Source organism: Macrotis lagotis, chromosome 1 (genome assembly GCF_037893015.1).
Source record: "Macrotis lagotis isolate mMagLag1 chromosome 1, bilby.v1.9.chrom.fasta, whole genome shotgun sequence".
In the NCBI taxonomy this organism is placed as follows: Eukaryota; Metazoa; Chordata; class Mammalia; order Peramelemorphia; family Peramelidae; genus Macrotis; species Macrotis lagotis.
In genome coordinates, this window is record NC_133658.1 from 357,972,627 (window position 1) to 358,116,805 (window position 144,179).

The following is a 144,179-nucleotide window of genomic DNA, read 5'->3' on the forward strand; positions in this document are numbered from 1 at the left end:
AAATGGAAATGAAATCGATTCTGGGGTCAGAAGTCCTTGATTTGAATCTCTGATATTGCTTCCTGTATGATCTTGGACAAGTCATTTAAATTTCCTAAGCCTTAGTTTCCCCATTTGAAAAATAAGGGGTTTTGGCCCCAGAGGATGGCCTCTGAGGTCCCTTTTAGATTTATGAGATCTCCTTTATGTTTTTTTCTCTTGTACAGGTCTTGATTAGTAATGTGCAATGCCCTAATCAAGTCTCTCCACTGCCCTTTTGGTGACACTCAACTAATTCTTGTGAAATTATGCAGCACTGTAAATGACAGATGTCTCCTGGAGATGATAACTGATCTTTTTAACACCAATATTCTTATAGTGAACTGCCAACTTCTTGAAAGAGGGAAACTCCTGGGAGAATATCTGAAACCACAGAGTAATAAATCTTTAGCCTTTTTTTTTTATTTTAGAAATGCTAGAATGCCTGAAAGTAAATTTAGGCAATAACATTTTATTAAGACTACTTAGCAGAGAGTTTGCTGTTAAATGAAATATTGAAATTTCACAAAATATTAACAGCCCAGAAGAAATAGGAAATAAGGTTGGCTAGGTGGTGTAGTGGATAAAGCACCGGTCCTGGAGTCAGGAGTACCTGGGTTCAAATCCGGTCTCAGACACTTAATAATTACCTAGCTGTGTGGCCTTAGGCAAGCCACTTAAACCCCGTTTGCCTTGAAAAAACCTAAAAAAAAAAAGAAAGAAAGAAAAAGGAAATAATCCAGAGTCTAAATTATGGATAAAATCTCAACAACTGAAAATCAAGTACTAGCTGGCATAGGGAGGGTATATTCTTTTAGTATTGAAGATTTTGATCCTATTAGTATTATGGCAGGGTGGCATTCAGCAAACATTGATTGAGCAATTGATTAAGTGCAAAGCATATTGGTGGAGATCACAGACAGAACAGAAACAGTTCCTGCCACAAGAAGTTTATGTTTGCTAAAGAAGATACAATGTATATATAGAATGTTCTAAAAGTCTTAAAACTAAGACAACCTTAAGACAAAAGTATAAGAAAATTTGTCTCAGGACTTTGGGGACACTCTGTGGACAAGTAAGAACAAATTAAATGCAATTTTATACAAGGTAATTTCTTTTTTTTTTCCTTTTTGAAAGGCAATGGTGTTAAGTGACTTGCCCAAGGTCACACAGCTAGTGTGTGTCAAGTGTCTAAGACTAGATTTGAACTCAGGTCCTCCTGACTCCAGGGAAGGTACTCTATCCACTTCACCACCTAGCTACCCCTCTAACTAATCTTTGGGAAACCTAGGAGGATATGAGAGGTGTTATCATGTGCAATTAACTGACGGCCCTTTGTCATAAAACCAGAGTCCACAGATACTCTTTTGCTATGGCTTCATGATTCCTACAATACTGGTTTCATTTCGCATAAGTAAAAACAAGAAGATATATTCAGAATCATAATAAAAGTATTATTATCCCCATTATCAAACGAGAACAGAGAAACTGAAAGTTTTTTGACCTTTGTGACCTGACTAGGATCATACTGATAATAAAAGTCAGAAATGGGAAAAACCAGATCTTCCAACTACAAAATCCCATTTGTTCTCAATGCCCTGAAAGCTATGGGGCCTGTTCTAGCAAGGCAGGAAAGGACTATTTCTTTACAATTTAATTTTTTTTTTAAATTTATTCAAGGCAATGGGGTTAAGTGACTTGCCCAAGATCACACAGCTATAGGCAATTGTGGTGTCTGAGGGCGGATTTGAACTCACGTCCTCCTGACTCCAGGGCCAGTGCTCTATCCACTGAGCCACTTAGCTGCCCCAGGACTATTTCTTAATATAATCTATGCACCTTTCCTCCTCTTGATTGGGGTGAGGTTGGTAGGGCCTATGATCATTTGGGTTTTATTTATTTATTTATTTATTTATTTATTTATTTATTTTTGAGGATTGCTGCAGTAGAGGCTACTTCTCTTCTTCCAAGGATACTCTGGAGAAAGTCTTATTAAATTCTGGTTAGGTGGTGTAGTGGATAAAAGGGCTGAATCTAGAGTCAGAAGATTCATCTTCCTGAGTTCAAATCTGGCCTCAGACGTTTGCTAGCTGTGTGATGCTGGCCAAGTCATTTAAATTGTTTAATTGGTTTAAAACAGTAAACCACTCCAGCATCTTTGCCAAGAAAATCCCATATAGAGTCACAAGAATGAGTGAATAACAAACATTCATGAAGTGGGTACTTCTTGGTCCTCAGAGAATATGACAGCACCAAACAATTCACAGGGATGGAATTCTGCCTCAGTTTGGGACATACTTCCTTCTATTCACCTGGAACTCCTATTGCTTATATTTAGTCAGCTCCAGAGGAAATGCAAATCCCATAATTATTCCCTTGGTTCATTAGCAGCCCTCATAATGGCTTCTATGATAGTTTACTTTTAACAAAACTAAAAGGCTAATTGACACCTCACAGCCCAGTCTGGAAGGGCTGAGTCAGCACACCCAGCCTCGCTGACCTCCTCTCTAAATGGAGCCAGTCATACCTTGATATACCCTTTATGGAGGGTATATCAAGTATAAAGAAGATCCAGGAGACTGGAATCCTAGAAGAGCTATTATCTTCCATAGATAGCCTTAGAAGTGCTATGATTTTGAATTTGCTACAGAAGCACCAGATAGCTTCTAGAGGCTCTAGTCCCTTCCTCATTCCCTCACTTCCAACTCATCCAAGCAGGGGTGCTGAGAACCTGAAGGAAAAGCCAGCCCAGGACAGAAAGTCCTTTAGATACTTGTTTAGGCTTGTTCTGGGTGACCACAGAGGGAGAGCCAGAATCAAAGGAAAGAGAGAATGATAAGAAGCCAGCTTTAAAGTACAATAACATCCCCATCAAATTTCTAACACTTGGGTGAACTATTTTGGGAGTATGGAAGGGCTGGTTTAGCTAAGACTAGTAACTACCTAAGGGCTATGCTGTCTAGAGGATGACCTCTGAGACCTTCTGGCTCTGTGATATCATTATTCACGTTCCATTACTCTCCTAACATACCTTTCTGAGCACATTACTACTCTCAAAAGTCTCAATAGCTTCCCATGACACAAATATTAAAGCCAAACTCCTTGGACCCTTCACCGCATGTCTTCAATCTATTGCCTTTCCAAGCTTTAACTCATGTTATCAGGTTTCAGGAGATCATTTCTGGATTCTCATTATACAGCATGTCTTAAAAGTCTAAATGTAATTTTCAGCTTTAATAACTTTAGAAGCATAAAAGCTACAAATAAACAAAAAAATTTGAAAGGTTGATCATAAAAATTTAACATAACCATTCCCTTGAGCTATTATTCTTTGAACTTTGTAAAAACTTTCAGCAGGCATTATTCAATGACTGAAAGGATTGCATTTGTAATCCTAGCCTTAAGATCATTTTTTAAAAAGGAGACTTTGATGTATACAAGTGAATTTGATGTGAATCCACAAGAAAAAGTTGAATGGCTATAAATCAGGCGACTGAAGTGACCAAACAAGAGGATGCTAATCTCAAAAAGTATCATCTGGCAAGTATCACAAAGGTAATTCATAATGACAAGGTGTCTTAATCATATTAAAATTAAAATTTTAAATTTATCATTCAAAATTTACAAAATTAAATTAAGTGCAAAAGAAATTTAAGTGAATACACTTTCAAATGATGGGTTTTTTTATGTTTGTTCTTAAAGTTGAGAATTGCATTAAGACTTTTGGAACATTGTACTTTGCTGCATCATTGTGATAACTTCTGTGCCCATAAAACAAGAAAATGACAATGACTTCCCCTACCAGTATGAGAAGAACATTAATTAATGTTTATGAGATGTGGAGAGATTCCTAGATGAAAGAGGTTATAAAAATACAGGTGACTATTTAAGTTGATGCTGTTATTAGTTTAGTCTAAATGAGCTTCCATCTCCTGGGATACCTGGGAAAGTTTAGCCTACCTCAGTCCTCCATTTGTGAGTTTTGAAAAAACCTGGGAATCTCCTCTAAAATGAATTACTATGACCAATTATTATGTATAGTCTGGGATTAAGTAATGAGACATTCTTACTGCCATAGCCAAGAGATCCTAGGAAGAAATATCTAGTATCATATCAAAGTATCTAGAGCTGGAAGGGAGTTAAGAGATCTTCTAGTCCCATTTATAGATGAATAAACTGAGGCTCACAGAGGTGAAATATCTTGCTCAAAGATATAATAAATGACAAAGCTGGGATTAGGACTTCACAGGACAGTGGACACAAGAGCTGGGTAATTGACCTTTCTGTCTAAAAGATCCCCTAGATAGAACAGTATTTCCAGAAGATTGAGCAGAAACTCTATCTCAGTAAAGGACTGGTTGGAACAATTTAAGAATAATTTCTTCCTTTCTCCCTTCCTTCCTTGCTTAGGAATTGAATAAATTAATAAGGAATTAATAATTAACAGTGGGAATTAACAAAATGCAAAGAAGAAGGTGAAGTCTGTAAGGGTCCAATTTGATTTAAGTCAAAATACAATCAGTGTGTTGAAGGAGAAATATTAGGGAAATACTTGGTTACCCTTTCTTGCAATATGGCACTATTATCTATGCTTGTCTGGCATTTTCTGTGTACTTCTGACTTTCTCCCTATTGTCCAGTCTAACGCCTCTTCTGAAATGTAAATTCACTAAGAGAAAGCAATCTCAGCCTCTTCCCCCCAAGCTCCTCCACCTGTCTGACATGTAGCCTGCCAAAGTGGACGCCTAACTCCAATCTCTTCCAAATGGGTAACTCCTTGACCTCTTCCCCGGACTCTTCCAAGCACCGGAAGACAAGAATCCCTACAAGAGCACTGACCCTGATGCTAACCTTCTGGTGATGAGTCTTGGTAAAGGTCAAATGATCCCTGGAAGACCCACACCCAAGGTGTACTCAAAGACCTTTCCAGTGGGACCTGACAAAGCTTGCTTTCAAATGTCATTGCCTTCTAGAGACTAGGGTCACATTCAGACCATAGCTGTGTACCAGAGGACGACTTTGGTGGAAAGTTTAGTATCTCATCACCTCCAAGTGAGTAGTTAATCAAGGACCTCGGGTAATGGAGAAATCCCTTTAGGGAATCTTAAGACTGACCTTTGCTGATGAGCTATGCCGGAGCTCATAGGAGCCCCAACCTAGGTCCCATCCATATCACAAACTCCAGTTACCTCAGGACCTCAGCTGGGTCTCCCCCTCCTGAAGCAGGGTCAAAATTATTGCTACTTCAAAGTATTTCCTAGAGCCTGGGAACTTAGGCAGGTTGTCAGGCTATTTCATTTGACTTTCTGTCTAGGCCTTAGTTTTCTGGACTGCAAAATGAGGACAGTAATTATATCAACTCTCTGAGTTGTGAGTTAAGAGCTTTGTCTTTATAAGAGTTCATGTCTTATAGAAATGTGAACCAAGCAATAATATTCCATTATATTCATGTATCACCACTTTTTCTGTCATTCCCAAATTGATGGACATCTCCATTTTCAACTCTTTGCCATCCCAAAAAGAGCTGTCATAAATTAATGGTTACTTAAAGCAATTTTTATATGACTATAGACAGCTTTAACTCCTTTATCTGAAAACTGCCTGTTCACATCCTTTGATTATTTATCAATTAGCAATTGATTTGTATTCTTTTAAATTTGACCCAGTTCTTTCTATATTTTAGAAATGAAGCCTTTATCAGAAACACTGGCTGTAAAAATTATTTTCCTTCTAATATTGGTTGTGGTATATGAATATAATGGAATATTATTGCTCAATAAGAAAAGATGAGCAGGCATACTTCAGGAAAACCTGGAAAGACTTCCATGAACTAATGTTTAATGAAGTGCACAGAACCAGAACATTGTTCACATTGTGGGTTGATCATTTTTGAGAGACTTAGCTCTTCTCAGTAACACAGCGATCAAAGACAATTCTAAAAGACTTGCCATGGAAAATACCATCCACATCCAGAGAAAGAACTGTGGAATCTCAATGCTGATCAACTATTTTCACTTTTTTAAATGTTTTTTTTTTTTGCTTGTGCCTTTTCCCCTTTTCTGATTCTTCTTTCTGTGTGACTAATGTGTAAGTATGTATTAGTACGATTGTACGTGAATAATCTATATCGGATTACTTTGCTATCCTAGGGTGGGAGGGAGAAAACTTTACCAAAAAATGACTGTTGAAAATTATCTTTACACATAATCGGGGGGTAGGGCAGAAAATGTGAACTGAGGATGATGAAACGTGTCCAGGCGCAGCCGTGGCCCTGGAGTCGGGAGGGCGCGAGTTCAAATCCGACTCGGGCACTTGACCCTTTGTAGCTGAGTGACCTTGGGCAGGCCGAGGCCGCACCGAAGATGAACAAAAGAAAAAAAGCCGGAGCAGCTCGGGTTCCCCGCCGTTCCTCGCCACTGGCCAGCGCCTCCCGGAGCCTCCATCTTGTCAGGTCCCGCGCCGAGCCTTCCTTTGTTCCACCCTGCGGGTACGGGGGCAGCCCCGGGGCATCGCCAGGGCCCCGGGCCCACGCTGCAGGAGCCGGGGCGGGGGGCGAGCTGCCCCTGGATTCCTGCCAGCCGCGCCTCGGCCTCGGGCTGGCAGCGCGCCCTTCCGGCGCCGCCCGTCTCCGAGCCGCCACGAGGACGCGGCCCCTACACGACCTCTAAAACTACTCGCAGCTCCCAAACCCCGGGTTCCCGCGTGGCGGCGCCCACGGGCGGCTCCAACTGCCCCACAAACACGTGTCCGCGAACCCCTTCCCACCCTTTCCGTCCCTGCCTCCCTAGGAGTGACACTTGGGAGAACGCATGCCCACGCAGACCGCCCTCCCCGCGCGCAAACTACAACTCCCGGCATGCCCAGCGCGGCCTCGCGCCGGAGGAAGACGGAAGCAGAGCGGCGGTAGAGCCTGGCTTCTCGCGCGCGTGTAGTAGGGGGCGGGCTCGGCGCAGGCGCAACTGGAGCACCGGGAGGTCGAAGGGGAAACTCCCACCCCTTTCGCTGATGCAAGAGGCGAGTGCGGCTCTGGGAGCGGCAGCAACCGTAGCGGCGCTGCCGGACCGGGGCCTGGAGCGGCGACTGGGCCAACCGACTCTCCTTCAGCACCGAATCCTCCCCAGCCGCAGCCATGTCCGGGGACGAGGTGAGGGCCGGACCCCGGCGTCGGAGCCCCGGGGGCGGCCGCCTTGGCTTGAAGGCAGCGGGCGAGGTTGGGCCTGCGGCCTAGCCGCGGCCGCCATGTGAGAGCGAGCGCGGGGCCAGCCGGGTGGCGGCCGGGGCCTAGGCCCGACTTCCCTCCCCCCCGGCCAGAGCCGTAAGTCTCCTCCCGCCCCCCACTCCGGGGAGCCGGGGCCGGGCTCACAGCTTCGGGGACGCCCCGGGGCCGAGGGCCGTGGTGCGAGCGAGGCCTCTGGCGGGAAGGCAGGCCCGGCCTGGCCCGGGGGCAATCGGGAGGCCATTTGGGGGGCCCTGCCTGGCCCCTGCTGCCGCCGGGAGGGGTTTGGGGGGCCGCGGCGGCGGCGCGAGGTGAAGAGTCCGGGATGGGAGGGAAGGCCAGGCGTGAGATGCCAGAGGAAGGCATTCCAGTTTAAGGAGAAGACTTCCAGAAAATTGCCACGAGGAGTCCTCCAAAATTACGTGGGCCCGCAGACCTAAAGATTCCTCTTTCCCTAAGAATGTGGCTTTGTACTCTGACCTCCAGGTGAATTAACCATTGTCCCCAGCCTCATGGCCAAGTATCTGCTGTGAGCTGGAATTACTTTAAAGCTCCTACTAGGTGCTGGGGAAGTACATGAAAAACAAGACAGGCCCAGTCCTCGAAGGAATTTATTACCTGGTAGGATTTAGGAAGAAGTTGGGCAAAAATGAAGAGTTTGGGTTTCCTGGAGTTTTCATAGTTTTAAAAGGTCCCTACCTTAAGTCAAACTGCTGTCAGAGTAAAAATGGTGTTAGGGACACATTCCCAGGTAAAGGAGAATCTCAGTTTGTGAACTAGAAAGATACTAAAAAGTTCTAATTGAAATTTAATTCTGATACGCATTCTGTTCAAATTCTTATGAAATTATTGTTTTCTACCTGAATTTGCAAAAGTTTATTGAATGCTTTTTTTTATGCAAAGCCCAGTGATGTTTGGGATATGTAAGTATTAAGATTAGTTATTACAGGTTACTACTATTGTCATTACTACCATGTTTTCCTGTAAAATGAAGGACAATGTTTTTGAGTGGGTCAGCAAGCTAATTGTGTTACAGTTCCCTAGTGATTAGCTCTGGGTTCTTCTCATCTCTTCTTTTTATTTTATAATGACTAAAGGTAATTGATAATTCAAGAATATTAAAAATGAAAAAAAAGCAGTAATCTAGTAGAAGACATGAGACATGCACATAAGTAATTGCCATAGAAGGGGTAGAGTGACTTTTTTATAAACTGTTGGCAGAATGCTGTGGGACTTATGAGAAGGGAGAATTCACTTGGAGTTGGATGGGGAGAAATCCCAAGGCAGCCTCTTTGGGAAGTTGCTTGTGGTCTGGTTCTTAAAGGGATGGAAAGGACATTTCAGTGGTCAAAAAGAGTTCCCAAAGTGATTGTTTCTCTATATTGATTGAAGCTTGGTTAGAGTCCCTAGAGGCATCTTGAGACACCAGACTAAGGGAAAATCTGGACTTAAGTCTTTTCTCAAAAGTGCTGAGTTTGTGACCCTGGTCGAGTCACTTAATCTCAGTATCTCAGTGTCCCCACGCCCCCCCCCCGTAGATTGGAGAGCAGGTGCTGCTGGCTTGCACTAATAGAGGAAATTTATTCCCCTATACCAAATTGCTAACAGGTTCAGTTCCTTTACCTCCCCCAAATCAAGGAGATCCACAGAGGAAAGAGTAGAGATGAAATTAGATAAGAAGTGTATGGAAGACCTTAGGTTTAGGAGATTGAAATTTGACAAGGATCTTTTTTAGGAAAAGATTCTAACTTTTTCAAATAAAAATTTTTTGACTCAGGTTTAAGTTAGTGAATATAAAATATACCACATATACAGAGCTATTGAGGATCCATTCATTGGAACTTCAGAAGGTCTTTTCTTGCCTTAACTTGAATTTCATATGAGGTCTAAAAGTATCAGAAGAACCAGAGATGTCAAGGATTAGCCATCAGTGTACTTTTATTAGGAAGAACCATTACTTTTTGTAACTGGGCCCCATCAATAATGCTATAGTTTCAGGTCTTCAGTCACAACAAATGTTGTGTGTTGATCTCTGACAGGAGTACTTTGTAAAAGAGACTTTAAATGACTACCATGTGTATTAGTTCTTAAATAACCAAAACATAACTTTACTGCTTATGGTGTTTAACCACAGAGTAGATATTTTTTTTTTTTAGAAGTACATTTTCTTTTGAGGATGGAATGTTGTAGCTTTGAATTTCATTTGTCCTTTGCTTTCTTTCCTAGTAAAGTTCAAATTGTTTTGTTTAGGTTTTTTTTTAAACAAGATGGAAAGTAACATCAATATTCAATAAATGTTAGGTTTTTAAATTCACATTATTTCCAAGAAGACAAAACATAAATGTAATAAAGTGAAACTTAGAGAAGCCTTTTTTTTTTAAAGGTAGACACAGAAATTTGAGTCAGTCTTTTTTTTTAATAGTAACATTAGACTTGAACTATATAGGCAAGTTAAATTTTGAATTGCCTGTTCAGGAAAACTTCAGATAAATGAAAATAAAATTAATAGTCTTAAAAGTAGTGGCCCTCATTTTTTCATTTTTATGCAGTGACTATTCTTAATGCTTAAAACAATAAATTTGAGCTGGAATTTTACAAAAGCAATTAATCATTTTAACTTTATATGAGCTATTTTTACATTCTATTGTTCAGTCAGTATATACTAAATTTACTGATTATTGCTCAAGATTTCTCCCTGAAACTTGCAAGGCAGTGATAAGCAAATGATTAGATTATTTCTTAGTAATTTAGAACTTTTTTGTTAAACACTTCCTGTAAAGCAAACAGTATTTCTTTTCAGTGGAAAATTGGGAATTTGACTAGTTTTGGATTCCTAACATAATTTTTTTCCTTGTCTTGTTTTTAATCTCTCTTGTGCAACAAAGAAAAGGCAATATTCTAGAGGGTTTTATGCTTCATTGATGCAATACTATTTAAGTTAAAATGAATTGATGTATGTGAAAATACTAGTTATCATATTAATGAAGTACATTTCCTAACAGATTTGTATAGCTATGCATTGTGCATCCTTCTCTTACTGTGCTTACAATCCTTTTGGAGTAAGTGATGTATGTTGGATTTGTGGGGTTTTTTTTAAATTAAAGGAAATTAAAGTCAACTTTACTTTGAAAGGGTTTTTTAGAATTTTAGAATACTTCATGGGAGAGTGGAGGCACACTGAATTAATGCAAATCCAGGGCTTTAAAAAAAATTAACAGAAGATGGACTAGGAAGTTGTAACCTTTGAGTTGAAAAAGAAAGATAAAGGGTCTCTTGTGTCCATGAGAGGGAATTATTCTTCTGGTTTGGAAGAATAACCCTCAGAGTTTCTAATATTTAAAGGGAACTCTTAAAAGAAGTGGGCTGTTAAAACATCTCCTTGCCTTCAGCAAATAGTAAATTCATAATATCACTGACATTGTTAAAAAGTAGTTGTAAAACTTAGAAAGTGAAGAAAGAGTAGTCTGACCTTAATTATAAAGATCAAAACATTGTTAACTTATAAAGAATGCAAATGTAGAAGCAGGTTAATTTTTAGAGTTGATTTCATTAAAGGAAATCATTCTATCACTGTTGTTTTAACTAGCTTTTAATATTATTTCAAATGATCCTTGACTCCATAGATATGTATATTTCCTTTATTATTTAAGCCCTTCAAGCACCTTAACTGATTTCTTGAGTTTGAGTTACTTGGCATGCTTCCCCACCCCACCACCAATTGCTGGTCATTGTGGTGATGAAGGTTGCTTTAGATTTATCTATTTGCTAACCATAGCTGGTTGATCTGGAATAGTGAGTTGACACCAGCCTCAAACTCATAAGCAGTTTCAGTTTGGTAGGACCTGTCAAGAGAATAGGTCATTTTCATGCCACAGTAAGGCATCAGAATAGGATTTTTTTGGTACCTGATTTTTTTTTACCCTAATGGACTTTGATTAAATAGCCTTCAAAAAATAAAATACTTACCTCCAGGAAATAGGTAGGGTTAAAAAGGAGGAAATGATAACACAGTGAGGGTGAAGACTAGAACTCAGAACTTTTTTAAAAAATTTAAATTAAAGATTCTTTGACTGACACCATATTGTTTACCATGTGTTTAGTGCCTCTCAATTTCAAATGTATTCTTGCAATTTCTCTTATACTTTTAAGATGTTATAGAACTGTTGATATCACTGAAGCTTGGTTTCTTTTCATTTGAATCATAAAATGAACTCAGTGTTATAATCTTTTTTTTTTCTTTTTGCAAACAGATGATTTTCGATCCAACTATGAGCAAAAAGAAGAAGAAGAAGAAGAAGCCTTTTATGCTGGATGAAGAAGGGGATGCACAAACAGAAGAAACACAACCCTCAGAAACAAAAGAAACTGAACCAGAGCCAACAGAGGACAAAGATGTAGAAGCTGATGAAGAGGATGGTAGAAAGAAAGGTAAAAGAAGGCCATGAAAGAAATCATTGTAAATTTAAAGTTGATACTTTTTTAATTTTTTGGATTTTGTTGATGTCATGTCATATGGCATTTCCCAGCCTGATTGTTCTGTTCCTGCAAAAATAGTCATTAAGAGTCTGGTTTTATTAAGTGTCTGAGACTGGATTTGAACCCAGGTACTCCTGACTCCAAGGCCGGTGCTTTATCCACTACACCACCTAGCTGCCCCAAGAGTCTGTTTTTATTTGCTTTCAACAAATTGTTGCGCCATACAGTTGGTCAAACATCACATATAGTTAACTTCTTGGGTGACTGGTTTTTCAGTTTGTAGATTATCTGGCAACTCTTACCTCTCTTTTTATAGTAGTGGCTATAGAGAGCAGAAAAAATTGGGAAAATTCAATTTACTTCACTGAACATTTATTAAATGTTCAAAACACCAAAAATACAAAGATTTTTCCCAGTTTTTATTGGTGGGAAAAAAACCTATAATCCAGGTACACAGATACATAGATGCAAAATAAAAACTAGATAAATTTGGACAAAGAGGGTACTGGAAGAACTAACAACAGGGGAAATTAGAAAGGTCCCTCCTATAGGAATTCATCCTTGAAGATAGGAAAATCTAGAGGTAGAGAGAATGTGAGGATTAAGTCTAAGAAATAGAAAGATGAACAACAAATAGGCCAATTTGGATGGAAGCTATAATCTGTAAGTGGGAGCAACATTCAATCAACCCTGAAAAAACAGAATGGAAATCATTACTTTTGCTTCTCAACAAATCTGAAAATATTTAGAGAAAGGGCTAATATAAGATTTTATTTCATTGGTTTTGGAAAAGAAAGGGTTCTTTAAATTTCTCTTTCCTAAGGCATTCAGTGAGAAAATTCACTACAGAGCAGAAATATTCTAGTGGTGCTACTTATCCCATCCTTTTTTGGTTGCCTTGATTGAACAAATTATGATACCTTTTGATCGTTACTCTAACTGCAACTTGGCATAACTGTTCCCAGATTTACTAAGGGAATATTTACCTACTCAGTGCTTTGATAAAATAGTAACACTGTTGCCTGTTCACTGATTGGTAATTTCTGGGTTGTCTTTTTCAGATGCTTCTGATGACTTGGATGACTTAAACTTTTTCAATCAAAAGAAAAAGAAGAAAAAAACAAAAAAGATATTTGATATTGATGAAGCTGAAGAAGGTGTAAAGGTTAGTATTCATATATCATCTTATCTCTTGTTGAAGATAAAATTTGGCCTTTGGAGGTCAAGTTGCTGATGTTCCCTGATATAGGTCACATGTCTTCTATTAATAGGTAATAGGTAAATGAAAAAAAGGATAGCTGTATTTCAAATTTCTAACAATAACTATTCTTGGTCAGTTTATTGAGAATGTTTTATATAAAGCATCTTAAAGGTGTTGTGATTTGAGGATGCCCACTTCATTATAACAGATTTGCAGATACTCGTTTAAATTGCTATACTACTATATACTTGAACTTTTACTAAGGTATTTCTGTATAATATCTGTTTCAGGTAAGACATCTATATTTGAATAGCTATGATGATAAATATTCTTAATATAATTTCATGTAATTCTCACATATTGAAGAAATTTTGGGTAATCTTGTCACAGACGGCAGAATTTTGGTGAGGATTGATTTTGGGGTGTTTTGTGTTTGGGTTAACAAACTAAAATGGTCTAGCTCAGGTCCATTCGCCTACTTAAAGATAAATTTAAAAGCCTTTGGTTGATTTGTAAATACCTTAGATTTATCAAGGTTTGTGAACTGTCTGAATTAACTTGTCAGCCACAAAACAACTATAAGTTGATACTTAACTACCATAAACTGTCATTTTATAATTCCTTTCCCCCTTTAGAAAGAGCTCAATTAAAGAACTTAAACAGGCTCATAAAGCCTTGAAATACAATCAGATTTTGGACACCATATACGGTTCATTTTACAATCCCTTCCAGTTTCTTCTTTGTAAATAGTTTTCATCTGATACTTGCTTTGTATCATCACCCCCCCCTCAAAAAAAAAATCTGTTGACTTTTGTATATTCCAAAAGGGGACTTCTCTTACAGAGATTTAGGTATGGCATATCTCTTGCCTGTATTCATGTTATTTATTATTTACTAAATTTAGAAACTGCTGCTTTATCCTTATTTTGGTAATTTAGAGAGAATTTTATTTACAGTAAGAAAGCTATGGCATATCGTGATAATATAAGTATTTGTTGAATAAATGGGTGTGATAATTTAAACTTCCTGCATAACATCTGAAAACAATAATCTTCAAAGGCTTAAGACAATGAGTAAAATTCTAGTTTCCTCTGTATCTGCTGTCATCCACTTTTAAACTAAGCTGTTTCAGTTGAGGGTAAATGTTTGGTAATTTTTTTTACATGGTAGACTAGTATAAGAAGGTGTTACAAGTGTCACAGTGTTGTAGATAGTTATAAGACTGGTTCAAAATGAGACATTTGTAGACTGTTAATAACAAAAATCGGTTATTTAGTTATAGCAGGGAAAGGATACTCATAAAATATTGATTCATTTAGACATATTTTGTATTGGCCATGCTTCTCTGTCAGACTAAGGAGAGCTGCTGCTTAAGCCATCCATATACTAGCTTTTTGTACTTAGGCCACCAGGAAGTTGTATAAATGACCAAATTTAATTCTGCTGAGTCAGCAGTCTTGAGGCTGGTTTCATTATCTCTTAAGTAGAAACTAGTCTAAAGTGTATAGCCTTAGGCTATTTCTTCTACCACACATCACTGACCTAAATATGAATTTGAGTTTCTGAGTTAATTTATATTGAGACTCTAGGTATCTTGGTGTGGCTTTCTTCCCCCCCCCAATAAAGAGTAAGGATTATATTTTCTCTTGAGCTGAATTTTTTAGACAATTGAAGACTTTTTATGGAGACATTTAGACTGATTTGTGGGAAGGTTAATCAGAAGTTCCAAAATCTTGCAAATGATTCTTTTTACTACTACCAACCCTCCTCTATCTTTTCTCCTTTCCTCTGATCTATGCCTTCCCTCCACTTGGGCTATAATTTAGAAGCTAATATCTTCAATAAGTAGGATAAATGAATCAAAGTCTTCTGGTCTTAAAACTAGTATAGGAATAAAAGGTCACACTGCTGTTGTTAAATCTATTATTAATGAGCAGTAACTTCTTTAAAGATCAGGTTCTTATCTCAGAGTGTTTATGGTATTTAGCCAGTGCCATGAACAGATAAATCAGGGATGACCAAACTTGATCCTGAGAGTGGTGTGTAGTTTTAAACAGTTTCTTTTCTTTCTTTTTTTGGGGGGGGGGGATGGGGAATGGGGAAGGCAATTGGGATTAAATGACTTGCCCAGGGTCACACAGCTAGGAGGTATGTGAGGCTGGATCCTTGGAGGTCCTCCTGACCCCCCGAGCTAGTGCTCTGTCCAGCCTGTCACTTAGCTGCTCCATATTAAGTAGTTTCAAGTCATGTTCAATTATTAATATATATTTACTTTTTCACTGACATTTTTATCTTTGCAGATAATACACCTCTGAAATTAAAGTTGCCAAGGCTACTACAAGTGCTTTATTAGTCTTAGGCTTCTGGGATTGGTAGGAACAGGGAGCTAGACTGGAAAGTGATCCAGGAAAACTGGTGAGCAGAAGTTGTGATTAGATCTCTGTGTCCCATCAGTATTTCATGATTTTCAGATCTAGAGTTAGGGTTTCACGACTTTATCAAGTCATGACCTTATAAGGAATGTAAGTAATTACTTTTATAAGTAATATAACTATTTACTCAGTTTCAAACTTTTCTTTTTGTGGGAAGAAAACTTTGAGTTATATTTTCATGTTTCCAAAAGACATTAAAAGAATAAACTACCTCTGATTTTCCTGACTTTAATTTATTTCTCTTTAATTGCCCTGTTTTTCTTTTATCATAACTTTCTACTCAGTTTCCTACCTTTATATCATAGCTTATAAATATAGGTCTTGAACTGATATCAATCAATATCTTGTTTATACATCACCTGCATATTCCCCTTTTATCCTTCCCCTACCTCCTCCCAGAGATGCATCTCTTCTAACAGAATTTTTTTTAAAGGGGATGGGGGGAGGAATAAGAAAAGCTATCCAATATAAAATTATATCTCTCCAGTATAAGATTTAGAAAAACTGAACATGGAAAGAGGAATGAAGCAAAGTGACCCTAAACTGAAAATTTAATTTGTGTTCCAATAGTCATGATTTTGCCACTGGACGTAGGCATTTTAATAAGGGTTTTTTGATTTATAACTATGGTCCACTTTCTAAAATTCATGCCTTCAACAAATATGAGTATGTACTTTATCTCAGTAGGTTCTGTGGAGGATTCCTGAATGAGTCAAGATTGCTAGCTTACCTATCCTTTATAGTAGGAGGATAAGAAATATATAAATATCTAATGCAAAGTAAAATTTTAAAGTACAAACAAATTGCATAGGAATTTTGAGAAGGAAAAAATTACTTCTAGCTGGACAATTTGGGGAGAAGACTTTGTGGAAGGAGGTGATATTTTAACTGGACCAACACTCACTGTTAAACTGGGAAGAGGTAATTAATAATTATCTTTATATTGAAATTTTCTTTTTCCCTCAAATCATGCAAGCCAGATAGACGACGATCTAGTTATATACTCTTTTAGTATAGTCTCACTAAACATTGTAAATGACCTTGATATAGAGATAGATATAGATAGATAGATAGATATTTACAAATTTTATATATATATGTGTATGTGTGTGTATTGGAATTTTTTAGGACCTAAAGATTGAAAGTGATGTACAAGAACCAGCAGAACCAGAAGATGACCTTGATATAATGCTTGGCAATAAAAAGAAGAAAAAGAAAAATGTCAAGTTCCCAGATGAGGATGAAATTCTGGAAAAAGATGAAGGTAGAGTTATTTAGACTATTAACCCCTATCTGTCGATCCCTTTTAAAGCAGTTCTCTGTTCATTAGCCCCTCTATCCCAAGGTGGTTACAGGAAAGCAAAGGAACAGGAAGAAAAGAGCAATTTGAAGTGGTATGGTGGGGGAATAAATTGCTGGTTTTCTCTAAAGTGAGATTTGGGTGTTACTAGTTATGTCTGAATGGTAGGGTCAATTATAATATTACTTCTCAAGCACTCAAACAATTTGAATGCTTTTCTACAAACTTAATACCACTATTACTTTGCATTGTTGATGAAGGCCTTGGCCAAACAATGAAAAAAATCAGTTAAACTTTGTCCTAACGTTTCTATTAGAATTTTCTTTTCATACCACATATCACATTCTATTATAATCTGGTGTATATTTTAAATGCTAGGTTGCTCATTTCTTAAGTGACCAATATTCCATAGGTGAAGTACTTCAGGATTTATTTTTATATTTTTATGTGAAGTTGAATAAGGTATTAACTTCATTTCTTTTTTTTTTTTTTTTTTTTTTTTAGATTGCTTTTTATTGCTTTAAAGTCAATGGTGGTTAGAAAAGCTCCATGTTTTGACTAGACATTATAGTCACAACAATTTTTACCAAATCATTTATCATTACTGTCACTTTGTTTTTTTTTTAGAATGTCTAAATCCCTGAGAATGTTTTTATTTTTTTAATTAAAGATTTTATTTATTTTGAGTTTTACAATTTTTCCCCCACTCTTACTTCCCACCCCCGCCCCCAGAAGGCAATTTAATTTGCCAGTCTTTACATTGTTTCCATGTTGTACATTGATCCAAATTGAATGTGAAGAGAGAGAGATCATATCCTTAAGGAAGAAATAAAAAGTATAAGATAACAAGATCAAACAATAAGATATCAGGGGTTTTTTTCCCCCCTAAATTAAAGGGAATATTCCTTGAACTTTGTTCAAACCTCCACAGTTTTTTATCTGGATACAGATTGCAGACAGCCCAAAATTGTCCCTGATTGTTGCACTTTTGGAATGAGCTAGTCTATCAAGGTTGATCATTGCCCCCATGTTGCTGTTAGGGTGTACAGTGTTTTTCTGGTTCTGTTCATCTTACTCAGCATCAGTTCGTACATATCCCTCCAGGCTTCCCTGAATTCCCATCCCTTCTGGTTTCTAATAGAACAATAGTGTTCCATGATATACATATACCACAGTATGCTAAGCCATTCCCCAATTGATAACTTCATTTTTTTTGTCTTTTTCTGAGAGTTTACGTATATTTTGTGGACGTGTTTACATATGCATTTGATATGATCTGATCCTCTGAAGTATATTTACATATGAGAAAGCATGGAAGTATTTGTTTTACTTTGGCTGTTATAAAGAAGCAGTATAGTATATTTTGATTTCTTGCTTTTTTTTGTTTGTTTTAGGTTTTTGCAAGGCAATGGGGTTAAGTGGCTTACTCAAGGCCACACAGCTAGGTAATTACTAAAAGTGTCTGAGGCTGGATTTGAACTCAGGTACTCCTGACTCCAGGGCCAGTACTCTATCCACTGCACCACCTAGCCACCCTGAAGCAGCATAGTATAATGCAAGGATCCTCAACCTCTTTGAGCCTCCATGCTCCATTTCTTTCAGCCAATTTTACTGTGCCTTAAGAATGAAAGGAAAACATTCTCAAATTTACCATATAGATACATAAGAAATTTAAAAAAGATTAATTTTTCATAAAGAAAACTAATGTGAAGCACTTTTTAGTATAGACAGGTCTCACTTTACATATATTTGTAGTATTCTAATTCCCATGTGGATAGGGTATAGGACCCTGAACTGACTGACCTGAGCCCAGAAGGGAGAGGATAGATAGATCTGCAGAATGGTCCACATAGGGTAAAGTGAGAATTGGCTGTATCACAAAATAGTTGAATGAACAAAGGGCAATAAAATAGAGCCTAGAGACTAATTTCTAGTCAACATCAGGTTTATCTGTTGTATTTGGAAAGGAATATCTCTATGTCATGTTTACCTACACTGTTTCTGATATTTTCAAGTTCTTTGTGAAAACGTTTTATATCCAAAACTTTATGCATTTGATTTTGCTCACAGAAATAATTCTTTATCTGCCTCTTTGCCATTTTTCAGATGTTCTGTGATACTCCTTTCTGACTTTGTCCCCTTCTGACCATTTGCTCCTGGTCTGGGGAATATTTAATAGTATAAAATTGGTATTTCATCTATTGCCCTTACCCTCTTGACAGGTATCTCAATTCCCTCACATCTGGCCTAGCATGAATTTTGTGTCCTCAATCCCCTCAGTCCACAATAACTATGTGTGAACTCAAGTGAGGGACTTGACCTCTTTGAGCCTTAAGTTTCACAGTTATCATCTTGGGACACAGTCATGTAATCTATAACTGCTTTTAGGAAAACTTGGAATTAGTTGGAACAGCATTTCAAAGGCAGGGTACAGTTTGTTAAGGAAGCACTTTGTTGCAAATGGACTAAGTAACATAGAATGGAATTTGATTTTAGTGTATCATGGACATTGATTAATCATTACTATATAAGGTATCTCTGCATTGACATTTACCTTAAGGATTGTTCTGAGGATTGGATATATTGATGTATGTGGAGTGCTCAACCTCAGCACTATGTAAACAGAAGTTATATTTCAGTTTATGTTTTTAAAAAAGGTATGTAGTAGTTATTTTAAGCTGCCTTAATATGTGAATGAAATTACAGTGGGGAAAAAATTAGTATTAAGAGTCTTTAATTTCCTTAGGAATTATTATTTTTTTTTATCTCAAGCTTTAGAAGATGAAGATAGCAAAAAGGATGATGGAATCTCCTTCAGCAATCAGACTGGCCCTGCATGGGCAGGCTCAGAAAGAGATTATACTTACGATGAGGTAAAATATTCCTTTCTGTGAAAAAATGCCTGAAAATCTGTTACTTAGCTATAAAAACAAAATACCCAAATGCTGCTTCATTAGGCAGCCATGTTCAGCCTTTCCATTGCCAATACTTGTACCTCTTTGAGTGCATTATGAACTTCAGAATCCCAACATTTTTTCATTACTAGTGCTTCAGAAAAATGACTATACCACATTAAGTCAGATTCTTATTGGCATGTCTACATTGGGAGTTTGTTAGGAGGACTTGAAGACTAGTTCCCACTGGGATTTATTTTGTCTTCTGAGTTATTCTAATTAGAGAGATGGGGCAGGTGAGTAGTTAGGTGTCTGACAGATAAGAATTTTATTTTCAAGCTCTATCATTCTTAGTCTGTTAGAAATTTCTTGAAATAGCTGAATTAATGGAGAGTTTTCATTCCTTGTTAGCACCTAAGGGCATGTATATATATATATTCACATTTAAAACTGAAAAACTCTTAGTAAAGTTAAATGGAGATTTTGGTGACTTTTATACTCCCAAATGAATCTTGTAGCATTCAGTACTCAATATTCTGTACATGGGAAGCTGTTAAATGTCACCTCTGGTCACTGGGACTAAAGAATATAAATTTAACTTTTATTAAATGTGTACACTAATTGCCTGTTGTCTTTATAGTTGCTGAATCGAGTATTCAACATAATGCGGGAAAAGAATCCAGATATGGTTGCTGGAGAAAAAAGAAAATTTGTCATGAAGCCTCCACAGGTCGTTAGAGTAGGAACCAAGAAAACTTCTTTTGTCAACTTCACAGATATCTGTAAACTGTACGTACAAACAGTCCTTTCACTTATACTCTTGAATTTGTGATAGCTTAAATAGGATTGAAAATGTTTTTTCTGAAGAAATTTCTGATATAAACTATAATGGTAGAGTTGGAAAGGTAGATGTTGTCTTACAGATGGTCTCTTTTCCATAAACCTGGTGCTTTTTCTGTCATGGAAGTTAAAAAAAGATTACTTAAACTTAGAAAGTTAACTTTTGTCAACTAGGCCTAATTACTACTTTATGAATATTGAACTTTTTTTAGACTTTTCTCCATTTTGCTCAGTAGTCAACAAATGTTAGTATTTTTGTTGCTCTGGTTTCTCCCTGGTTCCCCATCCCTAGCTGAGTTCTTATATCTAGATATAGTTTCTCTTGTGACTTTACCTATGATCACCAACTGACTCCATTAATATTTCTAATAAGTTTGACTTTTAAATTAGACTAGTTGCAAATGTTACTTCCTAATAACAATTGGGGTCTAATTAATAAGACCACAGAATATTTAAAAATATATAGTATTTGTATTTTTTATAGACAGAATATTTGGGGTAGATAAGTATGGATAAGTTGTAATTTTTTTCGAATGTAAATGTTGAATAGAGTATTTTCTTTTTTAGATTACATCGTCAACCCAAACATCTCCTGGCATTTTTATTGGCTGAATTGGGTACAAGGTAAATGAACATTTTTGTTTTATTAGTTCATATTTATGGATGATTTAAAAAGTTTATTTAGAACTTCATTTGACTTTAAAAACTTAAAACACTGGTGAATTATCTGAGATTTGTGAAATGTTATGAACAGTATGGCTATTAAATGCAAATCTAACCAATGTGAAAAAAATGCATCATTTGAAGAGAGCCCCTTTTAAAAAAAGTTTTAAATGATCTTGATGTGGAGTCCCAAGTGCATAGCATTAGAAATTAATTACATTTGGGTTGTCCCTTCTGGTCAGATAGTTAGATATAGCTTACTTCTTCCTCTTAAACTCTTCAGCTGCTTTTAAATTTCTACTTGAAAAGTTAGACATGGCTTAATCCATCTGAGAAAAGCAGGGCTAAAATGTTTAGTCATATTGAAGCATCTGCTGACAAAAAAAAATAAGTTTTATTATAAGTACAGATTCAGCTTTGCATCATTTCATCATTTGGTGCTAGCAAGGTTTCTGTTCTCTTTTTTTTGTTTGTTTTTTAGATTTTTCAGGGCAATGGGGTTGTGACTTGCCCAAGGCCACACAGCTAGGTAATTATTAAGTGTCTGAGGCTGGATTTGAACTCAGGTACTCCTGACTCCAAGGCCAGTGCTCTATCCACTGTGCCACCTAGCCACCCCTTGTTTCTGTTCTCTTGAGGATCATTGTAAGCAGGATTTGAACAGGCAAAAACATCCAAGAAAAGCAGTCAGTCTTAGCCTTTGAAGTGGGGGGGGGTAGATAGAATAGCAAACTTACATAGAAGTTATCCTTGAAGGAGCTTCTGTAGAATTTTTAAATATTTTCTATTCTATTTTCTATTTTTAATATCACCCACATTTCCTTTTAACAAAAACATCAAGAAGTGGGAGGGGAATTCATCAAAACTAACCAATACAAAGAAAACTTATTTTTTTTAAAGCTTTTTTAAAAGTTTTATTTTAAGGCAATGAAGTTAAGAATGGCTTGCCCAAGATCACACAGTTAGGCAGTCATTAAGTATTTGAGTCAAATTTGAACTCAGGTTCCCCTGACTCCAGGACCAGTGCTCTATACACTGTGCCATCTAACTGTCAAAGCTTATTCTGTGCAGTCTTCCACACCCATAGTCCCTTACTTCTATAAAGTATGGGGAATGGCCATCAGAATGAGACCACCATTAAACTTTACAAGGAAATGATTCATTGGAAGGATGACAGTGAAAAAGGCTATTTCAGCTGCTGTAGAACCCCTTGTGACTAGTGTTAGGCATCTTTGTGCTTTCTGGAATGCTTAGCATTATCCTTCACAAACATTAAAACCTAATAAATGTTTGTGGATAATGAGGGTATGATAACTTAATGGATAGTTGATGTGACTACTAAGAGTAAATGTAACCTGCAGCTTGTCTACTCTTCCTATGCAGTCTTCTTCATGCCCAGCCAGTGAATCTCCAGGGAGGATCATCTTAATGCAATAGAAGCCCTCCTTTCATTCTCTTAATGAAATGCTGCTATTCCCAAAGGTTGTTTTAAATTTGATACCAGTAAAGTTACCAGTTACCAAAAAATCTTATCTGGTTGAAATGAGATGGACTTACTTTAGAATTTCCAACATTCTCATTTCTTTCCTGCACTTACCTCTGAAGTAGTCAATGCAAGTTTTACCAACTTGATTTTCCTAACGAGGAAATTAGGAGACTAGAACTCAGCATCCCAGGGACACTAGAGCAATGTGAAAGTGATGGTGTGTGAACAGTGTCTGAATGGCAATGTTAAGAAATTGCCTGAGGTCACAGGAAGTGGTAATGCTGGTCCTAAACCTTGGTCTTCTGGTCTAGATGGTCTCTCTTTTCAATCAGAATTGCTTCCCTCCTAGCATGAATGAAACCATATGTTCATTTAACTCTCAGATATACTATGTTAGTGATTCAGTTGTCTCTATCTTGTTTTCCCTAATGAATTTTTTATTTTCCTTAATAGTGGTTCCATAGATGGTAATAACCAACTTGTAATCAAAGGAAGATTCCAACAGAAACAGATAGAAAATGTTTTGAGAAGATATATCAGTAAGTAGAGTTTGATTTTTGTACTTTATCTCATAAGACATAGTGCTAGAATGGAGCTAAGATTTGGGACCATGGGAAACAGGTATTTAATGGATTGTCACTCCTATGGCCTTACAGTAGCATATGTCTATACTGGAAAGAATGCAGACCTGATTATTATTATCTTTAATAATAATCAAAAGCTACTCTTGGTTCCTGGGACCAAAATAAGCTTTCCATTATTGTAATGTGACTTGACTGATTTAACTGTCTTCCTAAAAATCCACTTAAATAATAAAGTATATAGTGACTTCTTCTTTGTCATTTCTACCAGATTAAATAAAGTGTCAAATGATAGTTGCTCCACTTGGCCAGAAACAGTATGAACTCTTTACAGATGGTAATTGGCATCTGGAGAAGTTATCTCTGGGGGTCATGGCCATTAAACCTTTTGGACAGGTCTGACTTGTTTTCAACAACTTTTTTTGATGCCCAAATGATCAGAACTTGAGAAGAGACAGATTTTGTTTTCTGGTGCTTGACCACAGTCTTGGCTGTTTTGTGGCTGTATAGTAGTAGTTTATAAATTACCCGAGTATGCTTGCATACTTGACTTAAAGCACAAGTCATTTTGCTTATGTTTTTATGAGCAGTACTGTATTGACACTGTTGCTTTTCCACAGAGGAGTATGTCACCTGCCATACATGTCGGTCACCAGATACAATCCTGCAGAAGGATACACGACTCTATTTCTTACAGTGTGAGACCTGCCATTCTCGCTGCTCCGTCGCCAGCATCAAAACTGGGTTCCAGGCCGTCACAGGCAAGAGAGCACAGCTCCGTGCCAAAGCTAACTAATTTGCTAATCGAAGCTGGATTTTGCAAAATGTTTGGAGATGTGGCTGAACAGGTTTACAATCAGAGTGGATTTACCATTGTATTAAAAGCAAGATATAAAAACTGCCAAGTTCTCAATTGGCATTGGGTTGGTTGGCCTGTGAAATCCTTGCAAGATACAGATCCTCAAGCTGTTCACATGCTCATTGAATATTTTAACAACTGTCAGAGATACATGATGGGGAAAGGAGGAGGTGCTTTTTAAAAACCGTTCCTAGACTTCTGTAAAATGCAAGATAAATTAAAGTTATTCTAACAGCGACTCTTTCATGCTGGCTTGTCCTTCAGTTTCCTTTTTATAAATATATATATATATGTAAACAAAAAACAACCGTAACTGACAAATGCAATGAAAACAATTTTACTGTGACCATGTGCAGACTCTGACTAAATTTCTGTACATTCCTAGTGTTGAGGACTGGAGCTTTGACATAATATACTTAGACAGATGCAGCTCCTCAGCTCCTCATGAGAAACGTAGTAAGAGAAGCACTGATTCACATGGGCAAAGAAGTACATTAAAGGGATGGGAGTAGTATGAAATCCAGGAGGAGCTATTTACTTAGCAGAACATTCCCCATTTTTGTGGGATAATCATACTGATTTGAACTATCTTTTAAGATGTGAGAATTGTTTACTTTCTACCTCACTTCCACCTCATGCATGTGTCCTCTTAACTGATTATGTGAAAAATGGAAGAATAAGCTGGTTACTACCCTGACTGCTCAAGAGTTCTCTCTTCTGTGCAACTCGGGGATGTCTTCGCAATATTGAACTTTTTTGCTAAACTACTTTAACTCTAAAACTCAATGTGGCATCCCTGGGACACTAGATCAATGTGAAAGTGATGGTATGTGAACAGTGTCTGAATGGCAGTGTTAAGAGAAAGCATTTAAACCCACCCACCCCACCCCCCCAGCTTGTAGTCTGTGTCTCAAACAATTGGTTTTGGATACTTGGAGAGCAGACTGCCCATCAAAGGAGAGAGACCAGCAAGCCAATAACTAGTATTCCAGGTTTCTAGCAGTAGAAAATGAATGTGCCATGACACCTTGAGTGGATTTGATTATAAAGTGATTGTTCTACCTCTAGGAACCAAGAGGAACAGTTGAAATATAGCCTATGTGTATCTGTTCTCACTAGTAACATTAATATCAGTGTGACACAAGCTAATTTAGAAAAAGGGCACACTCCCAACTTTCTCTACTTTGGTAGGACCTGGAGTCTTAGAAACCCACCTAAGAAAGATACTGAGCACATATTCTATATGAGGCTGTGTTGGCATCCAAATGACTTAGCTATGTTAATTTTAAATCACTGTGACCCTTAATTTTAAAGTACAAGTCAAGAGCAAAGCAAACTTGATTAAGAGTTAATGGGTGGATGATTTGTTATTGACATAACCATGGTGTCTAGACCCAAGGTAAGATAACCCAAGGTGACAATTGCTGACTAAAATTATTTTTGAACTCAAATTTCTATTTGGATTTTACTTTTTTTGTACCTGCACTAACAGTTTCCAGTTTTATTGGCAAGTCATTTTTTTATTTGAATTCTTGATTACAATTTGAAAGCAACAATTTGAATCCAGATTTGAGATTCTAAAAAGCATTTTGGAATTTGAAGAAAGAACTGTAACAAATGTTGGATGTAACTTTGAGTGAATAAAGCCAGGATCAGTGCCTCTTGTGTAACACCTAGGACTGTGTTGTTTGAGTTTTGGGGGGAATTTTTGGTCTTGTTTTGTTTAGTATACTTCCCTGTATTTCTAAAAGGGTCAAGAAGTCTGAAAAAGGTCTCTAGCTGCCTTCCCCATTGTCGGGGTAGGTCAGAAGACTGTTTCAGGAGCAGTAGTCTTGACTGAAGTGTGAATCTTGCCTTGGACCACAACTGACTCATTAAGAGTTCAGTTGAGTGCAAATCACCCAAATGTATTGGGTTGTTAAAATAAAAAAAGCAAAATCACTGCTGATTTTCATCTATTCTGAACAATAAAAATGAACTGAAAATTAATGTAATTAAGGCTTACCTATGTTCTATCATATATATTTGGACCCGGAGAGACATTTCTTAAAATAAGGAGATGGGATGGCAGGTGGGATGGGAGTGAGGGGGTTTAGGCCAAGGTCCTTTCCAGATTACGATTTCCATGTTTGACCTTTCAGCTTCATTGATGTCTGTGATGAACATGAATGTTGTTAATCTTGTAGCAACAGGTTCATCCTAGAATTTAAGAGCTGGAGAATGGTCCTTAAAGATAAGAAATCTGAAGCTTAGGGAAAAGGACTAGCCTAAAGTCACATAAAGTTGGTGGCACAGTTGAGACCAGAGTTCAAGTCTACCAGTTCAGAATTTCCATATTTTCACTGTCAAGAGGGCTTGGTTAGTGTCAGATCCAAGTTGGGGGACTAGCAGACTTAAAAATTGTGGTTTTAGAACTAGAAGGAATTGTAAGAATTGACTTTTCACGAATTTGTAGATGAGGAAGTTGAGGATCTGGGAGATAACTTGACTAAGGTCTATACTGTCTGTAAAGCACAGGATCATGCCAATCGACATACTATGGCTACAACACTAAGAAGTATAACATTTATTCTGGAATTATGTAAGAACTTGAGTCTTGACAATACATGTTTGGAAGGATTGAGTGAGATCACACCTATCTCTTGATTAAGGTAGGCATTTATCCCCATTTTATGGTTGAAGAAATAGAGCAGCTTGGTCCTACAGCACTAGTCAGAAGTTCCAATCCCCTCTGAGAGTGCCTATGTGACTTTGGGCAAGTCCCCTACCTCCCTCTGAGGCTTAATTTGCTCATCTGCAAAATGAGCTTGACTAGATCTCTAAGATCCTTTCAACCCTTAATTCTTTTATCCTATGATATACCTAAGGTCAGTCTGTCATCCAGTGATGGGGTAGGATGGGTTTTAGTCAAAGAACACTTGCAGCATTTTCAAAAGGCTAGGGATAATTAGATCTTGAAGAGGATGTTACCCAGGGGCAATAAGCCTCCTAGGAGATGCTGTAATGGCTGCATCATTTATCACAGCAAATGAAGTCCTGATACACAGAGCTAACGTGGGTGTATGGGCAGAGGGAGCCTAGGCGGTTAACTGCAAATGTCTACCCAGAGAGCATGCCAGTCTTTTAGGACTTAATCTTCATTTGGAATGGCAATGGCTGGGTGGAGAAAAGTTTGTGAATGTGCCAAGGTTGGGGGAGATGGAGTAGGTTTCTATCTCCACCTCCCAAGAGGTGTCTCAACAAGTGAATGTCAGCTAGTATCCCAGGCAGGCCTGGAGTTGGAACACATTCTTCTAACAACCAGCCAGTGACTGAAGTACTGCAAGTATTAAACTCCATTTTAGATGAGAGGTGGGCTCGGGGGGCTGCTTGATAACGTCATTTTCTGTGAGTTCACTTAGTTCTATGCAGATATTTTCCAGATCAGTTTTTCCACCCATAGTGTCCTGAAGTCCAACCCTATATCATCATTGATCTCCTAGATATCAAATGATCTGTAGGTATCTGGAACAGAATTCATTACCACTCTCTTGACATCTTTTTCATTTCCCTAGTTCTGCCATCCCTTTTAGGTGTACCCAGGTTCATAACCACAGAATCTTTGATTTGGTTATTGTTCCCCCCCCCAATAGCCAATCCACTGCCCCCACAATATCTCTGAAATCCTTTCTCTGTTCACATCTTCATTGCTCCTGGTAAGATCCCCTCCTTTAGCAGCCGCCTCACTGGCCTCTTCCCCTTCTCCAAGCCATACTCCACAGCTCCCAGTTGATGTGCTACAGTGCAGCTCTATTACCTCAGGAAGGTAGCTTCTGTGACTTCTGTTGGTAGGATAAAAGAACACTATCCAGTTCCAGCCTATCTTTACAGATTTATTGCCTCCTTCCCATAATGTATTCCTGCCAAACGGCTCTCCTCCATCTCAGGGCCTTCTAAGAAGAGTTTCATCTGCAGTGTACCCTCATTTTCACCATACCCCATCGAATCCTTAGACCTTTTTTTTCCAATTAAAGATTTTATTTATTTTGAGTTTTACAATTATCCCCCAATCTTACTTCCCTGTCCCCCCCCCCCCCCACAAATCCCTAGACTCTTTAAAGGCTCAACTCTGATACTGACTGTAGAAAGCTGCCTAATCAAATCCCTACTTGCCCCTTACAGTTTTACACCCTCCTCCACACCAGAAATTTATTTTGTATACATGTTTTCCTACACTGAAGTTGTTTTTCTCCCCACCCCTCACCTAAAATGCAGGCTCCTCGAGGATAGAAACTTCCTTTGTTTTTGTATTCCCAGCACTTGTCACAATAAATGCCTATTAAATTAATGATCCCCTACATGAACCTTAGCTCTCGGATGAGCAGAAAGCAGTCCTAAGGGGTTGGAATGTGGCTCTAGGAAAAGGGTAAGTGGGGAGAGGGTTGACACCAAAGAGATTGCTCAGCCACAATGCAAGTGGTTACTGCTCCCAGCAGGATATTTATACAGCATTAATACAATATACAAAAGATTGTACTGGATGCTGGGAAAGATACACTGACTTGTGATTCCTGCCTTTAGCAGGCTTAATAAGCGGATAGGCTATCTCTGAATAACTGATGAATGATACATAGGTACATGAGATCAGAGAAAGCAATGTAATGCTGTGGAAAGATGGGACATGGATAGAAATCCTGGTCCTCCATACCAGCAGTATGAACTGAACAGTCTTGAGATGTAGGATGGCATAATGAATATGTTAAACTTGGAGTCTGGAAAATCTGGATTTGAATCCTGCTTCTGACACTTGCTAATTATATGAATCCTGGATAAATTGCTTAAAATGGAGGCAATGGTTTCCTCCTCGTAAAATGGGGGCTCATCATTTCACCTCAAAGAATTGTGAGGGGAAAAAATGAAATAAGGCATTCTATAAATGTGAAATATAATTAAATTACTTAAGCTTCCTATGGGCCTGTTTCCCAGCCATATATATATATATATATATATATGAGTATTTAAATTTGGATAGCCAGTGAGGCTTTGTGGAGAAGATGGCATTTTGAATTAGGAGTTGACAGATGAATTCACTTGCAAAATAAGGTAAAAAGACCTTGGGCACAGTTAACAAAGTAGTGGAAACAAGATAGCAATATGGGGTAAGGTGGTGCAAGTTGTGAAAAACCATAAGGGGTGTAGTTTAAACTTTACTCACCAGGCAATCAATAACCACAAAATCTCATTAAAGTGTTGGTGAAAAGAAGTAAGAGACTGAAGGTGTAAGGACACAACTGCAAAAGATGAGGCATGATATAGTAAGAGTTTTTATTACTGGACAGTGGCAAAGGAAGAGGGAATTAAATAGGAAGATGATTAGGAACATGGGAGGGCGGTGGTATAGGGTACTTGTTTTGGGGAGTTAGGGAAGGAGCTGCCAGAGGGAATTATCTTCCCACGGCTGCCAGAATAAGGTGTCTTTTAATAGAAATAGTCACCCCACAATTCCATCCAAATTATGTGGCTGAGAAAGGGTGGGGACTGATGGAGGGAGGGATAAGGAGAACCCTGCCAGACCCTAGGGGCAGCAGAGATGCCACCCTCTGAGCTGGGGAAGGAGGCTTACCTACTCCACAGGAATGAGAAGGGGGTGCAAATGAAATCACCTCCATCAGCTTCCCCTGGTCTCATGTCAAGCAGACCCCTGGTGGCCACCAGAGGGCAGCATGAGCCTGCCGTAAGAGCCTCTTGACCGACCACGCCCCCAGCAGACCATGTTTGCTGTCATGGAAACAGCTGAGCCTTGATACCCAATCTCTAGGTTTGCCCGGACCTGGTGTGGATGACTGTGGGGCAGATTTTAGATATGACTCTCTACGAGCTCCCAGTGCCACTCAGCTTCCACAACCTGCGAATGCTGACCAACATTTATCATTCTACTATGAGGCTCCTTTTCTTTATTTCTTAGGTATGAGCAGATTAAAATTCTTTCTCCCTAAACTAACCTCCTAGTGCCTATTTTACCTGCTTCCCTTCTACTAATGGAGAATCAGCATGGTGTAATAGATAGATAACCATATCTATAAATCATAAAGCACTATCACTTTGCAATCCTTAAAGTGCTCTTTAAATGTTTTTAGTATTATTGTTGTTTTTTAGGTTTTTGCAAGGCAGATAGGATTAAGTGACTTGCCCAAGGTCACACAGCTAGGTAATTATTAAGTGTTTGAGGCCAGATTTGAACTCAGGTACTCCTGACTCCAGGGCCTGTGCTCTATCCACTGCACCACCTAGCCGCCCCTCTTATTTTCTAATATTTGACTACCCATGAAAAGACCTGCTATTTTAATTTATTTTGTATTTTTGCCTATAAAAGATCCTTTTTGGTCTTTCTTTGATTTCTTTGGGATATAAGTGATCTGGATTACAAAGTGTCTTCTTATATTTTCTTGTTATGCTATCTTGCTGATGTCCTAGTGTAGTGGACAATTCAGTCAATTTTAATTATGTACAATTTTTCATGACCCCCCCCCCATTTGGGGTTTTCATAGAAGAAATACTTTAGTGGTTTACCATTTCCTTCTCAACTCATTTTACAGATGAGGAAACTGAGGCAAACAGGATCAAGTGACTTAAGTAACTGAGACTGGATCTGAACTCAGAATAATGTGTTTTTGACTCCTAAACTGACATTGTGCCACCCAGCTGCCCCCAAAGTAGACAGATTATTAACTGCATTTTATAGAAGAGGAGACAGTAGAACCCTGCCTCTTGTTCCACTGCTGTTTCTTACTAGAATATGCTATGTACTCTACCTCCTAGCAGGTTAATCTAGTTTGGGGTTAGCAAAGAGCATTCATTATATGTCAAAATTTCAAGCTTGCTTTGGCTTTTATAATACTGAGACTCACATCTCTACTCATGGTTGTTTTTCTCAACTATTTTACTATAGGAAGGAGAGGGTTTAAAGGATATCCTGTGATTGATGCCTTCTCTATCCAGATCTGAGAGCCCTTCCTCGCTCCCCCAGCCATATTTGTAGGGCCAACAAGATCCCAGCAGAGGATCCCTAAGTATGCCCTAAGGACTATAGAATGAAAGTAAATCATCCAGAGTGGGTTCAACAACACACTGGATAGTTTCCTGGTGGAACTCAGCTAATCGTCTACTGTATCCATTCTTTCCAGGCTACTTTATCTTTTGTCTACTCTGATCAATCAACAAAAAACATTTGTTAACAGAGAAAACTTCATTGTACCCTTTTTCAAATCATGGTAAAAAAATTTTTGTTGCTCTTTTTGGGGGAGCAGAAATTGCAATTCAGCCCAAGTTTATGGAGAACAAAACTAAGGGTTATTTTCAAACCTTCTCCCTTCATCTTCCCCTCCCTCTCCACCATATAGACTCTTTAAACATATATGTTTGTTATATATTTATTGTTTACTAGATTGTTCTGCTTGGCTGCAAGGGTAGAACCAGGAGCAATGGTAAAAATTGCAAAGAAAAATTTAGACCTGATATCAGGAAAAAGCTTCTTCTCAAATAAGAGTTGTCTAAAAGTGGAGTGACTTGTCTTGGGCCCTTGATGGGTCCCCCCCTCTTTGGAGGTCTTTGAGCAGAGGCTGGACAACCACTTATCAGGAATGTGATAGTGGAGAGGCCTCTGGAGATTCAGCTGAATGAGGTGACTCCTGAGGTCCCAACTTTTACCCTGTGAGTGTGTTATAGACCTTTCTATCCCATCTTTGCTCCCACTCTTTCAGCTCTGGAACCACAAATCAATACTGCCAGTGCTTCTGAAAAGGGAATATCATCCAACTCCCAAACCAAAATGCCCATCCCTGGCTACTATTTCTCTTTATATGTTGTCTCCCCCATTAATATAAGCTCCCTGAGGTAGGGACTGTCTTGCTTCTGAATTTGTGTCCTCAGAGCTTCACATAGTGCTTGGCAAATAATAATCACTTAAATGTTTTTTCCCCATTCACTCCTTTCTCTTCATATTATCTTGGGTATATCACCCCACTCTCTGGGTCTCAGTGTCCTTATCTGGACATTGAAGAAGTTGGACTAGATGATCTCCAAAGTGCAGTTCTAAATCCTATAAAATTCTTATCCTAAAAACCACCAAGGCATGTACTAGACCTAGAGGAAGATGCATTTAAGAAATATCCTTGGTATCTTTTATACTTCTTTATAGAGTCAAACTTTCTGAAGTGTGTGTGTGTACAATCTACATATAAAATATGTAGAACAAACATATATATGCTATTGTTTAGTTATTTTAATCCTGTTTAACTCTTTATGACCCCATTTGCAATTTTCTTAGCAAAGATCCTGGAGTGGTTTACCAATTCTTTCTCTAGCTCATTTTACAGATGAGGAAATTGAGGCAAACAGGGTTAAATGACTTGACCAGGGTCACACAGCTATTAAGTGTCAGAGGGTGGATCTGAACTCAAATATGAATCTTCCTGATTTTAAGGCCAGTACTCTATCCACTGCACCATCTAGCTGACCCCATGCATATATTTGGTCCCCAGGATTAAATATATTGACAAAAATGAAATAATTTCAAGTTCATTAACACTATTTTATTGCCTCCTCAGTTCAGCCATCCTTGATACATTACATCACAGAATGCCATCCAGAACTGGAAGGGACCTTGGAGGTCATCCAGTCCAACTATCTTATTTTCAGATGAGTTAACTGAGGCTCAGGAATAAAAGGAACTAATTTGGGTTTTTTTGTGTGTGTGAGGCAATGGGGTTAAATGACTTGCCTAAAGTCATACAGCTAGGTAATTATTAAGTATCTGAGGCTGGTTTTGAACTCAGGTCCTCCTGACTCCAGGGCTATCCACTATTCCATCTAAGTGCCCCCAAAAGAGACTATTTTGAACCCAGGTCATCTTGATTCTGGGCAGCTAGGGTGTGCAGTGGATAGAATGCCAGGCCTGGAATCAGACTCATCTTCCTGAATTCAAATCCAGCCTCAGGCCTTTATGAGTTGTGTGACCCTGGGCAAGTCACTTAACCCTGTTTGCCTCAGTTTCCTCATCTGTAAACTGAACTGGAGAAGTAAACGGCAAACTGTTCCAGTATCTCTGCCAATAAAATCCAAAATGGGATCAAGGAAGAGTCTTAAAGATTGAACACCATCTAGATTCTGGAGTACTGCTCTTTCCAGTGTATCATGTGCCCTCCATCTTAGTTGAGATCTGATGCATTTTAATTGTTTCAATTAGAGGCGCATTTCCACTCCTCAACCCCACCCTGGCTCCAAACAGGTGTAGTTCCCACTAGATCACAGGTTGAGGGGGCAGTTTTCTATTAAGAACCAGGGTAGGACCTCCTTGATTCAAAACTGAAATGTGCAAACCATTCCATGACCATCACAGCTAAAAGAGCTTGGAAAAAAGGCAAATGGTAAGAAGGAACCTAAAAAAAGAACATGTGATTTGGCTTGACCAGTAGTAGTGGTGAGACTTCAAAACAGATCTCTAGAACCTTCGAAGTAGTCACTTCTCTTCTGGGTGCATAGGAGGGAGATTCTTTCTTTGGCAGGATGGCACTGATGTCTTTAATTTCACTATGGGCAGCAGTGGATAGAGAGCTATTTTCCTAGCAGGCAAAGGATTGACCAGTTATCTTCTCTTTTCTTTGTCTATCTTTTCCTCTTTCTCTGTCAGAAATAGGGAAGCCCTTATATATTTATGTAGATATCTTTGTACTTAAAACATCTATCAGTTGTTAATCCATTACCATCTTCTTTTCAATAGTAATTATCTTTTATTTCTAGTATTACTGTTAAGAATTCTATTTTTGGGGCAGCTTGTTGGCATAGCGGATAAAGCACCGACCTTGGAGTCAGGAGTATACCTGGGTTCAAATCTGATCTCAGACACTTAATAATTACCTAGCTGTGTGGCCTTGGGCAAGCCACTCAACCCCATTTGCCTTGTAGAAACCTAAAAAAAAAATTCTATTTTCAACACAAAAAAGTATAAAAATATATATTGGTATATTTGTATGAGCTAGAAATTTCTTCTGGTCTTCCATGTGCTCAATATACATTGAATTAATATGGTTGTTATTGGGTAAAAATTTATGTGCTTTCTCCATCTAGAAAAATTATGTCACTATTTTGCAGGATTCTATTTCCAGATATCTTTATAGCCAGTGCCCAGAAAATTCTATAAGTGATCCAGATTTGAGGTCTAACAGGTTTGATAACTGGTGGAAAGTGGTAGTAATACCTCCCCCCGAAGTTAACCCTCTTCTTGTAGGCTCATTAAAAACATTAAGTGCCTATCACATTCAGAGCCTTATCCTAGATATTATGGGGAAATAAAAGACAGCGTTTTTCTTTTCTTTAATCCTTTGGGAGTTAGATGAAGAGTGTGATCAAGGTGAGGTTATAATTCTGGGTGGATAGAGTAATGAGCCTGGAGCCAAAGAGCCAGCTTCCAATCTAGCTTCAGACACTAGTTGTATACCCCTGGCAAATCACTTGACTTTTTTCTATGTTGCATCAGTTTCCTCAACTGTAAAATTGGGATATTAGCAGTTTACTCCGGAGTTATTGTGAGAACCAAATGAGAAAATATTTGTAAAAGCAATTAATACACTATATAAATGCTTAATTCTCCTCTGCTATTAATAATTTTTTATATCACTTTGAGGTTTGCAAAAGTTTCCTTACCACATCTCCACGAAGTAGATGATTCAGATACCATCTCCATTTTACAGATGAAGAAAGTGAGGTTCAGAGAATTGCTATTTTAATTCAACTAATATCAGAACAAGGATTCCAACCAGGTTTTCCCAACTCCAACTCTAAGATGTTTTTCCCCTTTGAGCGCCAGCCAATCATAGTGGAAAGGGTGCTGGACTTGATAGTCCAGCCAGATCAACCTCCATCTAGCTGCCCAAGTGGTTTTCCTGAAGTGCAGATACCAGTCATGCCACCTTCCTCCTCGGCAAACTTCTATAGGTCTGTATCACCTCCAGGATCAAATAAGAAAACCTTCAGTTAGCCTCACCAAGCCCTTCCTCACCTGCCTCCATCCCCACCCGCTGGAGGGTGTCCTTACCCTTCGCAACATCCTCCTCGGTCCAGGCCCAAGATCCTCCATCTCCTGACTTGGGACAGTTTCAGACAACCTCCCATACCTGCAAGATGCCCCCTCCTCATCTCTGCTTTGGCTTGGTCCCAGCTAAGAGCCCATCTTCAGGGAGCCTGTCCTGCCCGCTCTTCATACTAGGGCTTTCCCTGTTAATTGTCTCCGATTGAGCCTGGTCTGCTCTCTGCCCCCTCCCCTGCTTCCACTTCCATCCTCTTTAGACTGGCAGGTCTCCGTAGACAATAAAAGCTTAGTGACTATTAGCAGCTTTCAGCATTCCATTCTCCTTGGCCTAGAATGTTCTTCCCTCCTTCACGACTCAAGGTTTTTAGAATCCTTTTCTTTCAGGGATCAGATTGGGAAAATCTCTCGGTGAAGTCACCTGACCCTCTCAGTTTCCTTCCTCAAAGCTGGTTTAGTATAGTAGGCATGCATTACAGGTTAGCTGAATTAATGTCGAATAGAATGCATCCTGCCCTGGGAGGGGGAATTTCCACTATTTCCCGATGTTCCATATACAAATGAGAAACAATACAATGAGAAAATATGGAACCAATGAATGACCCTCTTCTAGATCCTCTCCTCAGATACCACCCCATCCTGCCACCGGGGGTCCCTCCCATGAGAGCCTTCAGTGAAATAGCAGCTCTACAGCACAGCCTTGGTGTGAGTGGCTCACAGGTCCCAGGGCCACAGACGGGCAGGGCCAGAATGGACCTCAGAAACAAGTCCAAGCCTGTCATTTTACAGAGGCAGAAAATGAGTTTCAGAGGGGAAGAAAGGACTTGCCCTTGGCTAGTAAAGAATAGAATCCAGGTCTCCAGATCAGTGTTCTTTCTATACATTCACTCCACAACTGAGGCTCAAGGGTGTGGGTTAATGCTTTAATTTACTTGCGGGGTACACAGAATTGAGAAGTGTAGATTTGGAAAGAGCAACAGGACACCTAGTACAATTTCCTTCAAGCCCTTTCCAGTATAGGGCTTCCAATTCCTCTTAAAAGGTAACTTTTCCTTTCTGGGAAACACACAGATAACACATATAGGATAGATTAAAGCTCACTTCCTACTTCTATTCCTTGGCCTGACTGGGGACCCCTCCCCAGTTTCGTGTTTCTTACTAGTTCAAGAGCTTTTGAGACTGACAAACCTTCCCTAACTCTACTCTTCTCCCCTTGAGTACAAGTGAATAGAGATCATAAATTTAGAACTGGAAGGCACTCTGGGTCATCTGGTCCAACCCTTCATGAAAAAAATGGAAACTGAGACCCAGTTATGTGCCCAAGGTTACACAAGGGATGACCAGGATTCAAAACCAGGTTATGTGATGCCAGACTCAGAATTCTTCATTACATCCCAAGGCCAGATTCTGAACTGGAATTGCCTTATCAGTTAATTTACTTTGGGGGGGGGGGAGTTTCTGTGTTTCTCATGCTCACCCAGAGAAGCACTGAGGACCTATCAAGCCAATCAACCAAGCCTGAAAAGCTACCTGAATCACCGGGACACAAGCAGAGGGTGGCTTAGAAGGGCTGCACCTGTGTTCAGGAGCCAAGGAACCTCTCCTATCTCCACTCCTCAATATCAACCCTCCTCCCTAGCACTATGGAATTCACAAGCACGATGCATCCTTCAGTTGCCTGGATAAATTGGTGTAGACACTCTGCTATTCCAGCTCTTCTCAATGGCACAGAATTGCAGAATGCTAAGTTTTGAAAGGAACTTCCAAGTCAATCTAGTCTTCACCACCTTTACTCCCCTTCTCATTTTTTAGATGGGAAAACTGCAGCCCAGAAAAGATTTGGCCAAGGTTGCACTGCTTGCCGGGCAGTCTGCTTCTTTCTGTCTGGGTCTACTTCCTCACTGGTAAAATGAATGGAGTTGGACTGGAAAATGTCTAGGGTCTTTCTAGCATTGATCAACTCCAGGCAGTTATTTCCAAGTCCCAAGCTCTTTCAATTACACCCCACTATTTTCTCTACCCTAAATCCTTTCTGGCTTCTGCAAAGCTGATGACATTCACATGTACAAATGAAAATAAGCATGTTCGTCATGAGAACTGACACTCATACTTAGTAATGCCCTGCTATATCATTCCTAAATATGTTGCTGGCCTATAGTGGAGAGCTGAGCAAAGGCCATAAAAAAAAACTGGCCTTGGCTTCACTAAGAATGTGTGTTAGCTCTCAAAACCTCACTCACTGGAGAACAATAGTAAAATGGCCCAGCAGAAGGAATGTGGAGCCAGCTGTCCAGGGATGGAGGAAAGGAGCCAAGCAGAGGGTTAATAAAAGTGTTTTAATAAAGAGGAATCATAGAATCCCAGAGTTGGAAGAATAAAGTCAAACCCCCTGCCCAATGCATCAATACCCTCGTAGAGCACACATCCCTGGTAAGTCCAACTTTAAGACCTCCGGGGACACTGAACTCCCTATCTACTAGTTGCCCATTTCACTGTTCCACTGCTGTATAGAAAGCTTTTTCATATGGAGCCCCGAATTACTTCCTATTCTGCTGCTGCCTCACCCCCAACAGTGGCCGTTGTCTTGCCCCTTAAGGCCAAGTAAAACAAATCCAATTCCCCTCTTTAAAATGATTGCCTTTCTGAGATTTGAAGACACCCAACATGTCCCTCCCAAGTCTTCAGCCTGAACCTCCCCAGTTCTTTCAATGGATGTTGGTGTGGCAGTTTCCAGGCCTCTCTCCATCTGTCATCATTTGGATATGATTCGATTTGTCAGTGTTCTTTCTAGGATGTCCTGGGCAGACTAACCAGATGTGATCGGACCAGCACAGAGAATAACATGGACAAAACCTCCCTCCCTCTAGATGCTGGCTCTTTATTATACAAGTCACGATAACATTTTGGGCTGCCTTGCCACATTATTAAAGCATATTGGGCTGGCGATCCCCTCCAACACTTAAGTTTTTTAAAATGAATTGTATCTCCCCCAATCCTGTACTCAGGCTTTAAAGCTGGAAAGGGACCTTATAGACTTCATGAAACTGGTTTTTTAACCCAATCTTAGGACATTAAATTTATCCCTATTCAATTCCAATTCTATTCTATTGGTCCACCATTCCAGCCTGCTGCAATCTTTTAGGGAAACAAATTCTGTTATCCAGCATTTAAATAATTCTCTCCTGGTCTTGAATAATTTGATAAGCAATTCTCTGCTTTAATGCCAATGATATGAAAGATGGCTCTGAAGACAAATTCATTGTCCAATTTGCCTGAGCATTCAGGATCCAAACTCTTTATTATCAGGGTCATTCTGAAGTCCCCTCCTTGTAGATTGCCCTCCCCAAACCCCTAGAAAATCTCAAAGCCCTGCAGTGTCCTGGTCCAGGATATAATACAACTTCTGTGCTCTGCCCAGCCAGTCCCAGGCAGTTAGTTGGGGACTAGGGGGTGGGAAGAGAGGGAGAGATTTCCTGCTATCTGCTCCAGCAGGAAGGTGCCCAGGTGAGTTGTTGAGGGTACAGGTCCATCTGGAGAAGGGGCTGTCTGGATTTGGCACTGATGGGTGACAGGTGGGTAGAAGCCGTCGGACCCACAGTTCTCCTCCACTGCCCAGCTGGGGATGATGGCACCTGGGGGGTTAGGGGGTGATGGGTGGTGCCTGGCTCAGGGGGCCAGGGTCAGGGTTTGCCCTCATACCGTCCTCCTCGGGTCAGCCTGCAGTCCCTCCTATCCCGCTGTGAGAATGGAAGATAAGAAACACTGGTTTGAAGCATAACAGAGCAGTGTGTTTGGAGGATATGAATGAGTCAGTTCCTTTCCAGGGTTTGTCATCGATGTGGAGAGGAAAACAATTGAAAACAGGAAGTACCAGGGAGTTGACATCTCAGTGACATCAAAATTGAGAAGCTGGGTGGCAGAGGACAAAAAGCCTTGGACTTGGGAATTATTAGTCTTCTCCTTTGCAAGTAGAGATAAATTGGTAGCTGGTATTTATTTTCTTTTCCTACATAGTTTGCTACAATAAAGGGAAATCAAGATGACAGAGCCAGCTGAAATAGGACATATGATTCCCTCAGGCAGAGCAAGGAAGATCCGAATTCAAATCCAGCCTCAGACACTAACTATATGGACCCCCCAGTAAATCATTTAACTTGGTTGGGTCTGTTTCTTCATCAGAAAAAAAAGGGATAATAGAACCACAAAGGGTTGTTGTCAGGATCAAATGAGAAAATCTATGTCAGGCACTTTTATAAATGATAGCAATTATTTATTAATAATTATGGTGACCTAGTGGCACAGCTGAGCACTGGGAAAGCACAGGGACACACAAAGAGCTGGGGTCAAATCCTGCTTGAGACATTTATTATGTGGGCTTGTTTCCTCATATGTAAAATGCTCTGAATTTAGTATCCCTTCCTGTCTGCTAGGCCAGAGATATAGTGGGAAAAATACTCCCCAACAGCTTTAAGGTAAGACTTATGGACTTCTCCTGGTGCAATTTAATGCTTCTTTAGTTTGATGCAAGATGCTGAGGACATTTGTTCCCTGGGAAAAGAATCCTGGGTTGCCTAGGGAAGGGTAGGGAGAGGTCACTGTCTTGGGGAAGGAAAAGGGGCATTCTTGGTGGCTTAAGAGGTCCTGGACACCATTTCAAGCCTGTGGAACAAGGTCAGGTTATGAAGCACAAGGGGAAGCCAAGCCCCAACCCACTGACAGCCATTCATTTAACCCACCTCAACAGTCACTCTAGGAAACCCATGATTGGGGACAAGATGAATGAATGAAGAGGGAGGAAAACTCATTATCATGCCCTGGTTAGTGCTGGAGAAACTGACCTCAGGCTAGAGGTCCTCTGTTGGGACCTGATAAAATTTCCATGATCCCGAAATTCTGCCCATCCACCCCTCTTCCCGATCATCAGTCCCTCCAAAGCCTCATACCATTTACTGAAGAGTCAATTCATCCAGCTCTGTGTATCGGCTGTTGTCCTGAGGGAGACAGAGAAGGGGGACAATGAAAAGAAGGAGACAACAGGTTAACAGGTATGAAGGGCTCATTACCAGGGTTCATCTTTTTGTGAGGGGCACTGGTAAGATAGAACATCTATAAGGCAGCAAGCAGGATAAAACAGTGGAGACCAGGTCATATGGTTTTTTGAGGACTTTTAGCCTGAAAAGTAGAATTTAGTAGAGATGTGATTCCTGTCCTCATAGATTTGAAGAGCTATCACAAAAAGGGGTTAGTTTGTACTTCAAAAGGCAAAAATAGAACTATAGGGGTAGAGGGAGAGGGGAAAAAGGATGTGGAGTTTTTGGCTCAACGATCAATAAAGGGATGGGCTGCCTTGAAAGATATGAAACTCCTCACTAATCAGAGACACAAAACAATTCTTTAGTTGTTATCCAACTTCATATCCATCAAACTAGAAAAATTAATTAAAAGCAAGGAATGCTAATGATGGGAGGATCATAGTGCAACAAGTATCCTTCCTTCATTTCACTGCTGATAGAAATGCAGAAAAGAAAGAATCTTTTCTGAGTGCTGTCTAGTACTATAAAAGATGTAAAAATAATCCCACTATTGGAAATATATCCTATGAGTGTTATCAAAAATAAAATGGATCTCTGTTCAAAAATTTTCATAGTCATGATATATTACATATAATTGTAAAAAGCTAGAAATGACCTAATTTCCCAGCAATAAGGAAAGAATTAAATAAGAAGTGGTCCATTAATATAATGGAATACCATGGTGCAGTTGAGACAAGTGTGAAGAATCCAGGGAAATCTGGGAAGATCTTTACACAATAATGCAAAGTAAGAAAAACCAGCAGAGCTAAAGAATAGAATGTTACACATAGGAACTTTAGCCATATAAGAGAAAAAGTGAATATGAATAAGTGGACAAAGAATCCTGAGGAGGGAGTGATGGTTACTAAGCCAAGCCTAGTTGTTCTAATTAATTAAGCTTTTCATAGAATAGGGAAAGGAAGTAAAAAAAAAAAAGGAAAATAAAGAAAATGGAAAGGAAAGCTTCCAAGCCTCCTATCCCTGGGAGTAGTCAAGTAGAGGCTTGAGCCCTCTGTGGTCCTTCTAGCTGTGAGAGGTGAGGTTTGGTGTATACCTATGTCCAAGAGCAATGCTCTTCTGCTATTCCCATTGGCAAGAGGAGAGGGGTTTCAATGAAAATAGGAGAAATCACCTGGACATAAGAAAAAAGTCCAAATAAACATTTAATAAGAATCTCAGAGCTGGAAGTGATCTTCAAGATCTTAGCCCACCCCAGGCATCCTCTCCACAATCATGGATGGCCAGGCCTCTGCTGCCCCAGCCTGGGCTACCCAAAGGCAGCTTGGGCCACAGCTGTACATGTCACAGTACAGAGACTCCAACTGAATAGAAACAGGAAAAAATCTTGGGATGGGGGCAGCTAGGTGGCACAGTGGATAGAGCACTGGCCCTGGAGTCAGGAGGACCTGAGTTCAAATCCATCCTCAGACACTTAATAATTACCTAGCTGTGTGGCCTTGGGCAAGTCACTTAAACTCATTACCTTGTTAAAAAAACAAACAAAAAAACCCAACCTTGTAATGTTAGAAAGAGGGTCCTGGAGCTGCCTTGGGTAACCTTGGAAAAGTAAATTTCTTTCCTCTCTGAAACTTAGGTTCTTTCTCTGGAAATAGCTCTGATGTTCTAAATATATGGCCTAAATCACATTCAGATTTAAATGTGAGCTGGGGGAATAGGCATGGGGCTGGGGAAAGATGCCCAAGGTCACATGATATACCACCTTCAAAGTGTTCCTCCTAGCAGGAACTGTTTTTAACTTTCAGCACAGGCCAGAATTTAATATTATTATAGCTACTTGTAAGTTCTTGTGACTCATAGCTTTTTTGAGTGAAGTTGTGTTTCTATCAATGTGCCATTATAATTTCTAAAAGGAAATGATATTGGAGACTAGGCCCTAGAATTCATTTAAATGTAAATCTATACTAAACAAGTTTCAGTAGTTATACTGATGTTCAATGTTAAGCTTTTAATAAAACACAGAAGAGAAGGAAAGGAGATAATAACTTAAGGGCCCCCAAGCTCTCCCAAAGCATCATTCAGTTTACGGTTTCCATGCCCACTTGTGTCTGAGTACATAGTTTCTGGGTTAGACAGTGAGTTTTTCAGATGGTCTATGTCTTTGCCTGACTGGTGGGCAAAATGGCTTTCAAGTCCCATGGTCACTGTCTCCCAAGCTGTCAGTATCCCCTCTACCACCCCTCCCAAGAAAAATTTACTTTGCTTTTTATTTTGTATATAATAATCTACTTACAGAGATATGATAGATAGTACATAGCTATGCAAAAGCTGGGATTGGTTTAGTTTTTTTTCTTGTTGTTTGGACTAGGAAACAGAGGCAGGGACAAAGGCACAGGCTGGGTCAAGGTCAGGAGCTGGAAGCTGTGGGCAAGGGCAGGCAGAGAGAAGCAGGAACCAGTGGAGGAGCTGGGGGAGGCAGGCTCTAAGTGAGCCTCTTTTTTCACATATTGGACCAAATATGAAAGCCCCCTGTGAAGGTGCCTCTTATTAGGGGAACTTGTGCCTTTCAGGAAAACCTTAGGCAGGGGACTAAAGTTTGGACACCCCCCTCAACCCTCACCAAATCCTCAAAGTCATCCTGAGCCAGCGCCTCATCGCCTTCATCCCCAGGCAACAATTCTTCCAAGGGTGTCTCTGCCTCTGAAGCTGTGTCCTCCTGAGGGGCCTCAGTCTTCTTGCCATCATTCTTCTTCTTGCCATCTTGAGGAGTGGAAAGGAGAGGGAAGAAGCAAAGGCTCAGAGCAGGGTGGACACCCCAATAGTGTAGGATCAAGGAGAGCTTGGCGCTAGGCACCTGGTCAAGAAATCCTAATTTGCCAATTAACACTTTTCTCTTGGAAAATTCCCTCCCCACAAAGGCTAAATCCAACACTTTGCACATAGCATGCACTTAAAAGATTGTTAGACTGAACTGAAAGCAGCCTTAGAGCCCTGCAATTTTAGAATTAACAGGGTCTAGAAGTTGCTTTGAGACATGAAGCCCCTCACCTTTCATGACCAGAAACCACAGACTTAAGAATTGAAAGCTACCTCAGTCAACTAAGGAGGGAACTGACTCACCCAAGGCCACAGAGGCAGTAAATGGCAGAGGTGCTCTGACTCCATAGCTAAGTGTTCTTTCTACTGTTCCAGGTTGTCTCTATTATCCTCAAACTCGCAATGTCCCTCCACTTCCCTGGGGCTGAGCTAGGGAACAAGTCCCCCAGAAGGAGGGATCTAACCTGTGCCAGGACTCTGCTCCTCCGAGATCTGGTCCAGCCGCCCCAGCAGGGCCTCAATATTGTACTTGATTTGGGTAAGTTCGGTCTTGATGGTTTGCAGCTCAGTACATTTCACTGGAGATATAAGGGGGATCCATAAGCATAGGGAGGAAGGTATCAGAACTATAATCAGTAATTTTTGCTCTTTGGGTAAGTATGAATAAGGGGCTCATATAAGGCATAACCTACAAGGGGAAGAAATCCAATTCAGGTCATTACAAAGTTTCTAAACTGTACAAGGCGAAGAAACTGAGTTAGAGGATAACACTGATGCCTAGCAGAGGGGAAAACATGCCCCTGGATGATGCTGAGCCCTGATTTCACATCCTAGGACAAAGTCTTAGGTGATCTCACCTGAGTTATAGCTCAGGAGGAGTTGGGGGAGAGAATCTAACAGGGCTGGCTCCTAGAATTAGATCAGCCAAAGGCTAGTCCCTCACTCTATCAATGCCAAGGACTTGCCTTTCCCTTGAACCCCAAGCTAGGCCTCATGCTGTCTTCTAAGTTTGAGATACTTGGGGTGCAGGGAACTGAGATAAGGTTCAAGATTACAATCTGTGACCCTGGGAGCTTTTGGGTAGAAAAGAATGTAAAGTGCTGGCATTAAGAATTCCCGCCTCAGCCTTCCATGGCCTGTCCCACCCTACCTAATCTAATTACATCTTCCTGGCCTCCAGATTTTGGGTAAAGAACTCAAACTACAGCTCTTCCTCAAGCCCTGTTATTATAGCATATAAGTTATTCCTATATTTAACCCAATCTTGGAATCCTATAATCAGTATCATTACCATAAGCTCACATTTCCATAATGCTTTAAGGTTTTATAAACTGCCTTTCTCACAATAACTTTATGAAGCAGGAAATGTAGGGAGTAGTACTCCCATTTTGCAGACAGGGAAATTGAGGCCCAGAGACTTCTCCAGAGTAGAATACCTACCACTGGGTCTCAAATTAAGGCTTCCTTCCTATCTAGGACTTTTTAGACTCCATCGCACTCATGTCAGTCCCTTTTAGATCTTGTCTCCTCTCTGATGGGCTGTTTCAGAACTTGGTGGTAGAGCATTATAGGGGAAAAGCTTGGAGGGAGAGGGGAAAGGATATTGAGAGGGAGTTGCTGAGTGTTGAAAGCTGGAAGTTAGGTTTAGGGATCCCTGGGACTGAAAAGAAGTTTTAGAGGGCTTAAAAGAGAACTTGAAGGGTCAAATAGCTGCTCCCCACACCATCCCAGCCCAAGCCCGGGACACTCACACTTTAACTTAGTTGAGCTATTGGAAGTGGTAGAGCGAGCAAAGAGTCTGACAGGCAGAGTTGCTTTGATGCGACGAACAAGAGGGATGGTGACCCGCGGCCTCTTCACAGGAACTACCCTGGGGACTGGAGAGAGCCGGCCCCGGGGCTCGAAAAGCCTGAATTTCAAAACAGGACAGAGACTTGCAGACTGGGTGTCCCAGGCAGCGTGTCCCCAGGGTCCAATGGCCAAACGAGAGATGGAGGATGTAAGGAATACTGGAGGGATGGGGAATAGAGTATGGATAAGCGAGAGAGGGTGGGTGGAGGAAGGGAGAGGAACTCTCTCTCTATATGTATGTATGTATGTATGTATGTATGTATGTATGTATGTGTGTGTGTGTGTATATATATATATATATATATATATATATATTACAGTGATGGAGGTTGCATGAAGGATGGACAGAGGGACTGGTGAACTGACGAAGAGATGACTGACCACCAAAGGCTTCTGCTACTTCTCAAAGCCCCAGAGGAGGCCCAGTGGCCTAGACTGTGGCTGAAGTCAGCAGTTTGGAACCAAAGCCCTTTCCTGTACTCCTCTCTCTTTCTCTAGTTATTCCCGGACAATGATTTCTTCCACACCTCCCGCCTCTCCCTCCACCAATTCCTCCCAACCTTGAATCAGACCCAAGACCTCCAACCTCTGGATGATTTACAGTCCCTCAAAAAACAGACTGAACAGTGGCCCAAGAAAACGGAAGGCAGATTCTAGAACAGAGCAGGGCTCTCAGGTGAGGATAAAAAAAAGGGGATTTTCAGGACAGGGCAGTGGGGAGTGTTGCTGTTGGACTTGTTATGTGACTTGGGCAGTCAATGAAGCACTTGAAGCTTTGGTTTTCTCATACATCAAATGGGAAGAGTAAGACCTGGCTGATCTACTTCACAGGGGATATGGTAAGGATTCAGCAAGAAATCATTTTTAAGGGTAAAAAGGATCACCTGAGGGCACCCACCTGGAAAAAAGAGGAAGTTATGGGCCTTGCCAACCTGCTCTCTTCACCCACCCTGACCCACCTGCCCACCCTCCATTCCCCCATTCCCTCCAGTCTATAGATAGAGAAACTGAGGCACAGAGAGGGCAAGCAACTTGCCTCAGGCCACACAGTGGCTCCGTGGTGGATCTGGGGACTAAGAACCCAGGGTTCACATGCCTTCCCTCGGACAGTGGTCCTGACTGCACTCCTGAGCTGGGAGCCGGAAACCCCTTCTCCCGGGCAGCCAAGAGTAGGCTGAGGCTGAGGCTGGGACTGGGGCTGGGGCAGGGGGAGGAAGGGGAGGAAAGAGAAACAGGGGAGAGGACAGAACTTCAGGCCAAGCATGAAGATCTCTGGTCAGTAACCCTAGTGTCTGAGGGGCAGCACCTGGTGGGGAATAGGGTTGAGAAAGGTCTTCTGAAGGTGAACCTTCAGGGCCTTCTGATTTCAAAGGATCCCCTGTACTCTCCCAACCCAAGATATAAGTGCCTTTCAGTCAAAGAATCCAACTTTCAATTTAATTCAACAAACATCTATTAAGTGCCTTCTGTGTACAGAGCTCTGTGCTAGGTTGGGGGTGGGGGGAGGAGAGGGCCTGAATTACAGCATGTGGGCTTCCCTTGCCTGGAGTCCCCAGGCCCCGTCCCCCTTCCCTTCCTCATTCCTCATCTCCGCTCACCTGTCATACAGGTCTTCCCTGTAGTAATCATAGTCAAAGTCGTAGCCCCTGGGGAGACAAAGGGGAGACACTCAAGGGTTAGAGTCTCCCTCCTGCCCAACAATAGTGGGTGTGAGCTTATTACCATCACAGCTGTGGCTACTGTCACCTCTCCTTGGATCAAAGTCACTCTGAGATAGGCAGGACAGGGGGTCATCATTCCCAGTCTACAGAGAGGAAAGGCTAAGGAGGGAGGAGGAAGAGATCCTTAGAAAGCTTTTCACTTTCTCAAGTTCATATGGCAAGCAGATGGTAAAGCAGCAGTCCAGGGTGCAATGGAAAGAATGTGGGACCTGAAACTGGACCTGGGTCCAAACCTAGCAGGTGTGAGGTCCTGGGCCTAAATGAGTCTCTCCTCCTCTGTCAAATGGGGACCTTTGTTTTGCTGAGGAATGTGCTTTGTAAGCCTTCCTCTGCTTTCAAAAGAGAAGTTGCTGATAATCACAAGAGTTATCACTTTACACCTTATTTCAGTTGAACCTCACAAAAATCTTGCATCACTTTTATCCCCATTTGACAGCAGGGGAAGCTGAGGCTAAGAGAGGTTACAGGACTTGCCCAATAACAGCTGAGGCAGGACCTGAAGGACTGTGGGTTTCTTGACACCAAGTCCAGTACCCTATTTCTCCACCTCATTGAGTTATTAGTGAAGAGGCCACCCAGCTTGACTGACTCATACGTCTAGGGTCACTGATGGCATATTATCACCTTCTTGAGACCAAATCCAGAAATGCAACTGTTACCCCAAATTCTGTGTTCAGGTTGTTATTACCCATACAGGGTGGTACGGGGTGGGGAGGGAAGTCCTGGGTTTGAAATCAGGAAACTGGTTTCAAATTCTGTCTGTCACACTTCTCATGTGACTCTGGCCAAGATGCTTTACCACTCCAGGACTAGGACAGCTTCTCTATAAAATGGTAGTTTGGATTAAGAGACACCAAGGTTCCTTCTAACTCTAAATCCTAGAAACTCTGTATGTGCTAACTTGATACAGTTATTCCTCGTTCCTGGATGGTCCAGGCTTCTCCTCCCAGCTCCCTTATTATATCCTACTCTTTCAGCTCCAGTTCAGCCCCCACCTCCTCCACTGCAGCCTTCCCCTACTGATCTCCATTGTCCTATTACCCTACTTGGTCCTCTCATTTTGGTGCTAGATTAGTTAGTGCCTTTTCTAATTGTTTACTGGAATGGAAGGCAGGAATAAGGACTCAGTCCTGGTATTTAGCAGGGGTCCAGGAAAAGCTAGTTACATTCAAGTGAAGTGGTGGAGTCAGTCCAATTCCTCTGTCTCCTGAAAAAGAGTGACCCTCCTTAGGATACTAGTAATAGCAGAAAAGGTTTGGAAGGGGGCAGCCTGATTCCTACTTCCTTTTACTGGGTTTTCAAAGTTTATTTGGGGATTTAATTTCTTACTTTCCTTCATCCAGGAAAAGCCATGGAAAACCAAACTGAGGCACTCATGTCTCCCCAGAATGGGGAGACAAATGGCTGGATCCTTCCCCACCTGAAACAGTCACTCTATTACCTCAAGGTATATGACCTTGAAGAGTCACTCATCTGAACCTTAGTTTCCTTTATGAAATGAGGATAATAATAGTGACACTGCCTAGCTATGTAATTTCTGACACATCACTTCATCTGTGAGATTCAGTTTCTTCATCTATAAAATGGGGATGATGATATCTGTTTATCCCTGACTCAAAAGTCTATGGTGAGATCCGCTACCCCATACACTCTGCAAACCTTAAAATTACAATATAAATGAACTAAATCTGGCCTAGATACTTGATACTTACTAGCTGTGTGATCCTGGGCAAGTCACAACCCCACTGCCTCACCAAAAAAACATACAAAAACCCCAATGTAAATGAGCTTCCTGCCTCTGCTCTTGGTTCTGCCAAACAGAATAAGCCTGAGCTTTCCACCACTGGACAGCTCTTAGAAATGAGTGTTCTAGTGGCCCTCCTTGGCTTTGTCTGTGGGCTGAACATCTGCAGGTTTTACAACTGGCGCTGACTGGCACAGGGTCCAGGCTCTTCGCCGTATTGCTGGCCCACTTCTGCTCACACCACAGACTAGCAGAGTCATTTGGCAAATGTGGCCCCCAGTACCAAAAACACTGCTCTCTGAGTCCACAGCACAGAGGACTCAAGGACCCTTTTCTTTCTGGACACTGCATATCTCACTCCAGTGCATGCTAGTTAGTCCCTCTCTTCCTGCAGCACCTCTCTTTCCTCCCTGAGAATCCAGTCTAGATCCTCAGGGAGGGGGAGAGGACCAAGGTCTACACAGGGTCTGGCATACAGGAGGTTCTTACTAAGAGCTATAAGCGGTGGAAAAAGGCCTTCAAGCTGTGATAAATGAAGAAGATTCCATGGAAACAGTCTAGCAACTATTGTGCAACAAAGTTTTAGACAGTTGCCTTGGAACAATGAGAGATGAAGGAATTGCCCAGAATCATTGTAGCTAATCCATGTCAAAGTCAAGACTAGAACCCAGTTCTTCTGGTTCTGAGGTCAACGCTCTATCTCTTGGGCCACACTACCTCTCAATAGATGCTTGTTGAATTGAACTGAAGAAGGCACAGACCCTCGTAGAAGGTCACACAAGATCCAGAGACCCAAGTCCCCCAGGCCACCCCTTCACTCTCAGACCTTTAGTGCCAGCCCCAGATGGATATGGATCCCCCAGCTCCTGATCTGGGACACTGCCCCAGCAGGCGAGGAGTCTGTCTGTCTTTAGGGCATGGCCCCCAGACAGACAGGCAAAAGGGCAAAAACACATACCCATAGGAGGCAGAAGCTGCTCTCTTGAGTCCTTTTGGTCTATTGGGTTTAGGTTCTCCAGCCATGTTGATATCTATACAAAGAAGAAGTCAAGATGGAGTGACAGCACTTGCTAAGACTTGTATTTTTGTTTGTGTGCAGGCCCACACACAGGCACATCACACCAACATATACAGAAAGGATCTTCTAAGACTAGAGATGACTTGACTGAATGAAAGCTTCCCTTGTCCCATACCTATGGTTCCCAGGTCACTCCTTCACACATGGGCATCACAAATACAAACTGTATACACACACACACACACACACACACACTCACTCTCTCTCTCTCTCTCTCTCTCTCTCTCTCTCGCGCGCGCGCTCTCTCTCTCTCCTTCCCTCTCATATATCCCCAAAATTATCCTAAGACATGGCTTTACCCACATGCAAAAACAGTTCATATATAGTCATACAAAAACACACATTCAATACACTTAAGCTCACATACCAGATTCAACTCCAAAGGTAAGGGGCATTCATAAATTGAAATCCAATTGGTAAACAGCACATACTCAGGGTGCCCTTTCTACCACTAGGTGGCACTATAGAGCTTGGCAAGGTGCCTGCTTTCATCTTCACCACTCTAGCAGAAAAGGCTGTCCCTCCCTGCCCCTTCTCCCACTCCCTATTTACCATTCATATCATCAGGTTCCCAGCTTCCCTTGACTGGCACTCTGAATGCCCCTCCTGGTGGGTCAGGCAATTATTTACATACCCATGCCAGAAAGGCAGATCTTGAGTAGGGGCATCTCAAGAGTAGAAAATCAAATGTAAGAGGGTTGTGATCAGGTAGGACCAGGACAGGCGCCAATCAAGGGATCATAGGTGTGACACTGCCAGTTTATTTTCTCTGCTGGCATACTCATCCCCATATTCTTAGGGCTCCCCACCCTCTTCCACTTCCTTAATACCTAAGGGTACATAAGTAATTCCTGGATTAGTTCATTCTAGAGCATTTTAAAATTTAATTCTAAGTGTGTCATTAAAGGCTGAGTCTCTTAAAGAAATTTCAGGCAATGTGAGAACTGGAGGAAGAGGTCTCTCAGAAGTCCTCAAAATTGGAGGTAATTTTTGCCTATTTTACCCATGGATAAAACTCAGCCTTGGATCTGAGTAAGGGTCTGCCAGAATCCAGACACTGATGGGGTGGGGCCTGCTCCTTACCCAGAGTCTGCCCTGCCAGCACCCGCCCATTCTCGCCCAGCACGGCAGCACGTGCGTGGCGTTCGCTGGCATACTGGACAAAGGCGTAGCCCTTGTGCACAGAGCAGCCGGCCACACGGCCATACTTGGAGAAGATGGTCTCTACATCTGCCTTCTTCACCATGGCTGTGTTTAAGTTCCCAATGAAGACCCGTGAATTGAGGGACTTGGGGTCATTCTTGTTAGTGATGTTGCTTGTGTGCACTTTCAGAGACATGGCGCCAACCTAGAAAGACAGAAATGCCGTGAGGTCATGACACTTGCCCACATGCTAGTCTAGTTCCCTGAACTGACAAAAGAGTAATTTTCTCATCACAACTTTCTTTGAAACACCCCGAGAGAGAAGTAGTAAAGATAGGAAACCTTTTCCTCAAACCCCAAGATACTAGACACTTTTCCCAAGTTACCTTGTTACTACCTTCCCCCCAAAAAAAGTTACCTTGTATGTATTTTATATAATATAAATAGTCACATACATGTCTCTCACAGCAGAAAAGAAGCTTCCTGGGGCCTTCATTATCTTTCCCCAGACCCTGATACAGTATCTGGCTTGTTGATGGATCCCCATTTCACAGATGAGGAATCAGGGACCCAGTGAGAAGTGACTTCCTTGAAGTCACATTTTTAGAAACAGAGCTAGGATTTGAACCTGGATCCTATGTCTCCTTCCACTGTACAATGATCCCTTGCACATGGCCATCCTTTGCCCAGAACTGCCACACTACCACATTTGTATCTCTTACTTCTACCACAGGAATGGTTATATGTCAGGGAATACTTTCATGAGCGTGGTCTTCCTAAGGTCATCATCTCCTGGCTCCATTGAATAGAGATTGGAACCACCTGGAGCTCCTAGGGCAAATGTCAGATCTCAGGAAGTTTATTAAGTAACCTTTAACTTCTAACTGGCTCCTGGAAGTCAGTCGCATGGGCCAGAAAAGAAAAAAGTTTTCAGAGAAGCAGTGGAATCTCAAAATGATGGGAGTCTTCAAATTCTTGGACCTTGAGCAGACAAAAGGGAAGCTCAGGGTCAGAGGAAGAATTAGCCTAGGTGGAAGGGGAGGTGTCTAGTAACAATGGAAGAGACATAAAAAATGTCAAAGGCCTTCTGCCTCCAGAAGTTAAAATAATACTAGTCAGGAAAATAAGACTTAAGCACTGGGTTTGACCATGTCATTCTACTGTTCAAAAACTCCAGCAACTCCCGACTGTTCCTTGGAGGTCTCTAACAGTATGGTAGAGGAATATTATCATTATCCCTCAGTGTCAACCTCTCTCTTCAGAACCCCAATCTCTATGGTTACAGTATCCATCCCTGGCAAACATCATCATTTGGTTCCATCAGGGCCTAGGGAGCCTCTTGACCTGCTCCTTTCTCCTGCCTTGTCTCAGCTTGCTTTGTCACCCAGACAGGTTATACAAAAGGTAGGCAGGAGAACCAAGACACAGTTCACTTTGCTCATTGGCTGTTAATGAGGAAGAAGAGGAAGGTGACAAAAAGAGTCAGACTTGCCACCAGAATCAACTAAACAAAGAAGGTCTGGGCTGAAAGAGCCCCAAGAAGAAAGAATCTGAGAATGTTAGTATTAGAAAAGACTTTCCAGGTCAGGCCAACTAGTTAAACCCTTTCATTTTTTAAAAATTTTAATTTTTTTAATTGAATTTTACAATTTTGGGCAGTTAGGTAGTACAGTGGACAGAGCATCAACCTTGGAGTCAGGAGAACCTGACTTCAAATGTGGTCTCAGACACTTAATAATTGCCTAGCTGTGTGACCTTGTCACTTAACCCCATTGCCTCAAATAAAAATTTAAAAAGAATGAATTTTACAATTTTCCTCCTAATTTTGCTTCTCCCCCCCAACAGAAGGCAGTCTGATAGCCTTTACGTTGTTTCCATGCTATACATTGAATTGAATGTGTTGAGAGAAAAACCATATCCTAAAGGAAAAAATAAAATATAAGAGATAGCAAAAGTACATAACAAGATAACTTTTTTTTTTAGGTTTTTGCAAGGCAAATGGGGTTAAGTGGCTTGCCCAAAACCACACAGCTAGGTAATTATTAAGTGTCTGAGACCGGATTTGAACCCAGGTCCTCCTGACTCCAGGGCCGGTGCTTTATCCACTATGCCACCTAGCCGCCCCACAAGATAACTTTTTAAAAAAGAAATTAAAGGTAATAAATGGTCTTCGTTTAAACTCTACAATTCTTTCTTTGGATACAGATGATATTCTCCATCACTGATTCCCTAAAAATTGTCCCTGATTGTTGCACTGATGAAATGACCAAGTCCATTAAGATTGATCATCACTCCCATGTTGCTGTTATAGTATACAATGTTCTTCTTTGAACCTTTTCATTTTACAAATAAGGAAACAGGCCCAGAGAGAGAAGAGCTTAGTTCTATATCAGATAGTGAATAAGTGGCAGAACATGAATTGGAACCCAAATAAAGCTTGAGAAAACACAATCAGAAAAACGGAGATGCAGAAATATAATCAGAGGCATATTAAGAGGGTTAGAGATGAACAGACAACTGTTAAAACGGAAACAGATGGACATTTATTAGATACAAGAAGGCTCAGAGGATTATAGATTGAGAGAGTTGGAAGGGACTTTAGAGAAATCTAGATTCAATCCCCTCCTTTTACGGAAGAGAAAAACAGAGGGGCCAAGATGTCAGGTGAAGTTACCCCAGGCAGCACAAGCTATAGGGGTCAGAGCCAAGATGTGAATGTTAGTCCTCTTGACTCCAAATCCAGGGTTCTTTCCCCTGCACCCCATTTTGAGAATTGCATTAGCTGGATTTATAAGGGATTTCATACATGATCTCATCTGAGCTTCTCAACCTCAGAGTGGGATAAATGCTATTTTGGGGAAGAAGATTTCATCAGTGTTGGGAACTCCCTAGTGTGGAAACTCCAAACTCCAACAACACCTTTGTGCCCTAAGAAGTTTAGAGAGTGGTCTGGGGACACTGAGAGGTGAGGGACCCAAGCTAGTCAGGTGGCAAAGATGGGTCTTTACTCCAAGGCTGGTCCCTCTACCCACAATACCACATTGTTCTCTGCCGCTATTATTCTCTCCACTTTATAAATGAGGAAACTGTAGCCCAGAGAGGTGACTGGTGTGTGATCACAGAGCTAATGTCTGAGGCCAACTGCAAGCCCAGGCTTTTCCTGACTCCCCATCTAGCCCACCTTCTATTACACTTTGCCACTACTTGGTTGAAGAGTCAGCTTCTTTCTAGGGTCTTTCCAGGGCAATGTGAGATCCTTACAGTGCTTTGGAGGAGTTTCCATTATTCAGTAATTGTTCAAGTAATCTGGAAGCAGGATTGGAGTGGGTGGCAGGGTAGGGGCAGGAGAGTCAGAAAGATCTCATGGAGGAGGGAACACTTGAACTGAGCACTGAAAGGAAGCTAGTGAATTGAAAAGTTAAGGTGAGGAGACTCTATTCCAGGCGTGGGAAACAATGTACAAAAGCATAGAGATAGAAGTCAAGAGTGTCCTTTGAGGGTATAACTAGCTTGGCAGAACCAGACCTAAAGTTGATTTACACTCCTATAAGACAAAAGATTTGAAATATGATTTATAGCTCAGAGAACACAGACCATTTCTGCTACAAAAAAACCAAACCCATTTTTCTAAGTTGAAATATTTTAGTCATTTTAATGGCACCAATCATCAGCCTGAGAAAAGTGAATGGGATCTAGTAAGTCAGAGGTAAGGGGCTATCCTTGATACACAGACACAATGATGCCCTTGGGGGTAGAGATGGCTGCACCAGAGGAGTCCTTATAAGAGCCAGCACCACTACAAATCCAATTAAATGTAACTCAGAAATATTCAACAACAAGACAGTACAATATAAATATGTTAATTTGTGGTTTTCTAAATCAATAGAGAGTCCAAAGGGGTCACTTTGTATAGTTTGGTTTACACCACTGATTTACATTACCTCCTTTCTCCCTCCCCCACTCCAATCCTCTATGCTGTACTGCAAAGCTTCTAACATGACCAATCCTTTATGTCAAGGTCAAAATCTGCTCATATCCCTCATCCTTTAATTCCCCTTCTTCTAGGTCCCTACACCTTTTTGGAAAAAAGAATTTCTATTTTCATATTCTTTATTCCTCCTCCCCCACTTTATCACAATAAACAAAAAAAAAAAAAAAGGAAAAGGCTATTCAGCAAAACCAACCACATCTGTCAAGTCTGGTGTTATATGCAGTGTTCTACATCCATAGTTTCCTATCCTATCGCTCCCAACTCTTGGAAAAGGACAGGACAATGCAGTCTCATACCTCTTCTTTGGGTCCAAGTTTGACCCTTACAATCACATAGGATTTAGCTTCAATTTTTCCCCTATTTGTCTTGTTCTTTCCATTTACATTGCTGTGGTCATTGTGTATATTGGGTTTTTTAGTTCTGCTTACTTTACTTTCTATTAGTTTGGTGTATTTCTCCCCATACTTCTCTGTATTCTTCATATTCTTTCTTTTTTACAGTTTAGTACTATTCATACAGCATAGTTTATTTAGCTACTCCTCAATAGGTGGTCACTTATTTTGTCTCCACAAAAAAGTGCTGCTGTAAGCAATCCATTGTATAAGGAAAGAGGTCTTTCTTTTTTAATCTTTCACCACCCTGAGGTATATGCCTTAGCAAGGGGACTAGTAAAAAGGGTAAAAAGGAATGAACCACTTGAGTTACTTTATTTAATTTCAATTGCTTTTCAGAAACACTGAACCAATTCATAGCTTTGACAAACAGTGTAGTATTGTGCCTGCCTTTCTACAATCCCACCAACACTACTCCCATCTTTGTCAATCAGTAGGTTGTCTGCAAAGCGGGAGATTATCATTGTTCTGATTCTTATTTTCCTTACTATTAGCTATCTGGAGCCATCTTTCACATGGTTGTTAATAGCTTCACTAACCAGGCTCCCTTCTACCAAGATGCCCCGAATGACTGTCATCCCTAATTGCTTTTCATCTTATATAAGGACATTAGTCCCTATAGGCATATCTTGGGTATCAGTCTTATCAAACTTTTTCTCAATTATATTCCTTCTAATCGTATTTTACTTTGTGTGAGTTTTCCAATTTCATGTGATCAAAATAATCTATTTTATCTTTTGTGACTAATAACATAAGTTAATAATCTATGATTCTCTGGTGACTGTAGAATCAGTTCTTAAGTCCTCACTCACTATGACCCCAACTTCCCTAAATTCACCTCACAGGATCCTCACAACAAGGTCTGTTGCACAGTGGATAGAGTACCAGCCCTGAAGTTGGAAGGACCCGAGTTCAAATCCAGTCACAGACCCTTAGTAGGTTGTATGACCTTTTGTTTCAGTTTCCTCATCTGTAAAATGAGCTGGATTATCGTTGCCAAGAAAACCTCAAGAGGGATCATGAAGAGCAGGACACTCAACTCAACCTAGCTGAAATCACAATGGAGCAAAGCACTTCAATGCATTAGAACACTTCTAAATCTATAGCTTTTCGCACAACAGCCTTTTCTGGATAACTGGTTACCCCATCTCTGATCCATTTTTCAGTTCTTAAGACACAGGTCTGTTCATGTGACTCTCTTCCTTAAAAGTCTCAAGCAGTTTTCCTATGCTTCCAAATAATATACCAAATATTCAGTCTGCTATTTAAAATCTGCCATAATCTGGCTTCAACTTGCCTTTATGACCTTTTTTCATCTGACTTTCTCCTCATATACTCTAGGGAAAACTGGACTACAAGTTATTCCCTTAACTCAAATCTATCTCATGTCTCCATTTATTTGTACAACCATGGCCCCTGCCTGGAGGGCACTCCTACTCCCTTCCCCTCACTTCCTGGCTTTCAGAATTCTGATCTTCCTTCCAGACTCAGCTCAGGTATCACTTCCTTAAAGCTTTCTCCTTCCTCAAAGGACCTTCAGTTAGTTCCTCTATATATTCTGTATCTGCCCCCCCATCCAAAGTATGGCCTGTTTTATTTAGGTATTTGCATCTCCAGCCCCTTACACAGTACCCTCTTTCTACTAGACCCTTAATGTTTACTGAATCAAGGTATTGCCCCCATTTTACAGATGAAAAAATTGATCAACAGAGGAAAAGTGATTTGACTTGAGTCATATAGATAATAAGCACCAGAATCAAGGCTTAAACTCGGATCTTTAGATGCCAATTTCTTTTCCTTAAAGACAGATTAACCTACTTTAATTCACATCAATACTTTGATCAGAGACCACTGTACCTGATCTCTCTACCCATACAGATCCAGGACACTTTGTCTTATTAGATGTAATTATGAGTTGCCATAATTGAAAAAATTAAAATTCAGCCCCAGTAGACACCTAACTAAGGTGTACCTAACTAAGTTGGTGGTTAGATCCCACTCACACACTCTTCTTTCTTTACCAGACCTATGTCAATTCCCTTCAGTTCAGACTAGGAAGAACTAACGTCTATGGAGGGACCATGACTTGCCTAAAGTTACACACCTTAACACTAGCAGGAGCAGAGCCAGTTTTCACACTCAGGTCTTCTAATTCTCAGTTTGGGGCTCTTTCCACTCTCTCTTTCTAGCCTTGCTGAGAAATCAAAGCCAGAATTTCAAGACCAGCAGTGTCACCAGCCCAGGATCCTCCAGCCTAGCCAGATGATGTCCTTTCTCTGTGACTTAGAAAAGGAACAGCATTCTGTGGTGAGAAATATTTGAGAAGGAAAAGGAAGCAATTAGAGAGGACAGTCATTCAGGGCGTCTTGGTAGAAGGAAGCCTGGTTACTGAAGCTATATGGCTGACAGAGCATCTATTAATCTCATTCAAATCCTCTGGTAGTGCAGGGCTCAGCCATCTCGTTAGTACTGCCCAAATGATCATTACCAGCCAGGCAGGACTAATTTCCCCAAAAGCTTTTTAATTCTCCACCATATTTATCCAGTCAGGTGCTAACCCAGGTTCCACTTCTCAGCTCCCATTTCTCACTGAGAGGCTTTCTCTCTATTCATCACTCTAAATCATCACTCTAAATTCATCACTCTCTAAATCAATCCCATCAGTCAATAATCATTTATTAAGAGCCTACTGCATGCCTGGCACCCTGTTAGATATTGGGAACACAAAGACAAAAATGAAAAATCCCTGACCTCAAAAAGCTTATCTTCAACCAGGAGGGAAAGAACACATAAGCAGGTAAGCATGTATTTGTGTATCTGAGGAGAAAGATTATCTACAACTAAAGGATTGAGGAAAGACTTGCCTTCAGAAGCTACGCATTGAGGGAAGCTAAGAATTCTAAGAGTTTGCATTTCAGGCCTAGGAAGCTCTGCTAAAGCCTGGCCCAGCTCCACTCTCCCTGGAAACACTCTCCTCTGAAACTGAACAGGAAGCCTCTGAAGGCCCCCACTCGAGGTTGCTGCTCCCCAGGAGCTGATACCAGGGATCCCAGGCATGATTAGTCACAAAGCTCCCCTTCTTGATCACAGCCATTCTTCCCTGCAAATGATGTTTAAAAGTCATTAAAAGATTTGTCAGCTGTGACTTATGAGCCTCGTTCCCACCAGGAGGCTGGGCATTGACAAATACCCCACTAGGCCACTCATCTGTCATGTGGCCGAGAGATGCCCAGTTCCAATTATGGGGGTGAAAATGACAAAAAAAAACCCCTGCTTTATCATTACTCATTTACCAAGACTCAGGTGTCTACTCCCAGCTATCTCCAGCCTAGGAGTTTGACTATGCAGTAACCAGATGGGGTCCTTGCTGCATTTCTTCCTTAGTCACTCCAGATCCCAGGATCAGGAACTTTGAGAACTTCCTCCTGCCAGATTCTTGAATGTCTGATTTTTGAGTTGACATTGGGGATAGGAGGAATATGGTTAATTTCTCTCATTTCCCCTTCTGTGGCTGAATCCCATTCTTTGGAGTCCTACCTGAAGAATTTCTTCCGGGAAGCCTTTGCTGATCCATCAGTAAATAATGACCTCCCTCTTGAGATCCTCAAAGTTATTTCTTCTACTTTTACAATGCAAGTTAGAGGTACCATAATTAGTTTTGGAACAAGGAAGATCCAGTTCAAGGTCTGTCTCCAACAAATACTGGCTCTGGGACCCTAGGCACTCAGGCAACACTAAGATCCCAATTTGGAAAAATGTTGCCACTCCACACTGGTGGAAGAATTTTTCTATCTCTGTGATAGTGAAATCACAGAATAATTCAAAATAAGAATGCATTTATTAGATAACATTGTAAATAATGATGCTGGTGTTTTATCCTCCTTCTTGACTTTTAGAGTCATGAGGGTAGGGACCTTGACTTCCTTAAATTTTATATTTCTCCCTATATAGGCCTCTCTACACAAAACAGAAATAAGGGACTAAAACCTGTGATTTTATTACTATTAATTAAAACATGAGGAAATTCCTCCTACTAATGCAGCTAAGGAAAAAGTATATGTATCAAACATATTTCATGGTCATAATATTTATTTCAAAACAGCAATTTATACTTCTGGAACCACAGATGGTCAGAGTTGAAAAGACTATTAAGTCTATCTGTACTCCACCTCCCAACCCCCATTTAGATGAACAAACTCAGGTCCAGTGAAGGAGGACTTAATGCCACAAAGCCAGGACCAGTAGTACTTTAGGGTCAAGTTTCCTGACACCTGGAAACTTTCTGGGGCTTTTAGTGCCTTTAGTGTCCCATGTCCCTTTACTTTTTCTTCCACTGACTGATTTCTTTTAGCTTTTGGAGGTACCCTGACTCTCCTAGTATGTTTCTTCCTGGAATTTAGGATTCCAGAAGACGCCAGAAAAATCCTTAGGAATCCCTAAACCTATTTGTTGGACATGGTTTACTAGAAGTGACAACCACCCCAGGGAAGAAAAGTAGTTTTATGCGTGTGGACTGAAGCAAAGGGGAAAGTTTTTTGGCTTTGAACAAGACATGGTTCTAAACTGCAGTAAGTTCTTTCCTCATTTTATATTCTATATACCTTTTTTGTTTCCCCAAAGTATTTTTCCTTTTTTTCTAATCACATGTAAATATAATTTTTTAACATTCATTTTTGGCAAGATTTTGAGTTCACATTTTTTCCCTCCTTCTCTTCCCTTCCAAGACAGCAAGTGATCAAATAATAGTTTATACATGTACAATTATTAGATACCATTTTCTTTTCTTCTTTCTTCCCTTTCCTTTTCTAATATTCCCCTTTCTTTGATTCCTCTCTTCAACTCCACCTCTCTTCCATTTTCTCTCTGTTCCCTGTCTCCATCTCCTTTTACAATATTATTACCTTTTCCCTTCTCTTTCACACATTCTTTCTCCTCCTTTCTCTTTAAGTTTTCTCTCTCCCTCCTAAGCTCATTAATATTCTGGAAATTAGTCATGCTGTGGAGCAAGGCTACAACATGGAAGGTAGTAACTGGGTCATGGGTTCCTTCCTCCAGCCAAATCCCACCACAAGTGCCCTCCACTAAATGTGGAGCTAAGAGCCCATTTAGTAGATGAGGAAACTGAGGTCTTTTTCACCAGGTAGTAACATGGTCAGAAGCTTGAGGCTAGGGGAGCCACAAAGGCTAAATTTGAACTGAGGGCTCTGAGATCCGGTAAGGACCAAACATAAAATATCCTCAACATGAAGAGTTCTGGGTCCTGGAGCTTTGGGGTCCTGACTGAGCAGGTGGTACCCTTGGGACTTCACTTAGCTCACTCTGATTGATGGATGAGGGTTGGAAGCTTCCAGTAGGGTTCTAGTCAGTGAGATCTTGGGAAGATGGAAGTTTAATCTGGTGCTGAGGCTGAGCTGTTCCTCCCTGGGGTGTTGGAGCATTTGATTAAAATCTTTTTATGGGGAATCAATATTTTCCTCATTACAAAATTCCTTCTCCTCCCTAAAACCAGAAGGATCTGAAGGGGCTGCCCCTCTCACCAGGGCATCATTCATCAGGGTCTAGCCCTCCTGCCATATTTGATCTTATTTCATAAATACAGCTAGGAAAAAACTCACCCCAGGGGCCAATTCAGATGGCCTTGTCACATCCTGTCTCATGGCTGCCACACAGGAAAGACCACCAGGGCCTTGACCACATGCTATGGTCACAGCCTTAAAACATCTGAGGACATGACAAAACCATCCTCTTATTCTGAGTCCTTCCCTATCCTAGCTTTCATCAATATTCAAAACCCTGAGAGAACTGGAACAACCTTAAAGACCACCCAGTTTGACCTTTTCATTTTTCAATTAAGAAGGCCAAGGTTAAAGTGACCTGCTCAAGTGCACAGAGGCAGAAAGCAGCATGGAACAGCAAAGGAAACACTGGCTCTGGAATCAAAAGGACCTGGGTTAAAATTCTACCTATGTGGTCTTTGGCAAGTCACTTAATTTAACTAAGCCTCAGTTTCCTCATCTGTAAAATGAGGAGGTTGACAGATGAGTTGCGCTCCTTTCCAGTTTTAAATCTATGATTCTCTGCACAGTGTACTTTAGTTGTGCTCAACAACTGGTGCAGAGTTCATATATACTATCTCTCGGATCCATCTCCTCTGCAATCCTCCAATTGATTCCCATCCAGAATTCTCAAAGTGGCCCTAATGCTATTGCTTCCTGTGATCTCAAAGCCATAAATTCAGAAATCCAGTGTCAGAGCTAGAAGGGCCCTTAGAGACCATTGGGTTCAGCCCCAATCACTGTGCAGACAAGGAAACAGATTCAGATAGGGTAAAGTACTTGCAGGTCACAGAGTTAATGGCAGATGGATATCAGGAAAAAGTGCTACAGGGACCCCTATCTTAAAAAAAAAAAGAATCCTGTTTAGGTTTTTTTTTTCTTTTTTGAGGAAGATTTGATTTGATTATGAATGCTAAATTAGGGTGAGTTAGATAGAAGACAGCAAGTCAGAAGGTCTGGGTTCATGGCCCAACTTAGTAACTTCTAATTGACCATGGAATCCACACATTTCTTCATTTTTCAGGATGGGGAAACTGAAATCTAGAGAAAGAAGATGACTTGTCCAAGAATACACAGAAGTTAACAGCTTCTACAGAATACATAGAATTCTAAGTCAAGACTTTTTTTTTTTAGTTTTTTGGGGTTTTTTTTTGCAAGGCAATGGGGTTAAGCAGTTTGCCCAAGGCCACACAGCTAGGTAATTATTGAGTGTCTGAGGCCAGATTTGAACTCAGGTACTCCTGACTCCAGGGCCGGTGCTCTAGCCACTGCGCAGCCTACCCACCCCTAACTCAAGACTTTTGATTCCAAGTCTAGAATTTATCCCACTATTCCATGTTCCTTCTAAAAAGTTCTGTTTAAAGACTATATAGAGAAAAGATAGCAAGTATTAAGATTCATTCTATTTAAGGTCAATCAGAAAGGTACCTAAAAAATACTTAAGAAAGAGTCATGAAAGAATACTGGGAAGTCAAAAGACCTGGCTTCTAGTCCAAATTTTGCTTGGACCAAAAACTGAACTAAAGGCTCTCTGAATATCAATTTCTTCATCTATAAAATGGAAATAGTCTTTGCCCCACTACACCTCAGGGCTTTTTAAAGTAGATGATGAATATGATACTTTGTAAACCAAAAAGCACTACATAAATATATAATGAGCATGTCCAAAAGGGTAAGAACTATTTTCTCAGGGTACATGAATGGAGAGTAGGGGAGAAGAACATAAGTTTTCATTAGAAAAGAGTAAAGTCTCCATTTCCCTGATCTTTCTTGGCTCTTTTACATTCTGAAGATCTCTCCACTTTCTCCCAGGCAGCTGCTGAGTCAGCTTTTGACAGGAGACAGAAGTTTCTTATGAGATCTACAAGGAATAAGAAGGGGGTCCAAGAGAGTAGGAGATACAACAGTAAAAGTTTTAGCTATGTGACCAGTCGTGGACCAATTCTGGGGCAAGCAGGACAGGTGAGGAAACATTCTAGCTGCCAAAAAATGTAAAAAGGGGAAGAAATTGATCAAGCTGGAATGAAGACATGCCAGTTAACAAACCCCATCTTTCTCTATTTCCAGCTGCAGAGAGAATTTGTCCAAGTCTTATACATTGGAGGCAAGAGTGTTTGAAGAAAAAATTCAAATTATTCTAAATAGGGAAGAGATGCAGAATGAGACTGTACTCCTAAAGTTTTCCATTCATTTCTGTCCTGAACAAATATAGATATCTAAACATACTGGCAACCTCTAGTTTGCTAGAAAGTCTGGAAATGGATAATTTAGACAAGAGTTATTAGGTTTAGAAGTTCCTGGTTCTGAGTGAGGACAAATGAACCAGAGATGACTTATTGATGAAAATTTCACCTCTATGAGTCCAGAGCTATTGGGAAACATGGGCTGTGATCAGAACATAATGATAACAAAATACTTTGTAAAGTAAAAAGCAATATGTGTATATGCACATGTGTATAACTGTGATCTACCCAGGCATATGCAGGTGTGTGTGTGTGTGTGTTTGTATGCACATGTGTGCCCACTGGGCAAATGGATTAAAGTATTAATTTGCTTGCTGTTACAAATTTGAAGATTCAAGTTCACAGGGGCCCCAAAGACAAAGTGTTCCAACTTGATTCAGCATGATCTACTACATTTCTTTTTCTTTAAATTTTATTTAAGGAAATGAGGTTAAGTGACTTGCCCAAGGTCACACAGCTATGCAATTAAGTGTATGAGGCAAGATTAGAACTCAGTTCCTCCTGACTCCAGGGTCAGTGCTCTATCAACTGCAGCACCCAACTGCCTCTGATCTACTAATGGCAAACATTTCAAGAAAACCTCTGCATGCTCAAAAAAGTTTGAAAACAATCAGTTCAGTAAGTTATAGGAAATAGGTCTATGGAAGGTATGCTCTTGGTCCCTGATTATCTTGGCTCCCCATCTTGATGAGGTTAATTTCATAAAGGGAAGGGACATCAGAGACCAACCTATACCTAAGAAGGAGTCCTCTCTATGGCAAACTGACAAGTGGCCATCCGGCCCTGCCCTTGTCTGAAGACCTCTGGGGGGGGGGGGGGCGCTATTACTTCCCAGAAGTATATTCCACTCAGAGACAACTTTGTTAGAAAATTTTTCTTTACTAGCAAAGTTTTAAATCTACCTCTCTGTAATTTCCATTCATTGCTAATAATAATTCAAGCCTATGGAACTGAACAGAACACTTTACCTCTCTAAATGATTCATGAAAAGAAGGGAGAAGCAGCAAACTATAGTAGAAAGACCCAGTTTGAGGACAAGAGACCTGGGTTCTAGTTGTGGTCCTTCCACCTGAGTCTTTGGACATGTTTTCTCATTTGTAAAATGAGAGCGAGAATGGAAGCTGTGCCTGCCTCCTAGGATAATTGAAAGAATCCTATAAAATAACAGAAGTTAAAAAAGGACTATGTAAATGTGAATTATTAAGACAGCACTCCAAACAGCAAAAAACTGTTCTCCAATGGAAAGTGGTCAAAGGAGATGAACAAACAGTTCTCACAAGAACTGCCAACTATTAACAACCATATGAAAGACTGTTCCAAGTGACTAATCAAAGAACTGGAAATAATTCTAAGTTCCACTTCACACTCAGCAAATGGTCAAAGATGTCAAAAGATGGGAATAGTGAATGTTTCAAAGACTGCAGCAAGACAGGCACACTAATAGAGCTATGGACTCTTCCAATAAAAAAATTGGAATTATTCTAAGCGACTAAAATGACTATACCCTTTCATCCAGGGGTCCCACTATCAAGTATATACCCCAAAGACATCAAAGAGAAAAATAAAAGTTTTATATAGAAGGTTTAGCTCCTTATTTATTTTGTATTTACTTTATACACATTTAATAGGGATATACATTTCCTCCGATAAAATGCCAGTTCTCAGGGGACAGAAACTTTCACTACAAATACCAAAACAATTCCAGAAGCATTTTTTGGTAGTAGCAAAGAACTGGAAACAAAGCAGATGCCCATTGGGAAATGATCAATATTACAATGCATAAATGAAAAAGATTTGTATTTTACCAAGAGAAATAATGAAGAAGAGTTATATAAGCTAATACAAAATGAAGAAAGCAAAACAAAAAAATATAAAATGACTACACAATGTAAATTTAAAAAATTGAAAGAGAAAATTTTGTAATTTACAATGACCAATCTCCTCAAAAAGATATGAGAAAGTACCTCCCTTCTTTCTTTACATGGGAAAAAGAGTTAGAAGTAGAACAGTTAAGGAGCCAGGATGCTATAGCTGTAGAACCCTGTATAAATTGTTATAATATTTGACTGATATAGTGATTTGTTTTATTGAATTGCTCCCTGCCCCATTTTTTTTCCTTGGGGATTAAGGGATGGATATATTAATAAATGAACATGATATAAAACCAAAATATACCAGTAAAAATTAATTTTCTTTATAAAAGACAAATGCTCCTTCCTTACATGAGTCATTTTGATTCTATTACATCCTTTATTATTTTCCATTAGTTTCCTTCTCCCCAAGCAGAGCCCTAAGCTCTGTGGGCAAGGACTCTGCTTTGTAGATATTCTCCTCTATTCTGGGCAGACAGCCCTAAACTTGGCAAATGCTGGATGAAATATAGAAGAAAAAGGAAGAAAAGAGCTCATGAACTTCAAGTTTATAGAAGGAAAATATCCATTCTGTAGCTATTTAAAATTGTACAAAAGCATCTTCTTCACTGCAAATCACTGAGGTAGGCAGTGAAAAAATTATCACCTCCTTGTGACAAATGAAAAGGTTTAGGCTCTTAACTTTGCTGACAATCATACGCAGAGCTCATCAGTATCAAACTCTTGAGTTCTAAATCCAGTGTTCTTTTTGACTATTTCAGATCCCAACATTGCATGAGTGTTAGCAGGCCATGTTGGAGGTCCTAAGTCCTTATCAGACCCTGGAATTCTAAGCAGATGCTTGTCCCTATTCTTTATAGGCTAGAGGGGGCTGTTGGGAGTTAGTCTAGTCTACCTGCCAGTTAGGACCAAAAGTTGGCAAAAAACCCAAAACAACTCAAATAAGGGCAAAAGCTTCCCATTCCCCATCCCCACTGAGAGCCTCCTGGATGATGGCAGTGGAGGTTAGAGGAAAGATGTCAGAAGTCATCTAGTACAATCCCCTAAATTTACAAATAAGGAAAATGAGGCCCAGAGAGGTCACACAGGTCGAATCAAGAACTCTGCTGGCTTGGCTGATACAGGTTGTGATGCTCTGCAATGGGGCAAATGGATAAGCAATTCTGGGGTTTGACTTAGGAAAGCCTCCAGGAAAAACAGATAGGAAAAGAAGAGAAGATAGCATGGAAAAGAATATTGGTTCTGGAGTCAGAGGACCCAGGTTCAACTCAATTCTGGTGCTCATGACTGGTGTAACCTAGGAGAAAACCTCCTTGGATCAGTCTCCTCATCTGTATATAAAGGAGGCTAACCTAGCTGGCTTCTGAGGTCCCCTCCAGCTCATTGGAATTAGAGCTATTATTCAATGATATTATAGAAAAAAGGGAGAACTCCCAGTTCAGAAAAGGTAGCAGAAAACCTAGAAAAGCCATGTGAATTCCAAAGGACCCAGAGAGAGAGAAACTGATCAACTCTGAATACAGAATGAAGCACTTTTTTTCACCTTCTTTAATTTTCATGTTTTTTTGTTTTTTGCAATGTGGTTAATATGGAAATGTTTTGCATGATCTTACATGTTTAACTGGGGAAAGGGGAGGAGGGAGAAAAAGAATTTGGAATTAAAAACTTTTTACATGGATGTCAAAAATGAATTAATTAGTGATTGGTGGATTCTTTCAATGACCATTAAAAAATAAAATTAATTAATTAAAAATTTAAGGGGAAGAGGGTGAGAAAAAATTTCATGTGAAAGATTCAGCTGGAACAAAACCTCAGATACCCCCAATCAGCCCTTGCCTTCCAACTCTTCAGAATGACTCTACAATCCTCCTGGGCTTGCTTTGCTTCAATATGCTCCTCTGGTTCCATGATGGGTTCACCTATTACATGGCAGGATTGGTCCTTTGTCCAGATCCTACCCTTTTCTTTACCTGCCAACAATCTTCTGAGCTTTGCTCAGGAATATCTGCCAGAGCCATGCAATTCCCAGTCACTGAAACATCTGTGTTCTTAAATCTCTTCAAAAGAGTCATATGAGACTGGCTGGGCAGGTTTTTATCCTGATTTAGCAAATAAGAGAACTATGAACCAGAGAATAGAAGAGCCAAAATCCCATAGAAGAAGTAGATGATGATTATGAAGAACATAGGAAGGAATGGGGAAACCCAAAGGAAATGAAAGAAAATGAAGTAAGCATTAAGCTAGGACTGAACCCAGATCTCCTGGTGGTCCAACTCAAGGCTCCTTCTAATACATTAGACATACTGCCTCTTAAATAAGTACCAGGATCTCTATGTTGGTCAAACTTGAGTTCTTCTTGACTATACAGCTATATATGGAGCCACAGTCTGGCTCTGATTTCCCTTCCATCTTCATTACTCAACCTCAACTACCCCAGGACAACTCTGATTCCTAAGCAACAAAATAGGAAAATTCCCTAGGCCAGTTTTCTACAGAAATCATCTCATCCCAGCCCTGTTTCCCTAGCTATTTGCAAACATCCTGTAACGCCTTCATTTTCTCCCTCTTGAAGCAAGTGCACCCATAGGAGGGTCTGAAAGCTGCAACAATGACGACTGATGAGTGCTTCCCAGAAGTCCCATCACCTGCTGCCAGAATCCTTACCTTGCTTCTCCCTGCTGTTAAGACTCTAGTTTGTTAGTAATACAGGAAAGGGGGAGCATTTCAATCAACTAAATATTCTTGTTAATAAAATCACAGAATCTCTGGCTAAGGCATGAATTGTCTCTATGTAGCTTCCCCTTCATGTAGTGATAACACCTCAACATAAACACTACTAGTGATGAAGAACTTCAGACTAAAAATTTACTATTTCTAAACAGTAACTGTAACAATGTAAATGGAAAGACACATCAACAACAAAAAAAGTAAATGTAACAAAATTAAAAAGATCAAACAGGACTCAAATGAAGTAATCCAAGAAGACATTCTCCAAACTTCCCTTTCAAAGGAGGTGGGAGGTACACAGGAGTAACACATTGCTATAGACACATTTTAGGACTTTTTCAATATATCAGTTGTGATTTTTCCCTCCTCTCTAAGAAAAATTTTTTTTGATCATATGGGATGGCTCTCAGGAAGGGGAGGGACAGATACATTTAGGATATTGTAATAAGAGAAAATGTCAATAAAAACTTATTTTTGAAAAATCAAGTTGCCTTCAAATTCTTCTCAGGCAAACACTTCTACAGGAAACTTTTCCTTATTCCCCCTTAGCAATTAATAATTCCCTCCTTATCCCAATTAAACTTGTATTTATATGAAAACATGTTTTCTCCAATAAAATTTAAGATCCCTGTAGACAGGGACTTTCATATTTTGTCTCTGTAACCTCAATGACTAATAAGTTCCTGCTTCACAGCATTCAATCAATTCTTTGTTGACTGATGGTCCATTCCATACCTAAATGGCTCTAATTGCTAAGATAGTCTTCATTCTTCATCAGTTGCTAATAACCTCTCTCCTAATGTTTACCAATGATATTTATGTATCTGAGGGAGTCCTGATTTCTAAAGAATTAAAGAAATAATTCTAAAGAATAAGAATATAAAAAATACTCTTAGAGACTAGTCTTGGCTTTGGCACTAAACTAAAAACTGTGATTTAAGAAGACTGAAGTATATTGTTTTTCACTTTATTTTTCTTGTCTTTTTTTGTGGCAACATAGTCAATCTGGAAATGTTTTGCATGTGTGATGGATATCATATTGCTTGCCTTCTCAATGGGTGTGGGAAGAGCTAGAGCAAAGGAGAGAATCTGGAACTCAAAAAAAATTTTTTAATTCCAAAAATAAACCAAAAAAAAAAGAAAAAGAAAAGGCTGTCCAAAAAAATAAGGGAAAGCTATTTAACTTCTCTGGGGCTCAGCTTCCCTAATCAACAAATTGGAATAATATTAAAACTAGAACTTGGGAATCATCTGATCCAATTTGTTTTAAAATAGGAAGAAAATGAAAATCAGAGAGAAGCAGCTTGCCCAGTCATCCAATAAGTGAAAGAAAAGCTGAATCCAAAACTCAAGTCTCCTGATTCCTCAGTCCAGGCTTCTTCCTTCACCTTGCTCATTATTGAGAATATCAAATGAAGGAGTGGAGAGGAAAGTGCTTTGAAATATATAAATCACAATACCCAGATGCAAGGAGATCATTAAAAGTACAATGAGCACAATTGAATCTTTTCTCAATGATTCAAAAAGCTCCCCAGGATGTCACAGGGCTATAAGGTCAACATTCTGAATATCAATTATTCCTCTGGGGCTTGAAACTAAATTCTTCCTCTCTGATCATAGGACTGAGAGCCAAGAGACCCATGTTCTAATCGCAGCTCTATCAATGACTGGCTGATTGTAACCTGGGGAAAGATCCCTTTCCTATGTTGAGTCTCAGTTTTCTTATGTGTATAATAAGGGAGCAGACTTGATCAAAAGATCATAGAACTAGAGCAGAGAAATCACCTAATCCAATCCCTTCATTTAACCAATGAGGATGAGAAACCTAGAGAGGTTAGGTGACTTACTAGATATTGCAGAGACATAAAAATACATGGCAGAACTGGGATTTGAAGTTCATTTATCCAACTCCAAATCTATCATGCTTTTCCCTATAAGTTACACCCTTCAGGATCTTTATCATTATTATTTTTTTAGGTAGGATCTTTAAAGATAAGTCTTCCAACTCTGAAATTCTAAGGTTCTTTCAAAATCTAGTCAAAGCATGAGGTCCTAAGCTAGGCCCAGCCTGGTGGGATAGGGGCCAAAGACCCTTAGCAGCAAGGGGTATGGTGGGATATGTGCCGCACAATCTGCCTCCCCAGGCACCAACTTGTTTAATTCTTCTTGATGTAGGGCCAAGAATAAATTGTAGGTGAACAGCAGAGCATTTTAATGAGTTCATAGACTAATGAATCTTTTCCTTCTCTTCGTCAATTAGAATCTCGGAGCCAGTTCCCAGAGGACCAATTTATTGGGAGCTAAGAGAAGCCTTTTGTTCGGCAGCTGGGGGCCTGTTAAGGGGCCTGGTGTGCAGGCGCCTAGCAGCCATCCTGTTCACTCAGATAAGACTTGGAATATGGAGGTTCAAAGCTCAAGAGACACATCTCCACATCTGGGATATAGGATTCCAGCAAAGATCCCTTTAGGGGCAGATAGGAGTTCTGTTTTCTTCTAGAGATTTCAATCCAATCCAACCTCCTTCTGACATACAGGCCACATTCCTCCCAGTCAATCGTAAGGAGGTCATCTGGTCCAACCCTCTCATTTTACAGATAAGAAAACTGAGGCCCAGGGAGGTCTAAAATTTGCCCCAGGTCACATAGGTGGTGACTGTCAGAGGCAATATATCTATCAATAAGGACTTATTAAAGGTTCACTACATCAGACAATCAAATCAATCAATTGGTAAGTATTTATTTATTAAGCCCCTTTCTTGTACAAAGTAATTTAGTGAGGGAGGAAGAAAGAAAAAGGCTTTATGTAGAAAGAGGCCTGGGGGGAGGGGGGAGGAGCAGCTGGTGGTGCAATGGATAGAGCACTGGCCCTGGAGTCAGGAGTACCTGAGTTCAAATCTGATCTCAGACACATAATAATTACCTAGATGTGTGACCTTGGGCAAGTCACTCAACCCCAATGCCTTGCAAAAACTAAAAAAAGAAAAAGAAGAAGAAAAAAGAAAAGACACTGGAACTAAGCTTTGAAGGAAACTTGAGATTCTAAGAGGAGGAGATGAGAGTGCATTCTAGGCATGGTAATCAAGCAGGGCAAAAGCATGGAGAGACAGGAGATGAAGTACATCGCTATGTTCATGATAGGGAGTCTTATTTAATAAGGCTGGAAAGGTAGGCCGAAGCCAGTTGGGAAGGGCTTTTAATACAGAGGGGCTTGTATCACCAGATATATTAATGAACTGTCCTCTCACCTGTGCAATCCCACATCTACTATGAATTCTTTTTCATTTCAGATTTTGGTAATTTAATTTTGTGCTCTCTCTTAAAGACTCAATTCAGTAATGGGGTTTGTCTTTTTTATTCGCTTTTTCATAAGAACAGTTCCTAGTTTTATTCATTATTCAAAGTCCTTGGGTCTGGGGTTTGGATTTTTTGTTTTATTTCCAATTTTATCTCCTTTTGCTTTCAGAATTTCTATTTTTGTATTTATTTGGGGTTTTCTGAATTGTTGCCTTTTCCCTGTTCCAATTAGAAGTCTGGCACCTCCCTGTTTTTCAAGCCAACCTGATCTTAAGTGGGAGAGAGAAAGTAATACACACATATATAAGGTATACACACATACAGGTCATCTATCTTCTCTCCTAGAAAGACCCCAAGTGAGAGGGAATTCACTTCCTTCCTAAATAAGCAATCAGATCTACAGATAATTTTAATTACTAGGAAGTTTTCCCTTTCATCCAGTCTAATTCTGTCTCTCTGTTACTTCTATCCATTGTCCCTAGGTCCATAGCACTACGCCTAGAGGATGGAGCTGGGATCTCCTAACTTTCAGACTTCATTTCCTTTGGGATTTTGTGGGAACCAAAGGCAGTGTTAAGGGTTGCAGCTCTGAGGTCAAAATATACCTCAACCCCCACTGCAACAAAGAATCTTTCCCTGACTCCAGGCTCCTGAACTTTCACATTGCCCAACTGAAAGCAGAGATGAGATCCCCCAAATAAAAGGTACCTCATCTCCTCTTTGACCCTCCTAGAATAAAGAACTTAAGCATACCATGCACCTCTGTGGGGTCAATCATTAAGGAACCACAAAGTAAAACCATGGAATTCTGCCAACAAAATAACTGAGGTTTAGATAAGAGATTGGCAGATGATGTTAATTCTCAAGGCTAGAGATTCCCTTTTGCTCCTTCCTGGGCCTATACTCTCTTTCCTTCCCCTTTCCTCTCCACCAAATTGGAGCCTGATAACTCCCCCCCCTCCCAATCACACAAGAATGTTTTTTCCTAAAACTTCAAAACTAACTCTTATGGTTTTGTTTTATTGAAATTTTTTTTTTGCTTTTATATACCTACTTTTTCTTTGGAAACTTTCCCCAATAACTATAAAAAGCCATCCCTGTAACAAAGAGAAAAAAAAAGGGGGGGAAAGCAATACAGTAAAACTTACCGTGCTCACTTCGACAGCACATATACTAAAATTGGAACGATACAGAGAACTTTAGCATGGCCCCTGCGCAAGGATGACACGCAAATTCGTGAAGCGTTCCATATTTAAAAAAAAACTTACCAATATATCAACTGAGCCTGACAGTTTATGCAATGATCAATATCCACAGTTAAGAGAAATGCATTCTCCTGTTTTTTTCAGGGCCAAACTTGATTACAGTGTTTAATTTTAGAATTTTTTTGTTATTTTTTTTCTCCATTTATATTTCTTTCTGATTTGGATCCCCAGCTTACCTTTTCTCATCTCAGGTAACAGTTTCAAGATTCCCCTTCCTGCATCTAGGATCTTTAGCCCAAAGGCTTTGAAATCCATTTCCTTACAGCTTCCCACCCAGTAAACCCTGCTCCTTGGTCCCCAGTAAGGAAATTCACTCAGCTTGCCCAGGCTGCTAGAAATCTCCTAAAGCTTATTCTCTCTATTATCTTGAGTCTGAAAGTTGCTGCCAGAACCCCTCCCTGAGAAGGACTTGTCCCTGAAATCCTTAAGCTGCACTGTTAGCTGAAATAGAGCCTTCCATTGATCAGCAGAAAGGATTGATGGTTTCTGTGAGCAAGAATTGGCAGAGGGGGATGGGATCAGAGAGAATAGCAAGGCAGAGCATCTCCCTGAAAGCTCTCTATACTGCAAAAAGCTTTCCAGGTTAGGGAAGGAAGGTTAGAAATTCCAATTCTATACCAGAATAGAAAGATGGAAAACCAGAATTCTATTGGCTTAGAACTCTTGACTGTTAGAGCTAGAAGGGACCTCACTGGTCATCAAGCCTGAACTCTGGAGGGGCCCAGAGAGGGAATGGGCCTCAGCTAGTGATCACACAAGAAGGGAGGGATTAAATAGTTACACTGAAGTTAATATGTGCCAGAACTGTGCTAAGCAGTTTTTTTTAATGTTCAAAGTAAATTTTTTTGAATTTTACAATTTCCCCCAAATCTTGCTTCCCTCCCCCCACAGAAGGCAGTCTGTTAGTCTTTACATTGTTTCCATGCTATACATTGATCTAAATTGAATGTGTTGAGAGAGAAATCATATCCTTAAGAAAAAAATATAAGATAAAACAAAATTACATAATAACAGGGTTTTTTTTTAAGGTTTTTTGCAAGGCAAATGGGGTTAAGTGACTTGCTGAAGGCCACATAGCTAGGTAATTATTTAATTATTAAGTGTCTGAGGCTGGATTTGAATTTAGGAACTCCTGACTTCAGGGCCTGTGCTCTATCCACTGTGCCACCTAGTTGCCCTGATAATGGGGTTGTTGTTTTTTTTAAATTAAAGGTAATGGTCTTTGTTCAAACTCCACAATTCTTTCTCTGAATACAGATGGTATTCTCCATTGCAGATAGCCCAAAATTGTCCCTGATTTTTGCACTGATGGAATGAGCAAGTCCATTGTTGCTGTTAGGGTGTACAATGTTCTTCTGATTCTGCTCAGCTCACTCATGTGCTAAGTAGCTTTGACAAACATTGCATTATTTGGCCGAGAGAAGTAGCTACCATTATTATCTCCCTTTTATAGACGAGGAAACTGAGGCAGAGTTTAATGATTTACCCAGGGTCACTCTGTTAGTAATTGTCTAAGGTAAGATTTAAACCTGAGTGCTCCCAACTTTGGGCCCATGGATCCAGTATCTCTAATAGAGTGAAGAAGAGCCCAGAACCAGGATCTCCTGACTCTCAGCCCTAGTCTCTCATGCCTTGAAGACACAACCAGGTGTGTGTGTGTGTGTGTGTGTGTGTGTGTGTGTGTGTGTGTACAGAGAGGAAGCCTGTGTCCATGTATAGGCAAGAGGGGAAGTGGCCTGAGGCCGGGAGAGATGTGGAGGGGTACAGAAAGCAGGGGAGCCAGGCATAGTTATGACTCAGCCCACGCACCTTTGTCTAGAGGCTCACATCACTGAGGGGGAGAGGCCTGTCTGGAGATATTTCTCATTAGAACCAACATTTTGACAATTATTTTTAAAATGAATTAAAAAAAAAGAAGAAAAAGCACATCTAAAGAGACACCCTGAGAAAAACATATAGATTAAGAGATATAGAGAAGAATGGGAGAAATGAGAAAAGCATGGTTGAAGCAAAAGAGCATTGGATTTGTAGTCAGAGGGCCTGGGTGTTATCTAGGTTAAGTTGCTTAGACTCAGTCTCAGTTTCCTCATAAAATGAGGACTAGAAGTTCTAAATTATGATCCTATAAACACTTGTGTAGAGAGACAAAAAGAGAAAGGGAGAAGCTCCCAATGCAGTAGAAAATCAAAGAAAACATTACTTTCGGTACAGCAGATGCTCTTATTTATCTACCAGTCACTGCCTGTTTCACAGGAGGTGTTGCTTGGAGTAAGAATATTGTTACTGTCTCTGTCTACAGAAAGGCTGAATTACCTAGGAGAAAGGAGGGAAGAAGGGTGAGAGGAAGAAAAAGCAAGAAGACACTTTAGAGAAAGATGGCAATGTATGTCTAAGCATCTGTGTGGAAAGGGGAACTCTTGATAAATACAGTGGGAACATAGCTAAAAATAGCAAATTTTAGATACAAAACCACTGTGGGACACAGGACATAAGATTGGTGCTAAAGAGGCCAGTTCCTGTGAGCAGGGCAGCTGGTCACAATCCAGACCTAGTAAATGCAGATACTAAGGGTCTCAACCATGGACACAGAAGAGAAAAAGACAGGACTCCAAAAAGACTGTCTCTATAGATTCACACATCTCCAAATGCTCAAATCCTACTTATACTTCAAAAATCCCCCTCTGGAAAACCTTCCCTAATGCCCATTACCCAAACCAGCCCTAAATTGATCTTATTTTGTTTAGTTGCTTTTCAATCATGTCCAACTCTTTGTGACCACTTTTGGAGATTTCTTGGAAAGATACCCGAGTAGTTTGCCATTTCCTTCTCTGGCTCATTTTACAAATGAGGAATGGAAGTAACCAGGGTTCAGTGAATTGTCCAGGATCACACAGCTATTAAGGTGAGATTTGAACTCAGGAAGATGGTTCTTCCTGACTTCAGGCCTGACACTCCATGCACTACATCACCTAGTTGCTCCCACCTAATCTTATGGTACTTTGTATTCCTTGTTCACTTATCACACTCTTTTCTATTACAATTATTTGCCAGTGTTTCATCACGCCTCCCTCCCCCAGCTCCAAAAGACAATGAGCTCTCTGGAGAAGGGGACCATGTCTTTTGCATTTCTAAATCTTCACTAGCAATGTAAGAGCACAGTATGTGCTTAATGTTTGTTGAATGAATGAATCTGTTGCCTACCAAATGGCCTATTCCTATGCTCATTCATGCTTTTGGTGAAGGCAGAGGGCAGAAGGAACTGGGGAAGCTGAAGCCTGAAGAAAAATAGATGGGGGAGGAGACAGGAGACAAGTATCTGAAGGAATCTAACATATACTATTGCTCTGTTAATAGACACTAAGAGGGGCAGCTAGGTGGTGCAGTGGATAAAGCACTGGCCCTGGAGTCAGGAGTACCTGGGTTCAAATCTGGACTCAGAAACTTGATAATTACCTAGCTGTATGGCCTTGGGCAAGCCACTTAACCCCATTTGCCCTGCAAAAACCTAAAAAAAAAGACACTAAGGTGGGGGGGGGGGTGGAACCAAGATGGTGGAAGGAGAAGAGCCCCTCTTAGGTGCTCTCTCTCTCTTTATAATATTTCAAAACTTATAAAATAATGGCTCAAAATAAATTTTCAAGAGACCTAACCCATAGAGAGATACAGTGAGGCAGTTCTCCAGACCAAGGTAATCTGGAAAATAGTGGAAAGGCTCCACTCCATGGGGTTAGGGGGCAGCCCACCAGAGTGAAGGAACTACAGCCTCCTGGAGGCAGTTCCAGGGTGCCTGGAAATCATGGCTCACAGCACCCAGGACAGTTTCATGACCTACACCCCAGGGAGCACTGGGCACAACTTGGAAAACTGGAGTGGGGGGAGCTCTGCCAGAGCAAGTGAATGAAGTCCAGCCCTCAAGGCACTCAGCAAGCAGCATGGCCATGGCAGCCCAGATCCAGGAACCAGAAGCAGGCAGGGCCGGTAAGCAGGAGCCTCCAGGGAACTGAGCCTTGAGCACTCAGCAGACCAAAGGTAGGGGAGTGGAGAGAGACTTCTGAGGTCTGTCCGATAGACCTGGAACAAGACTCTGGGACTTTGACCACATTCAGATCCTGAAATCAGGATTAGGGTTAGGGTTCACAGTCTAGGCCCCACACAGAACAGCAGGGGCCCCCCTCACCTCAACCCCGTGGCAGAGGGGGGTGCTTGTGGTCATTCACAGATGAGGAGGGAAGATAGAGTTTCACACACTGAGATCCTTGTCGGGGGGTGTGTCCCAATAATACTCAAAAGCTAAGGAAGCACCCCAAAACCAGGCACAGGCTGGGGAAATGAGTAAACATAGAAAAAAAAGGAACACCATTGATTAATACATTGTCTATGATTCCAAAAAGGATCAAAATACTCAATCTGAAGATGAGGAAATACAAACTCCTACATCTAAAAACTGCAAGAAAAACAGAAATTGGGCCCAGGCTATGACAGAACTCAAAAAATATTTTGAAAATCAAGTGAGGGATATAGAAGAAAAATTGGGAAAAGAAATGAGAGATGCAGGAAAAGCATGAAAAAGAAGTCAGTAGCTTAATCAAGGAGATCCAAAAAAATGCTAAAGAAAATAGTATGTTAAAAACCAGCAAAGGTCAAAACAGTTCAAAAAGTTATTGAGGAGAAGAATGCTTTAAAAAGCAGAATTGGTCAGATGGAAAAAGAGATAAGAAAGCTATCTCTGAGGAAACAAATCCTTCAGATGTACAATGGAACTAAAGGAAGCTGCTGACATTACGAGAAGTCAAGATACAATACTTCAAAATCAAAAGAATGAAAAATTAGAAGAAAATGTGAAACAATTCATTGAAAAAACAACTGATCTGGAAAACAGATTCAGGAAAGATAATTTAAAAATTATTGGAATACCTGAAAGTCATGAACAGGAAAAGAGCCTTGACATCATTTTTAAAGAATTCCTACAGGAAAATTGCCCAGATATCCTAGAAGCAGAGGGAAAAATAGAAATTGTGAGAATCCATCAATCTCCCCCGGAAAGAGATCCAGAAAAAAAAACGAACCCCAGGAATATTATAGCCAAGTTCCAGAACTCCCAAGTCAAAGAGAAAATATTACAAGCAGCCAGAAGGACACAATTCAAATATTGTGGAGCTGCAGTCAGGATCACACAGGACTTAACAGCAACTACACTAAAGACTTGTAGGCTTGGAATATAATATTCCAGAAGGCAAAAGATTTTTTTTTTATTATAATGAGCTATTGCAATTATATGGAAGGGGGAAGGCAAGGGGGAATGAGGGAACTTTTGCTCTCATCAGAGGTGGCTCAGAGAGGAATTAGTATATATATATATATATATATATATATATATATATATATATATATACACACACACACACACACACACACACACACACTCAATGAGGTATAGACATCTAGAGTAAGGAGAAAAGGGGGACAGGGGGAAGGGGGGGGAGGTGTGAGTGATGGAGGAGAGGGTGGACCATGGGGAAGAGTGGTCAGATATAACACATTTTATTTCTTACTTCTTGCAAGGGGCTGGGATTTGATGACCTGTCCAGGACCACAGGGCTGGGTGGTTGCTGGACCTTAGGGGTGGTATGTGGGTTCGGGGCTTCTTGGCCCCAGGGCTGGTAATCAGTCTGCTGTGCCACTCAGCTGCCCTACAGCACATTTAAGAAGAGGGACAGAGTGAAAAGGAGGGAGTAAATATAGTATATGGTAGTGGGGAAGTACGAATGGAGGGAGTTGTGATCAGCAAAAGCAACAGTAGAAAAATATGGAAGTAGCTTTTGTGATGGACTTATCATAAAGAATGTGATCTACCTGCGATAGAGCTGGTGGTGTTGGAACACAGACTGAAGCACATTTATTATCATTATTATTATTATTTGGGGGGTTGCAGGGCAAATGGGGTTGGGTGGCTTGCCCAGGGCCACACAGCTGGGTGATTATTGGGTGTCTGAGGCCTGATTTGAACCCAGGTACTCCTGGCTCCAGGGCCAGTGCTCTATCTACTGCGCCACCTAGCTGCCCCTATTATTATCAGTATTATTTTTTGGTTTTTGCAGTGCAATGGGGTTGGGGTAGCTTGCCCGAGGTCACACAGCTGGGTAATTGTTGGGTGTCTGGGGCCTGATTTGGGCTCAGGTACTCCTGACTCCAGGGCTGGTGCTCCATCCAATGCACCACTTAGCTGCCCCTATTATTATAATTTTTTAATTTTAATTTTTTATCTTTACTTTATTGCTTATGAGGATCTATATTTTTAGGGGGAGGGGTATTATGTTCACTCTTAAACAAGAATATTTTACAAATATATAAAAAACATCATTTGCACAAAAATAAAGATAAATATAAAAAGAGAGACACTAAGGTGCAGCAGACTGAAAGCTAGTGGGACCTGGAGTCAGAAAGATCTAGACTCAAATACTTATCAAAGTTGTGTGACCCCAGGCAAATTATTTAACCTGACCTTGGTTATCCCATCTTCCAAGAGAAGGGGTCGAACCCTGACAATCTCTAAAGTTCCTTCAGCCCTATGTTCCTATAAATTTATGTCTGGTCCTAGAGAGCAAGTTTCTGTATAACAAGTTAAGACTGTAGTGAAGTAGATTAAAATTTGATTTAAAGGAAAAACTCCCCAAGAATTAGAGCTAGCCAAAAGAGGATGAGGCTGTCTTAGGAGGTTATCTATGAGTCCACAGAATAATAGACTGAGAACTGGAATGGGCTTTAAAGGGTATCTCATCCAAGGCTATCATCTCCTTTTAACAGATGAGGAAGCTGAGAACTTAGGATAAACAGCAGAGGTAGGATTTGAACTCAGATACCCTGACTTCCATCTGATGCCAAATGAAGTCTTTTTACATTGTATCCTATCACCTGACATCTTCAAATGAAAGTTGATTATAAGGGATGTTACATAAAAAAGTCAACTAGCAGAAACTTCAGATGCCACCTCTTATTAACTGTGGGATATTGTCTTGGATCCTATTTTCTCCTCATAAAATAAAGCTAATTTTTGTCTTCCATTGATCACAGAGTGTTTGTTAAAGAGAAAATGAGAAAAATGGATGGATATCAAAATGTTTTTTTTCAATTACAGTTGCATGCTTGCATGTTATAAGTTTCCCCCAGTTCCCTCCCTGAATAGAAACTCTTTAAGGGGAAGGACTTTTTTCATCTTTGTATTCCTAATTCCTAGCATTATTCCTATGGTACAGCAGGGTTAATAAATGTTTGTTGAATTGTCTTGTGTTTTTCCATCTCCCCCCCCCCCCCGCAAGGCTTGAGGCTAGAGGGCAAAAGTGAAGGTCCTGAATGACTCTAGCTGGTCCAGAACCAAGGACTCAGAACAGTCAAAAGAGTAAGGCGTGTGACAGGTGAGTGAAGGCAAGCAGGAAGTGTCTTTAAGGTTGTTTTACTGTGTGGTCCGAGGTAAAAAAAGAACAATTCTGTCCATGGTTGATTAACAGGTAGGCTCAGAAGCAGGGCTAAGCTATTTAGTGCCTGCTCCTTCCCAGGAACAGCAGCTAACTGTGAGGTCAGGGGAGCTACTGAATTCTATTAGTTCATAGGGAGTCAAAAAAATGGGACACTGAAGGAACTGCACATAGTCAATGTACAATTTATTCACTGAAGTTGAATGAGGAAAAGGATCAGAAGGAAAAGGAGCCAAGCAAAAGAGAGATGAGAGGTAGGGGTGGGGGGTGGTGAGGTGAGGGGGGTTCAGCTAGTAACCACTTCCAGGCACATTTCTATAAAGGTTTAGTCTACTTTCCCCTTTACATCCCTGGGAGGGGAACAGTACAAGACTGATCATCCCTCTGGAGGCTCAGGGAAGCTGGGCACTGTGCCCAAGATCACACAACTAATAAGCTTCATCCAAGTATCTGAACTGATAACTGATTTGCCTGATAACTCCAAATTCAATGTTTTTCTCTTCTATTGCATACTCTCCACAGTTGGTTGGGCCCTGTTGATCACTTGAACTATGAGCTTTAGGAGTTCAGCTAGCAGACTGCAAAAGCTTAGATGATTAACCAGGATTCCCAGCTCAACAATTGCTTTTTATCCCTATGCCTCCACAGGGTCCTCTGAACTGGACAGGTTCACAGGAGTCTGTCAAGGTGAAAGGATTCTCTGATCTCCTATGACAAGGGTAACCAGAACAATAATACCCAGAAATAGGATAGAATAAAGTTGAGGGACTCTCAGGGCTGGAGTTTTTCCTATTCCCCTACCATCAGAGGATCCCATCCTTTGTAGTCTTCTCCTTCCAGTCCATTAGTGTGATATTATGGAAGCCACCAACAATTTCAAGTCCATTCCCCATCCCCTAATCCCAAGTTTTGCTGTGATATCACATGGATTGACAAGAAATGCTGAAGAAATTCTTGGGCTTGAATCAGGAGATCTGAGTTCTAGTTTCAGTTCAATTTTTTAATTTTATTTTTGTTTTCAGTTTTATATGCTCTCTCAGCTCTCACTTTCTTCTTCTCCTCCAATCACCAATTAAGAAGGTAAGAAATACAATATCTATTATACATATACTCTATATCATGCATATTTCCTCATTAGTCATACACTGATTTTATCAGTTCTCCACCTGGAAAGAACATTTTAAATTATGAATCCTTTGGAATTGTAATGAATCATTATATTGATCAGAGTTACTGAGACTTTCACAAGTGATTTTCTCTACAATATTGCTTTTACTGTGTAGACATTTCTCCTAGTTCTGATGACTTCCCTATTAATCCGTTCATATAGATCTTCCTGAGTTTCACTGAAACCATATTCTTATAGCACAATAGAATTCCATCACATTCATATACCATACCTTGTTCAGTCTTTCCCAAATGATGGGCAATCCCCAAGTTTCCAGTTCTTTGCTATAACAAATACTTTCACACATATGGGTACTTTTCCTTTGAATCTTTTAGAGGTATAGTCCTGAAATTGCTCAGTCAAAGAGTATGCAGAGTTTTGTAGCCCTTTGGGTATATTTATAAAATATTCTATGGAATAGCTGGTCTAGTTCACAGTTCCACCAACAATGCATTAGTGTACCTACTTTAACACATCTGCATCAGTATGTCATTTTCCTTTTCTGTCAGCTTTGCCAATCTGATGGATTTGAGGTAGTATCTCTGAATTATTTAAGTTTGCATTTCTTTAATTAGTATTTAGAGTAATTTTTTTATATTGATAGTTTTGATTACCTCCTCTGAAAATTACCTGCGCATATCTTTTGACCATTTATTAACTGGGGAATGGCTTCTATTTTCATAAATTTGACTTAAATTTCTATATAGTTGAGAAATGAGACCTTTTTCAGAGAAACGTTGCAAATTCCACTTCTTCAGTTTCCTACTTCTCTTTTAATTTTGATCACATCAGTTTTGTTATTGCAAAAACTTTTAAATTTTATGTAATCAAAATCATACATTTTATTTCCTGTGAACTCTCAAACTTTTATTTGGTCATGAATTCTTCCCCCTTCAATATAACTGATAAGGAATTTCTTCCCTTGCTTTCTTATTGGCTTATCATCACCCTTAACATCAATCACGGGGGCAACTAGGTGGTGCAGTGGATAAAGCACTGGCCCTGGAGTCAGGAGTACCTGGGTTCAAATCCAGTCTCAGACACTTAATAATTGCTTAGCTGTGTGGCCTTGGGCAAACCACTTAACCCCATTTGCCTTGCAAAAAAAACCCCCATCAAAATCACATACCCACTTTGAATTTCTCTTGGTAAACAATGTGAGATGTTGGTCCATGCCTAATTTCTGCCAAACTCTACTTTCTAGTTTTCCTAGCAGTTTTTATCAAATACTGAGTTGTTGTCCCAATAGCTGGGATCTTGGTTTATCAAACATTTAGGATAGTGAGTTCATTTCCTTCTGTATCTTGGGTGCCCCGATATGTTCCACTGATGAACCACCCTATTTCATATCCAGTACCAAACTTTTTGTTGATATCATTTTGTAATATAGTTTGATATTCACTTTCCTTCACTTTTTTCCATTGATTCAATATTTTTAATCTTTTGTTCTTATAGGTGAATTTTATTAATATTTTTTATGGCTCTATCAAATAATTCTTTGGTAATTTTTATATGGCATTGAATAAGTAAATTAATTTAGGTAGTACTGTCATTTTTATTGTATTGGTTCAGCCAATCCACGAACAATTAATATTTCAATTGTTTAGCTCCATCTTTATGTAAAGAGTGTTTGTCACTGTGTTCATATAACTCCTGTGCATGTCTTGGCAAGTAGTTTGTACTGTCTGTGGTTAGCTTAAATGGAATTTCTCTTTCTATCTCCTCCTGCTAGGTTTTGTTGATAATATATAGAAATGCTGATGATTTGTATGGATTTATTTTACAAGTTATAACTTTGCTGAAGTTGTTAACTATTTCAACTAGTTTCTAAATTGACTCTAGTGTCAGCAATTCTTGACATTAAGCAAGTCATGTTTCTTTGCTTGGTTTCAATTAATTTCTCTGTAAAATTAAGGGTTGGACAGCTTATTTAATTTTCTGCTGGCTCTATGAGCAGGCAGGAGGCAAAGAGCTTAAAAGGAAAGAAAAGAAAACAGGAGAAAAGGTAAGAGTAGTAGGAAGAGCAGAGAGAGAGAAAGGGAGGAAAAATAAGAGAGGAAAGGAGAAAGAGGGATTAAAAAGAATACAGTGAGACAAATGAAAGAACAGAAAGGGAGAGAAGAAATGAGAAGGGAGAGGGAAGGAGGAAGATGTAAGGGATGATAAGAAGGGCTCCTAAGGCATGGATTCCCCCTCAAATACCAGTCCCTGTTAGGCATGTTGCAAAAAGGATTCTTTTTCAGGTATAGATTAAACTAGATAGTCAACTATCCCTTCCGACCCTTAAATTCTGTATTCTGTGAGAGGAAGAAACAAAGAGGGAGACAGCTGAAAAGACTCAGCATTAAGACTCCTAGGGACTGGGTCAGTCTTCAGTGTATCTCCAGGCAAGGAAATAAGGTCACCTTCATGCATGTTACTGAAATAGTCCCTCAGCACTAAGACTTGAGCTCAGTACAGTCAGTTGTGCCAACTGAAACTAAAAACCATCTTTATCCCCCTAGGCCCAAAGAGGCCTGTCTCAACTCTTGTATACATGGAAGACTTCCTGTCCCCTAGTCAGAAAGTCCTCAGAACAAGAATCATAACAGGGACTGGTATTTGAGGCAGGGCTTGTTTGGCAATGGTTGAGAGAAGGGGTTCTAATTTCCCAGCCTCTTCTATTACATTAGGGGCCCTATCAAAGGTAAAACTCAATAAGGAGGACAGCTAGATGGCACAGTGGATAGAGCACTGGCTCTGGAGTCAGGAGAATCTGAATTCAAATTCTCAGACAATTATTACCTAGCTGTGTGACTTTGGGCAAGTCACTTAACCCCCATTGCCTTGAAAAAAACAAACCAAAAAAACCCAACAACCAAATGAGTTGGGAATCTAGGTTTTAGTGTCACTCTGGTCACACAAGTAAGGGGCTAGAGCTAAAAAAGATGCCAGGGTTTAGAATGGATATCTTGGGCCAGCCACTGCTTGTGGGCAGATTTCACCCTGAACTTCCTAACTCTAAGACAGGCAGAATAATTGCCGCCTGAAGAGACACAGTGGCAACCTCCTCTCCAAGGAGATTTGAGCTAAGGCCTTGGGACCACAGTTCTCTTCTTTCCCCACCCATACTCCAAGAAGCTCTCCTGTCAGCCTGTTTCCTGAGAGCCCCAGAGATGGCACTACACAAAGTGCAGACAGTTCGAATTCCACAGGGGCAGGCTATTTACAAATCAGGCAACTGAAGAGTAGGCACAAGCTCAGCCTTGGATATGGTTTGTCTCACTGAGACTTGGCCTGTCTCCATACATCCAACCTCTTCTCTCAATACAGGCCTTTCCTCAGCTATCTGCGGTCTCTTTATTTCAGTCCAGACTAGTCAGTGCAAAATTAAGTGCAAGATGTGAAGGGGACCATAGCTTCCTTCCCAGAGTCAAGGCACTACTATAGCACAGACCAGGTTTTAAAACCAGGTGAGTGGTCCTCCCACTCAGCTATCCTACAATGAGAGACAAAGAGAATGGTAGATAAAGCATGTTCTCTTTCACTGGAGTGTACAAGCAAAAGTGTGTTATTGCTCACTAGGGACCTTGAGCCTTCACAGTAACATATGCAACTTGAGTTATCACAAAATAAATCCCTCCAGGCACAGGAGAGTGGGATTTTTCTGGTGTTAAAAATATGTGCATTTATAAAAAATCCTTAAAAAACATCCCTGGTTGCACTGCCTAAGTACTGTGCCTCAGGCAGCTGTCTACCCCCTCATCCCACCTCTGCCTTTCCAGGCCTTGGTTTTTTTCATTTATAAGATGGGGATAACACACTCTGTATCTGTCTTCCTCCTAGAACTATTTAGATCATTGGGGACAATGGACAGAATAGTCCCTATCATGATTTCAGAGGCTTTGCAGTGGATCAGGACCCCCTCCTCTCAGCAGACAGATTGTGGATTATACATATGGAATGCAGCATATGTTTTCCAAAATGGACAATCTGATTTGAGGGTTTTTTTTGCTTGTTTTGTTTTTCCTTCAACTGCACTTCTTTATTTCAAGAGAGAATTACATTGAGAAGAGGAGGGAGTCATTGAGAAGTGATTTTTTCAAAAAAGCAAAGGAAATATACCACTGTGCAAAAACACAAGAAAGTAGGAAGTAATGGGCTATATGATGTCTCACATGGGAGTAGCAGAGGATTGAATGGCCAGAAGGCTTGTTTTTTCCCAAGTAACAGTGAACTCTGATCTCAAATTTAGGATCCACAACATCAGTTTTAGGCCAAGAAGACATGTAACCTTCTACAATTGTCACAGTCTCTTTTTGAATCTGAACCAAGAAACAATCTGAAGACAATGTAGTATAAAGAAAAAAGTAGGCTAATAAAAGTCAGAACTCAAAATCCAGATGATATCTGTTTTCTATGTGATTGTGGGTAAGTCATTTCTTTCCCTAAGTCTCCATTTTCTTTGTCTACAATCATGTGATTGGACTAGAACATCTTTTTTAAGAATTCAAGCATTCTGAAGTCCCTCTTGGTTTTGAAATTCTATCAATCAATCAATAAGCATCCATTAAGTGCTCAATATGTACCAGGTCAGCTGTAAGGGATACAAAGAAAAAACAAAAATCACAGCTCTAAGGATCTTACATCATTACAAGGTACTTTGGGGAGGAAGCTGGCAGGGCTAGGTCTCATTCAGGTGAGGCCTGAGAAACAGAGCTTTGAAGGACTAGGCAGGGATTCTAAAAGGCTGAGGTGAGGAGGGAAGGCATTCTAATATTCTCCAGTCCCTTCTAACTCAGAACAGTCTATGATCCTACTGATGTCACCAGATAAAGAAATTCAGTCATGCCCTTTTCAAGATTATTAGCCTCCCATTTTTATCTTGGAAAATGGAACCAGTTATTATGAAAATTACTGTGGTGCTTCACACATGAAGACATGTGGAACACAGAAGACCATGACAGACTTTAATCAAGAGCTCCTTATTCTGCAAGTACTTTCAAAAAGTAAGAGTTGCTGTTTATTGCTACCCAGTTTCTGGAAGTGAAACTGGAGACTAACTTGGAAAGTAAAATCAGTTTGACTTTGAATTATTTTTTTAATAGTTTCTTTCCCCAGGCCTCAATGCTGTCCTGAGTGAGTCATGGGATCCAAGAGATAAACTTTTTAAGCACACAGTCACAGAAACTGAATCAGCTCTTAGCATCCTCCTCCTGTGGATACATTGTGGAGGGAATGTGGAGGGTTCCATCCTCTTAGCAGAGTACCAAGTCAGGTCAAAAGCTATAATCATATCCAGCAAATGAACAAAGGTGACAAAATATGAAAACAGTCACTGAAGGGGCACTATGGAAAGACAATCAATCATTAAGAATTTATTATGTTTTACTATGTACCAGAGCTAAGCACTGAGGATACAAAGAAACAAGCAAAAACAATCTCTGCCCACAGAGCTTTCATTCTAATGGACAGTCTATGTAAATCAGAACATAACAAGATAAATACATTGTAGATGTAAAGTGACCCTAAATGAAAGGGCACTAGCTGCTAGGGAGACTAAGTAACAGCTTGTTGATCTAACCATTCTAGAAAGCCATCTGGACTAAAAAAGAGTGATAGCAAGGTCCATAGTCTTTGATACATACAGGTCTCAAAGCTAGGGATAACTTCAGTGGGGGTCAAAGACACAAAGAAAAGTCCATATACATAACATACTATGGCAGCTATTTTTTTTTTGGTGGTAGCAAAGATGTGAAAAGTAGATGCCTTTCTATTGGGGAATCACAAAATAAGTTGTGGTACATTAAAAGTGATATAAGAAAAAATGAATATTAAGAATTCAGAGAAGCATTGAAAGACTTAGATGAACTGATGTATACTGAAGTCAAATCTATAAAATACATATTTGTATATCTATATGTCTATATATGTATAGCATATAATGATCACACACAAAAAAGAACAAAAAAACCCTCTGAATACTTTATAATTATGATAACCAAGACAATGACCTTATAGAAGAGCTAATAAATGAACTTCCCTCCCTTACAAAGATTAGGGACTATAAAAAGGGAAATATTACATATACCATCAAGATCATTTGACATATATATTGGTTGTGCTGAACTAATTTTTCCCTTTCTTTTTTCTTTGTTCCAAGAAATGCTTCTATAGGTAGAGAAGGTGACAAAGAATCATTCTCAATTAAGATACAAAAATAAGTTTTCAAGGGAAGAAATCCATGCTATCATTAAAAAAATCACTAAACAGGCAAATATAAATTAAAGCAATTCTAAGATTATGCCTTACACCCATATTCACTTAGAAGACCCGGGTTTGAAACTTGACTTTGATGCTTTCTACCTGTGTGATCTCAGGCTAGTCACTTCACCATCTTTTTGGGCCTCAAGTTTCCTCCTCTATAAAATCAGAGTTGGACATGAGACATAGTTCCTTCCAACCTTAAAGCTCTGATTCTATGAACTTCTAGTTTATAGATCTGCATTACTTGAAGGAGCACCCACAGAAACAATATCATGGAACTTGAAAGGCAACACAGAATAATAGGTCATATTTACTGTGGAAATAAAGAAATATTAGACCCTTAGGCAGGATTAAGGAGGAAATTTCTTTTTGTACCCTTTCTAGGGTAAGAATGTAGTCACCTGGGATCCCTAGGAATTGGAAAAGCCTTTGATCTCACCTGCAGCCCTCCAGTCTGAATGGGGTTTGCTCCTCATAAGGACAATAGGTATAGGTATTCCTGACCTTGTTTAGAGATTAACCTGGCAGCAGCTGTGGGCTGATAAGAGAAAGACATATCAGAAGAAACTTAAATTGGTAGGTATTACATGTGGAAGGATGGTAGAATCAAGGATTTAGGACCTACAAAGGGCTTTAGAGAATATCTAGACCATTCCCATACTTTTACAGATGAGGAAACTTAGACTACAAGAAATTAAGAGATTTGTGCATAGAGTTTCAAAGATAGTGACTGAGAGAGGATTTTATTCTAGTTCTTAACTCCAAATCTAGCCCCCTCTATGATGCTACCTCAGCAGCCTTGAACTGGAGTTTGGAAGACCTGAGTTCACATCCAGCCTCAGAATAGCTGAGACTAGCTGTTTGATTCTGCACAACTCACATAATTTCTATTTGCTTCAGTTTCCTCTTTTATAAAAAGGTGTAATTGTACCTACCTCCCAGAGTTGCTATATCAAACAAGATATTTATTAAGTGCTTAGCATGGTTTATGGCAAATAATAAGTGTTTCATATGCTTATTCTCTACATGGGAGGGGAAACAGTTTAAACTGAAGTAGAGATAACTCATTTATACAATGTTTCAATGATAAAGTTCTTTCTCATCCTCCATCTCATTTCATCTTCACATAATCCCAGAAAGAAGGTACTGTGTATGTAATTATTTCCATTCTGTATATGAAGGAATGAAATTCAGGGGAGAAAGAATTAAGGTCCTAAGAAGCTGAGCCAGGGCTGCTCAAATCTAGGTTTCAGGATTCCAAGTCCATGGTACTTTTAAGACCTATGGCCTATTGGGAACAGAGATACAACTGAGAGCAAGGCAGTCATAAATGTAAATATTTTGCTTGAATATTCAAATAGAAGATAAGATATCTGGGTAAAAGGTGACTGAAACACAGGGTCAAATTCAATCCTTGGTTATGATCCAATAGGGGCTGAAGCAGTCAGGGGAGTTTAAAACCCTTCATTATGACACTTTGTAGCAGTGGAGATAGCACCAGAGTAAGCATCTTCTAGTCAGTGAAATGGTTTGAGATTAGCAATGTTGAGTGATTATTCTACTGTGTCCTACCAGAATTTAATATTAACAATGCAATGACTGATTTTGTTAACATTTTGTATCTAATCATAAAATGGAGTGGATGTTAATTGTGTTTAGGGATTTACAGAATAGGGAGGAAAAAAAAAAGCAATGGAATTTAGTTGTTGATTACAGTGGATCTGAAGACAATTGAATGGCAGGTTCCAGACTACCAGTAAGGAGAAGTTTAAAAAGGGAAAATAAAAGGAATGAAAAAACAAAAGAAGGTGGGAAAGAAGGAAAGGAAATAAAAATTAAAGGGTTGGGGAAAAACTTAGTAATCGTCTCAGGTCCTGTAGGTCTCCAGCCCATCTCCCATTCAGATATTCTCCAGTTCTATCCCCTGGAAAAAAGCATGTTTTATTTTCTCTGATCATCACCCCAGATAATTCTAAGTGCCTCAGTTTCCTGGCGTGTAAAAATGAGAGGTTTAGGTTTGGCAATCTCTAAAGTCTTTCTTATTTCTAAATCTATAATCCTTTGAACTGACTTAGAAATAAGACAACAAGGCTAATCAGGCAGGAACTTGTAAATGTTAAGAGAGGGACACAGAAATAGGGATGTAGGTTCAGGAGGGTAAAAATGGATAGGATCTAGAAGGAAAGAATTCATAAATGAGTTATGAGATTTGGCAAAAATATACAACACAAATAGAATTAACAAAGTAAAGGGTGAGGGTTGAAGGTGGGCCTTGAGTATTAGTTCTGGGGGGCAGCTAGGTGGTGTAGTGGATAGAGCACCAGTCCTGGAATCAGGAGTACCTGAGTTCAAATCTGGCCTCAGACACTTAAAAATTACCTAGCTGTGTGGCCTTGGGCATTGCCTTGCAAAAACCTTAAAAAAAAAAAGTATTAGTTCTGACCATGATCAAGTCAATAACCATCTCTCAGGACTCAAAACTACTAAAGATACAAAGATGCCCTTAAGGAACTAACAGAATAATTTATTGGGGGTAGGGGATGTTGGGCGGAGCTTCAAGAACAGGGCAGAAAAGGTCACTTTTAGCTAGCTTGAGTTAGACCTTCTTTAAAGTTAGAAGAAAAGAAGGATTTCCAACAGATGGAGATTTAAAAAGTATATGGTAAGTACAAGAACTCGGAGCCAATGGGAATACAGAATGGAAGGGAATGTCAAAACTAAATTGGACAAAACTATATTGGGAAGCCTTGTAATATAGAAAAGAAACCCTTCAGAAAGACAAAGAGCTGTTAAGAATTCACTGGGTTGGGGTGGTGGCATAGTGGATAAAGCACAGGCCTTGGAGTCAGGAGTACCTGGGTTCAAATCCGGCTTCGTACACTTAATAATTACCTAGCTGTGTGGCCTTGGGCAAGCCACTTAACCCCATTTGCCTTGCAAAAACCTAAAAAAAAAAAAAATTCACTGGGTTAAAATCTTCTCTGCAAGCCTGAAAGGATTTGCATGAACTGATACTGATCAAGATGAGCAGAACCAGAAAAACACTGCACACCCTAACAGCAACATGGGGGTGATAACCAACCTTGATGACTTGCTCATTCCATCAGTGCAACAATCAGGAACAATTTTGGGGTATCTGCGATACAGAATACCATTTGTATCCAGAGAAAGAATCCTGGAGTTTGAAAAAAGGCCAAAGGCTATTACCTTTAATTTAGGAGGGAAAAAAAAAACTCCGCTATCTTACTATGTAATTTTGCTATCTCTTATACTTTATTTTTCTTCCTTAAGGATATGATTTCTCTCTCATCACATTCAACTTAGATCAATGTATACCAAGGAAACATTGTGAAGACTAACAAACTGCCTTGGGGGGGGGGGGGGAAGATTAGGGAAAAAAATTGTAAAATTCAAAATAAAAAAAAATCTTCCCTACCCTTGCCCCAACAGCGTAGCTCCACTTTCTACCAGAACAGAAGAAAACAACCTTTATTTGATTATAGAACATCCCCAAAGGAAGGTATGAACTGTTTGAAAATCATCTCTTTGTGCCTGGAGGTCACTGTGAGGGAGTGACACATTTTCAAGCTGAAGGAGGTTTGCAGGAGTCAGTCTTCTTGGCTCCTCTCAGGAACCAACCTAGTAAAACCGGGTCCTGATCCTACAAACACAAAAAAAAATCTTTTGTCTTAGGAGAGGGTCAATAACCTGCATGAAGGGGCTTGAAAGAATCCCAGTATCCCCAGTCATAATGGAATGACCGTCACTGCATCATCATAGGGTTTGATTATTAGAATTGGGAAGGGAACCTGAAAGACCCATAGTCCTAACCTCTCATTTTACAAAGGGGGAAAATAAGACTCATCAAAGAGGAGAAAGTAAAGCAATTATTCTATGGACATAAAAGCTTGCAAAAGGATTCCCTCTGGTTCTCTGGGACAGTTATTCCTCACATCTGTATTAGTTTTATGCAATGAATGATATCATTTCATTCTAATTATTGTCCCTCAAAAGGGAGGCTGAACAGGAATTATTATTCAGGTTTTAATTTTTATTTTATAGATGGGAAAACCAAGGACAAGGAAGGCTAATGGCAGTCAGGTTTCTGTTGCTAGAGAAAGTTGAAAGTCAGAAAGAAGAAAATGTTTTTACCAGATTTATGCTATAAAGAGATCAAAGGAATAAACTCAGATTGATTGGAATGGAGGGAGGAGGGATAAGCAAAAGGATTCTAGATCATAAACAGACCAAGTTCACCAAACTGGACAGTAAGAAAGTCTGAAGTTTGTACTCAGAATCTGATCTGAAAGCAATCTGACCCTGAAGATCTCAGTTCACTATCCAGGAAAAATGAATCCCTGGAGCTATAAGGAGGATTGATCCAAAGATCAGTGATCAAGTGCAAGAGATCCCTGAGGGTTAGGGGAAGAGATGATGATGTTTATGCTTCTTTCCTGAAGATAACCATGATATGGGGTGAAATTGTGTTTGAGTGAGGGGGGCTGTGCTAAGTCACCAGCCTCACTTTCTCCTCTGGAGCATCTGAGTCCAGTGGCTAGATATGAATCAGGATGACTGGAGATGACTTTGGATGTGAGTCAATCAGGGTGAATGAAGTGACTTGCCCAAGGCCACACAATTAATAAATGTCAATGTCTAAGGCTGGATTTGAACTCAGGTCCTCCTGACTCACTGTCTCATGCTTTATCCAACACATTATCTAACCACTAGTTTTTACAAATACAAACCTGTTGCCAAGAAGAGCTCAAAATTCATTCACCAAACAGTTCAATATAAATTCCTTCACAGGGGAAGAATTTTAACAAGAACCAAACCAAAAGTTCCCGATCTAGTGAGGAGTTCTCAACTTTTTCTTTTGGTCATCAACCACTTTGACAATCCAGTGAAGTCTATGGATGACTTCTCAGAAAAAATGCTTTTTGAATTCATAAAATCAAACATACAAGATTGCAAAGGAAACCAACTATGCTAAACTACAGTTGACAAAACATTAAAAAAAAAAGTTGAGGAATCGTAAGTTAAGAACCCCTGAGATAAAGTAATTAATTCAGTCAACATTTATTAAGCACCTACTATGAACAGGGCACATCCTACTGTGTTTAATGTTAGGATTACAAAGATAGATATAACATCCTGTTTATATAAATGAGAATAAATACAAAAGTAGTCATAATACAAAGAGAGAGGAGTGGGGAAAGTGAGATCTAGGGAAAGTTACTTTGACCTCTGGAAGACAGGTAGCTCAGGGAGGGTTTTATGAAACAGCTATAGTATCTTCAAGAAAAGGATTTCTTCTCCCCCCCCCCCAAAAAAAAGAAAAGAATTTCATCAGAATTCAAGTCCTAATGGTGCAATTCTAGATATCACTGAATTTAGAAATAGAAAGGACCCTAAAAGCTCTAACTCTAGTTCTAACCTCAGAAAACTGAGGTCCAGAAAGGAAGAGGAAACTGGCTCAAGGTCACATATAAGTAGTAAATGTCAGTGAGAATTTGAACCCAGGCCCTCTAATTCCAAACCACGCTTGTCATTTTTTTTAGGTTTTTTTGCAAGGCAAATGGGGTTAAGTTGCTTGCCCAAGGCCACACAGCTAGGTAATTATTAAGTGTCTGTGGCTGAATTTGAACTCAGGTACCCCTGGCTCCAGGGCTGGTGCTCTATCCACTGTACCACCTAGCCCCCACACACACTCTTGTCATTTAACCGTGACTGCTTTCTGACAGGTGCAAGGGAAGAGGGTAAGTTGCTGGAATTTACCTCCAATGGGTAGGTTTGTAATTATTCCATTAAGAGTAAGCCAAGGGGAGGCAGCTTGGTAGCACAGAGCATAGAGCACTGGCCCTGGAGTCAGGAGGACCAGAGTTCAAATCTGGCCTCAGACACTTTATTACCTAGCTGTGTGACCTTGGGCAAGTGCCATGAAAACATTTAAATAAATAAATAAGGGTAAGCCATTCTATCTTCTCTCAAACCCTCTCTTCTTCTGAGCCCCAGTATTAATCATCACCATCTTCAAAATCATCCAGTTTTATTACTCATGTCATATATTTAATCCATTTCCAAATCTTATTATTCTAGTCTCACATCATTTCTTTTAGAAATCACTTCCTCTCTCCTCATAGAGCCATCACCTAGTTCAGGCCCTTATCAACTCTTACCTGGATGACAGTAATAGCCTTCTATCTGGTCTTCCCATTTTGTGACTCCAATCACTTTTCCACTCAGCTACCAACTTGATTTTCCTCAAATGAAGAGTTGACCATGCCCTAACTCTAATAACTCCCTATAAGCTCCAGGATAAAAAGTAAAGCTCTCTATTTGGCACTGAAAGCTCTTCTTAGACTTTTTTCCCCCTCCACACTCTGTGATCCAGGGACAAGGGTCTTCTGCTGTTCTGTGAACAAGACACTCCATCGTGTATCTCATCATGCCTGGAACATTCTTTTTCCTGATCTCTGCCTCTCAGAAACCTTGACTTGCTTCAAGATTCAATTCAAATTTTACTTCTGCAAGATGCCTTTCTTGATTTCCCTTTCTACCTACAGCTGCTAGAAATTTTCATCTACACACATTTTGGGACCTCCTAGAGCCCAGATCACCTACAAATATCCTAATAAAGCTCTTTAAAAGGATGTACCAGAAGGAATAATAAAATAAAAAAATATTTATTGATGCCTATAAGCTCTTCCACATAGTACAAAATCCTGCCAGAATCCTATGAAAGCTATAAGAAGACAAAAATCAGAGTGGGTGGAAGAGAAAAACAGCCATAGATACAGAGGAGAAACAGCCAGGTCATTCAATTCATACTCTACCACCATAAGAGACATGGCCAGGAATCAGGCAGCCCTTTCCAAGGCTCAGCAGGAGACAAAGCCAGACCAACACCTAGGGAGCCCATAGCTAGAACCACAAATGAACAAAAGACAAGCACTGTGCCAAAGAAGAAAAGCACCTGGGGGCCTCACAGGAGGTCTGATACCAGTACAAACATCATCATTTGGTCAGGGCTTGTCAACAAGAAAAAGAGCCAACTCTGGGCTTAGGACAATGCAAGGGAAGGAGAGGGAGAGAGCTGTCTGTGACCAGACAGTCTTGAGGAAGGTGGTGACTGGTCTTAGCAAATACATCTAGGACCAAGTAGGAGGCTGTTCTCATCTACCAAGAAGAATGCAGGAGGGAGTACAGTCTGACCCAAGCACAAAGTCCCAATCTAGAAAGTGAGGCTGGAGAAATAAGTAAACAGAAAAAACTGCCAAATACAATAAAGAAACTCTAAAGACTAAAAGAAATTCAAGTAGTAAACTAAGAAGAATAGAGTTTGTTCTATCACAAGTCCTCAGCAAAGCCTCAGAAAAAAGAGTATCTTGGCCATGGGCACTACAGTATGAGAGGAACTGGAAAAAATAAAGCCAAAGATTTTGTGTATATATTTCGTATATGCTTGTCATATATGAAATCTCTTTTAGAACGTAAGCTTTTTTTTATAATTACATGTAAAAACAATTTGAATGTAAGCTTCTTGATGGCAGAGTTTCCTTCCATTCAATCTATTTTTGTGTTTCTTTGTTCTCCAGTGCTTGATCCATATTAAGCATTTATTGGGGGGGGGGGCAGCTAGGTGACATAGTTGATAAAGCACCGGCCCTGGAGTCAGGAGTACCCGGGTTCAAATCCAGTCTCAGACACTTAATAATTACCTAGCTGTGTGGCCTTGGGCAAGCCACTTAACCCTGTTTGCCTTGCAAAAGCCTAAAAAAAAAAAAAAAAAAAAAAAAAAAAAGCACTTATTGTTCACTGACACTGCCAGATCCTTTTGTATAAAAATAAGCTCCATTATGGACTAATCCTGCCAACTATAATCATTAGGAGACAGCATGGTATAGCGGAAGCAGTTCTTTCCTCTGAGACAGGGACCTGGGTTCAAATTCTGGCTCCCAACAATAACAGTGTGGTCCTGGGCATGCCAATTCCTTTTTTTGAGCATCACTTTCCTTCTCTATAAAATGATCATCTTACTCGCACTGCAGGTTTCTCAGTTCCTGCAAGGGAAGTGCTTTGTTTATAGCCTTATAAAATGGGAGTTCTCCTTGACCCATGTGTCATCACTACCCCTGCAGAACAGATCCCCAGCCTTACTCATCTGTCCTCCCCCAACTCAAAGCCCTGCACAGGTCAGGAATTCAATACTGACTGATCAGATGAGGATAGAATTCACATATAGAGTGCTGCAGTCTGGGCCTGGTCAGTCCTGGCTCCCCCTAAGGGGCACTGTGGTGCAGTGGAAAGGATGATTAGAATCCCAACTCTGTCCCTTTTTACCTGTATGACCTTCACCAAAGTCACTTCACCTTACTGAGCCTCAGTTTCCTTCTCTACAAGGTAAGGGGCTTGGACTGGATGGCTTCTAAGGTCCCTTCTAGGTCTCCATAGGATCCATCAGCCACTCTCACAGACAACAGCTGTGGGCCCCAAATACAGGAAGAAGCCCCGGCCTGGCCAAATAGAGCAGGAGCTGACCTGATTGCTGTGAAACAAAAAAGTGTACAGGGAGCAGGCAGAGCTGCTTTATTTTTCCAAACTGGGTAATTTAAGGCACATTTTCTAATTTGCTGGCAGAACAAAGAGGAGGGAAAAGCTCTAAGATATGACCCATGTTTGCTTCAGTCTTCAAAGCGATTTGGTAAACTGAAGAACATAAACAGGTAGTCGGGTCCACAATGAGGATAAAAGCAGACAAAAAAATTGCAATTTTTTCCCCTGAGCAAATATACAACTAATGGATGAAACCTGAAGACCCTAACTCTTGTTTCTTTGTTTGTTTTTAAGTAGAGCAGAAACCCTCCTGTAATATATACCTTGGGCAACTGGTCCTTCTTAAGACAAATTTCTTCTTTAGAATGCGTGTCATTAACAGAGGTCAAGTTGCAAACTGGTCTCCCACTCTATCCAGACCCTGCCACCAGTTTAATCTTCCTATGTTCTATTCTAGCCACACCTCCACCTAGCTCAAAAACCTTTCAGAGACCCCCTGACTGCATACAGAAACAATTCAATCTGACATTTTAGTTTTGCTCCAACTTTTTTTTTTAGTGGTCTCCCATTTTACCTCCCTTTCCCATACACCCTATATAGGATCTGTTCCCCAAATAAATCTCATGTTATTTGGACTCAACCCTTTTGCTCATGTCATTCCCACCTATTGAAATAATCATCTCACATTTATATAACACTCTAAGATTTACAAAGTGCTCTCCCCACAACCACCTTTTGAAGCAGGCAATGCAAGTACTCTTTATGTCCATTTTACAAAAAAAAAAAAAACTGGGTCTGGTAAAGTAACCTACTCAGGCAGGTTGATAACATGTGGTAACATGTGTCTGAGGCACAATTCAGAAGCTATCTCCTGACTTCAAGTTCAGAATTCTTTCCTTCAAAATTCAGCTATAACATTGCTTCAGCATCACTGAAGCTTTCCAGGATCCCTCAAGTCTAAAGTGATCTCTCTCTCTCTCCATCCCACTCCCATCCTAATCATCTGTATTCTCTCATGCACTTGGCACGCTCTAAAATGGAATTATGATAACTGTGCTATCCCTGAAGGTAGGGACTAGATTTCATTCATACAGCACAGGAAACAAGATAATGTACTTTTATATCAAAGAAGGCTAGATGAATGTGAGTTGTTTTTAGAAAGATGTGTGGTGCAGGTAAAGAGAGGAATGCATTGATTTGAGTGAGAAGCCTTTTAGGAACATGTAAACCTCTCTGAACCTTAGTCTTCTCATCTGCCAAATGAGGATAATACTACTTTCAGTACCTACTTCACAAGTTTGTTGTGTTGAATGAGATAACAGCAGTAGTAAGACATATTTGTAACTCTAAGTCATTATATTAATGAGTTATCATTAGGATTAGCAGTCTAGCACTGGACCCAGCAACATTAAGTATTGATAAATGAATAGCTTTACTTGGGAAGGAGAAGGAAGGTTCAAGAAGATTAAATAATTTAAATACCTTCAAAGTTTTCTTCAGATAAGTCCAGTTAAAAAGTCCACATGAGAAACTAGAAAATGAGATAAATTCCTTTAGAATAAACATTACCTAGCCAACAGCAGGAACTTATAAATTTAATCTTCTAATAGGAAATAGTGAGAATCAAGTAATGATTTATCCTGATAGGATTTCTGACTTTTCAAATGGCATTTACAGAATCCTTAAATGTCAGAATAAGAAGTTTTAGAGATAATCTAGTCTAACTTCATTATATCTCATAAAGAATAAGAACCCAATCTCTAGTCATCTGATTATAAATCCAAGGGTCCTCCTCACTCCTTAGATCTCACTTTTCATAGCTCAGTCTATCTGGGGAGCTGGAATTAAGAAGCCCAGATTCAATGGGGGTCTTAGGAAAAGTCCCCTCAACATGACTATGAAGGGTTTAATCTCATATTTTGAAACAAATGTAAATTAAAAAAAAAAAGATGACCTGGTCTAAAAAGAAACTAAACATGATGTGATTCAGTGGGACTGTTCGGAGACAACAAAAGAAAAAGCTTTTGGAAATAGAATAATGTGTCAGAACGATCCCAAAACAAGAAACCTGGGAGTTTATGAGTTTTGGAAACTAATCCTAACTCTGAGACTAATTTACTGCTTTAGTTTGATCAACCTCCTTCCCTTCTTTGGGTCTCAGTTAACTACTGTCGCTTACATGGCTCATTTTCATTAATACAATGCTATCAAAAAAAAAATAGAGCAAAACTTCAAAAGTCTGATCAAAGCAATGACCTATCAAGATTTCACAAGAATAATGGTGAAAAAGGTGTCCTGTATCTAAGCAGAGAGGTAACAGGACTATAGACACAAAATGAGCCATATATTTTTAGATATGGCCAAAGTTGGTTTTGTTTTGATTGACTAATCCACTTATTACAAAGATGTCACTGGGAAGTGACAATTAAAAAAAAGGAAAAGAATATGAATTTTAAAAAATTTAAGGAATCTCAGAGATCTTCTAATCTACCCAATCTAATCTACTTCAACAAGAATCTCTTCTAGATTAATGACAAGTACTGATTAATGAAGAACAATCATTTTAATTTTGGACAACTCTAATTGTTAGGAAGTTTTCCCAAACATCAAGCCTAAATATGCTATTTCTACATACTGCTCCATCTTCCGGGGCAAAGCAAAACATGATTATTCCCAATTTAATGTGACAGCCTCTCAAATACATGGAGACAATGATCTCATCTTATCTAAGACTTCTATTCTCTAGGTGAAAACATGTCCATTTCCTACATCCTATTATTATATAGCATGGTCCCCAATCCATTCATTATGGCTGTCTTCCTTTAGACAAACTCCAGCTTGTTAAATTCTTCCTAAAAATATGGTGCCTACAATTTAACACAAAATCTCAGATGTGGTCTGACCTGGGCAAATTGCCAGGGGACTATCACCTCCTCATTCAGGACACTATGCCTCTATTAATGCAGCACATCACTGAATTAGCTTTTCTGAATGCCCTATCTCACAACTCATTTTGAGCTTGCAGTCCCCTGTAAATCCAAGGTTTTTGACACAGGCACTTTTGTCTAGTCATGCCTTCAGGAGGCATTGTTTGATGCCAGGAAAAGCAAACAAACCACAATGCTTCTGGAGTCAGAAAAACTGTGCTTAATTCCCATTTCTGATGCTATACGTAAGACCTTGGATAAATCACTTAACCTCCCCTGAACCTTAATTTCCTCTTTTACAAAATGAGAGGGTTGAACTAGATTGTCCCATTCAACTCTATATCTATGATCTTCATTCTCTAAACCACAGGATTTTAGAGTTGAAAGGGATTTGGAGGGATTCTGGTCCAATCCCTTCATTCTACAGATGAGGAAACTGAAGCCCCAGAAGGCAGAAGGGTTTTGCTAATAACTGCAGCAAGCAGCACTGCCAGAAATTAGGCTTCCAAAATTATTCTTGACATGACACCAGGGATGTCACATTTTGCCCCCACACAGGCTGCCTTTAACTGGCTTGAATAGACAGGGAGAATCATGGAAACATTTTGGGAAAGGAAGGGACACAGAAATGACTAAGGAGTTACAATCAGTGCTGATGCCCAAGGTGTGAGGGAGGGAGAACCAACAATCTTTTCTTTGCTTCCAGTTCTTCCAGTGCCACTCTCAAATAATCACAGAATCAGCCTCTCTGAACAAAAAAGAAATCAGAGGTATTTTATGAGGCCCAAGGAGGGGAAATAACCTTAGATTATCCTGACCCCTAGTTGAAGGGCTGCCTGGAGGATAAATAACAGCTAATGTTTATATAGCATTTAAGAGGTTTACAAAGTTCTTTACAAACTTTATCTCCTTTCATTCTCCTTTATCCCCATTTTACAGAGGAGGAAAACTATGGCTCAGGGATGTTAAATGACTAGCCAATAATCAGAACAATATGAGCTTAAATTTAGAGCCAGATCTTTCTTGATTCCCAGCAGAAAGTTCCTGTGCCACAAATCATTATGATAAGACTAGTACTTCTAGCTTCTTTTGGTCTCTATATAAATCTTGGTCTCCTCCATTCCTGAGCAGTTATTTGGGTCACAGAAGACCCCAAGAATGCATAGTCAGATGAACTCCCTATGTCCCTGTCTCTTATCTACAGCCATCCCAGAGAAGGTATCTAATATCAGCTGCCTCTTCTATAGGAAACACTGCCCATCCCCACCCCCATAGCCTTTGCCCCCTACCCTTGGAATCCCTGTTTTCCTCGGATAAGAATGTGAGGAACTCTTCATAAGCCTAGGCTCCCCAACAAATGCTGCTCCCTAAATGGATCCCAGAACCCTAGGTCAGGATTCTGGCAGCTGCCAAAATTTAATCCTTCCCTCTGAACTAATCCTTCCCCAGGGTCAGCAAGGTCAGGAGAACAATTTTTCAGAAAGGTGATCTGCCCAAGCAGTCCTCTTGATCTATCTCCAACAGGAAGCTTTAAATGCAAATCTTACCCTCCTGTAGAAATGAACCCAAGCAGTCTTAGGGAAAAGATCTGGACTCATAGTCAAGAGAATTGGGTTCTAGTCTCAGCTATTTTACTATAATTTGTCACTTCCTCCCTGAGTTTGCCTTCTCTTCAGTATAATGAAGTTGACTGGACTAGAAGACTAAAACCATAAGTAGCTTACCTGGAGTTCTTTCTCTGACATACTTAGAGAAGGTGATTTTTAATGCTCTTTGCATCCAGTTCAGGAGAAGCTTTGGGTCAAACTCACTAGTCTAAGAACATTAATAGTTTCTCAGAGTTCCAAAGGCAGAGGGGAAGCCGGAGTTTAAAGCCCAAACTAGGATACCTTATCTTCCCACCAACCCAGCTTTCTTTACCCAACCTCCCTTTAATCAAAGATGTGTCAGATCCTCCCTCCCCACCTCCCCAGTACATCCCCTGGTCCCAGCTAGATAAGGGAAGGATCTTCCCAGTCCTCTTTATCTTCCAACTCTAAGGAATCTCCAGCCGAGACCTCTTAAAAACCAGGAGACCCTGCTTTTGCTCAGCCAGTCCCCAAACCGGCTTCAGACAAAATGCTGGATGTAAGGAGCCACAGTTTTCATTCAATCCTAACTCCAAAACGGATCAGGAGAGACACCCTGCCAGGAACTTCCCCAGAGAGCTCAAAGGACCAATGGCAGCAATCCAACAATCCCATTCCGAGAGCCTTACGAGCGAAGGAGACAAAAGAAAATCAGCTGCAGCCCTCAAGGGTCTTACATTCTCAAGGAAGGCGCATTGGGGAGTAGATTGCCTTTTCACCCGGGTCTCCAGATGAGACCCCTTGGACTGACCTAGCCCGCGGTTTTCCAGAGTTGGGGTCAGGGATGGACCGCAGCCCTTCCCCTCTCCTCCCAAATCCCTCCTTCCCTATTGTTCCCCTCCTCAATCCCGGAGGAGCTGGTGGGTGGGTGTGGGGGGAGGGGAGCAGGGAAAGTCTGAAGACAAATTTATTATTTATTTTTCTTTGAGTTCTCCTTAGCCTGAACGATCAAAATAGGGGCTCGGAGGCCGGGAGCTTGGCCGCGGCCCCTTTTACGATCGCTATAACTCACGGCAGGTTACAAAAATGACTTTTGGGGGGGAGAGTACAGCAAAGACGCGGGGGGGGGGGGGGAGCCAGAAGCGGCATCGCCCCAAAGGCCCCGGGGCTCCGAGGGAGGGGACCGCCTCTTCCCAACAGCAGCCTCGGGCCTCTCCCTGCGGCCCGGCTCCGGCCCGGATCCGCGGGGCCCGGTCCTGCAGGGGCGGCCTCCGAGCCCCGGCCCGGGGAGGGCGCGCCTCGCCTCACTGCGGGGAGGTGGCCGGCTCGGACGCTCCGGGAGCCCGCGAGGCCCCCCAGCTCCCAGGCCCGGCCTCGGAGCAGCGCCGCGGCGGCTCCGGGGAAGGAGGCCCGGCCCGGCCCGGCCCCGCGGGCGCCTCTCCTCTTTGGTGTATTTACTCCGTCCCGGGCCAGCACGTGGTTCCCTCCAGGAGCCCAAAGTGTTTCTAAAAATAGGCGGGGTGGGGGCTGGGGGCGCAGGGCGGCTCGGAGCACGGGAGAGGGACACGGCCCGGGAGAGGGACGAGGAGCCCCGCCCGCCCGCCCGCCCGGCCCCGGCCCCGGCCCCGGCCCGGCCCCGGCCCCACTCACCCGGCCGGGAAGGTCAGCGGCACAGAGGCTCCCGAGCAAGCCGGAGAGGCGGCGGCGGGGAGGAGCGAGGGCCGGGCGGGAGGGGGGCGCGAGGCGGGCCCGGGCTGCAGGGGGAGCCCCGGGGCGGAGGCAGCGGCGGGGACCGGGCAGGGCTGCGGGCCCGAGCAGGTGCGGCCGCCCCCGCCGGAGTGGTCGGCGTCGTCGTCGCAGCCGCCGCGGCCACCTCCAGCAGGCCCCCCGCGCACACCGCTGGGGAGCCCGGACGCACTGACAGCGGCGCCGGGCGGGCTGGGGCTGGTGGTGCTCGCGGGCCACACCACTGAGGCGAGAGGCGCGGGGGGCGCCCGCAGGACGGGGAGGCGGAGCCGGGCCCCCCGCGGCTCGGACCCCCGGGCTGCCGCCCGCCCGGCGCCCGCGCCCCTTCTCTTGCGTCTGAGCTCAGGGCCGAGGAGACGCGGCCGAGCCGGGAGGCGGCCTGGCCGGCGCAGCCTTCCCGACCCCCCTTCTCTCCGCTGCGCTTTGGACAGCCCCTGGGTCTCGCGGGGGAAGGCGGGGCCGGGGGCGGGGCGCGAGCGGCCCGGGAGGGTCTTCGGGAGGGGGCAGCCCTCCGGCGCTAGCCCCACCCTCTCAGGGGATGGGGATGGGGCTCCCCGGAGCAGGCGGCCCCGCCCTCGGCCTTGGGCGGACTGCCGCGGAGCTGAGCCGGCCCGGGGGACCCCCGGCCCCCGGCCCCTCCCGCCCTCCCCGAGAGGCAGAGAGTAAAGGCAGCTTCGCCCCAGGCCCTGCCTGCCCTCAGCCCGTTGCACCTGAACGCCTCTATTGGAAGAGCCTGCCTGGTCCCCCAGCCCGAGCTTACAGCTCATCTGCCCAGGGGTCGGGCACCTTAGGAATATGTAGACATAGTGAGGTGGAAGGAACATATCCTGGCGAGAAAGAGGCTCGGAGATTTTCTTTACACTCACCCTCAGGTGTGCAGTTGGGGAAACTGAGGGCAAGAAACTTGCCCAAGGTTGAAGAGGAAGACAAAGGCCTGAAACAATAATAATTCCGTGGATGTAACTGAGCCAGACGCAGAAGCTTACAAAACACTTTCCATCCATTATCTCATTCGATCCTTCCAACAACCCTGTGAAAGAGGCCGGACCAGGATTTATTATCTTCGTTTTGCAGATGAAGAAATTGCAACCTAAAGAGAAAGAATGGCCTTGCCCAAGATGGCACAAGTACTAAGTAGTAGGATCAGGACTCCAGCTAGTTCATGGGAGCATAGATTTCAGGCTAGAAAGGATCTCAGAGGCCATCAAATCTGACCACTTCATTTTACAGATGAAGAAACAAACCCAGAGAGTTAGATGAGTTATCTAAAGGAACACAAGCAGGAAAACAGATCTAAGATTCAAACTCAGTTCCTTCAATTCCAAATCCAGATGTATAGTCTTGCCATCTTAGCACCCTTGCCCCTGTTGATTCTAGCTGTCCATGGTCCTCCTTCCCTGACTCTTTCAAGAATCCTCATACTGTTCTCCTAATTCATCTCAATAAATAACCCAAGTCTGGAACAGCTAGGTAGCCCAGTAGATAGAGCACCAGCCCTGGAGTCAGGAGGACATGAGTTCAAATCCAGCCTCAGAGACTTAATTACCTAGCTGTGTGACCTTATGTACATTGCCTTGCAAGAACAAAGGGGGGAAAAAAGTAAAATAAATAACCCAGTCTTCATAGGGAGCACGGAACAGAGGTCCTTTACACAAGTCTCTCCTTCTGAGGTTTCATTGGACTAATTTTTATCATTACTTTTTAAACAAAAGACATGTTGGCATCTTTAAAGTACAATCTTCATAATTGAGGCAACAAAATGGCCCAGCCTACTAGGCTGCAGGTCTTCAGAATTCTCATCAGCAAGAGCAGGGTCTCCCACTCTCCTGTGACCTCCTGCCTATTCATTGGATAGAAGTCCACAATCAGAGGGAAACGCTTTAATTAAAATCAACATTAAGGACTCACTTGATGAAGCAGAGTAACATTAACAGAAATATAAATGAGGTGGTTTGTAGATGTGTGGCATTTGTTCTAATGAGGAAACCTTTTCTACTGCAACCTATTCAAATTAACTGAGTCCCAGACAAATAACAGATGTACCCTTCCTCCACACCCCCACCCCAACCCTGTAATTAACTTTGTTGAGGCCTGTTCCCAGTCTATAACATTCCTCACAGATGTTCTCAAGTAACATTACTCCACATGTTCTTGGCCATGTTATGTCTCACTGCCTTCCATGTTTTCTCCAATTTGTTCTCAGACATAGTCCCTATACACCCCCCCCCCCAACAAATTCCCAGTCAAGATGTTCTCAGTCTTAAACTTAACATTGAGAAGTAACTAGGTGATCAGTGGATTGTCTTTGGAGCCTGGAGTCAAGGAAGTCTCACCTTCCTGAATTCAAATCTGGACTTAACACTTATTACCTGTGTGACCCTGGGCAAGTCACATATCCCTGTTTGCCTCAGTTTACTCATCTATAAAATGAGCTGGAGAAGGAAAAGTTAAACCAGTCCAATAGTTCTGCTAAGAAAACCCCAAATGATGTCATGAAGAGTGGAAATTGACTGAGAATAACTGAACAACTGAGAATGCCTGAATGCCATGGGGATTAGGAATGAACCCATAGAAATCCAGGTCAGGATTTAAGCTCCTCCTGCTATACACTCCCTAATTTAAAATCCAGGACTAAACCTGGATTAGAGGAATAAAAGGGTGAGACTGAAGGGGGAAAAAATCAGAGAATTGACCAGTAGGGGGCCAGGGCTACAAGCCCCTAGGGCAGCACAACAACCCTAGCCAAACCTGATAAATTCAATTCCCTACAGATCAGAAACTCCTCTGTTCAATCAAGGAAAATGCCCAGAGATGAGTGTTTCATTCAGGAAACAATAAGGATTTGTTGCTGGATCCAAAATACAGATTGAGAAGATTGTGATTATAAATTATAAGACTGGAAGAGAGAGAAAGGTTATATTTGATTATAGATGTGATACGGAGTTTATTAAGTTGGGGAGGGGAAATCACATGGTCTGGCCTGAGCTTTAGGAAAAATCACTTTGTTGATTGAATAGAGGAAGAACTGGAGTGGGGAGAGATATAGTGCCACCTAACAAACTATCACACTATTGCAATAGTCCAGATGTGAGGAGATGAGGGCAGATACCAGGTTTGTGGCAGTATCAAAGGAGAGAAGGAAACATATTTGAGAGATGTTGGCAGATGGTCATCTAGAGACACACTTAAATAAGTCACTGAATATCCTAGGGTCTCAATTCTCTCATTTGTAAAATGAGGGAGGAGAGGACCTTTGTAGTCCCTTCCACCTATGTAAGTAACTATGATCTGTGACTCCTCTACAGCAAATAAGAGTGTTTGGAAACTTCTACCCTTTCTTCTCTCTCAGCTTTCATTTTCCTTTTTAAGCAAACAGCTAAACATACCTTTCTCCAAAGTGGAACAGATTGGATATGGGTCATGAGAGATAATGAATAGTTAAGGATAATGATACCTAGATTGTAAACCTGAGGAACTGGGAGGATGGTGGTGCCTCATCAGTACCCAAATAGTTTGGAAGTGGTGAGGGCTTTTAGAAAACTACGAGTTCCTTTTTGAACATGCTTATTTTTAAGTTGATTACAGGATATCCAGTTCAAGATGTCTAATTGTCATTTGGAGATAAGTAAATTTGAGAATCATTAGCATAGATGATAATTTATTGGAACTGATCAGATCACCAAGTGAAATTGTTAAGAGGGAAAAGGGAAGAAAGTCCAGGACAGAACTCTGTGGTACACTCACATTTAGTGATCATGATCTGAATGAACAACAAAGGAGACTGAGAAGGAGTGGTCCAATAGGTAGAAGAACCAGGTTAGAATACTGTCCCAAAAATCTATAGAAAAGAAAAATATCAAGGAGATGAGTATGATTGACAGAGCTGCAGAGAAGTCAAAAATCCTTGGTAAACTTTTCAGAGTGGTTTCAGTTAAATGATGAGATTGAAAACTAGTTTGTAGAGAGTTAAAAGAGTGAAAGGAAAAGGAATGGAGGCTTTGCAAATGGCCTTCTAAAGGAGTTTAACCACAAAAAGCAAGGGGGATAGAGGATAATTAGTGGGTTGAGAAGGATCGAATATGAGATTTTTTTAAGGGAAGGGGAGACATGGGGATGTTTGTAGGTTGAGGGAAGCAGCCAGGGAGCAATTGAAGATAAGTGATATGGTGAAGATTATGGAGGGAGCAATCTTCTGGAGAAGAGAAAATAGAATGGCATTTCTTCTGAAGGCAGGAAGTGATAATGCCTGAAGGCATTTGAGTGGTTTGAGTGAAGAAGAGAAAAGAGGGAGCTTTTGGTGAAAGCCCTCTTTTTTTTTCCTTATTTGCATTTCTCTATCCCCCTCCCTTCCTACCCCACCTCCTCTTGGTGTCAAACAGTCTGGTAAAAGTTGTACCGGATATATTTAACATATTTACATATTAGTCATGTTGTAAAAAAGGAATTAGAACTAAGGGGAAAAATTATGAGAGAGAAAGAAAAAACATTAAAGAAGTTTTTAAAAAGTGAGTATAAGTATGCATTCAGATTCTGTGTTTTTTTTTTTCCTTCTGAGGTGAATGGCATTGTCCTTAACAGATCTCTCAGGGTTGTCCTTTATCTCTGAATTGCTGAGAGAAGTTGCATCCATCATAGTTGATCATCTCACAAGGTTTTTGTTAATGCGTATAATGTTCTCTTAGTTCTGCTCCTTTCACTCAACATCAGTTCATGCAAGTCTTTCATAATGCCCTCTTTTTTTCTTTCCAGTAAAATGTGAGGCAGGATTCTTAGCTCAGAGGAAGGAAGAGGAAGAACTACAGGAGGTTTGAGGAGGGATGAAAAGGTTTGGAAAAGGGTTATGGTGAGTACAATAATGAGTTTATTTTTTTTATTTATTTTTTTAGGTTTTTGCAAGGCAAACGGGGTTAAGTGGCTTGCCCAAGGCCACACAGCTAGGTAACTATTAAGTGTCTGAGATCGGATTTGAACCCAGGTACTCCTGACTCCAGGGCTAGTGCTTTATCCACTACGCCACGTAGCCGCCCCAATAGTGAGTTTATTAGAGAAGTATAGAAGCATTGCCTAGTAGCATTGAGGAAGATTTGAATTCAAAATTCAAATTCAAATCCAGTCTCAGATACTCCTGACCCTAGATAAGTCCCTTAACCTCTGTCTGTCTCAACTAGAAAATGGGAACAATAATAGCATCTTCCTCCCAGGGTTATTGTGAGGATCAAATAGGATAATATTTGTAAAGCATGTAGCACATAGTACCTTCACAAAGTAGGTGCAATTAAAGGCTTGTCTCTTTCCAAAGCATCTTCCTTCTAATAATTATCTTTAATTTATCCTCTTGATATCCTGTTTGTACATAGCTGTTTGCATGTTGTCCCCCTCCTCCCCAATTAGTTCATGAGCTTCTTGAGCTCAATGAATGTCTTTTACCTCTCTTTGTAGCTTAGCATAATGCCTGGTACAATGGACATAAATACTCATTGATTTGATTTGACCCTTCTTGGTCATTATGAACACTAAAATGAAAAGATCACTTTCTTCTCTGAAAGTCCACTCTTTTTCCTTATTTCAACAACCTTTTAACTGATCAGAAAGAAGTCCATATGAATAGTTCCTCTCATTAGAAATGAAATTACCAATAAAGCAAAACAATTAACTGTGTACTTTTTAAAAAATTTATTTATTTTGAATTCTGCAATTTTACCCCTAATCTTGCTCCCCCCCACACACACAGAAGGCAGTTTGTTAGTCTTTACATTATTTCCATGGTATACATTGATCTAAGTTAAATGTGATGAGAGAGAAATCATATCTTTAAGGAAAAAATAAAGTATAAGAGATAGCAAAATTACATAATAAGATAATGGATTTTTTTTTAATTAAAGGTAATAATCTTTGTTCAAACTCCACAATTCTTTCTCTAAATACAGATGGCATCCTCTATCACAGATATCCTAAAATCATGCCTGACTGTTGCACTGATGGAATGAGCAAGTCCATTAAGGTTGATCATCATCTCTATGTTGCTGTTAGGGTGTACAATGTTCTTCTGGTTCTGCTCATCTCACTCAGCATCAGTTCATGTAAATCCTTCCAGGCTTCCCTGAATTCCCATCCCTCCTGATTTCTAATAGAAATAATAATAATGTTTCTAATAATAGTATATGTTCCATTACATACATATACCACAGTTTATTAAGCCATTTCCCCAATTGATGAACATTCACTCAATTTCCAATTCTTTGCCACCATAAACAGGGCTGCTATGAATATTTTTGTATAAGTGATGTTTTTACCCTTTTTCATAATCTCTTCAGGGTATAGACTCATTAACTATGTACTTTTAGGGAAAACATCCTGATCTGTGAAGTTCCATATCCATATCCAGCTATATCAAGCCTCTGCCTCTGTACCAGTGCTTTTGATTTATATCAAGAATCTACCATCCATTTACTGCCCCAATCAATTAGTCTATAGTATATAGTATAGAGGTCTATAGACAATATGATATTTATTTATATTTCCTTTAATCCTCCTCCAAATGCTCTCCAAGTTTCCCAATTTTTGCTTGTGAATTTTCCCATGTGTTTATCTCCTTAACATACAGTTCTATTTTCCTCTCCCTCTATCCAATTATTTCCTTTTAAATTAATTGTACCCTTCCATTATCCTGTTTGAAACATAAGTCTCATATAAACAAGTTTCAGTCAGACCTGAAGTAAAATTTCATTATAGGATTTAGAGCCTGGAAAGGACACCAAAGATCAACTGATACTCATTTTACAGATAAGAAACCTGAGATCCATAGAAGTTAAGTAATTTGTTCAAAGCCAACAGCTAGTAAATAGTAAGGTTAGGATTTGGACCCATCTTCAGATGCATGGTTCTTCCTACTAATCCATTCTGCCTCAAGATTTTTTTTTTGCAAGGCAATAAAGTTAAGTGATTAGTCTAAGGTCACACAGCTAGGTAATCATTAAATATTTGATACAGAATTTGAACTCAGGTCCTCCTGATTACAGGGGTGGTACTCTATCCAATGGGCCACCTAACTGCCCTTACCTCAAGATTTCTAACTCACTCTTTTTTAATAAATATACATTAAATATTAAAACATAGACATCTAAGGTCATAGATATTTCCCCTGACTTCTTGGCCCAGTAGTCTGTGAGTGTAATTAATGAGACATTCCTTGTAAGCTATTTTTTGAGAGGCAGTATAGGGTAATGAGTTAAAAAAAACAATAAACCAAAAACTCCACTGGATTTGGAGTAAGAAGACCTAAAGTTTTTATTTATTAGCTATACCACCTTGGGCATATCTCTTTCTTTCTATGAGACTTAGTTTTCTTACCCGTAATAGGGAACATAGTATACTAGATCATTTCAACTCTAAACCTACATTTCTATCATTACTAATATCTTCCATTTTGTCTCGGTTTTCAGTTATTTCTGGGCAGTTTTCTCTTACCTGATCTGTTTTAACTTAATTTCCCTTTGGTCAAACTGGCAGGTTTATCAACTAGTAGTATATTTCAAAGCTACTGGTGTTTCCAGGGAACACATGGTTTTGTTCCTGCCTTTACTAGGAGCACCTCAAGTCAAGCAGGTTATGATCATTTATATCTTCATTGCATTTTGCATTGTACAAAATACTGGCCTCACTACAACTTTGTAAGATAAGTAGGATGGAGATCATTTATTTTGGAAACTCAATTCTAAAACCTGAATCCAATCTAAAACTGAATCCAGTGCCTAGGCTCACACAACTAGCAAAAATGTGTGCTTAGGCCTTCTGGTTCCAAGTCCAGAGCTCTTCTGTAGTACAAATATGGAGATAGCTTTGGGTATCTGACCTTGGGTCAGGGAGTAAAAGGAATACTAGTTCTGGAGTTCAAGGACCTAGGTTCAGATTCTGACTTTATCACTTACTCTATGACCCTGAAAAAGTTACAACCTTTCCTGACCTCAGTTTCTTCATCTGTAAAATGAAGAGGTTAGACTACATGACTTCTAAGTTTCCTTGTAGCTCCACAAGTATAACAATACACATCCATCTCTGGCCTTGGTGCTGAAATATAGAGGTAGGTGATATTCTTTAGCCAAGCCCATAATATTGGCCTCTCTGCTAGATGGTGTCAGAAGAGCTATAAGCATCCTGAGACTGATTAATGAAAGTAGCACTATTAAAAGCCTAAGTTCAGTCTTAGTGACGCTTTTTCCTAGCCAATTAACTAATTCTAGAGCCACAAAACCATGGAACTTCCAGGCAGTATGGGAGCTTTCACTATCATCCTGAAACCATGTTCCAAACAAAGATGATAGTCAGAGAAAGAATGGAAGACTATAGACCTCCATGGACACTCAGGAAGAATTCCATCAGGTAGAAGGTATAAATATGAGGGAAAGGGGAGGAAAGTGATTCAGTTTAGCCATGGTTTAGCCATGCCCCTTTGGAGAAAGTCCATTTAAGAACTATTGTGATAAATATATTTTGATTTTTTGTTATAGATTTTAACAAAAATAAGCTGAACAAATTGGAGATTCATGGTTTTATTTACAATCCCTTTTTATGTTTTCTGAATATAGAAACACATATTTTCCTGCTGTTTATCAAGTTCAGAATAACAAAAAAATTAAATTCATTTTCAGAAAAAAAGAATGTCTGGAGAAGGTATCCCTCTTGCAGAAATTCCAGCATGTCTTGTCTCCAAACTTATGGCAATAATTCTTTGATTATATCTTTTTAGGTGACCTAAAAATAGTTTTTTAAAAATGAGAAATAAATCATCATCAAAAATTGTTTAGGGGTGGCTAGGTGGCATAGTGGATAAAGCACCAACCTTGGAGTCAGGAGTACCTGGGTTCAAGTCCAGTCTCAGACACTTAATAATTACCTAGCTGTGTGGCCTTGGGCAAGCCACTTAACCCTATTTGCCTTGCAAAAACCTAAAAAAATTGTTTAGAAAAAACAAGAAATAAATTAGGATTTTGATGCTGTTTGTCAAATAACTAAGTCCCAGCCCTGTTCTTTGACAAACCCTTTCAGTGTTTTAAGGGAGAAGATTTACTCTGGGAAAGAGAGAGGCTTAGACTGAATCTAAAATGTCAGAAAATGCACAGGTTGTCTTCTTCCACAGGAAGCCAGTTAAAAGGAAGCAATTTCCAAAAGATTAGCTTCCAGGACAGAGTTGTACCTCTGCTGAGTAAAAGACATATTTTCATCCCCACTGTCAATGACTCCACTTCCTCTGCAAATGAAACCAACAATAATAACAATGATAATATCTCACATTTATATGGCACTCCTAGATTGTAAGACTCTTTACATATATTATTTCATGTAATCTTCACAATAAACCTTAGTGGTAGGTTTTATTATTAGCTTCATTTTACAGATCAGAGAACTGGAGGTTAGATTAAATGACATTCCCTTAGTAAATGTTGAAGCTGAGATTAGTATCGTTAACCCCATTTTATTGATTTCTGTCTTCCAGAATCCATGTCCAGTGCTTCATCTACTCTTTCTCACATTAACTCTCTGGGAAAATGGAGACCACCCTACCTGACCTCCCAGCTCTGTCAGGTCCTTGAGCTCCTTGAGGCCAGGAAGTGTATCTTATCTCTGGGTCTTCTCCAAAACACAGCCTACCTATCATGAGGTGAGCAAGGAGAGGGACCAGACCTATTACATAAACTCAGTGGGAAAATAGTCATTTTTAGGTCATGTTTAAATAGTTACAGATACACATTAATAGATTTAGAGTTTACATGTCACTTTAGGATCATAAATTTAGAGGTGGAAGAGACCTTAGAGGTCATCTAATCCAACTCCCTCATTTTCTTTCTTTCTTTCTTTCTTTCTTTCTTTCTTTCTTTCTTTCTTTCTTTCTTTCTTTCTTTCACAAGGCAATGGGGCTAAGTGACTTTCCCCAAGTCACAAAGCTAGGTAATTATTAAGTGTCTGAGGTCACATTTGAACTCAAGTTCTCCTGATTCCAGGGCTGGTGCTCTATTGGTGGTTAGAGCCACCTAGCAGCCCCTCCCTCATTTTCTAGACAAGGAAATGGAAGCCCAGAGAAATTAAATAATTTTCCCTAAATCACACAGGCAGGAAATGCCTGAGGTGGGAACTATGGTCAGGTTCTCAAACAAGGATCAGTGCTCTCTTCACTGAATGATATTGCCTCCTTTTATTTACATTATCTCATTTGGTTCCCCCTAGAAGCCTTGCTAGAGAGATGATTCTGAGATGTACTCACCTAGAAATTAGCCCCCTTCTCTGACTCATATTCCATAGCTACTATCTAGCTATTTAAATATCTAGGACTTTAGGCAAGTTACTTTTCCTAGATGAGCCTTAGCTTTCTTATTCATAAAAAAGCAATATTAGGATCCCAGATTTAGGACTGAAATGGACATCAGATCATATGTCTAACCCCTCATTTTATAAATGAAGAAACTGAGACCAAGGATTATTATGTGACTTGTCAAGGTTACACATTTGGCAAATGGTTAAGCTGGGTTCAAACCCAAGTCCTTTGGATCTAAATTCAGCTTCCTTTCCACTGTACCATACTGCCTTGCATTTCTTCCCTCATTGTGGGATGTGTAAATCTCATTGTGCTATAGAAAAGTGAATTACTATTATTTTTCCCAGCTCTGGTTCCCCTTTACTCCAACTCTGCTTTCGCAGACTCCCTATTGGACAGATTTCCTCTTGTCTACTAGGCAGCGAAAGTGATATCAGACAGGCACCTCCCTGGGAACGTGAGTAGGGACATCTTCCTGATCTGCTAAAAATACCTCCCAGACATCACTGCCAGACGGATGAGGACAGATGCAACTCTGCTGACCTTCTCTGGGTTTTGGCTCAGTCCTGCAGCTTCCCACCCTAATTATTGGATCTGATAACATCTACCACCCTGCCAAGAGTGAATAGGGTTAAGGAGAGGAAAAGAGGGAAGGATTGCATCTGCCATTCTTCCAGTGTTTAAATTGTTGAGAGACCAGGTTGCTTTGACTTCTTAGCAGAACTAAGTGACATTGTGCTCTATACTGGGAAGCAAGATTTCTGAGTTAGAATCCCAGTTTTGATATTTGCTGTGTGACCTTGGGCAAATTACTTCACCATTCTGGGATTCAATTTCTCATTCAAATTTGACCAATGTCTGTCCACCAAAATACATTTAACCACTTTCTTTCCTTCATGCCTTGCTCCTGCCATTTTTTTCCTCCTCTTCATCTGATGAATTTCAACCTACTACTTAAAGCCCAATTCAAATTTCACCTCTCCCATGAAACCTTCCCTAGTCAGTGGTAACCTTCCCCCTTCAAATCTCAGTAGCATTTTGTTTAACATTCTCTGATGCATGATTTTGGATAATAGCCCTCTGCTAACGATGAGGTTTTACTTGGAGCAGAATAAGAAGAGTCCTGTAGAACTAGAACATGAGTGTGACTCATAGAAACTCAGGGGACTCAGGGAAACCTGGGTTAAAAAAATCTGACATCTGATACTAGCTATATGATGATGAAAATATGCAAATGTTGGAAAAGTCTCAGTTTCCTTATTTATAAGATGATGATAATAATGCCTATAAAATATACCTCCCAGGGGGTGCTGAGAAGTACAAATGAAGCAGGACTGATGGCAGTTAGGTGGCAAAGTAAATCAAGCATCATGTTCAAATCTGGTCTCAAATACCTACAAAACATTTAAAACTGTCTCAGTTTCCTCATATGTAAAATGAGCTGGAGAAAGAAATTGCAAAGCATTTCAGTATCTTTTCCAAGAAAATCCTAGATGGGGTAAATGAAGAGTCATATATGACTGAACAAAATGGAGAGGTTTTGTTAAATGTTAAAGGAAGGAAAAAAATACTTAGTAAAGTACATAATATTTTGTATTATGCCTCATTCTTAAAGTGATAAATGACCCCTAAGTTCTTTTCCAACTCAGAATCCATGATTCTATGACAAAAGAGATTGATATAAGGACTAATCTTCCTGACTCTGAGACTAGCTCAGGATATAGAGTACTCTGTATACTGTAGGTACTTAATAATTGTTGAATATTGTTGAGTGACTCTATAAAATGGAGATATGAATATGTAAGAAATTCATACTCATAGAAATATAACACATAAGTTATGCTTATTATAATGAACCAGAAACAAAACAGGTGCCTATCAATTGGGGAATAGCTAAACAAATATAAGGAAATATTATTTCACTCTAAAAATTGACAAAATATAAAGAATTAAGAAAAGTCTAGGAAGACATATTTATACTGATGTAGTTACTTAAACAGAATCAGGAAAACAACATACCCAAATGAATGTGAAAATGTAAACAGAATGTCACAACAAAATCAAACCAAACTCATGAAACTATCCAAGCTTGGTACAGGGAAAGAGATGAGACTGCCTATCTCTCTCCTTCTGAGTTGGGGGACTATGGTGGGATATTGAAAATGTTATTAAACAGGATTGACAGGTTAGTTAATCTTGCCAAACTGCTTTTCTTCTCTCTTCCTCTCCTCCCTGTTTGTTCAAGAATTGACACTCTGAGTAGAGAAGGGAGGGGAAATATTCAGAAGCAAATGTGATATCTACACACAAGATATCAATAAATACAAAAAAAAGTTTCAAATAAATTATGTTAATGACCTGTTTTGAAAATATTTTTTAAACACCAATAGTCTTTCCATGCTGCTATGTAACTGAGAATCATAGAATGCTCCATCTCTAAAGAATTCAATTTGTAGTTGGATTGAAAAACAATGGAGAAGCGTATAGTGCACATAAAAAATTGCAAAAGAAAACATGTAACTGACATCATTCATGAGATATATGACAGGAAATGGATACAGGCTGGTCACATATCAGCAGTGAAGGATAATAGATGGACAGGCTCCATGAAGCACTTATAGCAGAATATTAAAAGACCCACAAGAAAGCATCTAACTTCTGGTAAAGTAGCTCCTTTATGGAAGATTGATGTGAAGCCATGGATAAGAATCACACAGGACAAGAAAGTATGAATAGGGTAAAGAAGCTTAAGTGGCACAATTTGGAATTATGTGAGGCCACATTTGAATTTAGGTCTTCCTGACTCTATATCTGGCACTCCATCCACTGTGTCCATTATTAGGAATGGATTTGCAGTAATATGCTTTCTTGCCATCTCCCTCCTCTGACCAGCTCTGGTTCTCAGAAGTTATGAATTAGGTGAAATTGACCTTTGCCCCCCCCAATTTACCATTTTCTTCCCTCTCATCCTTGCCCCTCATGCCCTTACTACTGTGCCCCTGCCCTAACTTTCTCAGATATTTACCCTCAAGAGAGAGCCTGAGACTCACACTCAAGTATAAAAGACTAAAGATAACTTTATGTGTAACCTATAGAATCTTATGACCTGATAAAATCAACGTCTACACATTTTGTTTTATAAATTGAGATAATGGGACACAGAGAGGGAAAGCCACTTGTAGAAGCAGCAAGAACCGGGGCTTGATTTCTGATCTCCTTATTCCCTGTCCAGTTCCTAACTCCATGTAACTTTTATGTCAAAATCATGCATGGGGGGATGGGAGGGGGTTGCACAAAGGGGATTCTCTTCTCATTCTATCTCCCTTTCAATTTTAATTTTTTTTCCTTTTACAGTTGGCTCTGGGCCATATGGCAAGGTTACTAGGGGGAGGCTGGCAAGAAACGATGACATGATGATAATTAAGCGTCAGGCCACACAGCCAACACAATTACTGTGCTGTTATTACACTGTGTGACTGGCTAAAGCAGCTCATAAAAATGCTGTAAAGCGCATAAATCACGTGTCCCTGCACAATCAAGGGAGAAAAAGTCTCTTCCACCTTTTGAGCCAATCTGAAAGCCAGGCAGAGAGCTAGGCTTAGAGCTGCGCTTCAGTTCCTGTGGCCCTGTACCAAGTGCCCACACACCACTGAGCACTGAGGCTGAGGGGTGGGGAATGGAGTGGAGGGGAGGAAGGGAAGTAAATGGAAAGACCTTAGTCTTCTCTCCCAGCCATAGGTTCACAGAGTTTTTCAGAACCTAGTCACTGAGTCACAAAGCTTTAGACATACACAATATCAAAGCATCTTAAACGCTTAAAATTATAAAAATTAAGTGCTATGGAATTTTAGAATAATGGAATTATCCATAGAAGAGAGGGAGTCTGCTGTGTGTGTGTGTGTGTGTGTGTGTGTGTGTGTGTGTGTGTGGGCTTTCCTAGGTTCTCAACCCAGAGCTATGTGTGGGAATGCCACCTACATCCCTGGCAGTAAGTACAAAATGCTAATTCGTAGTTCAACCTACTAAATTTAGAATCATAAAAATCTTAGAATTATGGAATTTTAAAATAAAATACTGAAAGGCTATGTGGTATATCCTTTATGTTGAATAGAAAGCTGACCTCCATATAATGAAGACTTAGATTCAAATCCCACTGCTGATACATAATGTCTGTATGACTTTGCAGAAATCATTTCAGTTTTTCAGTGCCCCAGACAGAGCAGATAGCCCATTGATAGAGTTGTTTTTTTTTAATCCTTTGGAATTTCTTATGTCTCTGAAATCACAAGTCTGACCAATAAATAAATAAAAGAATTTTTAAAATCTTAGAAGTCAAGAATCTTGAAATAACAAAACCTTAGAATCTTAAATCACAGAGCCTAGAACCTAAGATCACAACATCTTCAAATAACAGAATGTGAATGACAAGAACCCTTTTTTGGAATTTTGCTCTTAGAGTATACGGCTTGAGGAAGGAGCTGATTTAATCTCCCCAAAATCTCTTCTAAGAAAGCATAGAGTAATAGATAGTAACAGAGTAAATAATAAAGTAATAATAGTAATAGAGTGCCTCAGATGCTTCCTGGCTTTGGAATACTAGGAAAGTTATATAACATCTCTGATCCTCTGTGTGTCCTTGTCTGTAAAATGAAGGAGCTGGGCTAGATGACCTCTGAGGGGCCTTTCCACTTTGGATCAAGGATGCTATGAGCCCTCACAATTTCCTCAGAAACTAGGACCTCCTGCCAGCCTGCCATCTGTGGTTCCACAACCATCAGGCTAGTTGTCAGGAGGCTGCCTGTACCTTTCCTGCCTCTTTAGATAAGATGATGGACCCAGCATGCTCTGCAAAGAGAACATGAATTCTACTGACAGGGTAATAATGAGGATCCTAAATCAGAGCTTAGATTTTTTTACTTTACATATATTACTCAAATTACATGTCAGGGATTCATATACATTATAAGCCAGATGCACAGGTAACATATTTCTTTCTAGGGCTCCCAGAGCATCAGAGATGGCTTTCCTGGCTGAATTTACTAATACTTTTTCCTTCCAAGAAGTATTCTGGATTTGGATTTAATGACATTTTTTTTCTTTACTGAGAGAGCCTTATTCTTGGTGGCCAGAGTAAGAGAGAATCACAAAAGTCTGGAAGTTTGCTCAGCTTCAGGGAATGATAACAACATGATCATTATAACCATACCACCATAGTCATGTTCCACTTTGTGATTATAAATCTCTTTCTGGTCCATTACTTTATGTAATCATTACAACAACCTATAAAGCAAATAGACATATTCTACATATGAGAAAGCTGAAGACCAGAAAGTTTGCCCAAAGTAAGAAACCTAATAAGTGACATGTCCACTCCTAAGGCAGTTCTCTCTACCATAGTTGATGGGGAGGAAAATATCCTTTCAGTTCTTACAATCTATGGGTCTGTGTCCCTACAGACTCTCTCCATAATTTGAAAACTTTTCATGATCCCATTCTCTAGCAGTACTATAGGTAGGACCTTCAACAGCTCATCCTGAGTCTCATTCCTTTTCAGGGGACCACCCTGTCCACTATCACATCTCCTGGCCATAAGACAAATATTAGCCTAGACTAAGAACACACCTACAATTTAATTACAAGGAGGCATGGTAGGAGAAAAAGCAATTCATCTGGAGCAGTCATAGGACCTGACTCCAGGTCCAAATCCTGTTGCTGGCATTTACTATCTCTAGGATCTTGGGCAAATCCTGTAAACTTCCTGGAATTTTTTCCTCATTTGAAAAACAAGTGGGTTGGGCTAGGTGGGAATTTGAAGTCATTTTCAGATCTAGATTAATGATCCTTTAGCCTGATTTCACCCAGACTGGGAAAACTTCTCTAGCAAAGTTCTGGCCTTACATTCCCAACCCATTTCAAATAGATATTTGTATAGGGCTTAGCACAATGCCTAACACAAAGTAACACATAGTAAATATGTATTCCTTCCCCTCCCACATGTGTAGTAACAGGGCAGATCCACAGTTTGGCTAGCTACATTTCCTTCTCAGGATTCTGGGATAGTCCCAAGGCATCAGAGCTAATTCTAGCCCTATTACCTCAAGACCCTATTCCAGCATGTTTCCCAAAATCAATAGCCAGTGATTGATGCCACATTATCAGTCAATCAACTTTTATCAATTAGCCTTTATGAAGGAATATTTACTAAAAAGGTATGATAGGAACAGAAGTATAAAAACAAATAACCCAATCAGGAGGAAATTCTCCCCTTTACTACCCCATTTCCTGGAGAATAGGCTCAAACTTAAAATAGTTGCTACAAAGGATTCTCCCCCACCTCCCAGTCCCAATTAAATTTGATTCTGGATTCAGCATTTAGAATATATCATTACTTTGCTTCAAGACATGATGTCTTGGCATCCAGATTGATCCACCTCTGGATCAATCAAGTCACTCCTGGGGCACTAACCTTGGCTGCCAGTAAATTCTAGTATGGACTCACGTTACTGGTTCTGCTCTGCAGCTTCTCCAAAATTTAACTAGGTCTTATATCCAAAGGTAAAGAGACAAAAAAACAGGAGATGCCCCATCCCACATATGGTTCACCTAAGAGGCCTGGTACCTCTCTGACTGACCTGATGAGTGGAAGGGGAAGGGCAGACCCTACTAGTTCCCCCCAGTCTCAAAGAGTCATTTTTATACCTTGGAGTCAATAGAAAGGGAAGAGAAAATGTTTCCCCATTAGAAGTGGAGGGGGCTGGCTAAGAGGACCTGAGATCAAATCCAGCCTCAGACACTCAATACTTTCTTAGCTATATGACCTTGAGCAAATCACTTAACCCCAATGCCTTGCCAAAAATAAGTGGTCCTTCCTTGACCAATCCCCATCTAAATCTAAGTGCAACATTTAATGAGGAGTAATGCTCCCTCTAATTGTTTCAAACTGTGAATAAATTGAGATTAGTAGGACCTAAACATGAATCCTAGCTTAGCTACCAACTCTTCGTATGACTTTAAGCAAGTCATTTAATCACTCTGTGACTCAGGTTTCCCTTCTGTAAAATGAGGAGATTGAACTACATTGTCTCTTAGGGTCAATTTCTGTCTCTTAATCCTATAATTCCATGATCATACTGTATGGACAGCATTCAGGTATTCAATTATTCAACAGTGTTGAAGTGTCTTTGGTAGATCAGTGCACTGTCCTAGGGTCTAGGGATATGAAGACAAAAATGAAGAGACATAGCCAGGGTTATTCTGGAGCCCAATCTTATCAGTTCTCCAGAGTCAACTATTCAGTTTTCAGTGTAGGTATCTACACTTCAGAAATTGGTAAACACTACAAATTGGGGCTTGATTGATCATTTTGCTTATTTTCTAGACTTAAGAAAGTGATAAAGAAGATGTTAATGAAGCAGATTAAACTTAAAAATGTGTCATAGGTAACATTTTAAAATTTTTGAACTGCCTACTGTTAAACATTTATCAGCACATCACTGGTCTTTCCCCTGAAGAAATTTACATGGGAGGAGGGAAAAAGGAGAAAAGACAATAGGCCCACAGAGAAGTAAATGCAAAACATATATAGACAGTTCTCTCTACATAAATGGACTGTTCTGCAAACCTCTTTGAAAAGCTTACATAGGGAAAGCAAGGAGAGAGGGAAGAAGACACTCCAGGAGAGAGGGAACCAGCATACAATTCAAGGATACAAGAGAACAGGGGACAGACAAGGAAAAGCTGGAGGAAGCATTCAATACCCAGAGCAATGGTACTCTCTCTGCCTGTCAGTTCTTTCACTTGAGATTTTTTGGGAGGGTGGGGGTGAGGAGATAGAAGGCTGTGTAGCACCAAGCCCAGGGACAGTAGTGGAGGGTGAACACAGGGAATGCAGATTTCTTTCAGAATTTTTTCCATAAAGTTGAATTTATAAAATGGGAAAGTAAAACTAGAACTGATTATAACAGTTAAAAGAAAGTAAAGATGGGGAAGGACTCTCAACTCAAAGGATCAGGTTAGTGTTCTTCTAGGAGAGGCACAGGTAACAATAAGGTGCAATCTAGACATGAGGACAGTTGGTGAGAAGGCATGGAGATGACTGGAACATAGGATAGCTAACATATAACAAGTAGCGAGTCATATGGCACAGAAACAGTTTAATATTATAACCAGAGGACTTATAACGAAGTTAATTTGTGAATTGTTATAATGCTACATTTTCTTAGGTAAATATGTACAACTATTCACATAAATATCTATAAATACTATCATTTTGACATAGAAAAGTCACTTGTTGGAAGCTTGTATCAGCTTGAAAGCAGAAGACATCTCAGATGGAGTGTATGGTCAGCTTTAACTGGTTTGAAGAGTCATTATTAAAAATTCAGTGTGATAATACATTGTTGATGGAGCTGTGAACTGATCCAACTTTTCTGGAGAACAATTTGGAATTATGCCCAATGGGCAATAAAATTTGCACACCCTTTGACCTAACAATACCACTACTGGGTCTGTCCTGAAAAGATCTTGAAAAAGAGTAAAAACCCATATGTACAAAAATATTCATAGCAGCTCTGTTTGTAGTGGCAAAGAAGTGGAAATTGAGGGGATATCTATTAATTGGAGAAAGGCTGAACAAATTATGGTCTATGTATATGATGGAATGCTATTATTCTATATGAAGTCATGAGGGAGAGGATTTCAGAAAAGCCTGGAAAGAGTTGCATGAATTGATGGTGAGTGATGAGCAGAACCAGAAGAACATTATATAACTTAACAACAACATAGGGTGATGACCAACTTGGATGGACTTGCTCACTCCATCAGTGCAATAATTAGGGACAATTTTAGGGGATACATGATGGAGAATACCATCTATATTCAGAGAAGGAACTGTGGAGTTTAGAAGACCAAAGATTATTTTCAATTTTTAAAAAGTTGTCCTATGAATTATCTAATTTTGCTATCTCTAATGTTTTCTTTCTTTGTTATGGATCTGTTTTTTTCTCTCAACACATTAAATTTTGATCTATGCATATCATGGAAACAAATGTAAAGACTATATCAGATTGCTTTCTGTTGGGAGGAGGGAGGAAGGAAAGGAGAGAAGGGGGGAAAATTGTAAAATTCAAAACCTTGTTAAAAATGATTGGTAGAAACTACCATTGTATGTAATTGGAAAACAAATAAAATATTTCTATAATTTTTTAAAAATTCAGTGTTAGGGAACCAGGATGGCAGAATTAGCAGTAAATTACTATAACTCCCATATTCACCTCCAAACAACCATAAATAGTACCCCAAAACAAATCTGGAGCAACAGAGCAATCAAAGCAATATGAAACAACCTTTAAGTTCAAGAAACTTGGAAGATCAGAAAGATCTGTCTCCCTTGGGTAAAAAGGAAATATAACATAGGACAAGAAAAATTTCAACAAGCATCACCTCAGTAAATCTATAGGAGATCCTGAGTTCCAGTGTGATAAAGTAGCAGATACCAACACCAGGAACCCACTCCCCCATATGCCTCAGCTTAACCAGAAAATGGACAGACTCCATCTCTGAGAGCTGCATGTGCTCAGGATAGCCCAGGGCAAATAGGCAACCTCCAGAGGCTAGACCTGCATATGCTTCAGTGCGGCCCTTGGGAAATACTAAAACATCCCATCAGCCTCAGTACATGCCAGTCATCAGCTCTAAGTCCCCAGTTCAGCACCAGGTAAAGCTATTAGACCCCTCCAGCCTCCAGCAATGCCAACCACTCCATCCAATCCCCTCAGTATAGCACCAGTTAAAAGAGTCTCCCATGGGCTTCAGAGCAACATCAGTGTAGCATCAGCTAAATAGCCAGGTCCTGCAGACCCTGGCATGAGATGCTTGGGACAATGCCCCCTTTTACCTTAGGAGCAGAACTCAAATTTAAAAGAAAGGGATAAGACCAAAAAAAGAGTGAAAAAATAACAACAATAAAAAAAAATTTAACCAATGAAAGATATTATGGTGATAGAGAAGTACAAAACATAAACTCAGAAGAGGACAATGTCAAAACACCCAAATGTCAAAAATCCCAAAGGAAAATGGGCCCAGAAAGAACTCTTGAAAGAACTCAGAAATAAACTTTGAAATCCTATAAAAGAGATAGAAGAAAAAATGAGGAAAAAATGAGAGTGATGAAAGAGAATTACAAAAAAAAAGTTTACAACCTGGAAAACTGCTTAAAACGGAGAATTGGTCAAATGGAAAAGGAGGTACAAAAGCTGAGGAAAATAATTCCTTAAAAGTTAGAATTGGGTAAGTGGAAGCTAATGACTCGATAAGACATTAAGTTTCAAATAAAATCAAAAGAATGAAAAAATAGACAAAAATGTAAAATACATCATTGGAAAAATGACTGGCATGGAAAATAAAAGAGAAAATGTCAGAATTATTGAACTACTTGAAAGTAGTAATAGTAGTAATTATTAAAATAGTAATGGTAATTAATTAGTAAATAATAGTAATAGAAAATAGTAATAAACAAAAGGTGAACTTGAATGGTATCTTTCTTTCTTTTAGTTATTTTATTTTATTTTTCAATTACATGCAAAGAGAGTTTTCAGCACTTATCTTTTTGTAAGCTTTTGAGTTTCACATTTTTTTACCTCCCTCCCTCCCCATGACATTGAGTAGTAACATGATATAGATTATACATGTGTACAATCATGTTTAACAAATTTCCAATTATTCATGTTGTGAAAGAAGAATCAGAAGTAAAAGAGGAAAAAGAATCATGAGAAAAAGAAAAAAACATAAAACAAATTTTTAAAAGTGAATACAGTAGGGGCGGCTAGGTGGCACAGTGAATAGAGCACTGGCCCTGGAGTCAGGAGTACCTGGGTTCAAATCTGGTCTCAGACACTTAATTACCTAGCCGTGTGGCCTTGGACATGCCACTTAACCCCACTGCCTTGAAAAATCTAAAAAAAAAAGTGAATACAGTATACTTCTGTCTACATGAAGACTCCATAGTTTTTTCTCTGAATGTGGATGGCATTTTTCCATCACAAGTCTTTTAGAGTTGTCCTTAATCGCTGAACTGCTGAAAGGAGCTAAGTCCACTGAGATCATCATGGAATGTTGCTGTTAATGTGTACATTTTTCTCCTGGTTCTTCTCACTTCACTCAATCAATTCATGCAAATTTTTCCCAGGCTTTTCTGAAGTTCACTGACTTATGATTTCTTACAGGAAAAAATAGTACTCCATTACATTTATATATAATAATTTGTTCATCCATTCCCCAATTGATGGGCATCCCCTTATTTTCCAATTCTTTGCCACTACTAAGAGTTTCTCTAAATATTTTTGTACATGTAGGTCCTTTCCCTTTTTTACAATCTCTTTAGGATGTAGACATAGCAATGGTATTGCTGGGTCAAAGAGTATGCACAATTTTATTACCCTTTGTTCATAGTTCTAAATTGTGCTCCAGAATGGTTGGATCCATTTACAAATCTACCAATTGTGCATTTGTGTCCCAGTTTTCACACATCCTCTCCAAAATTGGTCATTTTACTTTATTATCATTTTAGCCAATCTGATAGGTAGTACCTTGAAATTATATTAATTTGCATTTCTCTAAACAATAATGATTTAGAACATTTTTATATGACTATAGATAGCTTTAATTTCAATTGAAAATTTTCTGTTCATATCCTTTGATCATTTATCAATTGAGGAATGACTTGTATTCTTATATATTGACTCAGTTCTCTATATAATTTAGAAATAAGTCCTTTATAAAATTTTATTGTTTCCTAGATTTCTGCATTCCTTCAGTCTGTGTTCAGATTCCAATGGCTCTGTCTCTGGGATGAGTTGCCTTCTTTATCATAAGTCCACCAATATATTTCCCACAGTTGCTATTACTAGCTATATTTCCCTCCACTCTGTTTCTCCATACTCTCATTTATTCTATTCTCTCTCTCTTCTTTCACCCTGTCCCTGTTCAGAAGTGTGTGTGCATCTGAGTACCCTCCACCATGATCTTCCCTCTCTTCTATCACCTATTCCCCCCTTTCCCCCCATTCCCCCTTATCCCATCCCTTTCTTCTCATTTTCCTCTAGGGTAAGGTATATTTCTACACCCTATTAAGTGTGTGTGTTATTTCCTCTCTGAGTCATTTCTGATGAGAATGAAGACTCATTCATTCCTCCTCACCTTCCCTCGTTCCACTCCATTGCAAAAAGCTTTTTCTTGACTCTTTTATGTGAAATATCTTAGCCCCTTCTTCCTCTCCTTTTCTTTCCTCCCAGTACTTTCCTTTATCACCCAATGACTCTATCTTTATACCATATTATATCATTATATGACTATATATGCTCCTTCAAACTGCTCTTACAAATGAGAAAGTTTATGAGTGATCAGTATCTTCTTCCCATGCAGGAATACAAACAGTTCAACATTATTAAGTTCTTCATAATTAGTCCTTTTTGTTCACCTCCTCTATGCTTCACCTTAGTCTAGTGCTTGGAGATCAAACTTTCTGTTCAGCTCTGGTCATTTCAATAGGAAAGTTTGAAAGTCCATGTTTTCTCCTGAAAGAGGATTTTAGTTTTGCTGGGTAGTTGATTCTCGGTCGTAATCCAAGCTCTTTTGCCTTTTGGAATATCATATTCCAAGCCTTATGAGCCCTTAATGTAGATGTTGCCGGATCCTGTGTAATCCTGACTATAGAGCCATGGTAGCTTAATTGCTTGTTTCTGGCAGGTTTTAGTATTTTCTCTCTGACTTGGGATTTCTGGAATTTGGCTATAATATTCCTGGGAGTTTTTCTTTTGGGATCTCTTTCAGGAGGTGATTGGTGAATTCCCTCAATTTCTATTTTACCCTCTGCTTCTAGGATCTCAGGGCAATTTTGCTGTATTATTTCTTGAAAAATAGAGTCTAGGTTCTTTTCCTGGTTGTAACTTTCAGGTAGCACAATAATTTTTAAATTATCTCTTCTTGATCTGTTTTCAAGATAAGTTGTTTTTCCAATGAAATATTTCACAATTTTTTTCTCATTTTTGGTTCCTTTGGTATAGTTTTATTGTTTCTTGATTTCTCCCAAAGTAATCAGCTTCCTTTAGTTCCATTCTACATTTGAAGGAGTTATTTTCTTCAGAGAGCTTTTCTATCTCCTTTTCCAGCTGACCAATTCTGCTTTTTAAAGCATTCTTCTCTTCATTTGCCTTTTGGGCTGCTTTTTCCATTTGGCTTAAATTGTTTTTTTAAAATATTGCTTTCTTCAATATTTTTTGCATTTCTTTCACCAAGCTGTTGACTTGGTTTTCATGATTTTTCTGCATTGCTCTCATTTCTCCTCCCAATTTTTCCTCTATCTCCCTTAATTGTTTTTCAAAGTCTTTTTTGAGCTCTTCTCATTTTCTATTTCTCTTGGAGGCTTTGGATTCAAAACCTTCAATTTTATTATCTTCTAAATGTGAATTTTGATCCTCCATGGGACTGAAGTAATTTTCTATGGTCAGATTCTTCTTTATCTGTTATTTACTCCTTTCTTCAGCCTATGACTGATTTATCACACTTCCAAGGCTTTGGGGTTTTGGGGGGCACCCAACAGGGACCTTAATTTCTCTCAGGTCTTATGAGACTCTTACTGCCTTCTTGCCTGTGCTCTGGAATGTGGATGACCACAGGCCCTCCCCTCTGCCCTGAAGCTATGAGGAGAATCACTGCTCAGCTATAGTAGTATGGGGGCCCAAAATGCAATCTGAATCTGGGTATAAGCATACAGCAGAGTCCTGCTCCAGGGAGAGCAGAGAGACCTCTGCAGTCTCCTCCAATCCCCTTACCATCTGTGGGCTGGGAACTCTGGACGTGCTGGGGGGCTCTGTCAATTTCCATTGCAGGTTCTCACTGCAGGGCTGCTCTGAGGCTGGCACTCAGCACTCATTCGTGGGAGAATTCTCTCACTACCCCTTCAAGCCATCTCTGGTGATTCCTGGGCCAAGAGGTCTGGAAACTGCCCTCTCTGCCACAGACTCAGACACTCCCCAGGGACCCAGGTATCCCATGAGCTGTTCCTGGAAGTCTGGAGCTGGTTTGTTCCAGCCCAACTGCACTGCATTGGGGCTGTGCTGAGGCTCTTTCCATTCCCTGGTCCTGGTGAAACAGACCTTTCCTGTGGAACTTCTAAGTTGTCTTGGACTGGGAAATTGTGACATTCAGTCTTTCTTTGGGTTCTGCCCCTCTAAATTTTGGTTAGAGTCATAATTTGATGACTTTGGGAGTTTTGGGGGAAATGAGTTTCCCAGAATTCCTGCCTTCACACTGCCATCTTGGCTCCACCCCCAGATTTCTGCATTCCTTTAAATCTTGGTTGCATTTGTTTTGTTTGCTCAAAACCTTTTTAATTTAATGTAATCAAAATTATTCATTTTGTATTTTATAATATTTCTCTATCTCTTGTTTGGTCATGGACTCCTCCCTTCTCCATAAATCTGACTGATAAATTATTCCTTTTTCTTCTAATTGCTTTACAGTGTCACCTATTATGTTTAAATTCTATACCTATTTCAACCTTCTCTTGTTAAAGAGTGTGAGATGTGATTCTATGCTAAGTTCTGTCATATTATTTTCCAGTTTTCCCAACAGTTTTTGTCACGTAGTGAGTTCTTATCCCAGCAGCTGGAATCTTTGGGTTTATCAAACACTAGATTTCTAGAGTCATTTACTACTATTTCTTTTGTACCTAATCTATTCTACTGATCCACTACCAGATAGTTTTGATGACTGCCACTTTATAATATTTTAGATCTAGTTTGGCTAAATCACTTTCCTTTGCATTTTTTCCTATTAATTCCCTTGCTTTTCTTGTTCCTCCCAATGAATTTTGTTTCTATTTTTCTAGTTCTATAAAATAATTTTTGGTAGTCTGATTGGTATGGCACTGAATAGGTAATTTAATTTAGGTAGGAATGTCATTTTTATAATTGACATTTTTCCAATTATTGAGATCTGACTTTGTATGAAAAGTGTTTTGTAATTGTGTTCATATAATTTCTGGGTTTGTCTTGGAAGATATACTCCCAAGAATTTTATATTGTCTACAATTTATTTAAATGGAATTTCCTTTTCTAACTCTTGATGCGGGACTTTTTGGGTGATATATAGAAATGCTGATGATTTATGTGGGTTTAGTTTATATCCTGCAATTTTTATAAAGATGTCAATTGTTTCAAGTAGTTTCTTAGTTAACCTTCTAGGATTCTCTAAGTATACCATCATATCATCTACAAAGAGTAAGAGTTTTATCCTAGACAGCATCTTTCAAAAAATTATCAAGGAAAACTACCCTGATATCCTGGAATCAGAGGACAAAATAGGTATTAAGAGAATCCACTGATGCACATTTCTCAGGAAAGAGATCCCAAAATAAAAATTCTAAGTAATATTATAGCTAAATTAAGGACCATCAGATCAAGGGGAAAGTATTACATGTAGCCAAAGAAAAACAATTCAAATGTCAGGGAGCCACAATCAGAATTACACAAGACTTAGCAGCTATAACATTAAAGGATTAGAAGTAATAGAACATGATATTCCAGAAGGAAAAAGAGGTAGGACTATAACCAAGAATCACTTACCTAGCAAAATTAAGCATAATATCTCATGGGGAAAATAGTCATTCAATGAAATAGGTTGGCCCTAAGACTGATATGTTCACGGGCACAAGGAAAGACAACCATGCCTCTTATGCTAAAGATTTTCAGGACTCTTGATGTCTTTGCATTCCTCACTACTTGGCTGTAGTTGCCACTACCTCCAGCTAACTCACATCCCAGGCTAGGGTACCTCGATACACTTTCAGAAAGAGTTGGAGCTCACACTCTAGGACCAATGAGAGTCTTTATTTTGAAACCTCTCATCTCCCATGCGGAGTTCTAGTGCCATTTACTAGACTCTTGACTGCTTTCACTAAATTTATCATTTTTTGTAGCTTCTGATGGAAGAAATAATTGCTAGTAAGAGTGGGAGAAGAGAGAATTCCCTCTAGCAATTTGAAATTACACCCAAAGGGCAATAAAAATGTGCATACCCTTTGATCCAGCAATATCACCACTGGGTTTATATCCTGAAGAGATCACAAAAAAGGGTAAAAACAGTAGTTATACAAAAATATTCATAGCAGCTCTGTTTTTGGTGGCAAAGAATTGGAAATCAAGTGAATTTCCCATTAACTGGGGAATGGTTGAACAAATTGTGGTTTATGTACATTATGGAACACTATTGTTCTATTATTACAAAAATATTCATAGCAGCTCTGTTTGTGGTGGCAAAGAATTGGAAATCAAGTGAATTTCCCATTAACTGGGGAATGGTTGAACAAATTGTGGTATATGTACATTATGGAACACTATTGTTCTATTAGAAACCAGGAAGGATGGGAATTCAGAGACACCTGGAAAGACTTGTATGAACTGATGCTGAGCGAGATGAGCAGAACCAGAAGAACATTGTACACCATAACAGTAACATGGAGTTGATGATCAACCTTTATGGACTTTCTCATTTCATCAATGCAATAATCAGGGACAATTTTAGGGTATCCACGAAGGAGAAAACCATCTGTATCCAAAGAAAGAACTGTGGAGTTTAAACAAAGATCAAAGACTATTACTTTCAATTAAAAGAAAAAAGTTGTATTATATATTATGTATTTGCTATCTCTTATATTTTATTTTTTCCTTAAGGATATGATTTTTCTCTCAACACATTCAATTTTAATCAAAGTATAGCATGGAAACAATATAAAGACTATCAGACAGCCTTCTGTTGGGGAGGGTGAGGTTAGGGGAAAATTTTAAAATTCAAAACATTACAAAAAATGATAGGTAGAGTTCCCTCTTCCCTCTCTGCTATGCTCAGTAAGAAGTTTAAGGGAAAAGGTGAAACCAGCCTTAGTAGTTGAGTTTTTGCTCCATATTTGGCTTTTTTCTTGACTGCCAGACCCAGTCTCCAGAAAAGGTCAAGGAGTTTGGCTGATCTTTCCATCCAATGACTAAAAATTTCTCACATGGTATTAGTCACTTCTAACCAATGTTCAATACCTGATGTTGATCACGTTCTTTGAGGAATATCTCCATACCTTGCAGAGAGGCTGTATAAAAATTTGCTAATACCTCCCTCATATTTCCCTAAGACAGAAATAGTACAATTTTGCCATGCTAGGGCCAGAGGCTTACATATTGCTGAAAGGAAATACAATGATAAACTTAATTTAATCTCTCCATAAAGAGAAGACCAGAATTGAACAAATATTTGATCATAAGCTGAAAATCAAAATTGAACAAAAAATTTGATCTCCAAAAATCAAGACCCAAGAGAAGCCTAAAAAGGATGAACTTTCCCATAAAAAAAGAGTGGATCAAAAACTGGAATTCTACCATATGTTGTTTACAAGAAAGACATTTGAAGTAGAGAGATACATATAAAGCAAAGGTAAGGAATTAGAGCAAAATCTATTATGCTGCTGCTGAAGTAAAAGAAAAAAAAACAATGGTAGCAATCCTGAGCTTAAAGCATAAGCAAAAATAGGCCTACTTAAAAGAGATTGTTGGTGGAATTGTGAACTGATTCAATCATTCTGGAAACACTTTGGAACTAGGCCTAAAAGGCAACCAAACTCTGCATACCCTTTGTTTCAGCAATACCACTGTTAGGTCTGTATCTCAAAGAGATCATCAAAAAGGAGAAAGGACCTATATGTGGAAAAAAACATTTATAGCATCTCTTTGTAATGATGGTGAAATGCTGGAAATTGGAGGGGAATCACTTGGGGAATAGTTGCACAAGCTGTGGTGTAAGGATGTAATGGAATATTATTGTACAATAAAAATGATGAACAGACAGATTTCAGAATAATCTGTAAAGATTTGCATGAAATGATGCAAAGTGAAATGAGCGTGCCTAGGAAAACATTGTACACAATGTCAAAAACATTGTGTGATCAACTATGAATGACTTGGGTCTTCTCAACAACAAAATGATCCAAGACAAGAACAAAGGACTTACAAAGGAAAATGCTATCCCCAGTCAGGTAAAGAACTTATGAGTTCTGAATGTAGATTGCAGCATTCTTTTTTTCACTTACTTTATTCTTTTTTTGTAGACTATTTTTCTTTTTGAACTGTATCTTCTTTCACAAATTTGACTAATATGGAAATGTGTTTTATATGATAATACATATAGAACCTATATCAAATAGGAAGAGGGGAGGGGAGAAAGAGAAGAAGAAAAATTTGAAACTCAAAATCTTGTAAAAATGAATGATAAATAAAGAGAATCCTGAGAGACCTGTTATGGAAAATCACATCCACAACCAGGGGAAAGAACCCCCCAAAACTATGGAGTCAGAAAGTAAGCAAAGCATACTATGTTCGTTTTTAAAAAAATTTTTGTTTTTTTCTTTTTTTCTCTCATTGTTTTTCCCCTTAGTTCTAATTACCATTTCACAATATGAATAATATTAAAACATATTACATATACAACTTATACCAGATTGCTCACTGCCATGGGGAGCGGGGAGGAAGACAGTTGGGAACTTAAAATGTAACAACAGCAAAAAAGATTGATCATATTTATTTGCAATTGCATATATGTTATTTTCCCCAGTAGAATATAAACTACTTGAAGTTCAAGACTGTTTTTCTTTTCATCTTTGTACCCCCTAGCTCCTATCTCAGTCTGAAACCTAGTAGGTACTTAACAGATCTTCATTGAATTGAATTGAATTGAATTGAAAAGTGCTGTGGTGTCTAATATGGAATTATGTTTAATGTGATTGTACATGTATAACCTATAACATATTGTTCCCTATCAAGGGGTGAGATGAAGGGAAAAAATATGGAACTCAAAATCTTACAAAAAATGAATGCTGAAAATTATCTTTACATATAATTGAAAAAAAGTAAAATTTAAGTTTTAAAAAGTGCTATTTGAACTTCTTAGGGTAAAGTCACTACTAACTGAAGAAGAAGAGGTGGAAAGACTTCATGAAGAAGATGTAATTTGAGATGAACCTTGAAGATTCAGTTAAGATTGCCATCAGACAGAGCTAGAGGAGAGGACATTCCATATAGGCAGAATGCCATGAACAAATGCATGGGGGAGAAAGGACAGGAATGAATGGGACTCAGTAAGTAATTCTATTTGGCTAGAGCACAGACTATGAAATGAAACTGGAAACATAGTCGGTGCCAGATGGTGGAAGACCTTGAATGCCAAATTAAAGGAGTTGACCTTTATTCACTTGACAACAGAGAGTTATTGAAAAACTTTGAGCAGAGGTGCGATAGGAGCAATAGCAAGGAGCAATAACAAGCTTGGCTTGTTTTTCCTTAAAAGTATTAAAACTGTTCTCAATATCTAATTGACTCAGGAGACTAAGACTTTTCATATAATTTCCTTGTGACATAGATTCAAAGACTGGCCTCTTTTTCAGTCATGGTCAATGTTCCAATACAGAGGCAAGAGAGTTTTGCCCAACTGAATCAATGTTCTAATCCCAAATTTCCCATGTTCCCCTTTCTGAATATTGCTTTCATGCTCTGGCTAAGCAAACCTCCTTTTGATGATCTTTTACATGGTCTGAGAATGATTAATTTCATTCCAGTTCTAAACCTGAAGTGTCAGATTGGTATGAATCACATTTAGACTACAAAAAGAGTGACATCACAGACTTGTGTACAAATTGAGATTTGTCCAGTAGTATGTGAATAATGATGATGATGGTGGTAGTGATAGCAAACATTTATATAGTGCCTACTATGTGCAAGGCACTACTATGTGCTAAGTGCTTTACAGTTATTATCTCACTTGATCCTCAGAACAACCCTGGAAAGTAGATGACATTATCTCCCTTTTACAGATGAAGAAGCCAAACAAATGAAGGTCAAATGACTTGCCCAAAATCTTGCAGCAAATAACTATGTGTTGTTGCTTTTTGTCCTTCATTTTTTTTAGGTTTTTTTTTTGTAAGGCAAATGGGGTTAAGTGGCTTGCCCAAGGCCACACAGCTAGGCAATTATTATTAAGTGTCTGAGGCCAGATTTGAACTCAGGTACTCCTGACTTCAGGGCCAATGCTCTATCCACTGTGCCACCTAGCCACCCCTTGTCCTTCATTTTTTGAAGGGGACCTATGACATCATGATGTTGGTGTAAAATAAGGGATGATACACTTTCAAGTATATTGGATTGAGATGAGTTAGAGTTTTGAAAGTCATCATCCTCATTCTCTCTTCCAGAGTCATCAAAGTCCAGTACAGGGAAACAGTCAGGATGACTGGAGATGGCCTGGGATTCAGCTGATGATCTTCAATATCTGGTCAAGCTCTAAGCACTCCATAGCGTCCCACAATTATTTTCATTTAAACATTCCATTAAGACTTAGTGGAAGTCTTAACATGCTTGGGAAAGATATGCCCTTAGTTCATTGATGGAGGCCAGTCCATTGTCTTCAACCTGGTTTGGCACAACTGCTGAGATGGTTTTTTTGTTTTTTGTTTTTTAGTTTTTTTTAGTTTTTGCAAGGCAATGGAGTTAAGTGGCTTGCCCAAGGCCACACAGCTAGGTAATTATTAAGTGTCTGAGACTGGATTTGAACCCAGGTAGCCGGTGCTTTATCCACTGCACCACCTAGCTGCCCTGCTGAGATGGTTTTGACAGGGGTGTGGCTGCTGTGAATGCTATCATGGGTGGGGCTGGATTTGAAGTCAGGTCTTCCTGACTCCACAACACCTAGCTGAAAGATGGCTTAAGAGAACAAGAAATAGAAGTCTAAATATGGAGCTCTTACAATAGAGTCCATATGTGTGGTATGAAGCACCAAACTAGGACAGTGAACCTGGGAATAGAAAGGAGAGAAAAAAGGAGAAATGTGCAAGTGATAATGACAGGACTGAGTATGCTCAGATATGAGGGATGGGGAATAAAGAAAAGAAAAAAGTCAAAGATTATTCTGAGGATGTTTGTCATGGTGTCATCAAATGGGAGATTTCACAGGGCTGAGGAAAAGATAATAAATTAAGTTTTAAACATGTTGCATTTGGAGTGTCTGAACATACAGTGGCAATGTTCTCTTGGAAATTTGGAACCAGGACTAATCAGGGTTAGTTATATAGATCTATAAGGAAGCAATTATTGAAGCTATGGAAGAGGAAAATATGGAGGTGAAAGGACCACTGAGTGCAGAGCTCTGATGGAATTCTAATATCAAAGTGACCCAAAGAGAATGAGAACTCAGAGAAAGTAGTTGGAGAAACAGGGGAGGGTGGCATCTCTAAAATCAATAGAAAAGAGATAATGCAGTAGGACAGAGGTATATGGTAGCATCAGATACTACATAGTTCTTTTGTGTGCTTCATTTTCCTTAACTGTAAATAGGGAATAATGAAAGCTCTACTTCATAGGGTTGTTGTGAAGATCAAAAGAAATATTTGCAAAGTGCTTAGCCTTTAGTAGGGACTATAGAAATGTTTATTCTTTTCCCTTTCCAATCAATCAAGAATTTCTTAAATTCCTACTAAGTTGAAAGCACTGTGCTAGAACTGAGTATACAAAGTCAAAAGTGAAACCATCTCTGCCCTCAAGAAGCTTACTTTCTACTATTACAAGGATTCTTATCTTCCTTTGTTGGATGGACCCCTTTGAAAGTCTCGTGAAATCTATGAATCCCCTCTCAGAATTTTTAAAAATGCATAATGTTTACAAAAGAAAACCATTTTATTAGAAGACAGTTATCAAAATTATTTTTAAAAACAACTTTACATGTGGAGAGAAGGTGAGAACTGGGGGAAAAGAAAGAGGAAGGAAAGACCTTTATACTTACCACTTGGTGACCTTTGAACTAAAGCACTTTCAATAGAGTGGGTAAGTTAAGTCGAATCAACATCAGAAGGGTGTAGCCTAATTACAAGGAGAAAAGAGGAGAATGGGCAGTTAGGGTAGAAGAGAAGGTCCTGGGAGACAAGAGTTTTTCAAGAAGCTTAGCAGTGAAAAAAAGAGGAGAGAGATGGGATCACAGTTCCAGGAAAGAAGTGTTAAAGGAAAGGTGTTTTTTTGTTTTGTTTTGTTTTGTTTTTTTAGAATTGGGGAAACTTGAACACATCTATGGGTTGATGTAGAACCAGTAAGTATATAAGGAAAAATAGAACTGTCTTCAAGGGGAGACCGGTGAAGATGTAAGGCCAGGAAGGGAGGAGAATCTAGAGACCAGGAATGAGCTGGCTTAGTCCTCCAAGCCTAGAGGAAACTTGGCACAAGGAGTTCTTGAAATTCTCTTTCTGTTCATTGGAGAAAGAGGGGGAAAGGATGGATGAAGAAACTGAAAAGTTTTGAAGGGTTGAATAGGGGAGTGGAGGAAGTTCACATTTTGATGGCCTCAATCTTCCCAGAGAAATAAGAGGTGAGCTGTTTGCTTTTCCTGAGTGTGTGTACTGGGGGCCCATGGGAGATGGGGGGAAGAGTGTTGAGTAGTCATGTTCCCAGAGGATAGGAAGATCCAGGCAACTTCTGACCATCCCAGCCCCCTGGGTGCCGTGGCAGTCAAAGTGTTGGTGGGGGAAGAGAGAGAAAGGAGGAAGGGGGAGAGTCAGTATGAACATATATATGTATAGTGAGTAGCATTATATTATGTGATATAATATAACAATATATTATACATTATACCTATTAGTTTGTATTTTATATTTACTCTGTATAAATACACAAATATATTCAATAGAGACACAAAAAGATTTAAGGGCAGAGGCACTAGCAACCAGGGGAATCAAGAAAATCTTTATGTAAGTGATGCTTGTGCAGAAGTTTGAAGGTTAAGTTGTTGGATGGGAAACTAGAGGACCTGGGTTCAGATACTGTCTCTGTTTCTTCCTTGGCTGTATTGTTTTCAGCAAGTCATTTAATTTCTTCAAACTTCAATCTTCTCAGCTGTAAAATGAGAGAGTTGGAATCAGTGGCCTTTAAGTTTCCTTCCAGCTTTAAATCTATGACCCTATTTTAAATTTAAAGCTATGACCCTATGTCCAGAATTGAATTATTTATTTCTTTTTTTTAAATTAAAGAATTTATTTATTTTGAGTTTTACACTTTTCCCCCTAATCTTACTTCCCTCCCCCCACCCCCCACAGAAGGCAATTTGTCAGTTGTTTCCATGGTATACATTGATCCAAACTGAGTGTGATGAGAGAGAAATCATGTCTTTAAGGAAGAAACATAAAGTATAAGAGATAACAAGATCAGACAATAAGATATCAGGTTTTTTTTTTTCCCCTAAATTTAAGGTAATAGTCCTTAGTCTTTGTTCAAACTCCACAATTGTTTCTCTGGATACAGATGGTATTCTCCATTGCAGACAGCCCCAAATTGTCCCTGATTGTTGCACTGATGGAATGAGGGAGTCCATCAAGGTTGATCATCGCCCCCATGCTGCTGTTAGGATTTACAGTGTTTTTTTGGTTCTGCTCATCTCACTCAGCATCAGTTCATGCAAATCCCTCCAGGCTGCCCTGAATTCCCGTCCCTCCTGGTTTCTAATAGAACAATAGTGTTCCATGACATACATATACCACAGTTTGCTAAGCCATTCCCCAATTGAAGGACATTTACTTGATTTCCATGAATTGTTTATTTCTTGTATGACCTTGGGCAAGTCACAACCTGTCTGGACTTCAATTCAAAATCTATGTTCTTGTGATTCCATTTACCATGATCAATGGAAACCAGCGAAGCAGTAGAAGTGAGGTACAGGGATATCTATACCAGATTTACTTCAAAGGACTTTACCTGTGGAAATGTTTTATATGTTTGAACATGTATAACCTATATTAGGTTTTTTACTATATCAGAGAGGGGGGCAGAGAGGATAGAGGGATAGAATTTGGAACTCAAAACTTTTTTTAAATGCTAAAAAATTGTTTGAATATGAAATTAGGAAAAAATAAAATTATATTAAAAAACAAATGTAGTTTATCTAAGCTCATTGATTTCCAGTTATGGAAGGAAAATTTGAGGTAACTTAGACCAATCATTTCATTTTACAGACAAGGAGATCAAGACCCAGAGAAGGGAAGTCATAAGGAGACGTAGAGGGATGATGCTAACCCAGCTTTCCTGACTCCAGTTTCAGGTTCTTTCCACCCATATAACAGTGTTTCTTGGGAGGCACCAATCACTTGGTCTGGCCTAGGGCTCAGGCATCACTATGACAGCTGCCTAAGATATGGAGGATTTACATCTTTCAGTACCATGACCTTCCTACCACATGCTGATTCTCTGAATACAGGAACATCACAGAAATCACTCATTTGTCCTACCATTATAATTATATCTCCCAAGAAAGTGAGTTGAGGAGAGAGCTATACACAAATTCCCCATCCTAAGGAATAACTGATGGAAATAACAAATCTCAGATCCATGATCCTGAGCTCTGAAACTCATCATGAAGTAACACACATATATACCACATACATACACAGACACATATGCACAAATACACACACACACACATATATATGTCTAAACCTATGGGCACATCTATCTAGTTTTGACTAGGTATATACTTTAGAGTCCTTGTTCTCAAAGGACTAGGAGGATATCCTCTAGGCCATTTTAATTCATCCCAGCATTACCTAATCCAGTGATTCAAGTTTGCTATGTTTCTGTACTGACAAAGGTCTGGGAAATACTTGTGTCCCTGTTTCTTTACTAGCCACCTTATCTCTAGCTAGTGGAAGCTATTTTACCTTCCAGTCCATCCTATGTATGCTGCACAAATTATCTTCTTGAAGCATAGTTCTGTTCTTTTTCCTCTCCAGCTCAAGAACCTTCAATAGCTCACCACTGTCTATTAGGTCAATTCCAGACTTTTGATATCCTATGTTCAAAGATATACATAAATGGGCTCTGAACTTACCTATTCATGTTTCAATATCTTTTCTTATTTATGATATCCAGGCCTTAGTTCTGACTACCACCTTCTTAGTGTATGAACTTCAACAAACCCTAGTTGTTATTATAGGAATAGATTGATATTTGTTTAGCCCTTTAAGATTTGCAAATTGCTTTTAATACATTATTTCATTTGATCCTCGAAATGCCCAGAAGTATGTGCTTTTATCATACCCATTTTACAGATGAGGAAACTGAGACTGAGGGATTGAGCGTCTTGCCCAAGGTCACACATCTAATAGGAATAGTAGCTAAAATTTATGTGGCACTTTAAGGTTTACATGTCTTACCTGATTTTCACAAGTCAGTGAGGTAGAGGCTATTATTATCCTCATTTTACAGATGAGAAGACTGAGATTTTGAGAAGTGACTTGCTCAGGGTCACATAGACTGAGGAACAATCTTGTCTGAGGCTGGATTCAAATTCAGGGTTTACTGATTCTAAATTTAGTAGTGTACTACACACTGTTCAAAAGTAATGACACTCAAGTCTGAATTGTTTATATGAATCTGAAGGTTCCTGGAAATAATAAGAGCTCCAATTTCCTTAAAGCTTTAAAGTTTACAAATCAGATAAAAGGTATGACTTGCCCACGGTCCCAGTCAGGGAGTATTGGAATGGAATCTAAAACCCAAGGCTTCTGACTCCAAATACAATTCTCTTGCCATCATACCAACTTTTTCAGGGCAGTAAAACAGTGTCAATGGGATACTTGGTCTGGAGACAACGACTAGTTTCCCAGGGACTGGCAACAGAGGGAGAGAGAGGAGAGCCAATGAGAGGAAAAAAAAACAAGGGATGTTTTAGATAAGATAAATCCATGTATGAGAGTCCTGGACCAAAGGACCAAAGACCTGGATTCAAAGACCTGGAGGAGGATCTTGACAGAGGACAAAAATCAAGGGAAAACCTGTACTGAGGCCAGAGTCTGAACTTATTCCCTATTCTTCTGTTTTCCTTTCTTGTAAATATTTTTTATCTATAGAAGATTAATTAGACTAACAACAAACAAAAAAGTTCAGGAAGTGGTAAGTGGGGAGTGGGAGAGGTCATGAATTGGCCTGTGAGAGGGTTTTGGAATCAATCTGGACACATGGGTCTAACCCTGGCTCTGTGGTTTAACTGTATAACCTTAAGCAAATTGTTTCATTTGGCTAGCTAAACCTCAGTTTCCCCCCTACCATGTGAGAATAATAGTCTCTATCCAGAGTGCCTTACAAAGTTATTATGGGCAACAGATAAAATAATGGATATAAAAGCAATTTGAATGCTAGGGAGGCTATAACAGATTGACAATATTTGGGTTAGAGGACCAGTGAGAGGGACAGGGATTAGGGACAGGGACAATTACAGGGATACAGGATGTAGAGCTATATCCCTTCATCTTTAGCTATCTGAGCAGACTTCTAGGATGGGGACATGCCACATTCAGCTAATCCAAGCAACCCTTTGTTTTCTGATAAGAAACAAAAGCGGGGGGGGGGGGGGGACAGTGGGAAAGTAGGGCCAGGCAGAAGAAAATCTGGTGGGAATTCCAATCACGTCCCTGGGCTGCACATCTGGACACCCAGCCTCTCTCCAACAGGCAGCTGCCAAGCCAAGCAGGCCTAGCATTCTGCCTGCACAGGGGCAGAGGCAATGAGCTCCCAGCGCTCATTGAGCACTCTCTCACGTACAACATGCAAAAACTGAAGCTCCAGCCTGGGGCCCCAAGCTATGTTTCCTGTACTTAGCATTATCCTGCTTATGAAATTCTCTCTTTTCCATCCCTGGAGAAAGAGAGAAGCAATTTGCCCTGCATTTATCAATCCTTCCTTCCCCCCTCATGCCTCCCCCATGAGAGGGAGTGAAGTTAAAAGTAGACAAATGTGACAGAAAAAAAAAAAGATGGAAGGAAAGAGAGACAGCCTGGTGTGGTGGAAAGGCCAGCCTGGAAAATAGGGAGACCTTGGCTGTGCTTTTGGCTGTATGACAAGTCTCAAAGTCCCCTAGTGGACTAAGCTAGTGGAAGGGCCAAGTTTTCTCTCTGAACATCAGTTTCACTCTCTAAGATGAGAGGGTTGAACTCAATTATCTCCTAGACCTCTTCTAGCCAGGGCTATGCAGGAGCCAGCTTAAATCCTATCATTAAATTTTCAGTGAGAGCATTTACACCTCAGTAAATGCTACAAATTGGAGCTTGATTTATTGTTTTGGTGATTGTCTGTAGACTTAAGAAAGTGTAGAAAATGTTAATAATATAGATTAAATTTTAAAATGTTTCTTGTAAATATTTTGGGTTTTTTGGACAACCAGTTGTTGAACATTTACGACTGTTTATGTCACTAACATTCTCTGGCTCTTAAAAAATTCAAAGCCAGGGAACTTGTAACTCTCTTCTCTACTGTTGGAAAGAGGAGCCTTTAGCTCTAAGGAGGAAGAATGTCAGAAAAAGCACAGACTCTAGAGTTTGAGTTCATGGGTTCGAATGCTGCCCCTTTGGTTAACTCACTCTAAAAATATTTAGTTTCCTCATTTATAATAATGACAGGGCTGAACTATATGACCTCTGAGGTCCCTTCTAGAATATTCTTGTTCCCAGTATTGTTAACTCGTGAATGTGAAGAGCGTTCATCTATATGTTAGTTTCTAGTTAAAAAAGCAGATTCCTTAGCAGATTCCTTTAGATTTAATTATGAAATAGTATAAAAATAATTTCCATCATTCATTTTACAGATGAAGAAACTGAGATTCGGAAAAGTTAAGTGACTGGTCTAAGGTGACATAGTTAGCAAGAATGATGGAAGTCAGTATTTGAACACAATCCTCCTGATGCCGGATCTCAGGTTCTTTCCACCATACCCACTACTTCCCAAGGATAAAACAGTTTAAAGGGGAACAGAAAGGGACCCTAAACAAAGTGGACTTTTCCAAATTCCATAACCCTCAAGCAAAGACCAATATTCTAAGCTAAAGAGAAGAAAATAGCCCAGTTTGCAATCTCCCCCACTAGTCTCAATCCTTTCTTGTCATAAATATTTGAATAGTGCTTCGTTAATTCTGGTTACTCTCCATGTAGATTAATTGCTATTTTATGTTAGACTCTGCTTCTATTAGTTTGGGATTTACATCCTAAATGATACCATCAGCCCTGGACTTGAATAAAAGATGTGGCATATAGATAAATTTATATCATTCTTGAAGGTGAACTGGTAGATGCTCAGGAGGCTCACCCAGCCTGGGTAGTTTGAGGGTATTGGTTTAAAATTTTAAAAGGATCCTTCCATATACTGAAGGTTGGAGTGGGATTCTGAAGAACAACTTAGTGAAACTAGCCCTCTTGACTGTCTTTTAATAGTCTCACTTCTGCACTGTCTCCAAATCACTAGTATTGCTGACCATCTTTCCTGGTTAAAAGTTGTCTGATTTCCTGGTGACTGATCCCAAAATAAGCTAAGAAATATTCTGAGAGTTGATAAAGGATGCTGGTGTGAGAATGAGTTTCCCCTGAACCCAGTAGAACCTTGGTTGCTATGTCTCCTGAGAAATCCTGATGTCAGAGCTATGCTGGATCAAGGCTTGAAGTACTAACCGAATCTAACAAGGGCTGACTCCCAATTTGCGTTGCTTGATTATTCATATTTATTACAATTTTTTTCTTTTTTTCCAGTTTGAATTTGGAAAGGGAACAGGTAGAGAAAGGGAAAGTGTAATATTTCTAAGAAAGGAAAGAAGTTAATTGAAACTTTTTTAATGCAAAGAAGAAAACAGAAGGAAGACCAGAAAGAATCACAGACCAGAAAGGTAGATTTGAAAAGTTATATACTTAATTTATTAGCTATATTTTTAAAAGGAAGCCATACCTAATAGAGATTCTCAGTTTCAAATGCAATTGTCTTTTTCTGTTTTATTGTGCTCATTACCTTTTGTGTTAATGTTCAGAATTTTAAAAAAATCTTGATTGATTGTTCTATTGTACTTCAGTTCTATTGAGCTTCAAATTGCTACAAAGTTCACATACTTGTAGAATGTATTATTACTATCTAGCTGAATTGTATCAACCAAACTTGCCTAGGGTTCTGGTTTCTGGAGTTCAATGTTGTCCTCCAGCTGCAACATCTAACACTGAGTAAACATGAATTTTGCACAGGTCGGTTCTCTTTTTCCAATCTCAATTTCTACATCTAGAAAAATGGGGACAAAGGGTACTTATTCTTTGATAATTGACTAACAACAATTTCAAGGTTCAGATGAAACAATGGATGTCCAACTATTTCTTTGCAAAGCTTAAATGGATCGAGTTTGAAGCTATTTGGTGTAAGTGACTTGCTTAAGTTCATGCAGCAAATTAATGACAGAAAGCCTAGGTCAAGGCCTCCAGAACATCTTTCCCCAGTTCTAGGATTCTTCTATAATAAATTTCTTCTATCTTTTCAGCTGCCTGGTATGCTTTTAATAATCACATCCCTCAAGAATCATGGCAGAGACTCTAGAGAAAAGACTTAGCTTGTTTATTTCCCTCTCCTTCCGGTGTCCCACTCCCCGTCCCCCAGTCTGTCTGTTTATTTACTTTTCCCTTCTCTATCTCCCACCCACCCACCACAAAAAACTCTCTTTCTCAGGCCCAGCTTCTCCATAAGAAGCCCTGCCAGGCACAGATGACTAGGGGAAGGAATCTCAGGTCTCAGGTAGGGGACTAAAAACAAAAGTTTCAAACCACCTTGATGTGAAGCAACTCTGCCTTATACCAAGGATTATCTTCTGGCCCATTTATCTCTGGGATGCTGTCAGTCCCTTTTTCCCAGCGCATGCCCAGGGGCCTAAACATTCTGGCTTTAATTTACGTGGGGCTGTTAAAATTCTTTAAACCTTTGTAAATGATGAACACTTTGTCAACCACGCAGAGTTCTGGCAGCAGGAGCTGGGGAGGGGGAAGGAGAGGAAGAAATATTAGCATCTTTCAGCTGGTCATTTTTCCCCTGGTTTTCAGCATAAGCAGCTAGAAACAGTATCCATTATTAATAGGTGCATGTTTTATTAAAGAGCTAAAGACCACAAAGATTTGTAACTTTAATAATCCAGATTCTGATTTTAAATTCTATAACATTATTATTTATTGATCGTCCGAGGATATTTCTTTTAGGATATGTAGCTGGAGGGGAAGGGAGAGTTAGGCAATGAGGGGAGAAATATCCTTTCAGACTTAAGAGGACATTGGCAAAATTCAGTGAACTAATCTAACAACTAATTAGTTCATGAAAATGGAAATGGAAAAGAACATAGCCTTTTCATCTTCTTGTGTGTGCCAATAAGTATTTTGTTCTTTCTGAGTTACTGATGGATATGCTCAGTCAGATTCCTGAAGACCCTATGTGCAAGTGACTAAGACTGTTTCTTCCTGGAGGAAATCAGCCTCCATGAATATCATTTAAAAGGGCCTTTCCTGTGCTTGGGGAAGGACTCAGGTGGACTAAGAGATATTATACATAGTCACCCACTGACCACTCTAGAAGGGTGATGTTATATAAGGGTGAATTTGTATTTTTCATGACTACATCTGCTTCATTTCTCTTATTTCTCTCTGGAAGGCAGGGTACCACGACTTGTCTTCTAGAACTCCAAGAGGAGGATATCCAACTATGGCCACTCAGAATTCTAGATCCAGCAAGTGCGGTGGAGATAACTCAATTTGGAAACAAGGTCTGGGTTCTAGTTCTGACTTCTCTATTTGCAATCTGTGTCACTTTTCTGGGCTCTGTTTCCTCATCTATAAAATAAGAGAGTTGGATTAGAGCAGAGGTTCTTAATATTTTTGGTGTCACAGCTCCTTTTGGCAATCTGGCAAAGTCTACTGACTCTCAGAAAAAAAAATTTGCCTGCATTCATACTTGGAAAAAATGGTACATTTCATTTAGGAATGGATGAAAATAAGGATGTCATATTTTTCCCATACCAGTTCATGGTCTCAGTGAAATCTATCTCTTGGATAGATTTGGACCCCTTGAGGTTCCATGGACCCCAGTTTAAGAACCCCTAAATAAAATAATCTCTAAAGTCCTTTAGAGGTCTGACAAGCTATGTTCTTTAAAAGTCTCTGCCATGATTGAAAAGGAATTTAAAAGGCCATCTAAAGCAGCCCTTAATTTTTTCAGAACACAAGATCTTTGTAGATAAGATTTATAAAGGACATAGAGGTATTTGAGCACAATTCCTCACTATACAGATGAGAAAATAGAGGTCCTCAGAAGGTCATACCTTATAACTTGTAAATGACAGAGCCTAGACTAAAACTTGGGTCTCCTGACTCCACTTTGAGGGTTTTTTTTTTTTTTATGATATGTGTTAGCACACTTAATGCCTGGAAAGGACTTTGAGTTTTTCTGTCTTTTGGTCTCTTTCTGTCTGATTCTGTCTAGCTCTCACTCTGTCTCTGTCTCTGACTCTGTATCTATATCTGTCTCTGTCTCTGTCTCTGTCTATATTCTATTGTCTCTCACTCTATCACTCTAACTTGGTCTCTCTGTATGTATCCTATAAGTTACCCTTCCCTCCAACAAGCCCAGAAAAGGAGGACATCCTGGTGACAGTTTGTATGACAAGCCCTAAAGTGTCCCTTTCTTTCCCCAATCAGGGTAGCTCAGCATTACTGCCAGAGGATTGCCTCTACCCATTTACTAAGCACTTGGGAACTGTGTCCTTGGTGAGTTTCCCCTGTGTAAGACCAACAGCCCTAAGCACAGGCTAAGCTTGGTAATTACCCAGTTGTTTTTCATTTACTACCTGAATCATGGGCCTTCTCAGTTCAGTCTGCAGGGCCTTGTGTTTCTTCTTTAGATATTATATATATAAACACCCAGAGAGGACCAGGAGGGCCAATTCAAAGCTATTTTGCCATGTTTTATATTTTCAGAGAGAATTGTGGATGTCAGCTTTAGGATACACACTGAGCCTGGCCTCCTGGATCAGAATGATAAACTCCTGCAACAAAGAGGCAGGTTCTTCACCTCTTCTCTCTCTCCTCTTCCCTAGGCTGCCTCACTTTGACTATGCTGAGGTGGGGGAAGCAGCTACCTCCAAATCCTTCTGCACCAGGAATGCACTTAAATTTGCATCAAAAAGGCCCTTCACCAGAATTTTAGGATTCCCCGGGTGCTGAACAATAGGACCCAGGCTGAGGGAAGACAGATTAGAACCTAGATTGGATCCCAAGGCTAATGTCCTGATTTTAGAAGATCTAAGAAAAGCAGAGGTATAAATATATGTGTGATACAACTTGTATGTTATATGGATATATGGAGGGGAGATGTTAATATATGGGTATACATATATTGCATGAGCATCCACGTGCAATCTCCTTAGAAACATTTCCATCAGACCGAGGGGATGCCCATCAACTGGGGAATGGCTAAACAAGTTGTAGTATATTATTGTAATGGAACATTATGGTGTTATAAGAAATGATGAGCAGGCTAA

General features: G+C 40.0%; 2 protein-coding genes, 1 long non-coding RNA gene and 1 other non-coding gene across 13 annotated transcripts in view; 2 read left to right on the forward strand and 2 right to left on the reverse strand.

Moving 5' to 3' along the window:
• The first annotated feature begins 6,956 nt into the window (after positions 1 to 6,956).
• Positions 6,957 to 24,203, forward strand: EIF2S2 (eukaryotic translation initiation factor 2 subunit beta). The gene is made up of 9 exons (XM_074212133.1): positions 6,957 to 7,161; positions 11,484 to 11,661; positions 12,771 to 12,874; positions 16,471 to 16,606; positions 19,415 to 19,515; positions 20,177 to 20,325; positions 20,944 to 21,000; positions 22,979 to 23,064; positions 23,727 to 24,203. Exons 1-9 carry the CDS (start codon positions 7,147 to 7,149, stop codon positions 23,900 to 23,902), a joined length of 1,002 nt encoding a protein of 333 aa, XP_074068234.1. The 5' UTR covers positions 6,957 to 7,146; the 3' UTR covers positions 23,903 to 24,203.
• A 3,933-nt stretch (positions 24,204 to 28,136) lies between these two features.
• Positions 28,137 to 101,575, reverse strand: RALY (RALY heterogeneous nuclear ribonucleoprotein). Of its 9 annotated transcripts, none has more exons than XM_074212142.1 (11): positions 101,336 to 101,575; positions 96,673 to 96,721; positions 50,352 to 50,616; positions 49,149 to 49,221; positions 46,324 to 46,371; positions 45,762 to 45,923; positions 44,626 to 44,783; positions 43,339 to 43,452; positions 42,678 to 42,817; positions 39,971 to 40,018; positions 28,138 to 38,764 (listed from the first exon to the last, which is right to left on the reverse strand). In XM_074212142.1, the coding sequence occupies exons 3-10, from the start codon at positions 50,605 to 50,607 to the stop codon at positions 39,974 to 39,976; spliced, it is 996 nt and encodes a 331-aa protein (XP_074068243.1). In that variant the 5' UTR covers positions 50,608 to 50,616; positions 96,673 to 96,721; positions 101,336 to 101,575; the 3' UTR covers positions 28,138 to 38,764; positions 39,971 to 39,973. The 9 variants fall into 9 exon arrangements, with proteins under 9 accessions (XP_074068241.1, XP_074068242.1, XP_074068243.1 ...); XM_074212138.1 differs by lacking the exon at positions 96,673 to 96,721 and adding an exon at positions 76,663 to 76,736 and having other exon boundaries at positions 101,336 to 101,369; XM_074212137.1 differs by lacking the exon at positions 96,673 to 96,721 and having other exon boundaries at positions 101,336 to 101,408.
• Positions 71,633 to 71,739, forward strand: LOC141510372 (U6 spliceosomal RNA). Its single transcript, XR_012474868.1, has one exon. It is a non-coding gene; the product is annotated as a U6 spliceosomal RNA (small nuclear RNA).
• Positions 101,576 to 140,685: 39,110 nt separating the features above from the next.
• The window catches only part of LOC141517831 (uncharacterized), an 11,465-nt gene continuing 7,971 nt past the window's right edge, over positions 140,686 to 144,179 (reverse strand). For both annotated transcript variants that reach the window (XR_012477004.1, XR_012477006.1), the window contains 2 exons: positions 141,427 to 141,627; positions 140,686 to 140,890 (listed from right to left, as the gene is read on the reverse strand). This is a non-coding gene — a long non-coding RNA (uncharacterized LOC141517831). The remainder of the gene's footprint in view (positions 140,891 to 141,426; positions 141,628 to 144,179) is intronic.

Coding starts and splice junctions, on each gene's coding strand:
- EIF2S2 (XM_074212133.1), top strand. Junction 12,875..16,470: donor AAGCTGAAGAAGGTGTAAAG/GTTAGTATTCAT, acceptor GGAATTTTTTAG/GACCTAAAGATTGAAAGTGA. Junction 16,607..19,414: donor AATTCTGGAAAAAGATGAAG/GTAGAGTTATTT, acceptor TTTTATCTCAAG/CTTTAGAAGATGAAGATAGC.
- RALY (XM_074212134.1), bottom strand. CDS start 96,756: ATGTTTATTCTAAAGGAATTTATCTCATTTTCTAGTTTCTCATGTGGA. Junction 49,222..50,351: donor GCTGGCAGGGCAGACTCTGG/GTAAGGAGCAGG, acceptor TTCTTTGTATAG/ATATCAACATGGCTGGAGAA. Junction 43,453..44,625: donor TAGCTCAACTAAGTTAAAGT/GTGAGTGTCCCG, acceptor TTATATCTCCAG/TGAAATGTACTGAGCTGCAA.